The sequence below is a fragment of the Mytilus galloprovincialis genome, chromosome 4, assembly GCF_965363235.1.
Source record: "Mytilus galloprovincialis chromosome 4, xbMytGall1.hap1.1, whole genome shotgun sequence".
Classification (NCBI taxonomy): domain Eukaryota; kingdom Metazoa; phylum Mollusca; class Bivalvia; order Mytilida; family Mytilidae; genus Mytilus; species Mytilus galloprovincialis.
The window spans coordinates 76,106,769-76,233,971 of NC_134841.1; the positions used below are offsets into that span (position 1 = coordinate 76,106,769).

Below are 127,203 nucleotides of genomic sequence, written 5' to 3' on the forward strand. Positions count from 1 at the left end.
AAGTGTATTTTATAACCTAAAAATAAAAAAAAAAGTTGCAGGTAAGTTAATATTGATCATTATAAAATTATGGATATCGGTGTGTACTTCCAAGATGGCGACCAAGGAAAACGTAAGAAATGAAGAAAAGAAAGATTGCATATATGCCTTCAAAGGAAAACGCTATGAAAATGGCAGCACTCCTTTTGCGCCAATTACTGTTTTTCAGGGGTATCATTTGCGCCAAAAAAAAAAATTCAAATGAAATTGCGCCAGTTTTCGGAACTCATTTGCGCCAATTTACCTGAACACATATTGATCGTACATATTAAAGATTAATATATATTTGGTATGATTTTTGTGTTATAAATTATTAGTTTTTGGACAATATAGTAAATTTTCAAGCTACAACTTACATTAAATTGAGAAGTACAAATGCACCAGCATTTAGAACTAGGCATGTGTCAGAAAAGGAAAGTTTCGCCGTTGAAAAGTATGAGAAATATGCAGAAGGAGAACTTAGCCGCATAGACTTTGTATGTGTAATGAGTTACTATTTCTAGCCTTTAACTTCTTAAACAGATAGAATGAAATTCAAAACAGTGTGGCTGTGGTCATTGATTGACACATTAAATTCATCCATTGACTGGGACAATTTAGGTGAACGTTTGTATGTAACGACCACTGCTCACTATGTACTTTTGAAAGACACTTAAACTATGAGGTCACCAAAGGTTCTCAACACCTTAATAAAGTAGTTCGAAAAAATTATAATCAGAAATAACTCGATGTTTTGATTTATATCAATTATATAAATCAAAACATAAAGGTTAGTCCTGATTATTTTTTCGAAATATTTTATAATTAAAGGCGTTAAGAAACCTTTGGTGACCCCACAGTTTAAATGTCTATCGTAGGTACGTCGTGAACAGTGGTCGTTACAGACAAACGTTCACGTAAATTGTCCCAGTCAATGGATGAATTTAATGTGTCAATCAATGGCCACAGCCACACTGTTTTGAATTTCATTCTATATATGATGTCCGACTGTACATAGTTTTATATTTTAAAGTTAATCATTAAATGTCTTAAAATGACTTTAACTCTGCCAGTGAAAACTGCAAGTCCCAAGCCCGGATAAAGGAGGAGGGAAGTCATTTTTCTTTAAATTGGCGCAATCGTATATTTTATTTTTGGCGCAAATGATACCATGTAATTTTAAAACAGGTGGCGCAAACGTAGCATTGGAGAAAAAAAGTTGTGGCGCAAAAGGACGCATTTTTGGCGCAAACGGATCTCTCCCATGAAAATATAGTATTAAATAATTTACTGTATATACAGAGAATTGTCTAATAATTGTTTTTCAGAAAGGATTTGAAAATTTAACCAGTACATCAAAGCAATGCAATTACTCCAATCACTAATTACTTTTCATAACAATTTACTCAACATTAAATAAAATGTCATTAAGAATTTTCACATATTCAATTCAAATCTAATCAAAAAATTATTATAATTGATTGTTTTAATAAAAACAAAGCTTCTGAATGGATGATTTTTATGTTTATTCTAATAAAATTTTCTCAAAACTAAATATAAGATTTTCATTGGCAAATATAAATGTTTTTACAAGTCACTTTAATTTTGTATAAAAAGCCATGAATACATGTGTGCTGTCTTCCATTTTCAAAATGGCTTTATATCCGTGTGTTCAATGTGATGAAGAATGTGTTGATTGCACCATTCAATGCAGTTGTTGTGATCGTTGGGTTCACAGTGCTTGTGTCCCAATGGATGATGCATTGTTATTGGCCTGGTCAGATGTGTCTCTAAAGTTCCTTTGTAAGGACTGTTGCTTTACAGACAACAAGTATGACATGGCCAAGGCGTTAGAAAGGTAAGTAATTTTCATACATACCTTTTATTATAAGCTATACAAATGCGAAATTGGGTTTTTTATATTATTAATAGAGAGTGAAACATGGTACAAGAAAAATAAAATAAAATATTTAATTTCAAAGAAGACAATCTTTCACCTAGTTTATTATATTTCATTTATTTCTTATTTCATTTAAAATGTATTTAATTTACTTAATTTAAATTACTAAAAAATCAGAATTAAAAATAATAAAATAATACTCAATTAATATTCTTCTAAAATTAGTATTTACGTTTTTTTTATTGCTACTTTTATTTATTTTCATACATTGAATAATTTGAAAGTGATAATGAGTTAATTAGTTCCAATAAACAAATAATCATTACCTCACACTTCTGTTAGATTGTTAATTGGGTTGTTGTTTACTGACACGTGCCCATTACATAATTAATCATTAAGAGATAATGAAATTATATTACAGTATGGACACTCTGCATTAAACAGGCTTGTGACTGTCTTGGTATACCAAGGCTGCATTACCAACACCAATAATTATAATAATGAAAAATAGAACACAAATAAATATTTACAACTATATACAATATGTACATCCTATGTTAGTTTTCTGTCAAAGGGTAATAATGTTCAATGTTTCACCAATAATTTTTGATTATTTAAAATAAAAAATTATTAAAAAAAGATATTTTAATAAAGTTAATTTGAGTTTTCCTGTTAAAAAAAGCTTTCTTCTGGCAAATTCTAATTTGTAAATTATAAAATATGTAAGAACTTTTGGATTATTTTAGTCATTCGATGTTAAAAAAAACCCTCTTCTTAAACAAAATACATTGCACGTGGAGTCATTGAGAAAATAGTTCAGTTCATTTCCTAACTTTGTTAATAAACCAACTGACCGACTTCCTCAAAGCTACTAAGAAGGCACGGTAACCCTCTTCAGTGAAATGTATCCCGTCACGAGCTTCGTATTCCACCCTATAAACATTAGTTGGCTTGAAATAATGTACAAAATGATTTTCAAGAGCTATGCTTTTCATCATTTTGTTCACTATCTCTCGGCGAACTGTATGCTCATCGGGAGTGCAATACCAAGGCCCGGACCGCTTCATAACTGACATGAATACCACTGATACTCCTCTCGAAAGACAAGCATAAATGAAAGTATTCATGTCTGATCTGAAGGCAGTCTCATCAAAAGAATATCTGTCACAATCATTGCTACCTATTTGACAAATAACCACATGTGGACTATAATGCACAAACAAGCCAGCCTCAATTGCTTCAGTTAATCTCTTGAACGTGGTACCAGGATAACCATGCATTTGAACAGAGACCTTCCCATGAGCATTAGACGGGTTCTCCCAGGTATGGGGTTTCCGCCTATTCTCACACAAACGTCTCAAATTCTCAACATAGCTATGCCCAAGTACCAAAATGTTCATCATATTTACGGTAAATATGAAGAACACAGTAAACAAATATTGTCTTGCAAATATGAAGTATAGGTGCGTTCGAATAAGATAAGTCTCGACGATTGCCAACTAACTACTAATCTATTTCAAAATTAGATTCTACTTGTATTTATACAAAAATTTAAATTAAATCTGGCTTTGACTACAGTTCAAAATTCTAATTTCATTTTAATTATCTACAATTTCATTTATTAAATAAATTATCAATCTGGCTTTGACTACAGTTCAAAGTTTTAATTCATATTAATTATCTACAATTTCATTTATTAAATTATCACAATCACAATTTGCCGACCATTGATTGTAATTAATTATCTGAATTGTTTTCAAAATCAAAAAGGTAATTTTGAAATTAAACAGTAAACTTTGTTTAAACACCGCATACTTATATATATAAGTTGAAAACAGATATAATATAAATTTATTAACTGTATGAGAGTACTTACAGGAACAAGATGGGGCGCAACCAGTAATACTCTTAGAACTATTTATATTTCTTTGATTAGATCAAAACTTGATTATGGATGTGAAATTTATAATTCAGCTTCTTTTAGCAATAAAAAATGTCTAGACAAAATTCAAAATCAGGCATTACGTATATGTACTGGTTCAATGAGATCAGCTTCCTTGAAAGCTTTGCAAGTTGAAATGGGAGATCCACCTTTAGAAATAAGAAGACAAAGTCTAATAGCAAAAGCTTTTTTAAATATGACTAGTTTTGATAACTTACACCCGGCAAAAGCCGCTGTTAATGACACTTTTATTTTTGATTATTACTCAAAAAACGTTAAACGAAAACCTTTTTCAATAACTGCAAGAGATTTCCTTGCTCAAAATAATTTTTCTACAGAATGTATTTATAATTATTCAGAATGTCCATGTCCACCATGGCATATTGAAAAATCACTGGTTAAAACGCAACTTCATGATAAAATAAGTAAAAAGGATCTACCACATTTGATTAAAAGTGAAGCCGAAATATTAATTGACTCAGAATATTCAAAACATTTGCAAATATTTACAGATGGATCTAAAGACCCACATGGTAATACAAGTTGTGCATATGTTGTTCCAGAACTTAAAATAAAAAAAGGTTTCAAATTACCAAACTACATTTCTATTTTTATGTCAGAATTAATGGCAATATTTGTAAGTCTTTTATGGCTAGAAGATTTTAGACCTATTAAAACTGTAATTTTTGTAGATTCTCTGTCAGCTCTTCAAGCCATCAGAGCTCCTATTTTTAAAGTAAAGAATCAAATTTTATACGATATTCATTTAATTTTGAATTCACTTAAAAAGGGGGGATCAGAAATTATATTTGAATGGATACCAAGTCATGTTGGAGTAATGGGCAACGAAAGTGCAGATTTACAAGCAAAAAACGCACTTAATTTAGACAACTGTATAGATATTATACCTCTCTTTAAAGAAGATATTAAAACTGTCTGTAAAAATTTTCTGAAAAATTCATGGCAACAAGATTGGGAGACAAACAAAGATAGGTCATTATTTAAAATTATTGATAAAGTAAATTTTCAAATTATTATTCCAAAATTAACAAGAGAGAAAGAAGTACTACTCTTCAAATTAAGAACAGGATATATTGGGCTAAATAAGCACCTGAATAAAATTGGAGTAGTAACCTCTAATCTATGTATAAACTGTAACCAGATCGAAAGTGTAGAGCATTATATGTTAAATTGTAAATTATTCAATTTAGAAAGAAAAATTTTATTTGAAAAACTAAAAAAGTCAAACGTTACTGATTTTTCACTTAAAAACCTACTAAAAGGTTATAATTTTGCACCCATTTATGAATATGTGTTGAGTACCAAAAGACTACATTATGTCAACAATACGTAACAATTTTTTTATTTTTTTTATTTTTTTAGATTTTATTAGGTTTTATCTGAACTAAAATCAAATGCTGTATTTTGTTTTACCTTTTACATATAATTCAAATAAAAAAGAAATAGGGGTCTACCTATATTAGGGAGAATTTATTTTCTGCCCCAGGATAAAAATTGTTAAATTTGTTAATGAATACTTTTAATAGTTAAAGACTTTTTATCATGCTATATTCATCTACATCAAAACACCAGAATAGCTACCTTCCCTATATATCTTCAAACTTTCAACTAGACCCCGATTAAGAATTCACTACTTACGTAGCACTACATAGTTAATTTTCATTTCATTCATTTTCATATTTAAGCTGCTCAATTTATTACACCTTTTTTCATTATAATTCATGATAAGTCATCGACACAACATATAGACAAGTAGATTAGCGGTGCCAACCAGTGGTCACCCCCTGACATGGTAGTCGTGATATACAGGGTATGAAATTATGTAAAATATTTAACCAGATTGTCGTGTATGTAGCTTGTTTAACAATGGCGTCAGCACAAGTACATCGCATGTACTTACTGGAAAAACAAGCAAGTACAATTCAAACTGGAATCCTTGAGCATCCTAGTATATTAATATAGAAGCATATAAAGTCCAGTATTTTATTATAGAAATAAGTTAACATATTTTTCTTTTTATATATATATATATATACATGTATATATACAATTTGGCATTTTTGGGGGGGTATATCATGAAACAGTTTTTTGCATTTCGGGGTCTGGACAGTGGCGTGTCCTCTGCCTGACTGATCATCAGACAGAGAACAGGTCAATGTCTGGTTCCAGTTTGCAACTAACCTACACTACCATGGTTAGTACCTCCGTGAGATAGTGCGTATACACGATTCTCACGGGACCACTGGCTGGGGCAACTGATCGAAACTTAAGTCGAATATTTCAAAAGCAAGTTAGTAACATCTGTTTAAAAAAAAAAAAAAAATGAGCGACACACTTTAGGTCCTTTTAAAACTCACAACAAAAGAAAAAAAAAAAAAAACCAAACAAACATTAAGTACATTCTTTTTTTTTTGTTTTGTCAAAAAACAACATTAGGAACATGTAGGGCGCAATTTCCAGTAGGAAAGCCGTCCTTAAAACCCCCAAAGAAGAAGAAGATATAATTTTACATATTGAGATCTTAAATTATAAAATGATTACTTATGTAAAAGGCGAACATGACGTTAAGAAAGCACAAATTATACCACGATCCCATCAACACAGGCTCATTCCGTTCATGTTCAATTTTATTGTGTATATTTCGTATGTAGTTATACTGGTAAGTACATGTTTACGTTGCAACCAATGCAGGTTCAATTATCTTTTTTCAATTATTTTAGTGTTTAAGTAAGTATACAGTTTTGTTTATGCAATTTATTTTTATTCTGTTTAATGCATTTTTCTTTTGTTGTTTCCCCACTGCTGTTTTATGCACTTGATACATAATGCATGTATAGTATTGTTTCGCATGTTTTCAGGTTGAAATTCTAAATAAAGTATTTCCGCGGACTATGACAGATAAGCCCGTGCCTTGTGCAGGATATCTTAGTAGTTATAAATTTTTTACAATAAATTCTAAATAAAGTATTTCCGCGGACTATGACAGATAAGCCCGTGCCTTGTGCAGGATATCTTAGTAGTTATAAATTTTTTACAATAAATTCTAAATAAAGTATTTCCGCGGACTATGACAGATAAGCCCGTGCCTTGTGCAGGATATCTTAGTAGTTATAAATTTTTTACAATAAATTCTAAATAAAGTATTTCCGCGGACTATGACAGATAAGCCCGTGCCTTGTGCAGGATATCTTAGTAGTTATAAATTTTTTACAATAAATTCTAAATAAAGTATTTCCGCGGACTATGACAGATAAGCCCGTGCCTTGTGCAGGATATCTTAATAGTTGTAATTTTATAGATTTAAAGGGGCTTAGTTAACATCCATTTCTAAATCACAAATATAAAAATATGATAAAGATAATATTTTTTTAATAACTAAAATTAAAACAAAAACTAATTTAAATAGTTTACTATTCCATATTTTATTTTAAAAAATGCCCACCCTCACATTGTTCATTGCCGTGACGTGGCGTGAGGGCTCCACTTTGGTGGTCTAAGATGAACACGTTGAGGGATTGTATGCAATCTTTCTTTTCTTCATTTCTTACGTTTTCCTTGGTCGCCATCTTGGAAGTACACACCGATATCCATAATTTTATAATGATCAATATTAACTTACCTGCAATTTTTTTTTTATTTTTAGGTTATAAAATACACTTCTATTATAATTTTATTCAATAATATATGTTTAAAAGTCACTTAAATGTGTTAATATTGATATTTGAAGAGTTATTCGGTAATTACATGAGTTATTCGGATAATAACACTGTTATTCGGTAATTCGAGGTACCGTTAAATTACACGGTGACAGGGCCATTTAGTGTCATTAGAGAAAGAATAAGACTAACCTGACTGATAATATAATGAATTTCCAACCACAAAGTCATGTTATTAAATCGTGTTTTAAATTTTCTTGCAGTTCCAGTGTTAGATCATGACTTCCGGTCTCGTCAGAATTTACCCGCCAAATACATTGACCAATAAATGGATAGCGGCTTAATGAACCGTGAATAGAGAAATGCGTGCGGTGAAACCAAACAAAAAAGCAGGATTCTATCGATGGGTTGAGTTTTCAGATCTTCGGTCGGGTTGTTGGCACCACAGGGACTCGGTTAGCAGATGAAAATTTTGTAAATCAATGTTTTTAATTTATTTTTTATTATTTCCTGTCTCTTTGCATTACTATATTAACGTATTTAACGTTGCCATCACTATTTCTTTGTTTTCTGGCAATGTGCAGTTTACTATCCATATCCATATACTGAAAAAACCTAAAGGGATCTAAGTCGCCATCTTGAATTGCCTTCCCTACTTTAGATAAAAAATAATTAAAAATATTAATAAATTACTATATACCTTACAACAGCCCTCATTTTCTTGCGAAATTATTCTTCTATCACATGCATATTTTGATTTGTGGATTAACAGAACCCTTACGCAGTTTCAGTTGCATTCGTGTCAGAATATTCAAATTTCCCGGCGAAAGCAACGTATCATTCGGAAACTTCCAGGTTGATGCGTTTACTACAACGATAAATCCTTATAAACAGACGAGTGCTGTCCCCTGATTTATTATTACATATCGAGCGCAAAATTATTACCATGTTAACGAATAGAACCTTTCTTCAAACGGGGAAACATAAATCATTGACTTTTTCGTAGACACATCAATAAAATGAAGAAGTTACTTAAAATATTGACACGTTCAATGGGATTTATAAGGTTTACTAACAGTACCAGGATATAAAAATAGGGGGAGGGCCGGTTGGTAGGTCAACTTGGAGTAATACTTTGAAAAAGTATATTAACTTATTATACATGCATGTATGAAGTTCAATCAGTAGGCCCCTTTTCCATATACATACATACTCCTCTGGTTATATAAGTGTTGTACTGCATAAATCCATGATTTGAAAAATATCAGGACGATGTCAGAAGATCTCAGAAATACAACCCGATAGTTTGGGACAATCATTTGATATTTTCAATGGGCGGAAGGATAGGAGGATAATCTGGTATTGAAACAATACATGCACTAACTGTTCAAAGACATTTTTGTTTGATATTTAATTTATATGAAGGATATCTTGGTGTGGCGTAGGTATGAAGTTAGGGGACAGCACTCGTCTGTTTATAAGGATTTATCGTTGTAGTAAACGCATCAACCTGGAAGTTTCCGAATGATACGTTGCTTTCGCCGGGAAATTTGAATTTTCTGACACGAATGCAACTGAAACTGTGTAAGGGTTCTGTTAATCCACAAATCAAAATATGCATGTGATAGAAGAATAATTTCGCAAGAAAATGAGGGCTGTTGTAAGGTATATAGTAATTTATTAATATTTTTAATTATTTTTTATCTAAAGTAGGGAAGGCAATTCAAGATGGCGACTTAGATCCCTTTAGGTTTTTTCAGTATATGGATATGGATAGTAAACTGCACATTGCCAGAAAACAAAGAAATAGTGATGGCAACGTTAAATACGTTAATATAGTAATGCAAATAGACAGGAAATAATAAAAAATAAATTAAAAACATTGATTTACAAAATTTTAATCTGCTAACCGAGTCCCTGTGGTTGGCACATTCAATGGGGTTTAGTAAAGACAAAACCAGTCCGCATATAGTCCAGGCAATATAGTATATAAAGAAGATGTTTTATTTCCATAAAATGGGCTCACAAGGAGCATAATATAATATCATTGTAATATTATTCTTTTGCAAATATAATAAACAATACAGTATACATAGTTACATTAGGAAATGAACTCGAGGAATATATGAGAGGGCGGAAAGGGTAAGGGGAGAGAGGGGTGGGAGAAAGGAGAGAACTTAGGGGGCGGGAGAAAGGAGAGAGGATGCGGGAGAAAGGAGGGAAGGGGCAGGATAAAGGTGAAAATGGGTAAAAAAGGAGACAAAAATGTATACATGTATTTCAATTATTAAAATTTAGCAGGAACACAATTATTTAATACACGAGTTAAGCAAAAGATTAAAGAAAGTGCTAATAAAAAGTAAAATAACCTAAAAGCTAAATAACTCCAAGGAAATCATAGTAAAAAACGGAAAGTCCGAAATCATGGGCAACGGCAAAATCAAACAAATGGATAACATCTGTTATATTCCGAATCGTACAGGCATTTTCTTATCATAGATAATAGTGAATTGAACCGGGTTTTATGGCTAGCTGAACCTCAGGCTCACTTGGGACAGTCGCAGAAAATTTCCCAAAATGGCATAGTAACAAAAAAATATTCCGAACGTCGTCACTAATTCATTACGATCTCTTATATATGGAGAAAGACCAAAAACTAACAATTTCCTGGATTTTATTGTGAGCCCGAGTGCATGTATAGAGACCGTGACATGTCACTATCCTTGGTTTTTTTTAGACAAAGTGCTTCATAGTTGACCGATATGCATAGAATTTGGCAGTAAAAGGATGATATTACTTAAGGGGGCTCCTGGGTATAAATGAAATTTTTTTTCTAATATAGGATTTTGCTTTATTTTTTCATAAATGAACTTTATCATATACTTAAAAGAAAAATGAAATAAAAAAATGGGGTCACCGTTCATTTAAGCTAAAATCTGCCTCTGGCAGAAGCATACATTTTTGTTAATGTCCTTTTTTTTCTGTTGAACTAATAGGAGAAAAAGAGGAAATATCGAAATAAAAAAATAACCTAATATAAGAAATCGCTTAAATTTTACAATTATTTAGTTTATGTACAGCTTATTTGAAAACAATAATAAAAAATATAGGTCACCGATGAGTTAAAAAAGATATTTCAAATTTAAGGCAAAAAAATGGCATTTTTGCACCAAAGGGAGATAATTTGGAGCTTTTTCAATTTTTAAAGTCATCTTAGGCCAAACCAAATCATTTTTTGGGGTTGTTTTTTGTACCATATCATAAAGTAACAACTAGTAGTGTAATAAATAAAATTTGTAATGAAAAAAATAAAGGTTTAATTTTTTGCTAAAATTTTTGTACCCACGAGCCACCTTAATATAGAGTAACATTTTTTTACTGAGAGGTATTGAAAAATATGTAACGGGATGTGAATGGTGTTTGTTATTTTGTTTTCATTTAACCTGTCTGGTTTTCGTAAATTTCCTATTATAAATCACACGTAATTCGAATTCGATTCACATTAACTTTAGTTTTTATTTCCAGCTAACAGGGTACACATTCAGCTTCAAAAAGTTGATTGAGTGAACAGTGATTTTTAAATACATGTACAATATGAATTGATTGATTTGAGGTTGAACTTGAAATGTCCGGTGGCAAATATTTCAGGCATGTTCAGGACGATACATTACAATTTGAAACTAATGTTTTTAATGCAGCCATCAAAAAGGGTACTAATAAAACATCCCATCAGATGTAAAAGTGAAAGATAAAATAATACATATTTTAATATAGTATATTCTCTGTATGACATAAACGTTTGGGTAGTGTGGAAAGTTGCGGACAACCTTGCAAACTGTAAGTTCAACATTGTCATTTGTGAAAAATTATATAATAAAAAAAATCTGAGAACATACATGCATCCTCGCTCTATAAGTAAAACACTCGATGCCTTATAAAAGTTCCACCTTGAAATTGTACACTGTAGATGGAGGAAGTCGGACTCTGCGTGCCATTATATATTTTCAAATTACCAAATTCAAAAAAAAGTCTTGACTGAATATGCGGACTTTTGGTATATATATTTATACTAAAGTTGACATAAAAAAAAATATAGCACTCCGAAATAAGTTGAATAAACCCTTAGCTACATCCTTTATACCGATTAAGTGAGGGACAGGCGGCCAAATGGACACGGGTAAAACGGTATGATCGCGTCATTTTGTCGAGGGAACAAAATATATAATAAGCGTTTATGATTGTATTTGTGTTCTATTTTTCAAAGCATTTGGTGACAACATTTATTTTTGAATAAGTAGTTCATAGTGGAATATAGTTCTGAAATCCTCAATTGTACATCATGTCAAACTCAACAACAAAACACAACATTCCTGTACACCCAAGTGTAAATTAACATGAACCAAAATGATGTTAAAATGTTGTTTTTTTTTTCAGTTGGTTTCTGCATTTAAAGAAATATAGGCAAACAATCATATCTCTTTAATTATTTTTTTGGGGGCGTTCAGAGCGCTTTTCTGGGTTTACCTTCATCAAAGCACCGATTATTCATTTATTGTTGTCCACTGGGTTTTCTTTAATGAATCGTTGGATTGTAAATGTCAAGAAATGATTTGTTTTGAAATAACGGAATTGAGTGAAAAAATATGTAACAGGGTTTGAATGATCTAATTTTATTTCTTCCCAACGGGTGTGCATTAATTAAGCGTTGACATCCCAAAATGACAAGCCTTTGTTAACTTTTTCCTCATTCCGATGTTGCTGTTCTGTGTAAACTGCGCTTATACGATTACAGTATTGGCAATCTATTTCTTACAAGCTTCCGGAACCATATTTTCTGTACAGTCCAATAATATTTCAAAAAATGCTTACACTTGGAACATACAGGGAAAGTTGTGCGCCAAAATAGCTTAAATTCTAAAAATCATTTTCTGCCTGATTTTCAACGACTGCTAGTACAATGTATTTTCGGTAAATTATATCTGTATTATTTTCCAAAAGAATTTTCTTTTTCTTTTTTGCAAGCAGCGTTTTTCGGCAACCATTTTAAACGAATTAGTTTCTTGCACTAATAGTGTTACAAAAATTTCCCGTATTTTAACACATTATCCTGCGTTTCTATAGTTTGGATTCATACTTTTAAAATAATCATCGGGAAATTGCGTGATGCATCAGTTACAAATTCAACCCAAACAGACTTCACAGTCAGTGAAAAAGTAACAGAGGTTCTTGAAGCAGAAGAAAATACACATCTATCTTGTGAGAGGACAAGACGTGGACGAACCATAAAAACAAGACATTTGATCGATTTCTTTAAAAATTAGCATCCTGTAGACTATTGTTTCATTATGCAGGGTGGGAGACAAGAGAAAGGGGTTGGGAGAAAGGAGAGGAGGGCGGGAGAAAGGAGAAAGGTACCCCTTTCCGCCCCTCATATATCAATCAAATTTTCGTTCGATATTTCATTAACTAAAATTTTCATTATTTAACTTACCTTATGCCATGCGTATTTCTTACGACGAACAGAACTAGTTCATTCATTCACCTCTTAGTTTAATCTTTTCCTTACTTATTTCAATCAGTTTTAAATATTGTATACTGCCTTAATGATAACATGACTTTAATAACTGTTTAAATTTGTTTGCTGGGCATTACCAATTATGGATTCTGTAATTTCCGCTTAAAAACGAAGTTTACCGAATCATCTCATCATACTTCAATCTCATCATACATCAAAAATCATCATCACCATCAACGATCATCACCTTCATCAACATAAAACGTATAATGTTGTGACCACTTCATATAATGTTTGGACCACTGCGTATACTGTTGTGAGCACTTCATATAATGTTGTGAGCACTGCATATAATGCTGTGAGCACTGCATATAATGCTGATCATTAACATAAGGCAATCATGGTGTTCAATAGAGTCCGATGTCAGAAGATGTAATATATAGTTATTCCGGACTGTTTCGGTTCTTTTTAATGCATCCGTTGCTCTCAAATATTTGACATTGAGCGTCCGGCTTGATGAATTTATATCCAAAAGAGCTTCAGGCACAAGCAGTGTTTGAAGTATTGTTATAATTTTGTTCAGTATACGTACCATCGTTTGTCTAATGGTATAGTTCAAGGAGGTAAGCGTTTAACAGGTGGACCCAATTTGTTGAAGTTGTAATAGAGCTAAGTATACTGTTTATCATAGAACGCACTGACTTTAAATTAATATGTTTACCACAACTTAATACAACAATGGAATCGTGGCATCACAGTAAAATTAAGGCGGCTCCATAAAGCTACCGTAACAAACGCCATTATTTGGGACCAGTGAAATGGTACCAACGTTACTTGGGTATTTCGGTCTTTAGCTTTCCTAACGTTACGATACTAGTAATCCGGGAGATTTTTTTTGTTTAACGTCTAGTGAGAAATATTTCATAGATATAGGAAGATGTGGTATAAGTGATAATGAAACAACTCTTCATCCAAGTCGTAAGTAAACCATTATAGGTCAAGGTACGGTATTCAACACGGAGCCTAGACTCACACCGAAATCTAGCTATAAAGGGCGAGTAAAGGGCCCCGAAAATTACTAGAGTAAAACCATTCAAACGAGAAAACCAACGGTCTAATCTATATAAAAACGAGAGACACATATGAACCACATAAACAGACAACAACCACTGAACATCAGATTCCTGACAAACAATTGCAGCGGGATTAACCGTTCAAATGGTACCAATTAACCTTATCCCTCTTCTGAAACAATAGTAACATCGTAACATAGAAAGACACACTGTAAAATATCAATTGGAATGGCTCAACTCAATAAAAAAAACGTAGCAACACAAATTAACACACAACGAACAAATAAATTTGATCTTCATGCATATTTAGGATGAGAAAAAAATCAACTATTATAAATAAAATAAATTTCTTCCTGTATTAAAAATGGGTCGACTATTATTTAGGCTCGGCCATGCTATTAGCATGGATAGCCACATGAAAAGACGAATTGTGTGAAGGCACACAATTGGTGCCTTACAATATGAGGAACTATTCAAAGTTTAATAGTTGAGAAATCATCGAATCGGATATGGCTGCTATATATTCTTATATTATTTACATAGTTATGATTATACTTGCTATGTGTGTATGCCCCTGGGGACATAATTTTGAAAATAAAATATCCTATCTTATCTTATATTCTGCATAGCCAAAGTCAATAACTGCCAGACATGACCATATGATTATATCCAGTTAATCATGAATTAATTATGGTAGAAAACGGGAAAAAATGAAAAAGGCGTAAATGTTCACCGGTTAATCCTTTTATAGATACTGGGTCCAATAAGCATCTGAGTTTTACTGTGTGTATTGCTGTGTGTTTGTTTCAAATTATTCTACATTGGTTACATGTATAGATCGATGGTTGAGATTTCAAAAAACATGTTTACGCCGCATTTTTTGCACCTGTCCGATTTCAGAAGCTTCTGGCCTTTTTAAGTATTTTTTTTCTAATTTTTGCTCTTTATATGTTTTTTAAGTTTAGTATGACATAAAATTGAGAATGGAAATGGGGAATGTGTCAAAGAGACAACAACCCGACCAAATAAAAAACAACAGCAGAGGGTCACCAACAGGTCTTCAATGTAGCGAGAAATTCCCGCACCCGGAGGCGTCCTTCAGCTGGCCCCTAAACAAATATATACTGAACTAGTACACATTTTTTTAGTGGCCAGTTGTAGCCCGACTCCGGGTGCGCCATTTTCTCGCTGTGTTGAACACTCATTAGTAGCCTTCGGTTGTTTTTGGCCAGGTTGTTGTCTCTTTGAAACATTCCCCATATCCACTCTCAATTTTATTTCCATTTGTAGACTATAATGTCGAGCAATGCGCCAGGGTCGGTTAGTCTGTACGATATACGTCACCCAAAACCAATTTGAATTTGTTGAACATTTACACTATTTGAGCTTAAACATCTTCATTCCTTCTCTTCTCAATCAGTTTACATTTCAAGGAGACGATCAAAGTAAGTTTTGGGGAAGGCGCACAGGCACTTATTTCAGAAAAAAAACCTATATACCTAAATATAACACTGTGTGTGTTAAATTAAGGTATATAGGGGTGGGGATCTGAAATAAGTGTCTGTGGGTAGAGGTAGCAGCAGCGGATAATTTTTCACAGACGGAATATTCGGAATAAGAGCATCATAAGTTTTCGCGGACGGAATATTCATTCAACCTGTTTCTAAACCGGCCTTTTCTTTTAATCTTATTCGCACAACATAGTGGATGGAAAAAACATTGACCTGCATGGACTTAATTGTCCCTTTAAGAGTTGCCATTCATTTTTTCCTTTGGTATCACACCAAGCCATTTCATAACTTGAACAAAAATTATAATACGAACTTAAACTAAATTTTGGCGTAAAGTGAAAGAAATAGCACACCTTCAACCTTGAACCAGGTAATATTTAAGCACATATAATGCTTACTTTTGTTATATTTCAATTTACCTCAATCCAATCTTCTGTATTCACATGACATCACAATAAATAATTGAGACGTTTGTGACACAATAAATTAAACCCCCGGGATATTAAATGAAAAACCAGTTATGTATATGTATCGTTATTATCAAAATATGAATGTTATACGAGCCTTTAAATCGACACTTATATCAAGAAGTGTTTTCTTTGATACTGCTGTCACGGAGGCGGGAGCTGTTCTAAGGCACTGGCTTTTAAAACTGTGTTCAGATATATACACAAATTAATTTGGATAATGAATAATGAGGATCCTAATGTACTATTTGCATTTTACAAATATATAGAAGATACTTAAGAATTAAAGTACAACTTAATCTGCAATAACTAATTCATTATAACTCTTTAATATAAATTTGGATACCCTGTTAAGCCTGCACAGATCATAAGAAGAATTTCAAATTCTTTGGCACCGTCCCTTGATGATCTTTGCTGGCTGGACACAGAATCTATAATCTTAGAAATATGTTTTAAAAATATATTTTCAATAATTAAGGAGCTTGACTCATCTGCATTAAGTACAAGTAGGGACTCCCCTTTAAGCACCGACTCTTGGTGCTTTCTGCAGATAAGTCATATTAAATATCCTTTATTAAATAAACTTTGTTATTTGCAGTATACCTCATAGTCAAATGTGGGAGTGCTTAATTGCTTTGTTTTTTATTGGGTTCTTTTTGTATTTTTTTTGTATTTTAATATATTGACATTTCTCCGCACAAACTACTAATGCCTCATGTTTGTCTTCTCAAAGTGAAGATACACTTACCGGGTGCACTTGAGTCATTTTCAACATAGTATTCATTGAATAATAATACATTGCTACTATTTCGTTGAGTGTATTTTCTGTGTTATATTATTTTATTTTATTATTTTTATAACACTTGTTACATATCTTTACTGTGTGTGTATTGCATATGTTATTGTTTATAATAATATTGTCTGTATCATATGCCCTCCTGGGGCCCTAATTTGGTAAATAAAATATTCTATTCTATTCTATTCTATACAAATTTATTATCAACAGGTTCAAAAGTATACACTTGAATTAATTTACATTTATATAAAGATACATCCACTCACTCTCGTTAACTATTCTCGACTCTCCCGCATCTCAACATTTACCCAGTTTTATTCTCGTGAAGGCCTTCACTACTTTCATCACTTTCTCACACATAAAATTGTCATTCATCCCCAGACCACACAACTATAGGGACAGAATATAAACAAACAGAGACATAAATTATACGGCTTCTAATTGGAAATGATACCAGTTAAAACACAGCTGCATTATACATTAAATTTAACGGTCAAATACTTAACACTCTTTACTATAGAAAATTTACGTGGGCAATTAAATACGGATCTGAGATAAGATATAAAAATGCAAGTTTCACCCTATGACATACCTCCCCAATTAACTGTGACGTCCCGACACACAAACACACTCTAACTCATACATCATGAATTTATATACATACACAATAATATTATTATTTTTTTTTTATTATTATTATATCTTTTTTTTTTCTTTTTCTAAAACACATTTAAACAAATTCAAAGTCTATGCATTCTCATTCGAAATATGAAAATCATTTATAATAGCAAAATCTTTAATATCATTCTCTTTTACCCACTTGGTTTCACCATTCTCATACTGTACAAAATAATGTTTTTCTAATCTCTTAGACTCATTTCGTGATCTCATTGTATCTAAAATTTTGACCATTGTATTGTCATTATTTTCAATTGAATCAATGTTTGAACCAATATCTCCTTCATCTGTAATGGGCCTATCATCAGGATCAACAAAGTGTTTGATACGATTAACATGTACCGTTTGTTCAGATTTTTTCGAATCACACATTTGAATCTTATAGTTCACATCTGAAAGTTTATCAATAATAATATATGGTCCATGCCAATTATGTAACAGTTTTGTTGATAGTCCTGGTTTTGTACTTGGATTAAAAACCCATATCTTTTCGCCAATAGCATAGTTAATCACATCAGACTTCAAGTCATATTGTTCTTTTTGTTTCCTCTGCGCTGCCTGCAAATTGTCTTTGGCTAGTGTAAATGCCCCTTGCAGTCTAGTTACCATTTCTGATTTGTAATCGTCACTCGAGGTATACGTTATGGTAGGCGGACACATCACTGCTTCCACTGGTAGTACCGGATCACGGCCATGCATTAAGAAAAACGGAGTCTCTTGTATACTTTCGTGTAACGAAGTTCTGTAAGCGAACAAAACAAAAGGAATAAAGGTATCCCAATCACGCTGGTGTCCACTAACATACATTGATAACATAGCAGTTAATGTTCCATTAAAACGTTCCACTAAACCATCAGTCTCAGGATGGTACGCAGTTGTAAATGTTTTCTTTGTGTTCATAAGTTTACAAATTTCTTTAACAAGATTTGATCGAAAGTTTTTCCCGTTGTCTGATAGTAGTTGTCTCGGCGCACCATGACGACAAACAACTTCTTCTATAAAGACTTTTGCGGTAGTGATAGCATCGGCATTAGGCACAGGTATTGCCTCAGGCCATCTTGTCAGATAATCACTAAATATTAATATGTATTTATTAGAGTTATATGTTGGTGGAAAAGGTCCAAGTACATCAACTGCAACACGGTCGAACGGTCCTGAAACTGCAGGTAATGGATTTAATGGCGCTTTAGGTCGGTGTTTCGGAGTCTTCTTAGTTGCACAGTCAACACAAGATTTGCACCAAAATTCGACATCAGAATACATTCCTTTCCAATAAAAACGATCTTGAATCTTAGTGTACATTTTATTTAGAGATAGATGTCCCGCGGTGGCATCATCATGACACGCATACAGTATTTCATCAATTAAACATCTTGGTATTGCTAATTGTCTTCTTAAACATTGTCGTCGCTTTCTGGATCCCGGTGTGAATAAATGATATAAAATACCACTATTGTCTAATTCATAATTATCCGATAAAATCACAGTTTCTCGCGCTTTCGATGACTGGTCCGGCAGTTCTCCTTTTTCCAAGTAGTTTATTATTGCAAACAAATTTGAATCTTTTCTCTGCATTTCACAAAGTCTATCAATAGAAAGTTTGGGAATAACATCTTCAATTTTATTGTCTTTTAATGGCGCAATAGGAGGAATTCTCGATAATGCATCTGCGTTTTGATGCTTTCGGCCGGCTCTATGTTCAATTTGAAGATCATATTCCTGTAAGGTCAATGACCAACGTGCTAACCTTCCAGCTGGGTCTTTAATGTTCATGAGCCATTTCAATGGATTATGATCAGTTATAATTGTTACTTTTCTTCCATAGAGATAATGTCTGAAGTATTTCACACCCCACACAATAGCTAGAGCTTCCTTTTCTATCACCGCATAATTACGTTCGTTCGGTTTAATTGTTCTACTTGCATACGCGATCACCCTTTCACCTTCTGGTCCCTGTTGAGCCAAGACTATTCCAAGGCCTGTATCACAAGCATCTGTCATCAATAGGAAAGGCAAATTGAAATCCGGATAGTGTAGTATGGGATATTGTGTCAAGGCCTGTTTAAACATGTCAAAGGTTCTTACACAATTTTCGTCCCAAATGTATTTCGTTCCTTTCCTTAAAAGCTTATGAAAACTGTCTGCTTTACTTGCAAAGTCAGGAATAAATTTCCTATAGTATGATATCAATCCTACAAAACTTCTGAGTTCACTAACATTATTTGGCTTCGGAAAGTTTTTGATTGCACTTACTTTCTCTTTATCAGGTGAAATACCATGTTCATTTACACAATGTCCTAAGAAAGTGACTTCCCGTTTTGCAAAGAAGCACTTTTTCGCCTTGAGTTTTAATCCTGATTCTTGAAATCTAGTAAAGACACTTTCTAATCTATTCACGTGTTCTTCAAAGGTTTCAGAAAAGATTATAACATCATCGATATATACAAGACAAGAATTCCACAATAATCCAGAAAGGAGCATATCCATAAGTCGTTGAAACGTCGGCGCACTATTACATAATCCAAACGGCATAAAGTTGAATTCAAAGTGACCACCAAAATATGAAAAGGCTGTTTTCTCTTTATCAGATTCCTTAACAGGTACCTGATGATATCCTTGGCACATATCTAGAACGGTATAGTATTTCGATTTGTTTAGAGCATCTAGCATTTCGTCAATTCTCGGAATCGGATATACGTCCTTTTTCGTAACTTCATTTATCCGACGATAATCGATGCACAGTCTTATTGATCCATCACGTTTGGGAACCAAAACTATCGGAGCAGAGAACGGACTTTTAGACTTCCGAATAATCCCTTGATCACATAAAACTTTAACTTTATTATCTATCAAACCCCTTTCACTGAATGGGATTCTAAACGGACGTTGGTAGATTGGTTTACTATCACCAATATCAATCGAATGTTCCATCAATGTAGTATTTCCAAGCTGATTATCAGAAAATGCAAATATAGACTTGTACTTTTTCAAAAGAATTTCTAATTTCTCTTGATCACTATTATCTAATCCTTCATCTATATTGAATGTATTTGTATTGTCATTAATACTTTCTTCTATATCTATTCCATTCATAGAATCATACTGTAAATTATCTCTTTCAGAAAATTGCATATCTTCTAAACATTCAAAATTGATGGATTCCTCATTATTAAACACAATACAATTATTTCCTAAATCTACATTGCATGAAAAATCACACAGAATATCTAATCCTATAATACACTGATAAGAAAAATTACTAGCTACGTAGACACTATACACAAAATTACACTTATTTCCAATCTTGAATTCTACATTTGCTTTTCCAATAATTTCAATTTTATCACCTGACGCCGAGGTGATACAGACATTATTTACTTCAGATACATCCCTCCTATTAACAAAACAATCATTCACAATACTAACTGTTGATCCCGTATCAACTAACATTAAAACACTTTTCTCATTGACTAATCCTCTAATTTTGGCGACACAAAATTTTGGATTTAATTCACAGGAAATAACATTTTCCTTTACAACATCGGAAATAACATTTTCCTTTACCACATCTGAACTAACCTTGGCGAGACAAGATTTTTCAGTACTAATATCCAAATCATTCAGAACAGACGTCGCGACAGACGAATTTCCGAAATTTCTATTTCTAAATACATTAGGAGGATTCCTTTCCTTTCCTGCTGCCTTCCCTCCTATTAAGGAAGCAGCTCTTAGTTTCCCGACGCATAAGTAGAATTCTTCTCATCACAACTTCTCTCTACGTGTCCAACTTTCATACAGTAGTTGCAAATTGGTCTACCGTCTGATGCTCGTAGGTTTCTGTTGCTTCCATATCCTCGTCCTCTTCCTTGTCCTCTTGATTGTTGGAATCTATTCCCACGATTTCCAAAACCACCTCTTCCTCTCGCAGGTATATTGTTCATTTGCATTGCCAACACTTTCATTTGTTCAGAAAGATCTTTAATGTTATCCTCCAAATTGTTATTACTTATTGCACATGCTGCAACTGTTTGTTTGTCCCGATTTGTCAAAGTATTGTTGCATTCTTCTCTTTTTGCTGACCTAAACGCTTCTTCAAATGTTGTAGGATTCGATAACATGACGAATCGTTTAATGTCCTGCTTGAGCCCTTGAATAAAATGTTCTTTAATCAGAACGTCTTTCTGATCTCTTTTCATATCGGAATATGCGCGTGTTGCAAGTTTATTAATTTCCGAAGCGAAATCTTCAACATTTTGTCCTTCACGTTGTCTTGCCTGGAAAAGGTTACTGTAATACAATGATTGTAATTCCTTGGGCATAAATCTTGTCCTAAGGGATTCACATAATGTTGCTATATCTTCCTTTTTGTCGTCCTCTAGAGATTCGTAGAATTCCGCTGCACGGTCTCTCAAAAATGCAGGAAGCGTATTTAATTTTCTTTCACGGCTCCATTCATTTGCAGTAGCAATTCTATCAAAATTTTTCAGCCAACTGTCAATATCTTCGTCCAGATTTCCATAAAATATAGTAGGTTTCACAATGTCTTTAGTAGGTGATGGTTTAAATGTACTTAAGTTTGTCCGTATTTCAATTTCGTCATCTTCCGATCTATTTCTTCTTGATCGTCCTTTGGGCGGCATATTGTAGAGTTGAAAGTTAAGTCCGAAATGTTAAATTAATTAAATCCAAAATAAATCCAAAATAATTAAATCCCGCCGCTGGCCACCATAATGTCACGGAGGCGGGAGCTGTTCTAAGGCACTGGCTTTTAAAACTGTGTTCAGATATATACAAATTTATTATCAACAGGTTCAAAAGTATACACTTGAATTAATTTACATTTATATAAAGATACATCCACTCACTCTCGTTAACTATTCTCGACTCTCCCGCATCTCAACATTTACCCAGTTTTATTCTCGTGAAGGCCTTCACTACTTTCATCACTTTCTCACACATAAAATTGTCATTCATCCCCAGACCACACAACTATAGGGACAGAATATAAACAAACAGAGACATAAATTATACGGCTTCTAATTGGAAATGATACCAGTTAAAACACAGCTGCATTATACATTAAATTTAACGGTCAAATACTTAACACTCTTTACTATAGAAAATTTACGTGGGCAATTAAATACGGATCTGAGATAAGATATAAAAATGCAAGTTTCACCCTATGACACTGCTTCGTTTTAACACATATGTATGGCAAGCCGTTTTACTATTTATTCGAATTTCAAGATATCTCCTATAATATATAAGATATCTTATAAAGACAATTATTTAAGATATCTGATAAATTATATGAGATATCTTATAAACTATATAAGATACCTTATAAAGTTTATGAGATATCCTGAAGTAAGAATAAATAGCAAAACGGCTTGCCATACCACAGGCACTTGTCTCAGAAAAAAAATCCTATATACCTTAATATATAATGTTATATTAAGGTATATAGGAAATTTTTTCTGAGACAAGTGCCTGTGTGCCATACATATGTATATATCCATTTACATCTATGAATTACTAAAATAAAGAAATCACCGGCTTCCATCAATAAAATTATTTTGAGATACTATAGTACCTGGAATATACAGTCTACCTGTCATTGAACTGTATAGGTTGTCCTAATTTAGATTTGAAGAAGAAAGTTGACCTCGTAATTTAATGAAACGATGATGAAGCTGCACTCGAAGTAAATATATATATTATTATATTTTGATTACCGAAGTGTATAATAATCACCAGCACGCGTATCTGCACGTCTGTAGCAATCAACTTCAAATTATCTAAAGCATCAGGAATGCTGTCTTATCATCGTTGATTGTTTACCATGTGGAATTGGTATCATCTTAGGCATATAAATAGTTTCGTCTGCCTTACATCTGTTTACACACAACAATTTTTGGCAAGGAACTAGTAACGATCAAAATGGCAGAAGAAATTGAATTCCCGTTCAAGGTTACCGATGGATATCTCGGGCCACAGGCAAAGTTTTTCCCGTATGGACTGGCGTGTTTGTCGCATCCAGAACCAGTTTTAATATTGGACACTAACAAGTTGGAAATTGTTATTGGTACTTCTGAAAAGACCAGATTTACTACAAAATTTTTGCAAGTTGAACCGAAAAAAGAATGTAGCCAATATGTGTTCACACAAAATCAAGGATCGGAATACCATTTTACTATTGCTGTACCGCATACTGGATGGTACAAATTCCAGATCTTTGCACTTCCGTCATCTGAAGCTGGACCAAACATGATAAATGTCTTCAACTACATACTACACGTCCAAAAAGCGGACCACTATGTAGAGTCTTTCCCAAAACAGTATCCTCTCTGGAAGCAGGAGGGATGTTTCGTGTACGAGCCACACATGATCTTGAAAGGAGTCCGAGAAGTCGGAGTGAAGTTTCGATATTTTATCCCGAAGGCCGTTGATGTCCAAATTAAAGTGGGTGACGACTGGAATCCAATGGAAAAGGTTGAACCTGACATTTATGAAGCCTTTTTAGATTTCAGCAAAGGTTATCCTGCTGGAACGAAAGTGAAATTAAACGTAAAATTTGGACGGAGCAGTAAATATGACATTTTGTTGGAATATACAATTTAGAGAACACTTTCATTTTTTATACGCTTGTGTTTGTTTTTGGTAAGATATGTCACAATGTAAAATAATTTATTTTTATTTAATAGTTAATTTATATAAAACAAAACTTTGTTTTTATAGCTTGTTTTTACTGTCATTATTGAAAATAGGGGGCGGATCAAGAAATATTTAAAAAGGGGGGTTCCAACCCAGGATTAAGGGGAGGGGGTCTAACGAAATGATCCGATTAAAAAAAATGGATCGTCAAAGAAGGGGCCGGGGTTCCACTGAACCACCGGAAACCTTCCCCTGGATCCGCCACTGTTGAAAGACACGCGTAATCTTACATTAGAAAAAATAATTAAGAAGGGTAGCTGTATGTGACTCTTTGAACAATTCTGGAAGTTTTTGACATAAAGAAAATCGGATGAAAATCCGACTGTCGCCGGCACACTGATAAAATGACATATTTGTATGCACGGGATCGGTCAAAATGCACACGACAAGTCACTTAGTCCACATTTTAAGATATATATATTATTATTATTATTTTATTATATTATATACTAATTTACGGTGGGTCGAAATCGTTGGTTTAAACTCCACAGGATTTTTTTTCTGGCAATTTTCTATTTCCGGCGTATACGTATTCATGGTATTAAGATAAATAAAAACATACAAATTAGCAAAGATAATTTATTGTTAAGAAAATTATGTAGGCAGGTAATGATAGATTGTGAATTGGACACAGTATATTTATCACCAATGATCTCATACATCTAAGTGTAAAATTGAGAAAGGAAATGGGGAATGTGTCAAAGGCTATTCAGCGTGATCAATTGATAAACATGTGTTTGGGATATTATTATTAGAAACAGCGGGATTCCGCCGAACAATGGAAAGATCATAAGATGTACTAAATTGTTTACAGACAATTATTTTCTGTGATGACTTTTACACTTGTATTGATATAGGGTCCTTTCAGTGCAGCTGTGTCCAGGGTTCTATCTTTTAATCGACGGTATTTTTCAACAACATATACAACTAGAGGCTCTCAAGAGCCTGTGTCGCTCACCTGACTCTACTTGGGTTTTTGAAATCATATAAAAACAGATAAAATTTGACTACAAAGTAACAACACTTGGCCAGCACCTCATAAGGAAAGGACTATTCATGCTATGTTTGATTTCATTCAATTCCTTGATTCTCTAGAAGAATGTATGCATTTCCCATAGGGTCCTATGTTAAACTAAGCCCCCCCCCCCCCCATGGCAGCCATCTTGGATGATGAATTGGAGACAAAGTAACAACACTTGGTCAGCATCTCATAAGGAACATTCATGCTATGTTTGGTTTCATTCCATTTAGTGGTTCTCTAAAAGATGTCATTTGTATGCATTTCCCATATAGGGTCCTATGTTAAACTAAGTCCCCCCGCTGGCGGCCATCTTGGATGATGGATCAGTTACAAAGTAACAACACCTGGTGAGCACCTCATAAGGAACATATATATGCCATGTTTGGTTTCATTCCATTCAGTGGTTCTCTAGAAGAAGTCATTTGTATGCATTTCCCATAGGGTCCTATGTTAAACTAAGTCCCCCGCTGGCGGCCATCTTGGATGATGGATTGGCTACAAAGTAACAACACTTGGTCAGCACCTCATAAGGAACATTCATGCCATTTTTGGTTTCATTCCATTCAGTGGTTCTCTAGAAGAAGTCATTTGTATGCATTTCCCATAGGGTCCTATGTTAAACTAAGTCCCCCGCTGGCGGCCATCTTGGATGATGGATCAGCTACAAAGTAACAACACTTGGTCAGCACCTCATAAGGAATATTCATGCCATGTTTTGTTTCATTCCATTCAGTGGTTCTCTAGAAGAAGTCATTTGTATGCATTTCCCATAGGGTCCTATGTTAAACGAAGTCCCCGCTGGCGGCCATCTTGGAAGATGGATCAGCTACAAAGTAACAACACTTGGTCAGCACCTCATAAGGAATATTCATGCCATGTTTGGTTTCATTCCATTCAGTGGTTCTCTAGAAGAAGTCATTTGTATGCATTTCCCATAGGGTCCTATGTTAAACTAAGTCCCCCGCTGGCGGCCATCTTGGATGATGGATCGGCTACAAAGTAACAACACTTGGTCAGCACCTCATAAGGAACATTCATGCCATGTTTGGTTTCATTCCATTCGGTGGTTCTCTAGAAGAAGTCATTTGTATGCATTTCCCTAAGGGTCCTATGTTAAACTAAGTCCCCCGCTGGCGGCCATCTTGGATGATGGATTGGCTACAAAATAACAACACTTGGTCAGCACCTCATAAGGAACATTCATGCCATGTTTGGTTTCATTCCATTCAGTGGTTCTCTAGAAGAAGTCATTTGTATGCATTTCCCAAAGGGTCCTATGTTAAACTAAGTCCCCCGCTGGCGGCCATCTTGGATGATGGATCAGCTACAAAGTAACAACACTTGGTCAGCACCTCATAAGGAACATTCATGCCATGTTTAGTTTCATTCCATTCAGTGGTTCTCTAGAAGAAGTCATTTGTATGCATTTCCCATAGGGTCCTATGTTAAACTAAGTCCCCCGCTGGCGGCCATCTTGGATGATGGATTGGCTACAAAATAACAACACTTGGTCAGCACCTCATAAGGAACATTCATGCCATGTTTGGTTTCATTCCATTCAGTGGTTCTCTAGAAGAAGTCATTTGTATGCATTTCCCAAAGGGTCCTATGTTAAACTAAGTCCCCCGCTGGCGGCCATCTTGGATGATGGATCAGCTACAAAGTAATAACTTGGTCAGCACTTCATAAGGAACATTCATGCCATGTTTGGTTTCATTCCATTTAGGGGTTCTCTAGAAGAAGTCATTTGTATGCATTTCCCATAGGGTCCTATGTTAAACTAAGTCCCCCGCTGGCGGCCATCTTGGATGATGGATTGGCTACAAAATAACAACACTTGGTCAGCACCTCATAAGGAACATTCATGCCATGTTTGGTTTCATTCCATTCAGTGGTTCTCTAGAAGAAGTCATTTGTATGCATTTCCAATAGGGTCCTATGTTAAACTAAGTCCCCCACTGGCGGCCATCTTGGATGATGGATCGGCTACAAAGTAACAACACTTGGTCAGCACCTCATAAGGAACATTCATGCCATGTTTAGTTTCATTCCATTCAGTGGTTCTCTAGAAGATGTCATTTGTATGCATTTCCAATAGGGTCCTATGTTAAACTAAGTCCCCCGCTGGCGGCCATCTTAGATGATGGATTGGCTACAAAATAACAACACTTGGTCAGCACCTCATAAGGAACATTCATGCCATGTTTAGTTTCATTCCATTCAGTGGTTCTCTAGAAGAAGTCATTTGTATGCATTTTTCATAGGGTCCTATGCTAAACTAAGTCCCCCCGCTGGCGGCCATCTTGGATGATGGATCGGCTACAAAGTAACAACACTTGGTCAGCACCTCATAAGGAACATTTATGCCATGTTTGGTTTCATTCCAATCAGTGGTTCTCTAGAAGTTAAAAATGTAAAAAGTTAACGACGACGACGACGGACGCCAAGTGATGAGAAAAGCTCACTGAGCTAAAAAGAGATGTCCCATAAAATGCAATTGATTAATTAGTCATGAAATTTCAATTTTCCAAAGTATTTGTGATTCCTTAAACTTGACAAACTATTAATTTATTTTTTTTATTTCCAGTCTTTTGTCTAATATTTTCTTACAGTTTTCTATATGCAAATGTATATTATGAAACATTGGACTTTTAAAAACAAAACAAGTGGAAATCAAACCAACATGAATGCATATTGACAGAAGTGTAAATTACAATAAAAGAACTTATAGTTTCAACTTGGGCCGTGAAAATCAAACTGCAGTTATATTGATCAAAGGTTAATACCCTTTACTGGGTGACTGGGAATATGCTGTACAGGAATAAATTATAAAGTACAGACATTATCTCCCCGTAAAAAACAACAATACAAAAAGGGACAAAAACACAACACAAACAAACACACGCCGTAGAATGAATTGCATTGTACATAATTGAAGAAAAAAATGTTCATTTTTACAAGTTTTGAGGTATAAATATAACATTCACTGTCAGTGGCGGATCCAGAACTTTTCCTAAAGGGGAAAGTGGGGAGCGCTGACTGACCTAAAAGGGGGGGGTCTACATTTTTTGTTGGTATAAAAACATACTAAAGGAACAAACAGACACTTTTAACTGATAAAAGAAAAGGAGATGGGTGTTAATATCAGAGAAAGCAATACCACCAACACATTAGATCCAAAAAGATATAATTTAATTCAAAATCAGACAACCATATCAATCTAGTTGCATTATATAAGAATTCCACTGATATTAAATTTCATCAGAATGTACATATCCAACTTATGAATAGCCAACGATGGATTAAAAATTTGTAAGGGTTCCGCGGAACCCAGTGTTTCGCCTACTTTTGCTGTTAATCACACACTCATCAAAAATGATGAAAAAAATAATAAAATTATTCCTCTCGATACTATCTTTTGATTGTCAGAAGCTTCTGTCCAAGTTTGGTAAAAATCCAGGCTAGTTTAAGAATCTTAAAAATGTTTTAAATATTTTAACTGCAGACTGTATGTAATGTTAACTGAAAGAAAAACTAAGTCCATTTATAAGTAAAATACGGGAAAAATGGAATTTTATTTTTACACAATTTACTTCTGGATACTATCTTCTGATCATAAACAAGCTTCTGGCCAAGTTTCTTACAATTCCAGGATAGTTTAAGAAAGTTATTAAAGTTTTAAAAACTTTAACCACAGAGTGAATGTAATGTTTCCTGGCAGAAAAGACTAAGTCCATTTATAAGTAAAATACGGAAAAAATGGAATTTTATTTTTACAAAATTTACTTCTGGATACTATCTCCTGATCATAAACAAGCTTCTGGCCAAGTTTGTACATTTCCAGGATAGTTTAAGAAAGTTATTTAAATTTTAAAAACTTTAACCACAGAGTGAATGTAATGTTTCCTGGCAGAAAAAACTAAGTCCATTTATAAGTAAAATACGGAAAAAATGGAATTTTATTTTTACAAAATTTACTTCTGGATACTATCTTATGAACATAAACAAGCTTCTGTCCAAGTTTCGTACAATTCAAGGATAGTTTAAGAAAGTTATTAAAATTTCAAAAACTTTAACCACAGAGTGAATATTTGTGGACGCCGACGGAATGTAGGATCGCTATGTCTCGCTTTTTCGACTAAAGTCGAAGGCTCGACAAAAAGTAGAGTAATAGGATTTAAAACTGACCATTTTGAGTTCCGAAACTTCCTTACGACAGATCCCATCATGGCCCAACGTCTATATAAGAACATGTTATTGTATTGTTTCTGTCTATATAAACTTAGTTTATCGCTATGCCACATTTTAACGACATTTTGGTTTTATAAAAAAAATATGGTGAGTGAAATGTGAAGGTTGCTGCGATCTCTGATCTCGAGCTCATTGTTCGATTTCTAGCTGATCTCAAGCTTGATATTACCAAAATTCGTATTTCGTGATTGCTATGATGGGGATGCAAAAATGGCAGGCAAGTATTGCGCGTTTCACAAGCCATGATTCTTTAACTGAACCCAGAGGCAAATTGTACCTACTGTAAGACAGTTGCCTTGAACCTTGCCCTTATACCTGAGACTACTATAACACATTTATATGTATGGGAAGGCTGAGTTTGAGAATAATAACCTAATGTTCTACTTTTTATTTTATTTGGAAAACGTCATTTTTTTTCTGTCTAACATTCACAAATACCACTCTTTTTCTGAGCTATAATTAATATTCATAAAAGTGAAATTATATAATGCAAGTCACCATTTGCATATTAAAATCAAAACATTCAAAATATCTAAGAGTTCTACATGTACCGGTAATCATAAGTAAGATTTTAGAGTATGCACAGGCAAACATTTTACTGGTGGCAGCATCTATTTTAAAATGCAGCATTAAGATTGTACTGGAACGCAATGTTTGTTAAAAATTAATGATTTTTATATATATTAATTTTCAAACATAAATTAAAAGAATCAAACAAACCAATATGAATATAAAAGAGTTGATAAAAAATTAAAAGGAATTACTCTAAATCACAAGATCATGCAATTATATATAAAAAAAATAATGTATATTATGATCTTCCCTTAAAACCACAGGGACTCGGTTAGCAGATGAAAATTTTGTAAATCAATGTTTTTAATTTATTTTTTATTATTTCCTGTCTATTTGCATTACTATATTAACGTATTTAACGTTGCCATCACTATTTCTTTGTTTTCTGGCAATGTGCAGTTTACTATCCATATCCATATACTGAAAAAACCTAAAGGGATCTAAGTCGCCATCTTGAATTGCCTTCCCTACTTTAGATAAAAAATAATTAAAAATATTAATAAATTACTATATACCTTACAACAGCCCTCATTTTCTTGCGAAATTATTCTTCTATCACATGCATATTTTGATTTGTGGATTAACAGAACCCTTACGCAGTTTCAGTTGCATTCGTGTCAGAATATTCAAATTTCCCGGCGAAAGCAACGTATCATTCGGAAACTTCCAGGTTGATGCGTTTACTACAACGATAAATCCTTATAAACAGACGAGTGCTGTCCCCTGATTTATTATTACATATCGAGCGCAAAATTATTACCATGTTAACGAATAGAACCTTTCTTCAAACGGGGAAACATAAATCATTGACTTTTTCGTAGACACATCAATAAAATGAAGAAGTTACTTAAAATATTGACACGTTCAATGGGATTTATAAGGTTTACTAACAGTACCAGGATATAAAAATAGGGGGAGGGCCGGTTGGTAGGTCAACTTGGAGTAATACTTTGAAAAAGTATATTAACTTATTATACATGCATGTATGAAGTTCAATCAGTAGGCCCCTTTTCCATATACATACATACTCCTCTGGTTATATAAGTGTTGTACTGCATAAATCCATGATTTGAAAAATATCAGGACGATGTCAGAAGATCTCAGAAATACAACCCGATAGTTTGGGACAATCATTTGATATTTTCAATGGGCGGAAGGATAGGAGGATAATCTGGTATTGAAACAATACATGCACTAACTGTTCAAAGACATTTTTGTTTGATATTTAATTTATATGAAGGATATCTTGGTGTGGCGTAGGTATGAAGTTAGGGGACAGCACTCGTCTGTTTATAAGGATTTATCGTTGTAGTAAACGCATCAACCTGGAAGTTTCCGAATGATACGTTGCTTTCGCCGGGAAATTTGAATTTTCTGACACGAATGCAACTGAAACTGTGTAAGGGTTCTGTTAATCCACAAATCAAAATATGCATGTGATAGAAGAATAATTTCGCAAGAAAATGAGGGCTGTTGTAAGGTATATAGTAATTTATTAATATTTTTAATTATTTTTTATCTAAAGTAGGGAAGGCAATTCAAGATGGCGACTTAGATCCCTTTAGGTTTTTTCAGTATATGGATATGGATAGTAAACTGCACATTGCCAGAAAACAAAGAAATAGTGATGGCAACGTTAAATACGTTAATATAGTAATGCAAATAGACAGGAAATAATAAAAAATAAATTAAAAACATTGATTTACAAAATTTTAATCTGCTAACCGAGTCCCTGTGCTTAAAACTTTTTTCTTTACACAGGTTTCATAAACCACTGTCTAATTGACTGAATAAATATTTAATCACTAACTGGGACTTGATGATGAGAAAAGACATTGCCATTAACCACTATGGTGTTATAGTAGTCTCAGCTTATACATATATGTAGCAACAAAGATGTATCTGTACGTAATATGATGTCAACCGTACAAGAAATCGCATTTTCTTTTCATTATTCAATCAGCAAAACGACTTCAAGGTTTTTTCTGAGATATTATCAAAACATTGAAGAACAGCTGGAAAGACATACACAAAATTACGCATACTATGTGAAACAGATGGTCGAGTCGTCTCGATGCATTTCATGTTGTAAGACACTTTGCAGGAAGGCTCGAATAGCAGTCCGAAGGTTAGATAAAGAACGGAGTGATCCAAATGTATGGAACGCCTTTTCTGAAAAAGTAGTTAAAAGTTGCAGAGGATTTCAAAATTCCCCCAAGAGTTCCCAGGCGAGATGGACGTCATAAGCACCAGCAGAATCATCCAACTTGATTAGTGACCCTTCCGAATATTGGAGCAGCTACCTTTACTAGTTTTTATACGAGCGCAAAAATTGAAAATTTTTTGGTCGTATATTGGTATCACGTTGGCGTTGTCGTCTGCGTCGTCGTCGTCGTCGTCCGAATACTTTTAGTTTTCGCACTCTAACTTTAGTAAAAGTGAATAGAAATCTATGGAATTTTAACACAAGGTTTATGACCACAAAAGGAAGGTTGGGATTGATTTTGAGAGTTTTGGTCCCAACATTTTAGGAATTTGGGGCCAAAAAGGGCCCAAATAAGCATTTTCTTGGTTTTTGCACTATAACTTTAGTTTAAGTATATAGAAATCTATGAAATTTTGACACAAGGTTTATGACCACAAAAAGAAGGTTGGGATTGATTTTGGGAGTTTTGGTCCCAACAGTTTAGGAATAAGGGGCCAAACAAGTGCCCAAATAAGTATTATTCTTGGTTTTCGCACCATAACTTTAGTATAAGTAAATAGAAATCTATGAAATTTAAACACAAGGTTTATGACCATAAAAGGAAGGTTGGGTTTGATTTTGGGAGTTTTTGGTCCCAACAGTTTAGGAATAAGGGGCTCAAAGGGTCCAAAATTGAACTTTGTTTGATTTCATCAAAAATTGAATAATTGGGGTTCTTTGATATGCCGAATCTAATTGTGTATGTAGATTCTTAATTTTTGGTCCCGTTTTCAAATTGGTCTACATTAAAGTCCAAAGGGTCCAAAATTAAACTAAGTTTGATTTTAACAAAAATTGAATTCTTTGGCTTTTTTGATATGCTGAATCTAAACATGTACTTAGATTTTTGATTAGGGGCCCAGTTTTCAAGTTGGTTCAAATCAGGATCCAAAATTATTATATTAAGTATTGTGCAATAACAAGAAATTTTCAATTGCACAGTATTCAGCAATAGCAAGAAATCTTCAATTGCACAGTATTGTGCAATAGCAAATATTTTCAATTGCACAGTATTGCGCAATAGCAAGAAATATCTAATTGCACAATATTGTGCAATAGCAAGAAATTTTCAATTGGAGTTATCTTTCTTTGTCCAGAATAGTAGTTGAATCAACTTAAATCATTGTTTTATACAATATACAATGTATATTCACTTTTACTACCAAGTGATAAATTAAAACAATCTTTACCATTCAGTGATAACAAGCACTTTATTATACATTTTAATATTTTATGATGTATTTAAATGAGTAGTTATTGTTGCAAACTCCATTAGAAATGTAGATTGAGATCAGTTTTGGAAAAAGGGAAAGGGGGATGTGAAAAAAAATGGGGGTGGGGGGTTAAATTTTTCTCATTTCAGATTTCATAAATAGAAAGAAAATTTCTTCAAACATTTTTTTGAGAGGATTAATATTCAACAGCATAGTGAATTGCTCAAAGGCAAAACAAATATTTTAAGTTCATTAGACCACATTCATTCGGTGTCAGAAACCTATGCTGTGTCAACTATTTAATCACAATCCAAATTTAGAGCTGAATCCAGCTTTAATGTTGTGTCCATACTTGCCCCAATCGTTCAGGGTTCAACCTCTGCGGTCGTATAAAGCTGCGCCCTGTGGAGCATCTGGTTTATTATTAGTTAAAAACTAGAGGCTCTCAAGAGCCTGTGTCGCTCACCTTGGTCTATGTGCATATTATCAATGGACACAGATAAATTCATGACAAAATGGTGTTTTTGTGATGGTGATGTGTTTGTAGATCTTTCTTTACTGAACATTCTTGTTGCTACAATTATCTCTATCTATAATGAACTTGGCCCAGTAATTACAGTGGAAAATATTTCCTAAAAATTTACAAAAATTAACAAAAATTTATGAAAATTGTTAACAATTGACTATAATGGGCAATAACTCCTTAAGGGGTCAATTGACAATTTTGGTCATGTTGACTTATTTGTAGATCTTATTTTGCTGAACATTATTGCTGTTTACAGTTTATCTCTATCTATAATAATATTCAAGATAATAACCAAAATCTGCAAAATTTCCTTAAAATGACTAATTCGGGGGCAGCAACCCAACAACAGGTTGTCTGATTTGTCTGAAAATTTCAGGGCAGATAGATTTTCACTTGATGAACAAATTTACCTCTGTCAGATTTGCTCTAAATGCTTTGGTTTCAGAGATATCAGCCAAAATCTACATTTCACCCCTATGTTCTATTTTTAGCCATGGCGGCCATCTTGGCTGGTTGGCCGGGTCACGTCACACATTTTTTAAACTAGATACCCCAAAGATGATTGTGGCCAAGTTTGGATTAGTTTGGCCATGTAGTTTCAGAGGAGAAGATTTTTGTAATAGATTACTAAGATTTACGAAAAAATGGTTAAAAATTGACTATAAAGGGCAATAACTCCTAAAGGGGTCAACTGACCATTTCGGTCATGTTGACTTATTTGTAAATCTTACTTTGCTTAATATTATTGCTGTTAACAGTTTATCTCTATCTATAATAATATTCAAGATGATAACCAAAAACAGCAAAATTTCCTTAAAATTACAAATTCAGGGGCAGCAACCCAACAACGAGTTATCCGATTCATCTGAAAATTTCAGGGCAGATAGATCTTGACCTGATAAACAATTTTACCCCTTTCAGAATTGCTCTAAATGCTTTGGTTTTTGAGTTATAAGCCAAAAAACTGCATTTTACCCCTATGTTCTATTTTTAGCCATGGCGGCCATCTTGGTTGGTTGGCGGGGTCACGCCACACATTTTTTAAACTAGATACCCCAATGATGATTGTGGCCAAGTGTGGTTAAATTTGGCCCAGTAGTTTCAGAGGAGAAGATTTTTGTAAAAGTTAACGACGACGGACGACGACGGACGACGACGACGACGACGGACGCCGGACGCCAAGTGATGGGAAAAGCTCACTTGGCCCTTTGGGCCAGGTGCGCTAAAAAGTGGAACATGACAGACGGTCAGCGACCACAGAAAATATTAGAAATACTAAATGCAACGAATATTATAAGGATTTAAATCCGAATATTTGCTCCATTCTAACAGTTTAACTAACAATGCCCGTCTCTTCTGAATTAAGAGAGCGCTCATTCAGCGCATTGCGCAGTATCATAAGCTACGTTAGGAGAAAAAAGGTATACAACTTGTCAATTTTGCATTTATAAAGAATTGATTAGGTCTTTGCTGGTTCATCTTAAACAGTGCACGCAGCTTTTGAGAGTAAGGGCAGAGATGGTTCCGCTCGAAGTATACAAATAAATTTGTTAGTGCGACAACGTTAATTTTACCATATTAACTGGCACCTTACCGATAGAGGCTGGCATTATCGGTCTAATACACAGCAGGGTTAATATTCATATCACATTTACAGTCGATTCCAATGAGTGTGTAGGCAAAGGTAATATCTTTGGTTATCTTGCTTGCTAGTTGAACCATGAAGTCATTGTTAGTTTAAGTAAACTATCCTCCTTTAAGAGTAGACTTAGTTTAAACATATTTTATTTGCTGAATTAAAGCAAAATGGATTAGACACAAGTAATCATACTTATGAAGTCTTCTCAATAAAGAGTAGACTAGTCTGGCAGATAACCAATCTATCCGTCTGTAGGACTAGGCTTTTGCGAATGGAGGGTAGTATATCTTACTTAACAATGACTTCACGGTAGGCTAGCAAGCAAGCTAACCAACGATATCATCATTAGCTAAACACTCATTGAAATCGGCTGTAAAGGTTCCTATCCTAATATTTTCCATGCAATATTTGCACCAGTGCGTTTAACACCAATCCATCCGTCCATCTAATCACCCAATATCATCAAACGTATTTATACACTGGGTGTCACAAGCATAGACATACACCTTAACATGTGGTTTGTAAGTAAGTTCGTAAGTTCGTATTAACCCCTGCTTTGTAGTAGGTTCACGTTGCATAACTGATTTATTTTCTGTGCAGTAATGCAGTATTTTGTGAACTGATTTTCGTCTTTTCGTCGTTTTCTTTTGGCAAGGATGTTTGGGTTTTTCTTTAAGACTTATGTCAGGGCCGTAACTAGCCTTTTTTGATAGTGAGGCAAAATATATTCGAAAATTTTTGTGCGAGGGGTCTGGGGGCTGCTTAAGGCCCCCAGAGGCTCTGAGAAAAATAACGCAAAATCGTGCATTCTGAGCGTTTTCCAGACTCTTTCTTGCATTGAAACGGCTTAATTAATTTTTAGATATTTTTTTTCGACAATCAGGTCCCAAAGCAAAAACAAAGATTCATTGTAATTTAAGACTTTTAGGTATTAGAGACAACATTAAAAGACCGATATGTAGGATAAAGCAAAAATCGTAATTCTCATAATTATTAATTCCGTATCTGTCTGTCTGTTCTTGTCTTGTATTGTGATTAGACTTTGATTTTTTTATGACTAGATTTAAAATATAGTGACATTGCAGTATTATACTTTAAGTACTAGTACTGCTAAGTCCACACTAGGGACCATCTCCACCTTGTTTTACGATCTTTTACGGTATTAATGATTCTTTAAAAGTATTGTTGAAGACCATCCGGCAACTATCAAGATGAAGAGCAGGAACACAAACTTTGACCATTGATCATTTGTATTTTTTCTATGCATTGACTTTGTCTGCGATTATGTCCCCATACTCCTTTATTATATGCTAAAGGGTCTCAACACGACTTAATGCAAGTTTAACCTTTCAATGTAAAAGGTCATATATGGCAATACCTTGTTTGTTTTTCTTCAAATTATTTGATACCGGGAAATATGTGACCTTACTTTACTTCAAACCATGTCAGCTATCTTATTTTATTTGTAAGCAATAAAACAAACTGTTTTGTATTCTTTGATATCAATTTCAATTATCCATGCAGAAAGGACATTTTTTTTGTTTCCACTGAGTAGCATCACATGTTCTTAAAATATATTTCTCGCACAATTCTGGACATCGGTGGACATGCAACATTGCAAAATCACGTTTACAAATGAAAATCAACGCTCAGACTATAGTCATGACGTAGGACAATAAATGAACAAAAGACAAACCCGGAACACAGAAGTACAAACAATAGACCACCAACTCTGAAAACTATAAGGAAAATAGAAACATGGATAACGATTTGAAAACATCCAGGGGATACACCAGAGAGTGAAAAGAACTTGTTTCTTGCAGAGGACACTTTCCGTGAAAGCAATTTGATACGAAAACAACCTTTTGTTTCATTTTTTTTTTTTTGAAATTTTTTACATGAGGCATTTGCCTCATTTGCCTCAATGTAGTTACGGCCCTGTATGTACAGTTTTGTTGGATCCCTTGTCACAAGATGTGGATGATTTCGAACAGGCGTGGGAAGGGGTGCAAACTAGGCAACGTTTGTAGTGGGTCATGTAAAAAGGTCTTTGCGTTAACCATATAAGAAGCTCCATACATCAAGGGCCCTCTAAATACATCTCTGGGTATCATCACCCAATGGTGTTCAAGTCATAAATGTTCTCATAACATTGATAAATGACTATGGTTCCACAATTAATATAAACTAGTTATGGACTATTTTCAAGTTTCCTTTGATTTATCTAGATATAGGAGGATGTGGTGTGAGTTATCTACCAATACATTAAAATTTCTTAAGATTTTTAAACTCTTGGCAACTTTCTTTGCTGAGGTTAATGATTGATGGATTGTTTACTTCCCAACCAGTGGCAAATATTTCATACTTATGCACATTTAGAACAAAGAAGGTAAGTAAGTTATCTCATAAACTTCCTTAAATATTGCAATTGCTGAAGATTCTTTCTTATTTGCCATGAGCAAAAAAGTTATAAAAATGTCAGTAGAAATATATTTATACTTTGTGATGTAGAGACTATTTTAATACGTTGAAGGCCTTTTCACAAGCAAATTTCTTCACAATCAAAAGTAAATGAAACACAATAGTACATACTTTTTTGCAGAAGAAAATGTGAAATAATATAATATATTGAATTTAATTTCATAGCACTTTAGAATAGATATTTGATTTCGTTTTTATTCATGGAACTATAATTTTATAAGAATCTTCTTCTACAGAGTATTCAATGTATGTTCTTCTACAGAGTATTCAGTGTATGTCTCAATTTAAAAGTTTAGGTTAAATAAGTTCTATTTTCACTGTGCATGTATGAAAATAACAAATTACTAATATTCAGTTGCTATGATACATGATAAAGTTATGATCAGCTATGATATAATCTGAAAATTACAGCATTAAAAATTCATAAAATCTGCAATAATATAAAGAGGCAGTACGTCATTTGTCAGTTTTTCTTACTCTATAATGTTATATGTAAGCTATGTGAATTAATTGATTGTTGTTTGTTTAAATTCCAGTGACAAATATTGCACACATTTGCCAGGTAAAATCTTTTTTGAAGTACAGTGATTCAACAATGAGTGCAAAAAGGCCATGATTTCATATCTTAATTATTTATGATTATTTCGTTCTCAGTGACCTGGATCATTATAGATCATTATAGTTTTTCGTTGCTCTTTGGTATTCTGTAATACATGTTTAACTTGTATTCATGTTCATAGAATTTTACAATTCAGGTATTAATATAGCACTTAAGCCTTTATTGGCATACATCCACAGAATCATGCAATTATCTACTGAGCACAATATAAAATATACATGTATACATTTTTAATAAATGTTATAGATACAACGACAATAACAAAACATATATATATGTCCATAGGACACAGATCCCTTTCATATAATGTAAGGAGTTTAAGAATCGGTATTTCTGAAGAAAAAGTTGATAAATACTGTAAATAAATTACTTTGCCAAGCAAAGCTGAATGCCACTGCAGAGGTCCAACCCTGAACAGTTGGGGTAAAAATGGACACAATATTCATGCTTGATACAGGTCTGAAGTTGGATTGTAATTAAATATTTGACACAGAATAACTGTACTGAGTCAGAAAACTTAGAATTGATTATATGATTTGAGTTTATATTCAATCTTTTGCTATTGTGCAATACACCATACTGTTGTGAATTAACCCCCCAGCCACATCGCCAAAAAAAAATACCCCCTATGGTTTATGCAATACACTATGCTGTTGAGAATTGATCCTCCCCCCCCAAAAAAAAACCCACCAAACTAAATTTTGTTAACTCCCACCCCACCTTTTTTTTTGACAATTTCAAATGGAGTTTGCAACCATAATTACCCACTTAATCATTTAAAAGCAGTGTAAGGGAGGTAATTCAAATTTAACATTTTACTTAAAAGTGTTTGTTCATTAACCAGTACACCTTTTTATGCCCCTACTCCTAAAGGGTTTGGAGCCATAACCCCCAAAGTCAATCTTAACCATCCCTTTCTGGCATGGAACCTTGTGGTATAATTTCATAAAGAACTTATCAATTATTGGTAATATTAATTATTTGGAAAACAAAAGGTCCTGGAATGGATTTTTTTTAATCAACAGCATTGTCCTTTAAAAGTTATAAATAAAGTTGAATTCTTTGATTTGCTATATACGTCGTGCCCGCTTACAAATTGAAAACTGTACCTATACTCCTTATTTTAAGTCCAGATTTTTAGTATTCGTATTATTATCTTAGAAAGTCTTAAGAACAATTTGACAATGATTGAATTTAGTAGTGTTAACCCTGTGATTATGACCCGTGTATATAGCAAAATCCTAAATACACCGTTTGGTGGTGCGCCTGTTAGATGCGGAAAGTACAGATAAGGTAATAGGTAACAGGTGAATATACTATTGGTATCGGTATCGGATTTGACCTGGAACTTGTTAATTATTGGCAATATTAATTATGTGGAAAACAAAAGGGTCTGGAGTGGTGTAATTTTAATCTACACCATTGTCCTATATTAGCTATATATAAAGTTGAATTCTTTGATTTGTCGTTTTTACCCCATGACGGCTGACAAATTGGACCTCGTTATTTTAGTAGTATAGATATATATATATATATATGTGTATAAACTCACCATAAGTTTTGTAAACCTTAAAAAAAAACATTCCTATGAGTCATGATACGTAAAGTTATTGTCCTGAAACCATGATTCATATATATATATAAAAAATATTTTCTTATTCATCAAGTAGCATAGTATATATATATTCTAATGTGTTTTTTTGGTTTCTTCGTGCTTTAATAAGCTCATAGCCATTGTTAAATTAATTGTTTTCTTTAAAATAGTGGACAAAATTGCTCTTACAAAATTTCCACTTGGGAGCCTCCATGGGGGAAATCCCCCGCAAACAGTGACAGTTGGCGGGTATGCCATACCCCTTCATATATATTTTATAGGAAAATCATTACCCACTTATATATTTTCCTAGCTATCATGAACGGGATAATCATATTTAGAAATTAAAACATGGGGTCATTCATATTATCAGAATAAAAGATCAGAACACAGTTTTGACAGACCTCCTAATAGAAAATGAACATTTTTAACATATTGACATAAATTCCTACCATAGATATATTTCACATTCCAAAAAAGTGACCCATACCAGATAGGCATATATGTGAATACCTTTTTATAGATAGAGACAACCTTCCCTCTTTGATGTGATTTTATGCATACCTGCCAACTTTTCCAAAATCTCAATGGGGACTTTAAGTGAACTTCGTTTGTTGTGCTTGAGCTTTGGATTTTGCTATTTGTTAAGGGATTTCAGTGGCGGATCCAGCCATTTAAAAAAAGGGGGGGGGGGGGTTCTCAACCCAGAGTCAAGGGGGGGTTCCAACTATATTATGCTCCCATTCAAATACATTGATCATCCAATAAAAGGTGGGGTTGCAACCCCCGGAAAAATTCGCGACGATTTATATTCGCGTTATTTTCCTACTTACGAAAGACACAAAAATAAATCGCTTGCGAAAATAAGTTGGTTTAGAGTAGTAGGCAAGTCTGTATATGGAAAACACAGGGCCAATGGTGACTCCCATTGACAAAGGATTGTCATTTGAAAACTGGCCAATGAGAAACATTACATTATAAATATTGAAGATTTACCTTGTGTTGGTCAACTCAACTCAACTCGTTATAAATCAAAATAATATTCACAAGGTAAGAAACTTTGTTTGACATGAACTTTCTCTGGTGTTTCATTGTAAAATAAATTTGTGACAAGAGAGACGAATTTTCATGAGAAAGAAAAAGAGAAGAGAGCAAGGATAAAAGGAGGTGGTCGAAAGAAGAAGCCAAACATCTTCCATCACCTCAGAAACGGTAAGGTGGTCGAAAGAAGAAGCCAAACATCTTCCATCCCCTCAGAAACGGTAAGGTGGTCGAAAGAAGAAGCCAAACATCTTCCATCCCCTCAGAAACGGTAAGGTGGTCGAAAGAAGAAGCCAAACATCTTCCATCACCTCAGAAACGGTAAGGTTATCGAAAGAAGAAGCCAAACATCTTCCATCCCCTCAGAAACGGTAAGGTGGTCGAAAGAAGAAGCCAAACATCTTCCATCCCCTCAGAAACGGTAAGGTGGTCGAAAGAAGAAGCCTAACATCTTCCATCACCTCAAAAACGATAAGGTTTGCTGTGTAGAGCCTTATTGGAAACAACCTCAATGAACTCTTTTATAAACAGTGGTACAGTCTTGATCTACTAATACATTGAATAAACTAAGCATGTCCTTTTGTCATACTTCAAAGTTAAGGATTCCAAACATTGCACTAAATGTACTAGAAATCATTTTAAGTGTCTCTGTCTGACTAATTATATTTTGACAGTACTGTTTATTAGCTTCTACTTCATTTGATAATCTGTTTTCATACATCTGAAAATAAAAATAAATAATTTAATTGATTTGAGACAGTAATGTAGTGTAATTCGTAAGTAAAACTCAGCTATTTTTTTAATCTTTCCTTTGGCTAATTCATGCATCATACATGATGGTAACATCCATTTAAATCGGTATCTAAGTTTTTTTTATTGTATTGATATCACTGCCACTATGTACTATCATCCCCTCATAGCTAGTAAGTTAACACTTGCATGTTTAAATAATATGTTTTGTTTATAAATCTAGAGTGTTTATATGTAATTCTAATGAAAACTATATTTTCTACTTCTTCAGATAATGTTGACCTAAGACAGATTTTGGCTGTTCTGTTCTTGCCCTCTTGATTTAAATTCTGTTAGACCATACCAACACTTTGGATTTTTAATGTCATCAAGAAAAAGATATTTTTTTGTCTGAAAACTCACATACATTTTTGCTTCAATCACTTCCAGATCCAAATTTAAAATGCTCAAATATTGCCAAGTATTACTTTACATGCAAACCAAGTAAGAGCCCATTATTTACACTTTACTGGCCAGCAGCTTTGTCCTTCTTAGTTTTAAGTAAGCACAATGCACAGACTATTCTGCATGAGAATCTTCAGGCTGATATCGATCATTTTTGTTATCGAATTCTATAATCAAAGAGCTTCTCAGCACTAAAGGGTAAATATTGCTTTAATTTATCAGTGGTAAGCAAAATTAAACATTGCATTGTATAAAGCTTTGGTTGTAGTTGATTCAACTATAATTATTGACAAAGGAAGATAACTCCAATTTTAAAAATTACTTACACAATGTCATCTGTTATATTTTTCTTTTAGTTTGAAATGGGGATATATGATTCCTGCTCCTTGCACAAACTATGTACCGGTAATATTCGTGACAAGTAAACCATCATTTTGTAACATGAATATCTGATCATATATTTCATTGAAAAATGTCTGGAAATGTTTATGCATAGGATGTATAGAATGCTATGATCTTTGCACTATATTTTGTGTAGATCAAAAGTAGTGAGGATCCTTGAAAGTTTTAGATATCAGGTCAGTACCATAGGTTTTTTTTAAATCTTTACCCAAAAATCCCAACTACTATGCAGTGTTTCCTTTATTGTGAATAGTAAACCCTCAAATTCTGTGTGTGACAAACCTTACCTTAAATGCTTCAATTTGTTTGTACAGAGAGGCATTTTCTTCTCTTGCTAATTTTACAGTATGCCTTAACCTAGATATCTCCATTTCTCGTTCTACAAATAAGGAAAAAGTATGTTTATTGGTTTTAGAAGTTGTTGAATATGTGGTCTATTTCAATTTCATTCATATTTCATTTTACTATAACGAAACTAGTTAATACCACACATTTTTTTTAAAGGTGTATGTTCTATATGAAATCTTTTTTTCAGCTTAATATTCCAAATTAAGGTTTGATGGCCATTATCACAATGTATCATAGTTAAAAAGTACATTTTACTGTACAGGACTATAAAAATAAATAACAAGTGATGTTACTTTCCATCTACTAATCACAAAAAAAAAATACTGTACGAAATGGATTATGGCAAGGTCAACCTGATTTTAATTTCTCATGATAGTAGGTATATTTGTAACGGTTTATTTCTTCCTCTGTGATATTTTATCCTGAGGATAATTTGTCCCGGTAATTTTTTTCCAGGCATGGTATTTCACAGGTTGATTTTTTCCAGAGGAGTGAAAATCTATCTGTGTTATGCGGATAGTATGTACCGGTATATATTTGCCGTACTATATTTCACAGAACCGTGTGAAATAGAGTCCCATTAACTACTATGTAAGTTACTCACAATCAATATATACCTGACTATAATTATAAAATGTTTCACCAAGGTAGACCAAATTTGCATAATTTATCAAAGGGAGGTAATTATGAGCAATTTATATTTCAAAGATATTAATATAATATATTTCTGAATCTATTTTATAGTGAAATTTTTCCTTGAATCTTATTTTTTATATATTCATTTTTATGAAAAGATGACTTACAACTTGATTTAATAAGACAGATAACATTTCACAGGTAAAAACTATCCAGCTGTTAAACATACTTTTGTTCCAATATATTGTTATGCTATGATTTATCTGATTTCCATATAACAACTACATCTCTGTCCCCAGACAAATCTATTTATATAGCTAAAAATATCATCATAATCAAATTCTTCTATTACTGTTAACAGTAGTAATGCAACTATATTTCTACCTTACTTTTAAATTTATTTTTGTACTGAGATCTGAAAACAACTCACTTTTACATTTATTTCACTAACCTTATTTAATCATGATATTATTTTCACAATTACGATCTTTGAAATTACTTCTGGTTTTCTTCCCTATGTTTCATGATAAAAAAATGTTTAAAAAGATGATATTGACTTGAATATTTCAGGAAATTTTTTCAAGGATAATTTGTGAAATTATCTCCATTATTATACAATTTTTTTTTAACAATTTCGCTTTATTTCAAATACACTATTATTATTTCATAGTATTTTTAAAGGATAAGTTTTTTCTAATGACTATTCAATAAGTTAACTACCCAGATAGAATTTCACGGCAAAGGACAAACTATCCCAGGGAAATGTTTTCCTCCGGATAAAAAAATAACAACAACTACTGTGACATTTTTTCCTCCGGATCAAATTTCACCCGGATATAATTTTGCTTTACATATTTTTGGCCTTATTTTGGTCCTGCGATTTACTAAAAATACTGCAATATTTCATAAATGTACAAAGATTTAACAATTTAGTTCGAAGATAAAAGATCGTTTGCAATATATTTCAATTGAGATACATTTTTGGCACTCAATCATGCATTCAAATAATTTTTCAATCCAAAGAAATTATAAAATCATACAAAATATACTGTGGATTCATTTATCATCGTGGATACATTTTGTACCACTTTTTAGTTGATTGAAGAAAAATAGTAATTTTGTGATTACTTATTTTCATTAATTGTCAAAAGTAAGCATAGAAACATGTAGTAAATTGTTTTTTTATTGCATTGAACATTTCAATTTTTGGTTTCCTTTACTTAAAATGCATGAAAATTGATTTCCGACAAAATCTTATGAATCCACTGTATCCAAAAACAGTAATACCATGATTTTGAGCCCTAAAAGAATTTATAAATCCCTGAATATCCACAGGTCCATCTGACATAGTCTGTTCACTATCAGAATATTCTGTTGTATCAAAAAGTTCAGCTTGTTTTTGTTTATTTTTTTCTGTTGACTGTCTTCTAATCTCTCCTGATATATTTTGAAGATGTTGTCTACCAAACATGTGTTCTTTCTTATTATGAGCACTTGTAAAGTACATATCACAGATCTCACAGAATAAACAGTTCATTTCTTCCTGTAAAACAATAAAACATAATTTTGTAGATATGAGGGTATACAAATAAAGACACAGACACATAACAACACAAAACACCATTACATGTGTCCATTTCACGCTATCACATGTACATGTTCAGTGAATCACAAAATCTGAGTCAAACCTAAATTTGGCAACTGTTAAAAAAAGGTTACATTTGTTCATGTACTATATTTCAACCTGATTTGCTTCAATTTAATCTTAAACAATCATTAATAAGCCTATTAAAAGTATACAGGGACAAATATATGTGTGCATGTGTGTGTGTGTTGGGATGGGAATGTTATTCAGACCCCAAAACATAATTTGCTCCTCCTATAGAACACAGGTTTAAAATAGTGAATAGAGAATATAGTGCAATGTAAGAACTTTATGTGCCCCATATTTTATGTTCTATTTTCATGACATAAACATGTCAACTCTAGTATACGTTCCTCACCACTAATAGATGTTAGGTTAGTTAACACAACTCAAAGTAATTTTGACCTCTTAGTTTGGTTCATACAAAACAAAATGTAAATTTATATGCATTCACAATAAAAAAGTGTGTTCTACATTTACAAATAATCCCAGTGTAGACAAGTTGTGCATAAAAGGGAGACAATCAAAGATCTGCCCACAACAAATTCAATGTATTGGCTTCATTGAGTATTATAGTCTAGTCAACAAGGTGAACCACCTGCAACTAATTGCAACATAAAGTTATCCTCTAAAAAAAAAGTCTTTTACTTTTTATGAACAACATACTAAAAATCGAGAAAAACTATTTTATGTAGAGTGATGAAATTAACTTTTTATTAGTAATAGTGAGTTAGTTTATCTTAGTTGTTTCCTCTTGTTTAGCAATGTTGAAAAAAAACAATCAGACAACAACAAAAAATTCATAGTACAGAATCTAATGCATAAGTTTGCCTTAAATTCATTCATGCAGTAAATATGTAGATTCGACAAAGATCTGCAAACAGCACATAAAGTATTGCATTGACTGTCTTTTACAAAAAAAGGTTTGCTGTGTGAGACAAAACATGTGTCAAAATACAAATATAAATCACTTGTTTTAATCTGTTTAAACCCTACCTCAATACTACTTTTGGTACTGCCTTCTGGTTCTCCTTCATGCAATCCATTTTCTACAGAAAATATGTTAAAGAAAAACCTTTTGAATAGTTTTTAGTTACTGATGAAACATAATCAAAAGTATGAACAGACACAATTTAATTACTAACATAAGACTCTCGACAATTAGGTTTTCTAACATTCATTTGTGTCCTTGTTAAAGCAATTAAGGGCCATAACTGCTGAAAAGCAAAAGATAAATTTAAAAAAAACCCTGACCTCCATTTTGTCATCCGTTATTACATTTAAATTTGAAATGCTTTGGTCAAATTAACTTTAAAATGTCAAAAAGTGACTAAAAACATGTAATCTGGCTCATTCAAGGAATGGGTACATAAGAAATGTTTTAGTCTATTACATCCTCCCAAAATAAATGTGATGTGTATTAGTCAAAGGATCTATCTAAAAAAACTTGATACTCTCAAGTAAGGTACCTACAATAACATGTAAATTTACTTTCATTTCTTTTTTTTACTATTTTATGTGACAAACTATTTGCTCAATGATAAGCTAAGTCTTTTTTAATAAACAGAGAATAAGCTAGCTGTAATGACCTATCAAAGTTTCTTAAGATATGGTTATGGATAAAAAATAAACCAGTGTTCCAGCTAGGATTTGAAAATAGACGGGCGCGTTTTTAAAAAGGGCACTTTAGCGCGTTCTCACTAAAAAAAAATCAAATACTTAATATTACCACATAAAGACATATTTCTTGATGCATGGTGGGTCTAAGATGCGCTGCGTTGTTTTGTAGAATTATTTTTATTACACTTGTGAAATGAATTGTGCATGTCAGTTTAAAAACTTCACATAAATCTGCAATACAGTCAGGAACAATACTTAACATTTTCTCTGAAGGCCAGCCTGGATTCAAAAGTTTTTACAAGGGCCCTGTAGAATTTTTTTAGGCTCTACCAGGTTTGTTTTTACTACAGGCACATACATACTAATAGTCTTGAATGTTCTTATATAAAAGCCAAAAATATATGTTTGAAATACCTTATACATGTAGCTTGTTTCTTATTATGATGGAAATAATAAAGGAATTAAATAAACATGAGTTTTTCAGAATTAAAATCCATTTAACCATGTATTTTCAGACTGGTGAACTTATATATATTTGTAATATTATTGAAAAAAAAAGAAAAAAAAAACAGCCCCCCTTTCCATACCCCTAGATGTAAATTATTTTAATAAAAAAAGTATTATCAGTTTCACCCCAAGAAATTATTATAATTTTTCATGAATAAATCTTAGAAGTTGTAATCAAAATGATTTCCAAAATGAAATTCCTACTGTCTATAAATAACAATGAAATGTAACTGTTTCCTGTTAATAAGGGGTTTCCCGAAATTTCCCGCCAAAAAGCACATGGCTTTGAACAATTGTAAACAAAGCATTCAATTTGTGATCATGGATTACAGTTTTAATTAATTTAATTTGGATATAGATATTCAACTTAAGGTACAGTCAAGCAATGTTTTTACTTTCTTCTGGATTAAAACTAGTTTGAAAGATCAGTTTCAAAAATAAAAACATCAAAACAAAAACATCTGAATTGTGAATATTCAGTGACCCATAAATTTTTTGAACTCTGCTACGGAGGTCAAAGTTACATCATGTTTCATGCATTTTGCGTGTTGACCTATTGGAATGATTCTTTTTAAATGACATAATAAATAACAAATACAATAGAAATGAACACCGTTCACATTTATTTTATAATCGTCAGGTGTTAAAATAATCAATTTATTTAACTTCGATGTTTGGTGCTTCAGGGTAAAGGGATTAGACAGGGTCGTAAATTTCACCTGATTAAGTAATTGACTCTAATCAAATAGGTGATTATAATCAGGTAACAAGTGTCAACAATTTTAATCTGTTGTCTTAATGAAGTGTGTGTATAAAGAACTCAACAAAATGGTGACGATATGAGGAAAAAAGATCGTTTTTTAAACTTTTTTTCAAAAGGGCACAGAGGGGCGCAGGGGCGCTTAAAAAAGGCAGAGGGGCGCAAAATTTCGGGGGCGGGGCGCGGCGCCCCTCCATTTCATGCTAGCTGGAACACTGATAAACTGTTGTTTTATATAAGCCTAAGAATCTTTTATTATGTCATACATTACCACTAGCTTTCCTTTTCTTTTTCATCACATTTTTATAAGCGTCAGATTCTTTAAAAATTTTCATTTCCTCAATATACTTTTTCTTCAGTTCATCTGCTTCATCTAGATATTTCTGCAAAATGATTCAAAAGTGTAATACACTTCAAGCTTTTATTACATACATGTATGCATCATAACTCTGCATAGAGAATAAAACTATCCATTTCATGAATAAAAACATACATGCCAAGTGACATGATATTCGCGTGTAATACACGTTTTTCAACAGTTTACACGCAAGGATTTTGTCACATGGCGTGTACATGCTTTTCAATACTTTACACGCAGTTACACGCTTTTTAGTTCTTTTCATTTTTTGGTCGTTAGTGATATGGCTATTCTCGTGTGTTTTCCTTATTCGGCGATAAATACCGAAAAATTCGAAGTAATTGTTTTGCTGCCATCTATAATACTAAAATTACGAGGTCCAATTTGTCAGCCGTCATCACGTAAAAACGATGAATCAAAGAATTCAACTTTATATATAACTAATATAGTACAAAGGTGTAGATTAAAAATTACACCACTCCAGGTCCTTTTGTTTTCCACGTAATTAATATTGCCAATAATTATGAAGTTCCGGGTCGAGTCCGATACCGATACCAATAGTATATTCACCTGTTACCTATTACCTTATCTGTACGTTCCGCATCTGACAGGCGCACCACCAAACGGTGTATTCAGGATTAATATGCTATATACACGAGTCATAATCACAGGATTGACACTACTAAATTGTAGTATTTTAATCAGTAAGACTTTCTAAGATAACAATACAAATACTAAACATCTGGACTAAAAATAAGGCGTATAGGTACAGTTTTCAATTTGTTAGCGGGCATGACGTAAAACAGCGAATCAAAGAATTCAACTTTATTTAACTAATATAGAACAATGCTGTTGATTAAAAAATACTCCATTACAGGACCTTTTGTTTTCCAAATAATAAATATTACCAATAATTGATAAGTTCCAGTTCGACAGGTTCAAACAGAAAGATTTGAAAACAGACAAAACTGTGTATCTTATAATCGGCATGACTTTATCAGATGACAATACTAATATTAAAATAAGGCTTGCACAAAGTTATATACTTTAATTCAGTCACGGACCCGCGATATCACGGGTGTGTTCTAGTATTGTTTATTTTTCTATATGGACAAACAGTAAAAGGTAAGTACTTTGTGATTAGTTTTAACGATTTTGTGATTTTCTTTCAAATTCACTTTATAGGGGAAATGTGCACAGAAAGAGGTCACTTTCAGGGCCTTTACCATCGTCTAAAGGGCCGATTGATTAGCCAAAACGATGTGTAAGTACCAAGATTCAAGATTTTATAAATTTTATTTTGGAGTTCGAGTTTAATTGATCAAGTGACAAGTAATGCATTGTGCATTCTATGTTGCAATGATAAAACAATATATTTGAGAGGAGAAATACAATGTAGCTATTTAATAAGCATTTAACATGTTTATTTAATGGAAATCAAATTTATCATGTTTATAAAACATTTTTCTTTTTCAATTTCAGTTTCAAATCTAGCCAAAAGATTTCTACAGGCCATGGGGATGAAAATATCACAGAACTGTTTGATCAGCTCTCATAGTACCAGCTATCTTCTGATGAACTACCCAGTTTTGACCAAGCAATAGCAATGGGAGCAATGGCAGAGACAATAGATGACATTTTACATTTCCAGCCTTATGACATTCTTTCAAATCTTGATAAAGCTAATTCAGTCAAATATTAATTCCTTCTGTGGGAGAGCATTTTCAATTATAAAGAATATTGACAAATTTGTATGTGAAATTATGAACATTACCACATTCATACATTTGTATTAAAAAGTCCGCATCTACGTCACGAGTTTTCGCACGCTTTTTGACATGTCATGTCATGTCATGACATGATTTTCCATTGTCAGAGGTTGGCAAGTATGAATAAAAATGTATAAAGGTTATAAATTAAGCTTCTGCAATAAGGCCCCCTGCTCATAAAGGGCACACATTTCTCCTCCTTAGTATATTATTTACCTTTTTTACCTGGAATTCAAAGCTAAGGCGAAATGAGAACACACCTCTTTAACTACCCCTTTTTCAAGTTTTAACAAATTTTGCATACAGGCAATTTAGAAAATATCCAGCTGGACACAGAGTAACATGAAAGATAAATTTTCAGTTTAGATCTACTGATCAATGGATAGATAGACAACTTAAATATGGAAACCCAAACTATGAAAAAAACAAAGTAGAAATTTGACAAGATTCATGGTTGAAAAGGAACAAATCATTCACAAATTTTACAAGGAATCACTAGAAAAATAATTATTTACAAACTAAGCCATAAAAGCTCCTATTTTAACTGTTTGATCCTGTTCTATTTATAAGATAGATTTTATTCTATAACTTAAACAACCTAAAAATGAGTGTGTTCAAGTTCCTTTTGCCTTATTTGGTTTCAATGGAGGAAGTTTCTTTAATGTAAAAGTCCAAAAATCAATGAGAAAAAAAAAAAAGAAAAAGCAGGATTTGGTAACACTATGACAATGTTAATTACAATATATTGTACCTGTTTTTTGTCTAAGTCTAATGCAGTCCATTCATGACCTAACAATTTGGTTACTTGTGAAAATGGTACTTCTGGATGTTCTTCTTTTATTTCTAGTCTTCTTTGCATTGCAAACAACACATAACTACAAAAATTTTAACACAGAATAGTCAAACTATTTTTTTTTAGTACATATAGTATACAAAAAATAGATTTACAAAAAAAAAAAATTCAAAGTATAAACTAGACCAACTGTCAAGTCCTGGAAAAACAAGAAATGTGAGTTACCTCACAGAAAGATACATCCCACCCTATAACACTTATAGCTTACTAGAGCGCAATTATTTGTAATGCATTTTCCAGAAGTTACCACTGGTTTTCTGTATTTTTTTCCTCAAAGACTACACAAACTAGGGAAAAACGGGTAACAGTTCCTGTTACTAGAAATGCCAGTGTTGCATTCTAACCAAAAAAAATATATATTTTTTTTCGCTTAATGAAAAAGGCATATTTTTAATGGCTCTGACGTGCAGAAATGGAAGATATTTTCTACTTTGTAAAATGTGAATATGATTTTCTCATTTTTTAAACCTATTTGGATAAGCTTTTGATTAAATGTAATTCCAATCCTGTATCATCCAATCAGAAGCCGTATAGGATTCTATTCTGAGTACCATCTTTGGGTAACAAAACTTGCCGGTAAAATGTAAACAAATAATTGCGCTCTTGTAACCATTAGTGTATTAGAGTAAGTAAATTCAATTATCTCCCCTTGAACATGAAAGTGATAATATTTCTTTTGGCACATCATTAAGAAGCTGTTTAAGAGGAGTTTTGCTGACAAGTACATGGACAGACAGAGAGATGGATAATTCTAACTGGTATATATTGAAGAATGTTGTAAAAATATATAATGAAAGACAACATATTTTAAATTTAGCTAACTTGGTACTTATGTACAATGTATTAGTTTTAAACTAGTTTTCTGAATACCAAAGATTCCCTTTTTCATGATAGCTTACAATCTTGAACACTAGCTAATAGGCATACAAGACAGTTTTAATTACCCAGTTGGAGGTGCTTTTGGAGTAATAAGTTCAGGGACTTCTTTCCTTTTTTTTCCTTTTGGCCATCCACCTTTCTTTTTCTGAAAACAGAAGTGGAATAAAATTTACAAGAGGATTACAAACTATTCTATAAGAACACCAGAAAATTTACTTAACTGATTTCTTACTTAATATTATTTGGTGAAAAATTCCAACATCTTGTGCATACAGCAAATATATACACCATGAAGAAAATGCCCTTCTCTCTTTTTTTTTAAAATTTTTCCTGAACTGTTTATGATTTAGAAGGACAGAGTACATCTTGCGTTATTTATTTGATAGGTTATACTTAATCTTGATGTGTGTTCTTTTGCAACTATATGAAGACCATACTTTTATACTAAAAATCTCTTGTGTAAAAATTAAGTATTGAATAGTCATCTGCTGATTGATATGTGTATGTTTTGACAACACACATCTGGCCACATCTATTCATATACAATTATTGGAATAAATATCTTACTACAGGTCCCTCCTGCTTCTTCAATCCATTTTGAAGATTTGTTGTGTTAGTCAGTTGATTCTGTTGTATAAGATGTCTTTCGTCTAAACTATCCTCACAGACATTACCTACATGTGTTGTACTATAAACATGATTAACATGTTCCTCATCTATCTCTGATGGAGTAACTTGTTGAAAAATACCTGCAATATTTTAGCTTATCTTAAAAATACTGTAAAATAAGTAATGTTTGATTGAATGTTCACTACAATTAGACATATACTTGAAAATCATAAATAAAGCAAGAATACAAAGCATGTCCTATAATCCTAACAGTTAGTGGTATGAGTCCATGACAACAGTGTTGTGCAATTGACAGTTTCAAAATCTAAAGGACTATGGGTAATTTCATTGTTCTTACTCCTAAGTGAAAAAAACATCATGTCATTGGTTGTACATGTATTTCTATTGTCTATGATATTTTTAACCAATTGCGTTGTTTTGGTGTACAATTTTGAAAATATTACCCAAGAAGCATTACATTCTGAAAAGGTGAAATCCTGTAGAAGTTTCCTGGATATTGCAAACGTTTAAGTTTTTAACACTTCATAATAATTGCAGACAAAAAGAAATAACAGTATTGTATTAAAGTTGAAAGCTGAAATATGACGGTTACAAATATCTTTTTACAGGCAGCATGTAACCGTTAAGACTATATTTCCAACCCTTCAAATCTACTATTGAAGATGGCATCTTTGAAAATAAAGTAGCTATTATTCTAGTTGTCTGACTTATAATAGTTAATACAATAATTGGTTTTTCTAACTGCTCACAAACTTAACTAAAATGTAGAATGTCCTTATGGTTATCCTTCAAAAATATACAAAAATCAGAAGGCCTAGTATTAAAAGATTACACAGAAATGACTAAACAATAGTGGATTGCTGTTTAAAAGACAAAAAAAGTTAAAATAAAATATATTTTTGTGCGACAGTCAAAGGAATGAATTTGTGTTTTGGATTAAATTTTTCCAATGCAATCAACCAATCACTTTGATTTACCTGGAATGGCTATTGTTGACTGTACTAGTTGTGTCCCTGGAAGTTCTGTAGCATTGCTGTAGTTGCAAGAAACACCATTAAGATCAGCAGCTAACTGTACATTTCTGTAAAATGTCAATTTGTTCAAGATTATATCAAATGGAAAAATTACCATCTTCAAAAAATTATTAACCTCAGCTGGATAAAATAATTAGCATAACATAAATCAGTGTTTTAATTTTTATGATATATGTATTCCAATTAATGTACACAGCAAATTAATTTCTAAATTTATAATAATACTTATACATGAATGTAGTTACCTCGAAGAAGTATCTACTAAAACTATTCCAAGACAATTCTGGGGCAGTGAATATTGTGTTGAAGATGTCGGCAAAATTCCAACAATTGGAATTTCTGGTTTGTCATGTTCATTCAAACATCCAAGACTTTCTTCACCATCATGAAGTTCTGTCAAACTAGTTTCCATTATATTCTACAAGCATTCTTAATTACCCTGCAATGATAAAACTATTATTCAATGTTTTGGCAGAAGATTTACTCATAATTATTTTGTCTACCACATTCCAAAGGCAGTTCAGATGTAAGCAGCAACCATAGGCACTTGTTTCTATCCATGGGTACCGGTAGGTTGACTATCATCCATATAAAAAGAAGAAGGTGGCTAACAAGATTTTTTAAGGTCACAACAGTCTCTGCTTCGGATGCTTTTTGTACCCTTTAAGTTAATGCAAAAAATCCATACCTTATATAAATCGATTACTTGAATATTTTTCTTTAACACTAAACAAGTTTCCTTTTCACTGTTCCAACATTATTCACTTAACCATGGTGAAAACTTGAAATACCAACTTTTTAATGTATTTACTTTTCAGATGAGAAGATTTTTAAGCAAACATGATGAACAAATTGTGTCAAATTTTTTTTTTATAAAGGGCAATAGCTCCGGGGTCAATGGACAATTTTGGTCATATTAACTTTTTTTAAGATTTCACTTAGCTGAACATTTTGCAGTTTATCTTTGTCTATAATAATATCTATGATAATAACCAAAATCAAAACAAAACAAAATTTAATGGCAGCAACCCATTAAAGGGTGGTTAGATTCATCTGAAAATTTTAGGGCTGATAGAACTTGACATAATCAACATTTTCTCCCCATGTAATGATGTTAGCTTTAGATCTTGAGATATAAGCCAAAAACTGCATTTGACCCCTAAGTTCTACTTTTAGTTCAAATTTGTTGATAGATCAAACCTTCTGATACATTTATTAACTAGATACCCTCACTTCAGGAACATTCAGTTAAAGTTTAAGGTTTTTTACCCAGTACATGTAGTCAGAGGAGAAGATTCTTGTACATGTAATAGTTTAAGACGACAAATTTTTTTTTCAAGGCATTTACACATATGATTTGGTTAAAATAAAAAAAAAATACAGGTCATTTTGTCCAGGAATGCATATCACTTTAAATGGACCAAACCAATTTTTAGCTCACCTGGCCCGAAGGGCCAAGTGAGCTTTTCTCATCACTTGGCGTCCGGCGTCCGGCGTCGTCCGGCGTCCGTCGTCCGTCGTCGTTAACTTTTACAAAAATCTTCTCCTCTGAAACTACTGGGCCAAATTTAACCAAACTTGGCCACAATCATCATTGGGGTATCTAGTTTAAAAAATGTGTTCGGTTACCCGGCCAACCAACCAAGATGGCCGCCATGGCTAAAAATAGAACATAGGGGTCAAATGCAGTTTTTGGCTTATAACTCTGAAACCGAAGCATTTAGAGCAAATCTGACATGGGGGTTAAATTGTTTATTAAGTCAAGATCTATCTGCCCTAAAATTTTCAGACGAATCGGACAACCGGTTGTTGGGTTGCTGCCCCTGAATTGGCAATTTTAAGGAAATTTTGCCGTTATATGGTTATTATCTTGAATATTATTATAGATAGAGATAAACTGTAAACAGCAATAATGTTCAGCAAAGTAAGATCTACAAATAAGTCAACATGACCGAAATGGTCAGTTGACCCATATAGGAGTTATTGCCCTTTATAGTCAATTTTTAACCATTTTTCGTAAATCTTAGTAATCTTTTACAAAAATTTTCTCCTCTGAAACCACTGGGCCAAACTTATCCAAACTTGGCCACAATTATCTTTGGGGTATCTAGTTTAAAAAATGTGTCCAGGGACCCGGCCAACCAACCAAGATGGCCGCCATGGCTAAAAATAGAACATAGGGGTAAAATGCAGTTTTTGGCTTATAACTTAAAAACCAAAGCATTAAGAGCAAATCTGACTATTAGAAAATTGTTTATCAGGTCAAGATCTATCTACCCTGAAATTTTCAGATGAATCTGACAACCTGTTGTTGGGTTGCTGCCCCTGAATTGGTAATTTTAAGGAAATTTTACTGTTTTTGGTTATTATCTTGAAAATTATTAAAGATAGAAATAAACTGTAAACAGCAATAATGTTCAGCAAAGTAAGATTTACAAATAAGTCAAACATGACCGAAATGGTCAGTTGACCCATATAGGAGTTATTGCCCTTTATAGTCAATTTTTAACCATTTTTCGTAAATCTTAGTAATCTTTTACAAAAATCTTCTCCTCTGAAACTACTGGGCCAAATTAATCCAAACTTATCCACAATCATCTTTTGGGTATCTAGTTTAAAAAATGTGTCCGATGACCCGGCCATCCAACCAAGATGGCCGCCATGGCTAAAAATAGAAGATGGGGTAAAATGCAGTTTTTGGCATATAACTCAAAAACCAAAGCCTTTAGAGCAAATCTGACAGGGGAATAAATTGTTTATCAGGTCAAGATCTATCTGCCCTGAAATTTTCCCTGAATTGGTAATTTTAAGGAAATTTTACTGTTTTTGGTTATTATCTTGAAAATTATTATAGATAGAAATAAACTGTAAACAGCAATAATGTTCAGCAAAGTAAGATTTACAAATAAGTCAACATGACCGAAATGGTCAATTGACCCCCTAAGGAGTTATTGTCCTTTATAGTCAATTTTCAACAATTTTTATAAAATTTGTAAATTTTTACTAACATTTTCCACTGAAACTACTGGGCCAACTTCATTATAGATAGAGATAATTGTAAGCTGCAAGGATGTTCAGTAAAGTAAGATGTACAAACACATCACCATCACCAAAATACAATTTTGTCATGAATCCATCTGCTTCCTTTGTTTAATAGTCACATAGACCAAGGTGAGCGACACAGGCTCTTTAGAGCCTCTAGTTACTTTGACCAGCAACATTGGGAATGACTGAATTGATAATATTTATTTTATTTAGATGAAATCTAACTTCTAAATTCTGATCGAGTGCTTAATGACAAACAAAGCATTAAACTTCTCATCCCAAAATGTATTTCAAATAGACCCCCAAAAAGATAACACTTACAAAAGGAATGAACTGCATTTTAATTTTGTGATTTATTATCATGATTATTCTTTTATTTTTTACTTTATAATATTGACCATTTTCTAACTAGTGCTTTTTTATGAATGAATTATGCCAGTTGACCGACCCAAAATAAATTAGCCTAAATGACACAATTGAACAATTGACTGTAAGTTGTAACTGTTATGTAACAACATGTACAATTTTAATTTGGAAATGTATGAAGGCAAATACACTAATCATAGTAATGTGAAGTAATCTGTCAGTGTCATGCTTGTTTACTAATCAGGTTTCACAATGGAAGGTAATAAAAACATAAGCATAATGGGTATTCTTTACTTTGTGTGTAGTTTATCATCTATAATATCTATGGAAATGCCTTATATTATATACACAATGTCCTAAAGAATAATTATGATAAAATAAATAAAAATGTAAATAAAACCTTTTGACAGTTTTGTATTTATATATATAATAAATTCAACTGCAAAGAAATGTTTCAAAGGAATTAAATGAAAAAACAGAACATGTTCCGGTTTATATTACCTTTCTAAAAAGTTTCAAAAAAAGTGTTACACTTTTTCTATCAACAAAGAAAGAAATATATAAAATAATTTACAGCAAACAAAAAATCATCTGCTTTCTTGAAACCGGAAGTTTTCTTTCTAAACCTTGTTTTTTTAAACAACTACGGAATAAATGCGAACAACTTTCCGAAAACTTAACTTTTTTTATTCACACTTATTCTTCTGTATACTGCAGATGAAATGGATAATACAACTCATATTCTTCTGTATACTGCAGATGAAATGGATAATACAAGTTATATTTTTCTGTATACTGCAGATGAAATGGATAATACAAGCTCAGAATACAATTCATATGTATCAGTACTACAGATGAACTGGATTATACAAGTCATATTCTTCTATACAATTGAAATAACAAAATATAGCCTATACTGTTTTGTAATGGCAATCGGAAACAACAGGCGTTTGTCTCAGAAAAAAATCCTATATACCTTGATATAACCTTGTTAGACTGAGGGAAAAATAGGGGGAAACATTCTGAGACAAGTGCCTGTGTTGGAAACGTACACGATTATACCGTTGGTTTTCCCTTTTGAATAATTGTTCAGTGAAAAGTTATTTTTTGGGGCCCTTTTTAACTTACTGTTCGATGTGAGTCAAGGCTCCGTGTTGAAGACCGTACTTTGACCTATAATGGTTTTTCTTTTACTTGAATGGCAGTGGCGGATCAATGGGGGGGGGGGGGGGGGGGGGGTCCGGGGGTTGGAAACCCCTTTTTTTGGCCGATCAATGCATTTGAATGGGAGCATATAGTTGGAACCCCCCACCACCCTTTACTCTGGGTTGGGAACCCCCCTTTTTAAAATGACTGGATCCGCAACTGGATGGAGTCAGGAGAGTTGTCTCATTGGCACTCATACCACACCTTCTTATAGATACTAACTAAACAACTGTTTACAATAGCAAAAAACAACAGTATTTTAATTCAATGTCAATAGGGAATACATTTTTAATTCGTCTTCTACTTAGTAATACAACATTTCATTGACATCCGATGACAACATATTGCAGCTTACGTGGTCTACTGGACTATTTTATAAGTTTTATCCCAATTTAAACAATATATGATTATTTAGTGCAATGAAAATAACGAGTTTGTGGTTCAAACTACAATCTTGATATATGCTATCAAATGATAGTAGAAAGAACAGCAGGAGTGGTCGGGCACAAGTACCACATGGAGCTGATTCCATGGAGCATGGAGCTTGTATAAGAAACGTATGGATGTTTGTGAGAGTCCTTAGATGTTTGTATATATATGCCTGTGTGTGAGTGTATTGTTTTCCCTGGTTCTTGAACCGCCTGCTTGAATGATTGTGTCAGAAGAATAGCAACATGATGGTATACTAGTAATATCTAATACATCATTACAAATCTATAGCCCATGCTCCAGGGGCGGATCCCGGATTTTTGAAAGAGGGGGCGTAGTTTTTAAAGATCGCCGAGCGGAGCGAGGTGAAAAATATTTTGGGCCCTTTTTAGGACTTAAAACATAAAATAAGTGAAATATGCACTTTTTTAACGGTTCCTGGCGTGGGACATGCATATGTTGTAGTTGCTGTTATGGTGTAAGGGTTGGACATTTTCGATGCTGTATTCTCCCTACTAATCATGTCTATCATAAAATGATAGTATGGATTCAAAGCTATATATGTACTGATACATTTAATGTGGGATTTGTCAGTAAAACATAGACATGGAAAATGCTCGCACGTATGTTGTAAGTTAAGTTAGAATAACCTCACAGATTTCTTGTTGTAAACAAGATATACGCTGGGCTATTCGATTGAATTTGAAATACGACCAACACGAGTTAAAAAAGACAAACAAGCAATTTTTATCCAAATGTTTGGTTGATATGTTTCACCAACAACATTAAGGGAAGTAAAGGGTTCTTAATCAATCAAAGGCTAAGAATGAGTCTGAAATGACAACGAATTTATGAATGACGGCCGACAAATGGAGACATAAAGGCCACACCCAGCAGGCAGGTTGCAGTCTGGTCTTGAAAAAAGTATTCCATATATATCAGTTCGGCGAAACAGACATTCCGGTCAGACATGAAAACCCCTGCCACAAAAAGATATGCCCGCTTTTATTCATCATGTTCATATAATGCTAAATAATTCTGTTGTGAATTTTCGTTTCTAATAGCAAAAAAGTGGACAAGATTTTTGTTTTGCGTCCAGAATTTTTGTTTAAGGCAAAAATCAGAGACAATTTTTTTTTCTCTCAAATATCTAAGACTGTCTCCTCAAATCATATGGTTCGTACTTACGACTTTAAATCTATATAGACCTTATACTGACTTGGGATCATTATTCAACTATATTATTTTAAAAAAGGCTGGGGCGTTTGGGGTTAAACATGTTTCCGTAGTTAGATAATATTGCTGTGGAACTTTTTTTTTCATGAGAGTGTAATAGTCTATAGAGCATTACTTTTCGTTTGGTGGAATAATGAAATAGAAGTCAATATGTTCTTGTTAAATCCTGTGTCGCTTCAGTGAAGGTGTCATGATTGTCATCCTCAGCCTACGCAATGTGTAACTGTAAATGATTGAGAGACGTTTTATTCGACGCACTGCATGTCAACTCCACCATAGCGAATCACATGACTTTGGTAATCAGTAAATTCCAGCGAAAAATATCTTTATAAGCCAAGAATTGTCGCATAAAAATTAGATAGTAGTACACGGGAAATGGCAAAGTTCACGAAGTCTAGTCTGATTAATCATTTTACAAAAAAAAAAGTCCGAGCAAAGGACAGAATTTGCTTGTTTGTCTTTTTTAACTCGTGTTGGTCGTATTTCAAATTCAATCGAATAGCCCAGCGTATATCTTGTTTACAACAAGAAATCTGTGAGGTTATTCTACGCCCCCCTCTGGATCCGCCACTGTGTTCTGCTAGTGACGGCAATTTTTATGGGGTAGGCATGTTTGTATCACTACTCATATTGTAATATTCATTGGAGATATACCGAACAGGACTTGGAGTTGGACCAAGAACAAGAAGGTTTTCGACATTTTGGTAGTATAACCAATGCCTTATTATCTCTAACACAAGCTATTTTATTGCATTTAACAAAGCCCAAACTACTTTTGTAATTTTTATTGATTTTGAAAAAGCTCATAAATGACAGTGTCTGGAGAGATGGTCTATGTTAAAGTTGTACAACAATGGCATCAAAGGAAAAATGTGGATGTGGATAGATGACTTCCTCAGTCTTCGAGAAGCAAGATGCATGGTCAACAACTACACACGTCCTTGGTTTCAAACCAGGATTGGTTTACCACAAGGATCAGGTATCTCCCCTATCCTGTTTAACATCTTCATAAAAGATATTTTTAAATCCGTGTCTAAGCAGATTGCTGTAAGCCCAGTAGTCACCACTTCTGTGTTGACTTGAGTTATCATTGATATGTTTATAATTGTAAGTTATCTGTAAACAAAACTTTAAATTTTAGAAAAACTAAGGCTTTTCTACTTCAGGAATAGATTACCTTAGCAGTATTTGGCATAACTTTTAGGAATTTTTGGTCCTCAATGCTTTTCAACCTCGTACTTTATTTGGCCTTTTAAACATTTTTTTATTCGAGCGTCACTGATGAGTCTTGTGTAGGCGAAACGCGCGTCTGACGTAAATAGAAAATTTTGGTCCTGTATCTATGATGAGTTAATTTGCTGATGATTCAACTATTTGGCATTCAAATTCAGATCCAAAAGTCATAGAAGAAAAATTGCAAAAAGACCTTAATCAAGTACTAAAATGGAGCAATGATTGGAGAATGAAACCTAGCATTCAAAAACAGGGTACTGTTTATTCAGTAAAGAAACAAATAAAGTCCAAAATATCAAACTAAACCTTCGTGACACAATATAAAGATACAACCCTAATCCAGTTATACTTGGATTAAAATTGGATGAACAATTAAATATCAACAGCCAAATTGAATCTACGGTAAAGCAAGCCAATAGATCTTATAAGAGAAATCAAAGGCATAGCATTAATATCAAACAAGACACTTATTCAAATTTATGACAGCTTTATAGTTTGTTTAATTTTTAATTATGCTAGCAGCAGTAGGCAAATCAGCAAATCATGTCATCTTGACAAATTGAACGAAATACAGAGAAAAGGGTTATCAATGTGTTTATATTTACCATCTCACTCATCTCACGAGGCATTGGAATAACTTAGTGGAACATTACAAATAGATGTATGAAGAGAAGAAATGGCCATCTGACAATTAGGTAAAATTAATACATACAACTTAATAATGTCCCAATTTGAAGAAAATTTGTAATTTGGAAAAGTGACAACTACCATCAACCCATTAACGAAATCAAAGGATTTTTTTTTAATAAACATGCAATTTTAATCAACTGCAACTAGACACCAGGTCATGCCAACATAAAGGAAATGATGAAGCAGACACCTTGGCAAAAGAAGCCGAAACCTGAGCATTTGAGGACATAATATTTACAAAACAAGTCGTAAAAAAGGCAGAAAAGAATTTGGTTACAAAAAAAAATGGCAACGCAGATGGGAAAACAGCAATTCTGGTCGTCATTATTTTAGATTTCATCATGAAGTTAATGATGAAGTCAAAAAGATTTCCAATCAAAAAGAATGTACAATATAATCAACATTAACGAACAGGTTATTCCAAACTAAATGCATACTAGTTTATAATAAACCAACACATCAAATCTGAAACCTGTGATCAATGCAAACAAAAAGAAGAATGTGCAACACTACCTTTTTAAATGTGATCTCTATTCCGATGCTAGAGACAAATTGTTTTTCGTTTCGAAAATCAACTGACAACGCCAGGGCTTAAACAGAAAAAGACAAAAAGACAAATATACAAAGATAAAACATAGAAAACTAAAGACTAAGCAACATGAACCCTATTAAAAAGAGAACCGTGGTGTAGTGGTTAGTGCATCGGACTACTAACACAAAGGTTCCTGGTTCGATTCCCGTTCCGGGATGAAAATTGCAGGGACAGAAATTTCGGCTCTATGCTTGACCCCATTTGCGAGTATAGTCTTGAGGAAACGACGATAGTCCGTCGGAAGGGAACGATAAATGGCTGACCTGTGTTAAGAGAGAGTCATATCTCTTGCACGTTAAAGACACCCTTGTAGATTCCGAAAAAGAGCAGGCTAATGTCGCTACAAGGCAGCTCTCGCACCCGCAAACTGAAAAGGGATTAATATAAATTGCAAAACTTGTTTCACAATCCACTATAAATAAATATGTTTAAACTAAAACAGGGTGTGATCTCAGGTGCTCCGGAAGGGTAAGAAGATCCTGTTCCACATGTGGCACCTGTCGTGTTTCTCCTTTTATCACAAACCCGGCAAAAAGTATAATTCGGTAGGCCACATAATCATTCGAGAAAAGGGAAGGGGATTGTAATTACGACATGAGGAACATATCTGAAATTATCTACGAAACGGTTATTCCATAACGGTCAACCAACTCGTGATGGCGTGCGTAAATTTATGAAAGGATGATCTCAATTTCACCATTTGGAACTCTTTGTTTAATATCTTCTTTGTGAGCAGCAACCATCTACCAAGGAAATCATGATAGGAATATCGTATCAATTGCGAGATATATACCTCGTATACAGGCGCTGCTGGAGTGTTGCTAAATAGAAATGGAAAGTTCACAATTAGGAAGGTGAAATCAACTTTTTTTGTTTTCAATCGACCCTCATTGTCAATTTCTAGATTATCCTAAAAAGTTCCTGTACGAAGTTAGCCTCATAATGATAAACGAACAAGTCGACAAGTAGAGGGGCACAATTGGTTCCCATTAGAATGCCGACAATCTGTTGAAAAAAACGTCCTCCAAACGTAAGAAATATGTTGTCAATCAAGAAATCAAGCATCTTGATAAAGTCAGTTTCAGAGAATTTTTTACATATTCAAGTGTATGACTATTAACGAAGTATGATAATATCTGTGCTGTACAGTTTTTTCATTTGAGTACATTTAATCATTTATCTGGATAATAATCAATCGGCTAATCCTTCTCCCAACTAGCCCCCGCATCTAGATCTAGATATACTGAGTTTATTGCAGTCACTCTGGGATCTGATCGTTCTGTTTATTATGCTACCATCTGCGAATAGCATGAGCTTACTGTGTTTGACATTCGATAAAGGACTTTCCCATTTGAATTATCCTTAGAGTTTGGTATTTTTGTTATTCAACTTTTTTGTTTACAAAAAACAAGACAGGACCCAATACAGTACCTTGTGGAGCACCAGATGTGGCAGGGACAGTGAATGATGACGTTCCTTTTATGAAAACAGTTTATGTTCGTTTCGAAAGAAATACCTTTATCCACTTCAGTGTTTGTCAAGAGAAGCCATACTATTTTAATATACGTATTCAATGTGAACATTTACCAAGGGACTACGTAAAATAAATGAAAATTAAATCGGTTTGAATGTTTTATTGTCTGTTTCTAATCATAAAGGAAAGTAGTTGAGTTCCATACAAGTGTGCATTTGGAAGCTCGAGAAAACGGTTATTCCATAATGGTCAACCAACTCGTGGAATTTCGGAAGCTATGTTGGATATCATAGACATAATAGAGGATGTTGTTTATTTCAAGATGGTCCATTAAATGCTGTGTATATCTATGATAATGTGTTCCATTAACTTGCAACGAGTGCAAATTGATCAATTAAATGAAATAACATCCTATAGCATATTGACATTGATAGCCGTTTACAGGGTGTGTGAATCTTAATAAGGCAACTGAGCCACGGGTGATAATGTAGTGAAATACGATCAGTTAGTTCTACAACACTGTTCAATAATGTGGTCATTTTTATAAATTTCCTGTTTACAAAACTTTGAATTTTTCGAAAAACTAAGGATTTTCTTATTCCAGGCATAGATTACCTTAGCCGTATTTGGCACAACTTTTTGGAATTTTTGATCCTCAATGCTCTTCAACTTTGTACATGTTTGGCTTTATCAATATTTCGATTTGAGCGTCACTGATGAGTCTTATGTAGACGAAACGCGCGTCTGGCGTACTAAATTATAATCCTGGTACTTTTGATAACTATTTACGATCTTGTAGAGCATTACTACTCTGTTCCCAGGCTCTTCTGTGTTCTAGTGATTTTCAACCTAGTTTTGGATTAATGTTTGTGACACAGCCAGGTCCCTCGTGTAGTAATTCCCTGTAACAAATCACGCAGCCTGGCGTTTTCTAGTTCTTGGATTTGCTGTTGCTGGTAAGGGTCCTAGACAGAGCTGGCATAGTCGAAGACAGTCCTCATCAATGCTTTGTAAGCTTGGCTGTTTACCTCTTTGTGACACTTCCCGAGATCCTGCACAGAAATCCAACTGATCTGTTGGCTTTCTCTGTCATTTGGTTGATGTGCTGTCGCCACGACAGGTACTTGCTTATGTTGTACCAACTCCGCCGTAATAGCTGAGGCACATTCCGACCTCCACTTTGCCTAGCAACATGGCGTTGTCATATTTTTTTTTCGAATTATGAGTTTAAATGTCCCTTTGGTATCTTTCAAAGTTCTGTTATCGATAAATACGATCTCTCGGTCTGCAGTTATTTGTACCTATCCTAGGTCGTGAGTCTGGTGTTCAGTGGTTGTCGTTTGTTGATGTGGTTCATGGATATTTCTCGCTTTTATTTTATTTCTCCATCGGCACTGTGGATCCTATGTGTAAAGCTCATTTCAACTACTATTGTCACCTTCTAACCCATCTGAGGCAATCGTATACTTGTATATAACATATTTACAAAATAAACACATGCGACTGTTTCAGAGTTCACTGGCTGGCATTCAACTCTTTGCTTGGCAATTAATTTCATTAGTCTATCATACTTGTCTGATTGACAATCATACCAAACCTCTAGAGTTTTAAACGTGACGGTACCATTCATTGTTCACCTACTTTATGATACTATTCAGTTCCAAAGTTTCGGGTGGTCGTAGAGCACTTGCGAGTACATGAGGTAAACTATGAGATATATCCATGATCATGTGCGCAAAAGAGCTGTTTCATGTTTTCCAATTCCTCGGGATCGAAAGTTATTTAATCGTCAACAAGTCGATGTTGTTGATGTTTAGGTACTTCAGATAGGTAATATGCATTTTGTCGTTCCTCGAATGTGTTTTTTTTTTTACATTTGCTTACCTTTGCAATTCCAAATTGAAATCCCATCTGATGCCTTTCAAATATAAACAGCAAGTTTACCCCTGTTGCATTTAACTCTGCGTCCTATGCTATGCCACGAACAAGAGACAGTAATATGCAGTACCAAGCTAGATTATAAATGACCAAAACCATCGTACAATAATAATCGTATCCAAATCTCACACTCTGTTGAAATCTGCCATCAATGTTGACAATGTACGCTCAATGAGTATATCTTTTTTCTGTGTGACCTTGTAGGCTATTTATATGTCCAGTTTAATCAAAACAACTTTGACCATGCTGTGCTTCATGTTGTGTGGTCATCTAAAATTATTTGGAATGAATAATAGACCAGTCTTTTTGTTTCCTGTCTGAGATTTTACTAAGCATCAGCCTGTTAGATCTCAGCACCTAACATAAGGTCTGCAATAAGCTGTTCCCTGTTCCTGGTAAAGGTCTCTTTTCCTTCACATTTGATGTTGTTATTATACTGGTAAAGTGTCAACAATGAATTATGGTCGTTTTGCAAAGTGCATTTTCATGTCGTATATGTAGTCATTGCAGAAAGTATGTATTGTTTGTTGTCATTTCTTTGGTAAAACCTTCGTTTTCTTCATTTCTCCAAGGTCGACCCTGCTATAAAACCAGGTTTAATCCACCATTTTCTACATTAGTCAGGAGTGTGACAATATTATCCATTCATTTGATGTGTTTGAGCTTTTGATTTTGGCTTTTGATTAGGGATAAACTCATCAAAGATATTATGATCGATATTTTCTATTTGCGGAGGACGCGCGTTTCTTTCAGTTTTAAATTTTCCTCGGAGTTTCTGTGATTTTGTTTTTTGGTAATGACTCTTTTATCAGTGTTAGTTGAATGTTTTCCAATGAATTTGAAACTGTCCGGTTTAACTTCCACGAAATGCGACACGATATTCTAAATATAAAAAAGAAGATGTGGTATGATTGCCAATGAGACAACTATCCACAAGAGACCAAAATGACACAGACATTAGCAACTATAGGTCACCTTACAGCCTTCAACAATGAGCAAAGCCCATACCGCATAGTCAGCTATAAGAGGCCCCGATATGACAATGTAAAACAATTCAAACGAGAAAACTAACGGCCTTATTTATGTTAAAAAAAAATGAACGAAAAACAAATATGTAACACATAAACAAACGACAACCACTGAATTACAGGCTCCTGACTTGGGACAGGCACATATATAAATAATGTGGCGGGGTTAAACATGTTAGCGGGAGTTTATGTCTGTCGATAACCTCTATCGACAGCGCTGCCAATTTCGAGTTTGGATTTCCTTATGTTATTCAACTCCGGGTCCAGTTGCTTACAATCGTATTTCTTTTTAAACCTTATGTTTGTACAGTGTATGTCACTGGTTTACTTGCGTACACCATGTCCTCAAAACAATTGTTAAAGTAACTATAGGCCAATAGATGTTGACTCTGCCGTTACAGCATAGTTCTAGTACGATTTAAGCTTACGTGTATGGTTTGATGCATATATTTCCACCATTTCATTACCTAGTCCAAAATCATTCTCTCAAGCTGGATTTGAAAAGGACAGGGTGCTTATTATTATTTAAAAAAAGGAAACTAGATTTAAAAAAAAATGAACTGTGACGCGATTTGGAGAAGGAAAACTGTATCGTTAACAATTGCTATGGTGCTATGTAGGGTCTTATACAATTTGAAAAATGGCAGTATTGAATCCTCTTGCAATTTGTAAAATGAACTGAACGTAATACACATTATTCGTCGCTCCATCGTGACTTAACGCGTAGACATTGTTGTACCCGTTCAATTTTTAAAACTGAACGATCGGCTTTTAACACACTGCATGGGAACTGAATGCTTTCGAATATGAGCTAATAAATCCACTTTTGATTTTTTTTCTCTAAACTACTCACAGTTCTTGTTATGGAGCTCAAAATCCTTTACTTTCATGTAAGAAATTTGCAAAAAAAAAAACCTTTGATTTTATCTATCATGATAATAACCTCAATATCTTCGCTCTTTAATTCGCTGTTCAACCTGACCTAATGTTTTCTATACTGACTTGTTTTCGCGACAGTTGCGTTGTTCATATTCATAATATTTACATTGAAGACTAAACTTTCAGTCTTTTCTTCTCACTTAGCCCTTGTCATGATTTGGAGTAGCTTTCTTATGAAGAGCTTTTGCACTTGAACTGCCAGATGGTCTTCTTATTGCCAACTCGTTTTTAGCTCACCTGGCCGAAAGGCCAAGTGAGCTTTTCTCATCACTTGGCGTCCGGCGTCCGTCGTCCGTCGTCGTCGTCCGTTGTCGTCCTGCGTTAACTTTTAAAAAAATCTTCTCCTCTGAAACTACTGGGCCAAATTTTACCAAACTTGGCCACAATCATCATTGGGGTATTTAGTTTAAAAAATGTGTCCGGTGACCCGGCCAACCAACCAAGATGGCCGCCATGGCTAAAAATAGAACATAGGGGTAAAATGCAGTTTTTGGCTTATAACTCAAAAACCAAAGCATTTAGAGCAAATCTGACAGGGAAAATATTGTTCATCAGGTCAAGATCTATCTGCCCTGAAATTTTCAGATGAATCGGACATTTCGTTGTTGGGTTGCTGCCCCTGAAATGGTAATTTTAAGGAAATTTTGCTGTTTTTGGTTATTATCTTGAATATTATTATAGATAGAGATAAACTGTAAACAGCAATAATGTTCAGCAAAGTAAGATCTACAAAGAAGTCAAATGACCAAAATTGTCAGTTGACCACTTTAGGAGTTATTGCCCTTTATAGTCAATTTTTAACCATTTTTCGTAAATCTTAGTAATCTTTTAGAAAAATCTTCTCCTCTGAAACTACTCGGCCAAATTTAACCAAACTTAGCCATAATCATCATTGGGGTATCTAGTTAAAAAAATGTGTCCGGTAACTCGGCCAACAAACCAAGATGGCCACCATGGCTAAAAATAGAACATGTGGGTAAAATGCAGTTTTTGGCTTATAACTCAAAAACCAAAGCATTAAGAGCAAATCTGACAGGAAGTAAAATTGTTGATCAGGTCACGATCTATCTGCCCTGGAATTTTCAGATGAATCGGATAATCGGTTGTTAGGTTGCTGCCCCTGAATTGGTAATTTTGAGGAAATTTTGCTGTTTTTTTGTTATTATCTTGAATATTATTATAGATAGAGATAAACATAAACTGTAAACAGCAATAATGTACAGCAAAGTAGGAACTAAAAATAAGTTAATATGACTAAAATAGTCAATTGACCCCCTATGGAGTTATTGCCCTTCATAGTCAATTTTTAACAATTTTCTTAAAATTTGAAGATTTTCAATAACATTTTCTACAGAAAGTACTGTTATAGATAGAGATAATTGTAAGCAGCAAGAATGTTTAGTAAAGTAAGATCTACAAACACATAACCATCACCAAAACACAATTTTGTCATGAATCCATCTGTGTCCATTGTTTAATATAACAAATAAGTCAACATGACCGAAATGGTCAATTGACCCCCTTAGGAGTTATTGTTCTTTATAGTCAATTTTTAACAATTTTCATAAAATTTGTAAATTTTTACTAACATTTTCCACTGAAACTAATGGGCCAAGTTCATTATAGATAGAGATAATTTTAAGCAGCAAGAATGTTCAGTAAAGTAAGATGTACAAACACATCACCATCACCAAAACACAATTTTGTCATGAATCCATCTGCTTCCTTTAATATTCACATAGACCAAGGTGAGCGACACAGGCTCTTTAGAGCCTCTAGTTTTCTTTACTCTCTCAAGTACTCCTTTAGATCTCATCATGTTCTTTGTTGATTCGCAGAATTTCCCGGATGATTTCGGTAATTTGTATCTTTTCTCAAAGCAGTTTACCATTGTCGTCCTACTTTACCGTGTGGTTCGTATTCATCATAAAAATTCCTTGATTTCCGTGTTTGCCACCCGGAAACTGCAATCGTTCGGGTGCGTAATGCCACAAGCGGGTGTTACTTCAATAATAGAGTGTTAGGAACGTTTCATTCGCAGTGTTCCAACATATGCATACTAGTACTTACATCCCACAGAACCATCGCAGGATTGCGGCAACATATATTTTCATTATCAGTCACGAGTCTTGTCCTGTTTTCCCCGTTATTTTGCTGGTTATTAAATAGTTTGTTAAGTGTTTATTTGTGCACTAAAACAACTCCTCTTTATGGACATTAGTGTTATAAATCCTGTCATGTTTTGCAAAAGTGGTTTGGTTTTGCTAGTAATCAGTTGAGACCGTGTCCGTTCTTCAACCTTCTTTCCATTTCAGCTTTGGACAAAAGGGAACATTTTCCCCTTAAAAAATGTGACTGAAAGAACCCCACTTTTGCACCGATTCAGAGATGGATGTTATAACTTGAAATTCACCACTGGGCTCGTTGTATATTTTGTTTTACGAACAAGTGCTTTTCCATAGTTTACCCCTTAACCAGTCGTTTTACTGCTTATTTTATTAACAAAGTTTTGGTCATTCAGGAAAAAACTGAAACCTTGTGATAGTTAATAATATAATCTGTGAAATAAAAAAAGATGCATGTTCCGTTGTTAATGAATAAAGGAGGATGTTATTTGAAATTATAACAATAATGATATTATTCAAATCTTCAAAATACATGTCATTCCTACCGGAAAAATAAACAGTTTATTATCATAATGATACTTTATTGCAGAAAGGTCACTTGTGGTGTCAATGTGATCTCATAAACATGTCGAAATTGACATATTGGATGTCAAACGGAAATTTTACACTTAATGTCTGGTAAAAATAGATAGAAGTCAAGGATTTGATAAAAAAAAAATAGTGCACGATCGTTTGCACTTTTCACCAGTCTAGTAGTCAGCACTTTGGTGTTGACATGAATATCAAAACAGTAGATAAGCTGTCGAAAAATTCTGGAGTCAAATGACAATATTATGAAAAAAGTCTATTGAATTTGCATCAATGTTTATAAATACAATGCTCAGGTTCTATGTTTCTTTGGTTGTACATGAATTTATAAGACAGGAATGACATTCAATATAATAAAGTACACATGGCCTCGGTTGACAATGTTTTCTAGGCGTAACAATCGGCTATATCACTCTGACTCTATCAGTTATTTGTTATTCATATAATATTATATTTACCTACAAGATCTTTGTATACGTCTAATGTGTTCTAGTTCAGACCAAGCTATTTCTGTATTGTTTCTTTCATATTCAATACTACAGGTTGTACATATAGTATATATAGTTATAAAAAAGGTACCAGGATTATAATTTAGTACGCCAGACGCGCGTTTCGTCTACATAAAACTCATCAGTGACGCTCATATCAAAATATTTATAAAGCCAAACAGTACGACGTTGAAGAGCATTAAGCATCCAAAATTCCAAAAAAGTTGTGCCAAATACGGCTTAGGTAATCTATTCCTTGGATAAAAAACCCCTTAGTTTTTCGAAAAATTCAAAGTTTTGTAAACAGGAAATTTATAAAAATGACCACATATTTGATATTCATGTCAACACCGAAGTGTTGACTACTGGGCTGGTGATACTCTCGGGGACGGAACGTCCACCAACAGTGGCATCGACCCAGTGGCGTAAATAGTTATCAAAGGTACCAGGATTATAATTTAGTACGCCAGACGCGCGTTTCGTCTGCATAAAAGAGGGAAAAAAGATACCAAAGGGACAGTCAAACTCATAAATCTAAAACAAACTGACAACGCCATGGCTCTAGAAATTAAAAAGACAGATAGAAAACTAAAGAATAAACAACACGAACCCCACCAAAAAAACTAGGGGTGATCTCAGGTGCTCCGGAAAGGTAAGCAGATCCTTCTCCACATGTGGCACCCGTCGTGTTGATTATATGATAACAAATCCGGTAAATAGTCTAATTCAGTAGGTCACATTCATGAAAGGGAAGGGGGATTGTAGTTACGACGTAAGGAACATATCTGATATCATTTGTGAAACGGTTATTCCATAACGGTCAACCAACTCGTGATGGCGTCCGTAAAATTCACGAAGGGATGATTTCAACTTCACCATTTGGAACTCTTGGTTTAATAGCTTCCTTGTGAGCAACAACCATCTATCAAGAAAATCGTGATAGGAAATGCAAGCACGGGAATACCGTATCAATTGGGAGATACATACCCAGTATGCAGGTGCTGCTGGAATGTTGCTACTTAGAAATGGAAAGTTCACAATTGGAAAGCTGAAATCATTTCTTTTGTCGTAAAGTTTTGTTTTTCAACCGACCCTCATTGTCAATTTCTAGATGTAAGTCAAGATATGAGGCCGACTTATCTGTATCTGTAGTATCCTTTATCTCTAGCTCGATGGGATACATGCGTTCCACATAGTCACAAAATTTTGAATTATTTAGTGAAAGAATACCATCTATATAGCGGAAAGTAGAGTTAAAGGATATTGCTAACTTTTTATCTCTCTTCCTTAGAAGTTGCTGCATGAAGTCAGCCTCATAATAATAAAGAAACAAGTCGGCAAGGAGAGGGGCACAGTTTGTTCCCATTGGAATGCCGACAGTCTGTTGAAAAACACGTCATCCGAAAGTAACAAATATGTTGTCAATCAAGAAACCAAGCATCTTGATAATATCAGTTTCAGAGAATTTTTTGTTTGAATCAGAGTGATCCTTTACAAAGTAGGATTTATCCCTCCCTAAGACAAGATACTTGTATCTACGTTGGCCATTCTTTTTTATGAAGCAAAACAATACCAACTCTTTCAATTTGTCTCTTAGTTTCGAATGTGGAATACTTGTGTAAAGAGTAGAAAAGTCAAATGTTTTAATACTGTTACAAGATGAAAGAGAGTTAGATTGTATGTACTCTAAAAGATATTTGGAATTTTTAAGTATCCACATCTGATTCACACACCCTCTATAATAGGCAGTTTCACAATAACTTTGAAGCCAGTGTTTGATTGCTGATAAAATAGATGTTAATAACTTAGAAAGAGGTTTCGTGGAGCACTTTGAAGACCCAGCAATATATCGTTGTTTGTAAGGACACTTATGTAGTTTAGGTATCCAATACAGTGATGGAAGATCCAGTTCTTCATCTTTGGTTGAAATTCCAAAGGAACACAGAACAGACCTATGATTATCCAGGATTTCCTCTTTGGTAAGTGTCGTGAGGGTATATGTTGAGTTTCCAAGTGAATTGTCAATATCTAATTCGTTTATCAAGCAGTTAATGTAATGAGTTTAACACACAAAAACGATGTTGTTTGGGGCTTTATCTGCGGGGACAACAACATATTTGTCATGGAGGTAGGATAGGTGTTTTGCAACATTTGGGTCTTTAAAGATTGACGTAGCATGGGCATTGATAAACCCATTCAGTTTTTTTAATTCTGATTTGTATCCACGACCTCACTGCCTTAATCCATTCGGAAATAGTGTCTACGTCATCCTTCTCGCGCTTATCCCATTGCCTGGCATAATCCTCAACTGAACCCATCAAAATTTTAAAGTTGTATTTCCCATTGATGGATTTAGGCTCACGATATTTCGGACCTTTCGACAACACATTTCGTAGAGAAATGTTATTAACAATGTTGAGGTCACCGGTAATAACGGGACCAGCAGGATTATATGTGAATTGGGAACTAGCACAAGTGCAATCAGGAGGTTTAGACTTGAAGTCGTCAATATCGAGATCCTGCAAAACGTGTTTGTAATTGAAAATTTTAGTTGCAATAGGTTTGGTATAGGTATAAGAAATTATTGGTACAGGCTGGTCTTTGAAATATGGAGGTATTTTCGTTTGAACTAATTTATGATGAAGGATATTGCCTAAGTTGACGCCATCGATACCTTTGTTGGCAAAGGAAAGATTAAGGAAAGATCTTTTCTCTTTTTCATCTTTGCCAATGCGGACTGGCTTGAAAAGTCTGTGACTTGCAATATCCAAAATTATAGCTGTAATTTTGTATTGGTTTGAATGAGGGTTTGTAACAGTGGATTCCAAACATAAATTGAACAGAGAATGAAGTTTTGAAAGGGGTGATGGATAGAGTTTCGTGCGAATGTAATGAATACCTAACGGCTTTTGTATAAATGGCAGCAAGTCATTAAAAGATACATCATGCTGAGAAGGTGATGTATAATTACGATAACCATGAGTGCGTCTACGTCGAGGAGTCGAGTTGAAAATATTCATCACATTCACCGAGTTACACGAAGGACTAGATAGAATACCTACACCATCATAAGGCTCATCAGTGACGCTCATATCAACATATTTATAAAGCCAAACAAATTCGAAGTTGAAGAGTATTAAGGATCCAAAATTCCAAAAAAGTTGTGGCAAATATAATCTGCTGCAGAAAAAAGCCTGGCATGACACATGATTTAAGTTTAACGTGGAACCATTGAGCGTGTTTAATTTCCTGGCGTTAAGTGCACAATCGATGGATAATACAATGTTTGTACAATCCTAGCATTTGACCTAGAATTTACAAGGAATTAACTGATTTGCCACAATTTTATCAAGGTTTCTTGATAAAATTGTGGCAAATTAGTTAATTCTTCCTTGTTTCTCGATGTACACTTTCAAACGCCTTTTTAAAGTTTGTTAATATGGATAGATAAATAGGGGTATGTCCCAATCTACGTACTCTACTATTGATCCTAAAGGTTGAAGATATGTTTTATATAGCATCTGATTTATACGCCTACCACATTTTTATAGATAATTTATTTTTACCTTTTTGAAGCCATGAAGCTTTTGTCAATAACATTTCTTATTATGTTGATGATTATTTTGTAGAAGACTTTCCATCTGAAAAGATAATAAAGCTGTTTTTTCTACAGGTGTCACCGTGTTCTAATTATCCTTTCTATGGGACCTGAAGTTTGAGTCTCCTCCGTCAGTCTGTTGGTATTTCTTCGCTCTTCCAAAGTTGCTTGAAAGAGTTATGAAAGACTTTAACCTTTCAAGTTATGCCTATACATAAAGGCAACAGTAGTTTCCCGCTCTTCGAAATTCATAAATCGATTGAGATAAAACAAATCTGGGTTACAAACTAAAACTGATGGAAACACATCAAATATAAGAGGAGAAGAACGACACAACAGAAACACAACACTAAAATGCAACACACACAGAAAAGAACTATAATATAACAACGGCCACTTTATCGACTTGGTACAGGACATTTTAAGAAAAAATGGTGGGTTGAACCTGGTTTTGTGGCTAGCCAAACCTCCCGCTTTTATTGCAATGTTAAATATAACATTAAAACGACAACATTACATGACAGGACTACAATACAAATAAATGGGAGAACATACAGAACAGAGAAACAAACACATAATAGCTATCAAAAGGCACCAGGCCTATAATTTAACACACCTGGCGCGCGCCTTGTCCACATAAGACTCATCAGTGATGCTCAAATAAAAAAAAAGTTTGAAAGCCAAAACAAGTACAAAGTTAAAGAGCATTGTGAACCAAAAGTTCAAAAAAATTGTGTCAAATACGGCTAAGGTTATCTGCTTGGGCTTAGAAAATCATTAGAATCTAGAATAATTCATACTTTTACAAGCAGTAAATTTATAAAAGTGACTCTATAATAGATGGATAATTACAACGAAGAGGTGACGAACTACAGAATAAAAACGAATACGTTAAACAACCTAAATCAGCACATAAAAAAGGCTCAGCCGAACAACGTAGTTTATGTTAGCCGAAGAGATCAACGCACAAAAATGATGTCACATTTAAATTTATAGAAAATTTCCAAAAAAAAGGATAGAGTTCAAGACTAGGTTTGTAATACTAATATAACATGTATTAAGAACAATGAAAATTACAATACTTAATAATATAAAATTGTGGTAGTAATTTTTTACCTAGCTATGTCGGCATTTCTTCTAAATCAAACTGTAAACCAAATACATGTACACCGTATAAATTTAGTTGACCCAAACTAAAATCTTATAAATGAACTGGGTGATTAATAAAACAGAAAAAAATCAGTTTTACAACTACAAATAAAAGAGATTTGACAAAATCCGATGAGAATAACAAATATTACATCGAAACTAAATACATGAATTTTGGATAGCAAAATACCGTGACACGTCTTGTATCTGGGCGTCACTGGTAGATCTTGTGTGGACAAAATGCACTTCTGGCGTATTGAAATTTTGAACTTGTTGCCTTTTGTTGGCTGTTGTTTGTGTGTTTCTTTGTCGATTGTGTTCTCCAATTTATTTAAATTGTAGTCCTGTGGTGTTGAGTTGTCATTTTAATGTTATATTTCACATGGCTATAAAAGAGGGAGGTTTGGCATGTCACAAAACCAGGTTCAACCCACCATTTTTTCCTTTTAAAAATGTCCTGTACCAAGTCAGGAATATGGCCATTGTTATATTATAGTTCGTTTCTGTGTGTGTTACATTTTAACGTTCCGTCGTTTGTTTTCTCTTATTTTTGTGTGTAAATTCACATTGCGATAAGACGTGTCACGGTACTTGTCTATCCCAAATTCATGTATTTGGTTTTGATGTTATATTTGATATTCTCGTGGGATTTTTTCTGATGCTTGGTCCGTTTCTGTGTGTGTTACATTGTAGTGTTGTGTCGTTGTTCTCCTCTTATATTTAATACGTTTTCCTCAGTTTTAGTTTGTTACCCCGATTTTGTTTTTTGTCCATGGATTTATGAGTTTGAACAGCGGTATACTACTGTTGCCTTTATTTATAGCAATGCCAATTCACACTCAGCAAAACAGTCACAATGGGGAATAAGTCACATTCGGTACCTAAAAGATCAGACGACGTAATGGCAAACCACAATCTAACACGTGGTAAAAACATCCTTAGTTAGTTTGGACAAAGACACATCATATGGATCAACCAGTTCGTGATGGTGTCCATAACATTTACGGAGTATCATTTTTAATCTGTCCTCCTCATAACTATGTTGGATCAGTTTCTGCTTTAGGAGCACACTCCTGTATATGAAGTCCGTATAGTGTGAACAAGCACGAGCATAACGTATCAACTGAGATATATAAACACTATACGAAGGGGCAGAGGGTGTGTTACTACTGAGAAATGGGAAATTGATAATTTGAAAGTTGAAATCGTCCTGTTTAGCATAGATTTTTGTGTGAAGTCGTCCATCTGTGTCAATTATGAGGAAAATATCAAGGTATGAAGCAGTCCTTTTAGTCATGATCAGTTGTATCCTTAATTTCAAGTTCACTGGGATATATGAGATGTAAGTATTGGCTGAAATATGGGTTTTTCAAAGATAGATCATCAATATATCTGAAAGTAAAATAAAAGAATTTCGCAACGTGAATTTTGTCTTTTTGTCTTTTAGAAGGTTCTGAATGAATTCTGCGTTAAACGAGTACAGAAACAAATCGGCCAGTAGAGGTGGACAATAAGTATCCATTTGAATATCAACTGTCTGTTGAAATATCAATCCTCCAAACTCAACAAATATATTGTCGACCAAAAAGTCCAGCATTTTGATAATATCATCTTCAGTATATTTTCTGGTAGATTCAGTGTGGTTCTTCACAAAATAGGAATTATTGTAACCCAAAACTAGAAATTTGTATCTACGATTCCCATTTTTATAGAAAAAGCTCTGTTAATTGAGATGGTGAAGTCGATCTTTCAGCTGAGCATGGGGAATAATAGTGTATATAGTAACAATATGCATACAAAATGAATGGCATATATGTGTGCAATGTGAAACAAACCCCGAACAAAGTCATGTTGATTGCAGTGGCGTAGCTAGGTGATTTTTACGTGTACGCCCGAATCTCGGAGAGAGGTTTGAGGGTCCAGGTCATAGCACCTGTTTATAGTTGGTTCAACCGAGATAATCCCCATAAGCTAATAGGTTAAAGAGAGTGAATTACCATTTCCATCATTAACAATTTTGATCAATAGCAACATATTTAAAGAATTATCTTTAATGTTTAGTTTATTCATTGTGTTAATTTGGAATCTAATGGTCATTAGTCTTACAGAAAATGTCCAAACCTTTAATATATGTTTAAAAGAAGCCATGGGGTAAATGTCGTTAATTAAAAGGAAATAATAAAATTTCAGAGATGATCAGACACAATTTAAAATTTGCATGAAGTGTTCTGTTGAACCCTGGTTATTGCTTGGGATTTCGCCCCTAAAAGGTGAATGCATTAACAGTTTTTTTTACAGGATTAAAAAAAAAATCAAATATTTTCTTTAGATATTTTTACTTGTTTTGAAACTTCTACCCAACTTTCCCGACAATCTACATAGGTTTAAGAATTTATCACGTAAAATAAATTCGACTGTCATATTGCATAACTTGTCAGTACTGAACGAATGGATAGAATTGCTTTCAAATTTTGATTTAGACATTAATCAGAAAAAAATCATCTTCCAAAGTATCATAAAATTCAATCAAGGTTTGACAAAGTAATTGATGTCTAACAATTTCAATCTTTAACCCCAGACTGTATCTTCTTGCGCAAACAGAATTTATTAATTCTAAATGTTGGAAAATTAAATATTTTTAAAATTCATTAATATGCTCAGGATACTCTTTTTGACATTAATAATTTCTGTCCAACTTCCATAATAAGTTGAAAAAACTATTGATATCTAAAAGAAATAGACGAAATATAGGCTCACTATGTCTTGCTTTCGCGACTAACAAAAATGTCACAGGCTCGACAAAAATGCAAACCACATATCGAATCTCCAAAAATAATGAAATGCTTTAAACAAAAGAAAAGTGCACTGGGTAGAAGTAGTAGTAGTTTCACAACTAGTAGATTCAGACCTTGAAAAACAATGAAAAACTTCTAATATGATACCATTTGGTTGAAAAGTAAATTTCGTCTCTTTTATTCGAAATTACAAGCAATTGAAAAAAGAATTAGAAGGCTGATGTACTCTTAATAAGTTATTTGTATTTTATTTACATTAAAATATTTTTATTATCCAAATTCAAGTGTACGCCCTGGCGTTTTGACGTAAACGTAGTTATGCGCATGGATCGCGTTGAAAACAAACTTTTTTTTAAATATAAACTTTATCCCTATCATATCAACAATCCAAACGTGAAAATTTGCCTTTTTATGCAAAATGTATGCATTATGAATATTATTTCTTGTAAGTTATCAATTTGTATCTAAAAGCTAGAAGATCATAATTTAAGTTAAAGAAATGTTGTCTATTTAGTGTCTTGATTTATGACAATGTAGTAAAATTTAATACCTGTACAATGTATTATGTAATATGTGGCGTTATATCTTTTGTAAAATATGAACCTTTTAACGCAGTCTTCTGCAACGGATTTTTCCTAATGAATTATGAACAATTAACATTATGATTGATCGAAGAACAACTAACTTAAAAAATTACGGTTAACAACATTCTGCTTACAAAAGTTAATAACATTAACGGTACCAACTTTCCTGCACCAGATTAATATTCCAATGTCTTCGTATAATTTCTCTAAATATGTATTGAATAATTTTATATGGCTCGTGTAACGTAGTATATACCTCACTGTGTTGTGTTTTGTGTACTGATGTGTGACTTTTTGTCGCTTTAGTTTTTAATGGCATTGTCATAGTTTGTTTTTGACTTCTAAAGTTTTCATGCTTAATATGAGGATATGATTTTACTTAAACACTGGATTCAGAGGGTAACAATTAATTAATGTTACCTCTATTTTCAGTATGTCATTCGGTTATCTGTGATGTTTACTTCTGGCATAGATGAATAATTTTTATTAAAAGATCCATATCTATCTTAGAATTCCTGATTTGAAAAACTTAGAAAAAACAGACTGGAACTGTTGGTTAAGTTTTGGCTTTATCAAATGTCAATGCATGGAGTAGACCATGTTTTCGATAGTGATACTTCATTTCTGTCCTCCTTTTGTGCTGTGTGAATATATAGAAAATCTTTATACAGCACCGATTTTTCAGGATGTTACCTTCTTGTGGTGTTACAATGATTTCCACATACTGCCTGTATATGAACTCCTCTGTCCTTGACAAGTTGTTGTACGTGACGCTTGAGTGTTTGATATTCCTCAGCGTCTCCTTTGTTATGAGGTTTTTGTTATATAGCCAATCATTTTCATTGAATGAGTCGTTAGAGATCTCTGGATATCCATGGTGGCCGGGCTGTCCTTTGTTGTCTGTTTGTATGAGATAATTAACGCTTTTCTCTAATAGTTATCAAAAGTACGAGGATTATAATTTAGTACGCCATACGCGCGTTTCGTCTACATACGACTCATCAGTGACGCTCATACCAAAATATTTATAAAGCCAAACAAGTACAAAGTTGAAGAACATTCATGACCCAAAGTTCCAAAAAGTGGTGCCAAATACGGCTAAGCTAGGAAATATATGCATGTGATAAGAAAATCCTTAATTTTTTGAAAAATTCAAAGTTTTGTTCACAGGAAATCTCTAAACTTGTTTTAAATACTATTTATATTTCGTTGATGTCACTATTGCTTGTTGTCTTTGTTACAATTTCTTTATTATAATATAATTTCTATCCCAATTTGATTTGCTGTATAGAGGAATTTATTGTTGCTTGCTCTTTCTTGAAGGAATAACACTTATTTCGACAAAGACGACGTCGTGATCATATACCCCTACATTGCCTGTACCAAGTCAGGAATATGACAGTTGTTGTCCATTCGTTTGATTGCTTAAGCTTTTGAGTTTGCCATTTGATTAGGGACTTTCCGTTTTGAATTTTCCTCAGAGTTCTGTATTTTTAAGATTTTATTCGTTTTCATCCTTGTAAAACTATAAGATTGATTAGTTATCAGCAAGTTAATTGCTTGTTTGTGTATGCCTTGTTGGTTCTTCAACAAGTAAATTGTAATTCAGTATATCTCCGAATCTTTGATGTATTCCAACATGATGTGTGTTATTTTTAGGAATTTTGCTTTCCAGTCCCATCCAGGAAGATCGAAATCGCCACCTAAAACAATGAAGTATTTGTTTATACTTGCTGTTTGGTCGGTATTACTTTTGGATTCCAAAAAGCCAGTTTCATTTTCTGTCGTTGTTAAACGATGATGTATGTATAGTTTTCAGTCCGTCCAATTCTATTTTATACCAGATAATTTCTCATGAGGTAAACTTATATATGTATTCTAAAAGGCAATAAGTACTAGTCCTCCACATAGCTTTCTGGCATTCTGGTATATCTAAAATCTGTGAATCCAATTTTTCAGATTCTATTACGATTTCTAAAAGTGTGCTCTCTATAAATTTTTAGCTTGGCATTGACTTTTTTTATTGACATGAGATTAACATTTAGTTTTCTTCATGGTGTTGTATTTTTCTGTTTTCATATAATAATTCCTACTTGATCTATCAGGTCTTGGACTTAATGAATACATTTCAGTCAGTAGGTGAATTTTCAATGAATTATATCTGATTAGTTTGGCATACTGAATGACAAGTCATACCACAGGTTGAATAGTTTGGGTATTCACACAAGACACAATCCCAATCTACTGTACTATCATTTGCCAAAATATCGTATGACCCTCTATGCATTGATTGACAGTTTATGTGGTACCATTGATTGCAAGTCTCGCAACAATACCTCGATCATCCCATGTCACAGGTTTATCGCATGCACCTCATGGGTAGATTATCTGGTTTGGACTGGGGTTGAAAAAATGATAACCAGCATAGAGGAGTACGAGAATATTTGAAGATTTTATTGCCTATGCAGTGTAACAACGAATCAAAATGATGGATTTACCTGTTGACGATATGTTTACTGTTGTTTGGTCCCCATTAGGGCTCTAAGGAATGATCCATTTCTATTATGAAGCATTCGAACTTCCAAATGATAATATACTTCTTTGTAAAAGTTTTCAGGTATGACCAACACATGAAAGCTTACCTTCTTTTCACTAGTATCTTTTTAAAATACTCGACCTGAACATAACATGTATCTGTTCAATGCTACAACATTTGAAGTGCCATAACACTAGTGTTATAAATCAAGTTACACATCGCTGAGAGGGTGATTTTGCATGTGATAGGTAGATGGTTACCCGAAGATAGAAATTGTTCAATGAGGCGTAAAAATCTGTTCTATTCAGTTTAAGGGTATTTTTTTCATATAAAAAACGGCAATAATTAGGATAGCTAACTTTCATACAACAATTTACTCTGAAATTTATATTTAAACAGAATGCATAGCTATATGAATAATGTCAATAAGTAGTAATTTAAACCTTAACAACAAATTTGAACAGTTGTTTGATATTTAACAATAATATTTAGTACCTAAATGCATGTTTTAAATTGGTAACACCATTGACACGATTCTATCAAAGGATAACCTAAAATTGTTAATATTTCTGAATATAGTTGCTACAATACTATAGAATAATGGGACACATTTAAATGTTTTAAACAATGACATCATTTTTCCAAATATTCCTTCCTCGAAATTTGCATATTTTTTTTTTGATAATGACCCTTTAACGTCTTGAAATTGCCAATGATGTATTCAACGAAATTGTGTACTTAACTGCTGAATGAACATTATGACAGGATGAAACAAAATGTATGGTCGGACCCATTGAGCTGGAAAATTCATTATTTCTTAAAGTTGTATCAATTGTAGCATAGCCAGCCTTTTAGAAGCACCGGTCGGTGTTGGGTAAAGGAGGAGTTTGTACTTGTTCTTGGTCATTATAGGCAATGGCCATTTGTAAAAGAATGCCAATATAAACATGTAAACAATAGATGTATATAAACAAAATATTATTACAACAACAAAAACCGTCTATAGTTTACATTTTGGCTTAACTTATAAATTTGACACTTTTAAAAAGATAATGACTTGAGTATTTGAAACAAAGAATGTAAAGGAATTGTCTAATTTATGAAAATATTTGAAGTAAACCACAGATATGAAATTTATATGCCAATCATTTGAATGACTTATACTTTATAGTCTTGTCTCCAATTATATTTAAAATGTTATGTTATAATAACATGTATATCGTAAAAACGTGAAAAGGCGAAAAGGCGAAATCGCGAAAGCGCAAAAACGCGAAAAGGCGAAATCGAGAAATCGAGAAAAAGCGTAAACGTGAAAAGGCAAAATCGTGAAAACGCGAAATCGCGAAATAGCGATCGAAGTCGAAAACGCGAAAACGCGACTGAGTCGAAAACGCGAAATCGGTTTCGCGTTTTCGAATTAATTCGCCTTTTCGCATTAGTGGCAAGGTTCCGGTGCAAAATATAGTTGGTAAGCATTTTATGTCCGGACACATGGACACAACGATAAATTACAAATATTGAATATAATAATTCAGGGTAAAGGTATGGTTTAATGATCTTTAATACAAACGACCAAATGACAAATGACACAAAAGAAAATTTCAATCAGATACAATTTTCTTAAATATAAAGTATACTGTAAATTCGTTTTGCATTATGTATATATAGGCACCGGACACATCCATCTAGAACACCAATACTAATATTTAATATTCAAATAATTCCTGGATAATGATGACTGAACTTAGTCAGAGTGAATTAATCGTCAATATAATACAATGTTATACCCGAAAATAGGACATATCTAATTTTTCGCGTTCTAACTTTTTCGACTTCGCGTTTTCGCCCTATATAATATGAAAGGCGAAACTGCGAAAACGCGAAATGGCCTTAACCGGCCACCATACTAATCTGCTGAGTGCTGATATGATCAATACTGTTCATGTAAATGATTGAGTGCGGTACGTTGCATTAGACACATTCACTTTTTTAAAACATGATGCAATGCGTTCTATTTAAAATATGGGCTTATCATTTTATAATTTATTACGTCTCAAAATAACAATTGTGAATTCAGTGGTTAACTTGCTTTCTCAAGACGTTAATTAATCAATAAAATTGAGAATGGCATTTATTTAATTTCATATTTTTAGTTATATTTACTTTTTGTATTAAATAATTCCAATCAATTCATTATTCATAATTGGTGATTGAGTTTATGTGTTGCTCACAGAAAACATTCACCCTGGGCCAGTATCCTGACTAAGAAAGTGCTACTTATAATTTTGGCCAATCAAATTTGTGAATTCGTACCACATGACAAACTGCGCTAAACACAATAACAGCTGATAAACAAGTGAAAGCATACGAAGGAAGGTAAGCATATTTTGCAAAATATACGAATTGTGCAACCATCTGCTTGTGATAAGCATATAAATAGATAGTTAAGGATTGCATATTTTACTTTTCAGAGAGTGACATGACTTCAAACGGAGTAATTTCTGAAGAAAATTTCCTCCAAAATGGCGAAGTCGATATAGAAAACGATGAAGTCAATGGCAATATTGGTGAAGATGAGATGGTTACCTCACTTGACAGTCCTTCTAAAGAAATAAGACTAGTTCATAAAGCAAAAAGATTTCATCGACAGAACTCTGGAGAAGGAAAGCCTGGCAATGGAGTGTTACCAAATATCAAACCAAATAATAATAAATCGGTCATTCGTGGCCTAAAAAATAGTCGTAATTCTCGAGATGGCTTGGGTCGAGGACTAGCAAAAAAAGGTATTCATAATCAAAACTACTGAAATATTTCAGGGAACTTGAATATTCGGGTGCAAACTATGGATAAACGGTTTATTGCAAAAAAATATTGACCACATCAGTGTTTGTAAACAAACTAGCCTCGTTTTGAAAAATTGTAAATAAAGGTAAACACGTGCTTCTGTTTTGATTAGACATCGATCAATTTTTCTTTTGACAAACAATTTATTATACCACATATACACTTTTTGCAAAATAACACGTTTCAAAACGTTGGTTAACTGCTGTAATGCATTGTTTATGTCACTTAAGAAAACAAATTATATTATTAGAAATGTAAATAGAGGGGTGAAAGGGACATTGTCATTTATTTCTCATTCTTGCTGCCAAAATAGTGTTAAGACAAAGTTTGGAACTTCCATGTTTTTTATGAAAGTGTGAAATGAGGAGAATGTTTTTAGAAACCTATAACTAGTGGTATAATTTATTAAGGGTAAGCAAAAATGGTGTTCATGAGCGAAAGGTTTATCATTCCTCAATCCTGTCAGCCAGTTTTTTTATGGGATCATAAATGTTCTAGATCATTCTAGTGGATAAATTCAAAACATCTAAAGAGGTGGGAAAAACCTGATTAACATCTGTTTGACTAAACAAGTAGTAGGGATTTGAATGTTGTCTGTTGTCAATTAACTATCATTTTTATACGACCGCAAAATTTGAAAAATTTTTCGTCGTATATTGCTATCACGTTGGCGTCGTCGTCTGCGTCGTCGTCGTCCGAATACTTTTAGTTTTCGCACTCTAACTTTAGTAAAAGTGAATGGAAATCTATGAAATTTTAATACAAGGTTTTTGACCACAAAAGGAAGGTTGGTATTGATTTTGGGAGTTTTGGTCCCAACATTTTAGGAATTAGGGGCCAAAAAGGGCCCAAATAAGCATTTTCTTGGTTTTCGCACTATAACTTTAGTTTAAGTTAATAGAAATCTATGAAATTTTGACACAAGGTTTATGACCACAAAAGAACGGCTGGGATTGATTTTGGGAGTTTTGGTTTCAACAGTTTAGGAATTAGGGGCCAAAAAAGGGCCCAAATAAGCATTATTCTTGGTTTTCGCACAATAACTTTAGTTTAAGTAAATAGAAATCAATGAAATTTAAACACAATGTTAATGACTACAAAAGGAAGGTTGGTATTGATTTTGGGAGTTTAGGTCCCAACAGTTCAGGAATTAGGGGCCAAAAAGGGACCCAAATAAGCATTTTTCTTGGTTTTCGCACCATAACATAAGTATAAGTAAATAGAAATCTATGATATTTAAACACAAGGTTTATGACCATAAAAGGAAGGTTGGTATTGATTTTGGGAGTTTTGGTCCCAACAGAATAAGGGGCCCAAAGGGTCCAAAATTAAACTTTGTTTGATTTCATCAAAATTGAATAATTGGGGTTCTTTGATATGCTGAATCTAACTGTGTATGTAGATTCTTAACTTTTGGTCCCGTTTTCAAATTGGTCTACATTAAGGTCCAAAGGGTCCAAAATTAAACTTAGTTTGATTTTGACAAAAAATGAATCAGTTAGGTTCTTTGATATGCTGAATCTAAAAATGTACTTAGATTCTTGATTATTGGCCCAGTTTTCAAGTTGGTCCAAATCGGGGTCCAAAATTAAACTTTGTTTGATTTCATCAAAAATTGAATAAATGGGGTTCTTTGATATACCAAATCTAACTGTGTATGTAGATTCTTCATTTTTGGTCCTGTTTTCAAATTGGTCTACACTAAAGTCCAAAGGGTCCAAAATTCAACTTAGTCATGTTAGTCTGATTTTAACAAAAAATGAAATCTTGGGGTTCTTTGATATGCTGAATCCAAAAATGTACTTAGATTTTTTATTATGGGCCCAGTTTTCAAGTTGGTCCAAATCAGGATCTAAAATTATTATATTAAGTATTGTGCAATAGCAAGTCTTTTCAATTGCACAGTATTGCGCAATGGCAAGAAATATCTAATTGCACAATATTGTGAAATAGCAAATTTTTTTTTAATTAGAGTTATCTTTCTTTGTCCAGAATAGTAAGCAAGAAATATCTAATTGCAAAATATTGTGCAATAGCAAGATTTTTTTTTAATTGGAGTTATCTTTCTTTGTCCAGAATCAACTTAAATCTTTGTTATATACAATATACAATGTATATTCACTTTTTACTACCAACTGATAAATTAAAATAATCTTTACCATTCAGTGATAACAAGCAGTTTTTTTACATCTTAATATTTTATGATGTATTTAAATGAGTAGTTATTGTTGCAAACTCCATTAGAAATTTTAATTGAGATTAGTTTTGGAATAAGGGAAAGGGGGATGTGATTAAAAAAATTGGGTTCAATTTTTCTCATTTGAAATTTCATAAATAAAAAAGAAAATTTCTTCAAACATTTTTTTGAGAGGATTAATATTCAACAGCATAGTGAATTGCTCTAAGAGAAAACAAAAATTTTAAGTTCATTAGAACACATTCATTCTGTGTCAGAAACCTATGCTGTGTCAACTATTTAATCACAATCCAAATTTAGAGCTGAATCCAGCTTGAATGTTGTGTCCATACTTGCCCCAACCGTTCAGGGTTCAACCTCTGTGGTCGTTTAAAGCTACGCCCTGCGGAGCATCTGGTTAAATGATCTCCACAGGGAAATTAATTCTAGTGAATTTTGCTGCCACAGTAAGACATTAAAAGTTTTAAACTTATCTTTTTCAATGGATTTGTTGGTCTCCCTTCCAACTTGATATCTTTTGACATTTTAAAAGATCATTGATATAGATATTAAAATGTTCAATTTGCTTAAAACTGACCTGGTGACTTGAGGCAATTTTTAATTAATGACTGCAAAAAATTGTGCGGTTGTATATTGATATGACGTCGTTGTCCAAAGACAATTTGGTTTCCTGACAATAACTTCAGTATAAGTAAATAGAAATATATGAAATTTAAACACCAGGTTTATGACCACAAAAGGAAGGTTGGGACTGATTTTTGGAGTTAGGGGTTTTGGTCCCAACAGTTTATGAAAAAGGGGCCTAAAATAAGCATTTAGTTTCCAGACAATAACTTGTGGAATGGTGTTTGGACCTCTGAAATTATACCACAAGTTTCCATACGACAAAGGGATGATAATATTTGATTTAGGGGGGTTATGGCTGAAACTTTTTAGGAATTAGGGGCAAAAAGGGGGGAAAAAGAAGGTGTCTTGGTTAAAGGACAATTTTTTAAGTACAAAACATTTAAAAGTAGTAGGTTATTCAAACACAACATTGACAATTACCTCCCTTATACTGCTTTTAAATTATGTTTAAAGAAATGTTGTACAAATGTTCGCAGCATTGTCTTGAGGTGATTAGCTTTCAATTTATTTGCAGAAGTTTCTATTTTAAAAATGCTGATATGGGTAATTTAATTTTAACCATGATTATGTATGTCAATTTCGATTTTAAGACTTATGATGTATTTTAATTGGGTTATTATGGTTGCAAACTCCTTTGGAAATGTGAATTGAGATTATGACCATACAGTCAGGACTCTACTTCGTCAAAATTATCTCCCCATTACGCCAATTCTTTTTCACCGTCGTAGTAAAGGAAGCCATGGTAGGGATGACGGGCTGCCAATTTTCCTCTTGAAAACCAATATTTATCCACATAGCACCATTACGATCCTTATATGTCAGTTGTATTTTAAAAGACAAATGTATCTACTAGCTAATGAGCATCATTTAATTATCTTGTCTGCATTGATTCAACTTAAAACTATTGTCTGATTGGTTGTCAGGTGGAATTTTCAAAAATTCTTAAACATTTAAAAAAAAATTAATTATTTCGTGGAAGGGCAGACCAAAATTGTCAGTGGTTGAAGATTATAAACTCTAGTTATCACAAACAAAACAAATTATTTTTTCGAAGATATGCATTTTCACCATCCAACTTAAAAGACTGTCGTCAAGTACTTTTAGTAAAAAAATAGCTATTCAAACACACCTACTCCATTTTTGTGATTCATTAGATAGGTATTTCACTTGAATCATATATTTCATCTTTTCGTACTGTGATTTTTTTATGTAATAAAGTCAACCTGTAGCTTTGATATATAAAAATTATAGAATATGAAGCGAGATGCTATATCAAATACTCTTGCTTTGTACGTTTTGAAGTCAAAATATACACTTCAAACACGCCCTAACATAAAAAGGTGCACTTGATTTTCTCTTTTCAATATAATTGTTACTCATTTTTTGGAATTTTTTCTTGAGTCACGTAATGGAAGGGCAGACACGAAAATTACTGAACTAATAGATTGATATGTTCTCCGTCGGTGGTAATTTTTTTTTAATCGGAGGTTATGCATTTTCTTCATCCAACTTGATAGATACCCATGTCGTCCACTTGATATCTAATTGTTCTGCATTACTATACAATAAATTAATTGAAAACTAATGCAAATGGTGTTTTTAAAATAAAACACTTCATAATTAACTTTTAAAAATTTTGTTGCTATAAAAAATGTAGTAAACATTACAGTAAGCATTTATTGCCTTTTGTAACAAAGAGCTTTGATTCTTTTGTTCTTTTTCAACTGGGTATCCGCCTGAATATCTTGAGGGAAAGAATTTTTTTGGGGGAAAAAGGGGGGGAGTTTTAAAAAAAAATCCCAAGATTTCAGGAAGTAAAAATAAATTTATTTCTTCAAATATTTTGTTATCAAGAAGGGGGAGGGGGAGTCTATTCGCATCAGCATAGTGTATTGCACATAAGCAAAGAAATGAATTTAAATTCAAATCTCATAACCAATTGAATTATTCAAGTTCTTTGACTACAATTGTTCTGTGTCAGAAACCTATTATGTGTCAAATATTTAATAACAATCCAAATTCAGACCCATATCAAGTTTGAATATTGTGTCCAAATTTGTCCCAACTGTTCAGGGTTCTACCCCTGAGGTCTTTTCAGGCTGCACTCAGCGAAGCATTTTATTAAAACTGACCTTGGAAAACATAAGGGGGTACCCTTCTTGATCCCTCTGCTGTATAGTTTTCAGTTTGTACGCTGCAGCTTATGCAAGTATGCACAATAAATGTACAAAAAATCAGAAAGATAAATTTATTATACCCCACGCAACGAAGTTGCGGAGGGTATGTATAATGTTTTTGACCCGTCCGTCAGTCCGTCCGTCAGTCTGTCCGTCCGTCCGTCCGTCAGTCCTGTTTCTTGTCATCGCAACTCCTCTCAAACCATACAACAGAATTTCACGAAACCTTTTCAGATAATAAGGACATACTATGTAGTTGTGCATATCGACGGGAAATTGCGATTCAATTTTTTTTCTAGGAGTTACGCCCCTTTGAACTTATTTACTTTAATGTACTACTGCAACAGTTTGTCATCGCAACTCCTCTCAAACCACAAAACAGAATTTCACGAAACCTTTTCAGATAATAAGGACATACTATGTAGTTGTGCATATCGATGGGAAATTGCGATTCAATTTTTTTTCTAGGAGTTACGCCCCTTTGAACTTATTTACTTTAATGTACTACTGCAACAGTTTGTCATCGCAACTCCTCTCAAACCACAAAACAGAATTTCACGAAACCTTTTCAGATAATAAGGACATACTATGTAGTTGTGCATATCGACGGGAAATTGCGATTCAATTTTTTTTCTAGGAGTTACGCCCCTTTGAACTTATTTACTTTAATGTACTACTGCAACAGTTTGTCATCGCAACTACTCTCAAACCACACAACAGAATTTCATGAAACTTTGTAGATAATAAGGACATACTATGTATATTGACAGGAAATTATTATTCAATATTTTTTCTTATACAATTTTTTTTTCTTATACTTAATTAATTTCTCCAATGACAATGTGGGGACGTGGGGTATGTGAGCGTGCTCACTAAGGTTCTTTAATTTTTTTTAAAAGAAAGAGAGATGAGAGTATAAGAAGATAAATAAAAAACATTGCACAAACATTTCTAGATTTTGTCATAACTGAATAAGGAGGCCGTTTTTTTGTGTCATGTTTATGTATCTCTAAAGTACTGGATTAAATTAATCAGTAATGAGTATGACTCTATCTGGTGCCCTGTAGCTAGCATGCAAAGGGTAGTAATGTACATGTATGTTATTTAAACAATAATTTCAGACGCACCCTTTGTGACGCACTGAACCGAGGGTTGTAAGTTTAATGCTAGAAATGAATGATAACTTTTATGCCTTTGCACTTCCCTGATTACTAAAACTTGAGATGAAAGTTGTTTTTGTCATGAAATGTAAAATTTTATGTATGATACAGAAATTGAGTCAACTAAAGTGATTGCATCAGCCCCAAAAATATGTAAGCCTGTACTAGAATAAGAATTCAAGTTATTGTCTGATAAATGTTTTGTGAAAACTGTACTTGACAAAACCAAAAAGATTTACCCTGTGCAGTGAATTTGTTTCAATAGTAAATGTATTTTTATAAATTTTGCTTTTGTGTCAAAAAGTGAATTTTTTTGTAAGAGTTGGTTTTGCACGTCAGATATGTACATGTACCTATGGGCTATGTATGACATTGATTTGTTAAAGGATATGAATAGAAGAAGTTATATGTTGTACCGTAATCTACATATTGAGTGCCCCTAATTAATTTTAAATAACAAAGAGGCCATCTGTTTATTGAAATCAGTACCATTATCATGTTTACATAAATAAAAACAAGGAGATGTGGTTTGATTTGTCAAACAGTGTGAAATTGTGTCTGTCAAAAACAAATCTTGTGTCAGAATAACTTTTTCAGTTGTTTGTCATATTTAATGTTGAAAAAGACTACAAACTTCTTACTTGGTACCAATTTTTTCTTAGTGGTGAAAACATTGACCTAGATTTTGGGTGTTTAATGTTTGTTCCATATATATCCATGTTACATGTAATCTCTATAGATAAAAGTCCTGTTTAAATTTCAATCAATCAGACTTTAAAAGTGGTTAGAATATCTTGATGATCTTTATAGATATAATTGAATGCATACAGCTGTTTTACATGTAGTTGAAATTATTGACTTTTGATGTAAAACGTAATTATATAATATGATGCATGTATTGACTGAATACTATTCATCAATGTTTACTACAGAGAGAAATGATGCAATTTTTCACTGTGCATAGAAGATCTGGAAATTTAAGGATGAACATTTTTTTTAGGTGTTTAATTAGAGAGAAAAATTCTAAACTGAGACATTTGTGTAAAAAATAACCAAAATGCAAATGATTTGTCACCCCTATACTTTAGATGTAGGTACTCCATGACGACCCCTTTAAAGATTTTGTAAGACAATGACAGCCATCTTGCTTATAAAACCCCCATGTGCATTTTGAAATCTTGGCAGTAAAAATATGCCATGATACAATTTGTACAAAGTATATAACTGATCTATCAAATATAAGCAGAGGTAGATATAAGATCTTCTTGTACTATGTACCACTAAATGTTAGAGAGTTGATTCTCCCTCTTAATATTATAGTGTTACATTTTAAGATAAGCATCTCCTCAACTAATAATTTTGTAATTGCTCCAAATTCAAAATCTCATGCAAAATGTCTTTTTAGAATTATATATTGATGCTTATATTTTTTTGCAAGAAAAGTGACCATACAAATTGAATTGACGACCATGCATCCCAATTGGGCCACATTTTATAATAAACTTATAGATTGTTTATTGTTATTTTTTTCTCATTCTGATTATGAAGTTTCATGGAATATTTGTGACTTGACCATATATTAATGGCAACTATATCCCAATCAGTCTAACTTGAACTTATTTATGTAACATTCTTATATAGTTGATAGCCTGATTTAAAATTAATCCTTTTATTTTGATCAATAATTCTTGTTTATCCCACTTGTTGTTATTTTAATAGTATAATTGAGGTTTAAAATGTCACAATATGTTTACAAAGTGGTATTTATAAGCTACTTTTCTGGCTATTACTTCTAGACTGGATTTGGTAACAGGACATCGACAATTGTCAATACTCCCTCAGTAATACTATAGACTATGAATGATATATTTATATTTGATGTTTAGGTTTAATCTTTGCAATATTCATGATATTTAATTCTTTTCACTAAGATATTTTTAAATCTTTGGTGCTACATGTACATGTAGCTATGCAATTAAACGACATGGCACATTAATTCGACAATTAAACAAACAAATTTTTTATTATAAAATTTTAGATCTGTTGATTCAATGAATACAACACCTTGTATTAACATGTATAGTCAGTGAAAGAGAAAGAGATTTTATAGTCGAGATAAAGTGTGTAACAGTGAAATCAAAGCATTTATTTATTTCCTCAATTGGACATTATAAGTTTTATTGCTTGTTTTATTTTACATAATCATGTTTATGAAAAGGTGCATAGACATTAAATAAGAAAACAGAGGTTATTCAAGTCCTATTATTGCTTTCTATATACATGTATGGTTAGGGTTTGGATCATTGTTGAAGGCTGAATTGTGATCAGTAGTTATTTTTTACATCTTTGTTCTTGGTCTTTAGTGGAAACATATAGCTTTCTAATTTGAGACAAAAGTTAACTTTTCTGGTGACAGCGATATTGATAACAAATATGATAATATCTAAACCCTATTGTCACCTAAGTTGATGAAAAAAATTTGAAGAGTGACAAATTCAAGATGAGACTGTGATAGCATTGTCTTTTGACTTTGACCTCTGACATTTAAAAGTCCTGCATTTTTTAATATTTCCGGAATATGTTTGTTCCATTGTACATGTAAGTCTAGTAGGTCATGATAGTAGAATAATAGTGTGGTCTGTTAATACATTTAATTAAATTTAATGTCTGTTTACAGGTGGTGCTGGAGGTAAAGGCACGTGGGGTGCACCAGGGGATGAATTATTTGAGGACGGTAGTTGTAGGGATGCAAAAGATCCTAACTATGACTCAGATAGTCAGGTAAACATGCATACAAATTTTTATTTTTTTTAAGTCTCAGGTATTTAAAAACACATGTAATGAAGATATAATACCTTCAGATGCTGTTAATTTACCCTAACGTGTTGCTTTTAAATGTGCATTTTGTCAACAAAGGTCATTTTCATTGGGAAACACCCATGTGGATAATTTTACATGTAAACTTGATATAAGTACTCCTACTCCTAGATTATGTAATAATCAAGTTATATTTGATTACAAATACTATTCAAATATAAAACCGTTGTTCACACTGCCGTCAATCAGGTGACAATATTGACTGAATCAATGTGTCTAGATTTATCATACACACAAGTCGCACATTGATTGAAAGCCTTGACACATTTGAGAAAATATTGATCATCTTATTTATGTTTTGTTTTTGTACATGGGTTACCAGTACTTTTCAAATTATTTGCAACAACATTGATCAATACATTAAAAAGAATACAATTGAAGCAAAAAGCCAAGTCACAGTAGTTAAAAGTAGAATACTGACGGGTGTAGTAGTTGTTTAGAAAATTTGAATCATTAGTGAACATTAAGAATTCGTCTTGAAAATAGTGAAAAGTATACTCTTGCATAGCACATTAATATAGGTGTACATAATTTTAATGAATAAATTAGTCATATCACAAACAAAAATTGATACACATTTGATATAAATCTAATGCATCGTCTGTGTCCCATGAACACATTTTTTTACAACTGTAAATTCAGAAATATTTGCAATGTTTTTATTGTGGCAAAATTGAAAATTCAAATTTTAGAAGTATTTGAATGCAGCATTTCCTAAAACTAATGATTACATATGAATTAATCTCAAACTTTAGTTTACAAATGGCAATTATAATAAAATTTCTGATTTGAATGTATTGATTTTCAATAAAAATTTTGTGTTTTAGGATGAATATGTTGTTGATTCTGTTGAACCAGAGATGACACAAGAGGAGTTTTTGAAGGTTGTAGAACCAGTATTATTAGAATATTTTGAAAATGGCGACACTTTTGAAGTGGAGGTAAGACTCTTTCAACAGATCTAGATTTTACTGCTCTGAACAAGCTGAACTAACCATATTTAAACAATATATTTATGCAGCACTTTGAAATATTTTCTACATGTTACTCTTGTCATTAAGTATAAAGCTTCTCAAAAAAAAATCTTTTTAGGAAAAGGAGGCAGGTAAATTGAGTAAGATTTGATTTCATAATGTAGCCTTCATTCATTTCCATCAAACAAATAGTTCCTTGATTACAATGCCATGACAGTTTACTCTAACTTGAATTTACTGACTTTGCTATTGTCACAAAACTTGTCTTCTAAGGCCGAAATATTAAATATATTTGTTTCCCCTCCCCCACCCGAGTCAAAAATAAGCCCCTGGGTCAAAAAATGATTTTTCACAAAAAAAATCCAATTATTCTTAATTCTGAAAAAAAAAAAAAATTGTGTATATTTTTGAAAAGTTCTTGAAAGCAATAGGATAGCATCTAAATAAATACACTCAAATTGAGCACAAAAAACTATTAAGTGACCACAACTGGACTAGTAAAACCATTCATGTGACCAAGCACATCTAGTTAAAAAAAAAGAAATGACCTGCCTTCCCGGTCTGTTTACAAATGGTAGCCAGAGGAGAGGGGAAACGGACATTCTTTTAAATGAGGTTAAGTTTAAACATTACTTAAAAAAATGTAAGATTTTGTACTGTAACATCTATTAGTGTTGTTATATATGTTTCTTATTTGGCGGTTTACTCTCATATACATGTATCTTATAAGAATATTTTAAACTTGTCTATTATAGCAAACATTGAGGGACCATGTTGGTGTTAAAGAAAAAAGGGCCAAAGTTTTAGAGCTGGCAGTAAACTTGGCATTAGACCGTAAGGCAACACAACGAGAAATGACATCTGTTTTGATTTCAGATCTCTATGGAAAATTTCTATTACAAAAAGACATCAGTCTTGGGTTTGATGATATGCTAAATAGTTTAGCAGATCTAACCATTGATACACCAGATGCTCCACAGGTAGGACAGTATTCAGTTAAGGGATAGACCTGGGAAAAGGGAAATAACTCTTTAAATCAATGATGCTATTGTAATAAACAGTGTTCCATCAATGCTTTTAAGCATCCATGAGAAACAGATTCAAAATATTATGTGTATCTTTGAAGGTTAAAAAATAGGTACTTAAATGGTTTACACAAACTTTTCAGTGATTTATGAGCGATTTGAGCATTTTGCACCAATACAACAAATTTTTAACTGGTAGGAGACATATGTATTGCCATGCAATACTCTGAGTGCTTGATTCATGTGTGTAACATAATGTAGCTAGCATTTTAAATGCAATGGTGTACAATAATTTACATGTCGGGTAAGGTCAAATAAAAGTATATGTGTGGTTCCAGTTACCAGATTGACCCTAGTTTAAACCCTGGCCTCTAGAACTTTTTTTTTACATTTCTGAAAAATTTTGAGGATTTTAATTTAAATAATTAAAATCATAGATTTCTGTCATCTGAATTTCTATCAGAAGAATCTGTTATGCCCAAAATGCAACAGAATGCAACAAAATTAACTAATGAACGTCACGTTACTGTTTATTTTACAAACAAACTCGTGCAAAATGGGGAACTTCAGTTAGGGGGGTGTATAGTACGAAATCAATTTCGATTAACACTCAATTTTTTTCTGGATTTTGACAATTAAATAAAAAAGAAAAATAGAAATTGTCAACCTACCGACCCTATTTTGGAAAATTATTTAACTGGAACCACACATATATTTTGATTTGGCCTAATACGGTTGACATGTGGTACTTTCTAAAACTGAGAATGGAAATGGGGAAAATGTCAAAGAGACAACAACCTAACCATAGAGCAGACACAAGCCAAGGCCACCAATGGGTGGCTAACACAGCAAGAAAATGTTTTAAACACATGGAAAGAGGTTCATTTACCCAATTTACTTCATTATGATTTGTTGAGTAATAGGTGTTTTGTTTTGTTTCATTTTGACTTTATTTCAAGGTAAATCTATTCATAGCATTACAACCAACTTTCTTGTTTCTGTTTTAGATCATGGGACAGTTCATTGCAAGAGCTGTTGCAGATGATTGCCTTGCACCAAAATTCATAAGCAGTTACAAGGGCAAGGTGGAGTGTCCACACAAACAGGCAGCACTTGATAAAGCTGAACTGTTGTTGAGTCGAAAACATGGCATTGTTCGACTTGACAATATCTGGGGAACAGGAGGTGGAATCCGTCCAGTCAAATTTTTAATAAAGCAGGTAAGGTGTCATTTGGTAAAATGGTTTTCTATTGCTAAGATGTCCATTAGTTATATAGACAGATTTAAAAATGTGTTTTTGCAAATTTTGAACAATAGGCATAAGTGGCAAAAGATAAATATTTAAAGTTAGAAAAGATCATCAGTTTTTTGGGGGATTGATGGATTTTTTTTTTGTCAATAATGGTCAGGACAATAAATTATTTTTATTTTTGTCATTAAAGAAGAGATTTTTTATGTTAATTTACTTAAAGGCTGCCTATTAGTAAGAAGTTTCTTTGACCAATGACATATTTAATTCTCTTAGTATCTTAGTCACTATTTATAGAATACACAACTACAATATTATTGGTCTTCCCGGAATGTATTTTAAGCTCATAAAAATAAGCAGGGAATGTATGTTTAGAAAAAAGTTGGCACACAATTTTATATGAAACTACGTTGTTTTCCAGATGGTGTTATTATTGAAAGAGCTTTTGTCTTCAGGGGATATTCCTGAAGCAACTAGATGTCTTCAAGACTTAGAAGTGCCTCATTTTCACCATGAATTAGTATATGAGGTAGATATTTGATGAAGATCTCTGAGGCAATATAACATTACATTTTAATTATTAAATATAACCGAGGGGTGTAAAGGGATGATATTTGCATGGAAGAAATGGATAAAATTGTCATTTCATGATGAACAAACAACTAGAAATTTCTTTCACATTGATCTTTTTATCGATTTCACGAAACACAGTGACTTGGCGAACTTTTTTCCCAGCTGCACGTAAAATAAAAATGGCAAACATGTTGCACGAAAAAAAAACCTTTACCACTCTCATACCCCCCCTGGTCATTGACAACAGATAAAAAATCTGGAAATGACCAGATTCTACCAAACACTGGAAATATAAATTTATGGCAACTACTAAGGGGTTATTAATACAAAAGCCTAAAACTTTGAGGTGCATACTATTACAACACATTAAGATGGGACTATTCTCATCAGTGTAGTAATCTTTTATTTATGTCCTTAAGGCAGTGCCTATTTTATCTTTTAAAACAACCTTTGCATTGATGATTGATAATGTTAAGTTTATATAATACTTGCACATTGTTAAACCATGTATTAAAACTTGATTTTAAAGAATTTCAACATCATGTCAGTCTGACATGATCAGAAAAACATATAAGACATTTTAAAAGTCCATACACTTTTCTAATGGTTATAATTGATAATCAGTAAATGACAAGAATACTAAGATTTGTTTTGATTTTGAAAGTATGACTGATGACAGAAAGTCAAACATTAAAAAATTAGTCTTGTCCAGTATTGATATTGTGTTAATTTACTTTTTTAGGCAACAGTTATGATACTAGAAGATTCCACTGAAAGGGCAGCTCATAGAATGTGTGATTTTCTGAAGTCATTGGCACAAAGTATGATTATCACACCAGAACAAATGGCAGTGGTCAGTATCAGCAGTCATTGACAAAGTTTCTAGAATAAGTCTGCAGCACTCATTCTTTGCAAAGGAAAATTTTTAATATCAGAATAGGTTCAACAACGCCAGGCCTTCATGATGAACATTTTATTTTGTTTGATCAGTTAAGAAATAAGGGAATATGGTATATAATATTACAAATAAAACACCTATCCACCATTTGTTTAAAAAAGATCTGTTTCAATCAAGATTGATGGGGTAAAGATTGCATTCATGCAATCAAAATCGGTATAATGTGGCTGGTTTGAAAGTTTCCACTACTGTGAGATATGCACAATGAAGTCAATGAATTATAACATTATATGTATGCCCAGATATTCAAGTTACAAAATGCTGTCATACTTGTCAAGAAAATTATATGCAAGGTTCAGGAATCTAGTTGATATTTGTTAAAAAAATGACAGTTATTATTAAAGAAATCTTTAAAATTGGAGTTATCTTCCTTTTTTTTTTATAACTGTAGATAAACCAACTGTCTCCCATCTTTATACAATGCAATGTTTAATTCCTGCTGCTAAATGATAAAATCTAACCCATGAGTGATTTTGTGTAGTTGACAAACATTTTTTCCATTTCAGGGATTTCGAAGGGTATTTGATTCAATGCCCGACATCTGTTTGGATGTACCCAATGCATATAATCTGTTGGAGAGATTCATCACAATGTGTCATAGAGATAAAGTTGTCAGTTCAGACGTATTCCAGGAACTACCTCTAAGGTAAATTAATAAAGTTGTCAGTTCAGACGTATTCCAGGAACTACCTCTAAGGTAAACTAATAAAGAATATATGAGAGGCAGTGCTTATATTTAGTGATCTTGATGTGTATTCTATAAATTCTTGCATACTTTTTTGTTACTTTTGAAAAATTGTGTTAAAATCACATTATTTCTTAAACCTTTCTGTTACAAGTCGAAAATTTTATTTTACTTTTAAACTGGATTTGCTGAGCTCTCTAATTGGAAATTAGATTAAAATTAAAATATTTGCTTTTAAATTTTTGTATTACTGAAAATCATTAAAGTAAATGTTGTGTAGTAAGTTGGTCTTAAGTTTTCAATTTTTAAGAAATGTCTTATTTTAAATCAATTTTATCATTTCAGGGGAAGAAAAAGGTTTGTCTCAGAGGGTGATGGTGGAAGAATAAAACCTACGGTGTTGTCATAGTAACCATTGACAGACATTTAACACCTTATCAGCTGTAAAAGTGCTATAATATTTTACAAAGTGCTACAGTTATAGGAAGAATTCTTTCAATTTTTGCAATTTTACATGACGATCGTTCCAGCATGACGGCAAATGGCTTGATTCCCATATCAATTATGGTGGGTGGTAGATGATGATGAAATAATGTATTAAATTTCACAGGAGTTTTAATGTGTAGATAATGGATAAAATTAATTATGCCGTGTATGGTTGATTCATTTATTTTTTCGTATTTTGTATAAATTTGATGAATGTGTACATTATAAACCTTTATCTGATTGTTGATACTGTTATTAAAGAATAAAAAAAAGTACTTTTTTGTCATGTAGACCAGAAGTTGGAAATTTTCCCCCATCCCTTCTTCTTTCAAGTGAAAAAGTTGGTCCAATTCTAATCAATTAAATAATTTCCACTTCACCACTTGGAACTCTTGGTTTAATAGCTTCCTTGTTAGCAGCAATGCTTTACACAGCTACTTTTGCATTGGTACTTTTTCTGTACTTAAAATCTGTAGTACTGGAAATTTACTTGTAATATTTAGGTACTTGTATTTTTCAGTACTTTATTTGTACTCAGAATATTGGTACAAAAATGATACCAACAATGATCACAGTATTCCATGTTTGAACATCATAACTTCATGAGATTTGAAAAAAGACAAACGTTCAAAATGCTAAAAATTTAATTGTTCAACCAAAGATATGTAGTACTTAAATTTCAAGTACAAATCAAGTACTGTAAAATACAGTTACTTAAATATAACAATAATTCGTAAGTAACACAATAGTACTGAATATTAAAAGTAGATTTCCAGTACTACAGATTTGTGGTACATAAATAGTACCTATGCAAAAGTAGCTGTGTAGGCTTTATCAGGAAATTATGATAGGAAATACAAGTAATGGAATATGGTATCAACTGGGAATTATGTATTCTGTATGCATGCACTGGTGGAAGGTTGCTACATAGAAATGGAAAGTTCACAATTGGGAAGCTGAAATCATTTCTTATTTTCATCTTCAACCAACCCTCATTGTCAATTTCTAGATGTAATTCAAAATATGAGGCCGACTTAGTTGTATCTGTTGTATCCTTTATTTCAAGTTTGGTGGGAAGGAATTGCTTTCAACATAATCAACAAATTGTGAACTATTTTGTTAGAGACTATATAAACCATAGGTCAACTATATTTGGTGTATGAAATGATTGTAAGGTGTACAAATGACTGTCATTTCATCTGACCTTGACCTCAAATTTCATGGTTTTGTGGACAAATGTTACCTTTTTGTGGTTTAGTCTATTTATCAGATACTGTAAGCAATTGAGCCTCTATATTTGATGTATGGTATGATTGTAAGGTGTGCATATCTGACTGGCAGGCTTTATCTGGCCTTGACCATCATTTCAAGGTTTTTATGGATAAATGTTAACTTTTTATACGACCGCAAAAATTGAAAATTTTTTGGTTGTATATTGGTATGACGTTGGTGTCGTCGTCCGAATACTTTTAGTTTCGCACTCTAACTTTAGTAAAAGTGAATAGAAATCTATGAAATTTAAACACAAGGTTTATGACCACAAAAAGAAGGTTGGGATTGATTTTGAGAGTTTGGTCCCAACATTTTAGGAATTGGGGGCCAAAAAGGACCCAAATAAGCATTTTCTTGGTTTTCGCACTATAACTTTAGTTTAAGTAAATAGAAATCTATGAAATTTTGACACAAGGTTTATGACCACAAAAGGAAGGTTGAGATTGATTTTGGGAGTTTTGGTCCCAACAGTTTAGGAATTAGGGGCCGAAAAGGGGCCCAAATAAGCATTATTCTTGGTTTTCGCACCATAACTTTAGTATAAGTAAATAGAAATCTATGAAATTTAAACACAAGGTTTATAACCATAAAAAGAAGGTTGGCTTTGATTTTGGGAGTTTTGGTCCCAACAGTTTAGGAATAAGGGGTCCAAAGGGTCCAAAATTGAACTTTGTTTGATTTCATCAAAAATTGAATAATTGAGGTTCTTTGATATGCCGAATCTAACTGTGTATGTAGATTCTTAATTTTTGGTCCCGTTTTCAAATTGGTCTACATTAAGGTCCAAAGGGTCCAAAATTAAACTTAGTTTGATTTTAACAAAAATTGAATCCTTGGGGTTCTTTGATATGCTGAATCTAAAAATGTACTTTGATTTTTGATTATTGGCCCAGTTTTCAAGTTGGTCCAAATCGGGGTCCAAAATTAAACTTTGTTTGATTTCATCAAAAATTGAATAATTGGGGTTCTTTGATATGCCAAATCCTAACTGTGTATGTAGATTCTTAATTTTTGGTCCCGTTTTCAAATTGGTCTACATTAAAAGTCCAAAGGGTCCAATATTAAACTAAGTTTGATTTTAACAAAAATTGAATTCTTGGGCTTTTTTGATATGCTGAATCTAAACATGTACTTAGATTTTTGATTATGGGCCCAGTTTTCAAGTTGGTTCAAATCAGGGTCCAAAATTATTATATAAAGTATTGTGCAATAGCAAGAAATTTTCAATTGCACAGTATTCAGCAATAGCAAGAAATCTTCAATTGCACAGTATGTGCAATAGCAAGAAATTTTCAATTGCCACTATTGCGCAATAGCAAGAAATCTTCAATTGCACAGTATTGTGCAATAGCAAATATTTTCAATTGCACAGTATTGCGCAATAGCATGAAATATCTAATTGCACAATATTGTGCAATAGCAAGAAATTTTCAATTGGAGTTATCTTTCTTTGTCCAGAATAGTAGTTGAATCAACTTAAATCATTGTTTTATACAATATACAATGTATATTCACTTTTACTACCAACTGATAAATTAAAACAATCTTTACCATTCAGTGATAACAAGCACTTTATTTTACATTTTAATATTTTATGATGTATTTAAATGAGTAGTTATTGTTGCAAACTCCATTAGAAATTTGAATTGAAATCAGTTTTAGAAAAAGGGAAAGGGGGATGTGAAAAAAAAAAAAAATGGGGGGGGGGGGGGGGGGGATAAATTTTTCTTATTTCAGATTTCATAAATAAAAAGAAAATTTCTTCAAACATTTTTTCAACAGCATAGTGAATTGCTCAAAGGCAAAAAAAATATTTTAAGTTCATTAGACCACATTCATTCTGTGTCAGAAACCTATGCTGTGTCAACTATTTAATCACAATCCAAATTTAGATCTGAATCCAGCTTGAATGTTGTGTCCATACTTGCCCCAACCGTTCAGGGTTCAACCTCTGCGGTCGTATAAATCTGCGCCCTGCGGAGCATCTGGTTGTGGTTTAAGTCTATTTATCATGTTTATCAGATACTGTAAGCAATTGAGCCTCTGTATTTGGTGAATGTAATGATTGTAAGGTGTGCATGTTTCATCTGACCTTATTGGTTCAGCAGAAAATGTCTACTTTTAGTGTTTTTGTCTTTTTTTCAGACACTTTAAGCTATTTGGTGTATGAAATGATTGTAAGTTGTAAATGTCTGCATGGCAGATTTAATTTTCATGGTAAGGTGGACAATGTTTACTTTATAAGAAAAATGTGTCGAAAATTTAAAACTCATTCACTATATTGTAAGATGTAAAGTATTGGCAAACATGATGTGGGTGTTCTAACATATCCTAAAAGTTCTCACAAATTACAACTCATCCCTGTCAAGCAGCTGACCAAATACTCTATTCAAAAGTAAAGAAAAGTGTTGTGAAAAATTACATATTCATTCAACATACTGAAAAGGTCAAATTATTGTCAACAGGCAGTTGATGTTGTACAGATCTGAAAAGTGCTCACAAGTTACAGGTACATCAAGCTTCTGATCAAATAGTCATTCTGTTCATTAGTACAGGAGTAAATTTTGACTAAGATAAGGTGAATGCAATATACATTGTAGCCCCACTTTTTGAGTGGGCGTATAACAATTTCAGATAAAGATCCTTCATATCAAATCATTTTTCAAATTCATCTTCTGTTGGCTAATTTGTATGTACCAAACTTCACTGATGTGCAGTGAAGGTCATAATTAAAAAAAAAAATTTATTTTGATGAATGTTTGATATGTTAAAACTTGCAGAGTTTTGTTTTGTGATTAAGTTTTCAGATAGAATCAATATTTTTTGAAAGATGTGAAATTATATAAATATCCCAATATCAAAGTGACTTTGTGTATGATGTTGACAGATGATACTCTGATCTAATATCAGTCAAAAGAGCAATAAGGTTGAAGGCTCTTCGTAGCTTCAACTTCCTTCAAAGATGTGCATGTGTTCAATCAAGTCTTTATGATGTTTATACAGCAACAAAAACAAAATAAACATTTAACTATTTTAATGCCATTATTAATTTGTAAAATAACATTCAATTCAACAAAAAATTAAAAAAAATATAGCAGTAAGGTAAACAATGAAAAAAGTAAAAATGAAATTAGAAAACAATATGGTTTTAGAATTGTCTTAATTTTTGATAGAAAATATTCATTTTGATATTTTTATGGTGTATTAAATAATGCATTTGATATATTTTCATAAATAATTGGTCATACGTCTACAAAGATGACAATGTTTTAATGAAAAAATTTACTAATATAACCATGTTGACAATGAAACACACAAGACAATTCTGTTAAAATCAATGTAGTTTGTGTGGAGTAATTTCCTCCCAAAAGGTTCACCTCTGGACATTACACTCTTGATTTAACCAAATGAACATTAACAACACTTGAAATTGAAAATAAGTGTTACATGGATGCCCATGCATGCATGGTTACCATAAACTCATGAAAATCAGAACTTCTTATAACTGACACACAGCAGCTTGTCAGGTGTCGACATTCTGAACTTAGTCAAGGTTCACAAGTATTTCTGGCCCTTGTTCTACTTAGAATTACTACCTTTTCATGTTCTACCCCTGTAACGTAGTGATACTTCATAGATAATCATTTGCATTAAGAATTGCTAGTTAATGTAATATCTGACCTTGTGCTTGTTGTGTGGGCTAGTTTTCAAATTATAAATGCTGATTGTTGACTGATAAAGAATAGTCTCCCCTTTAATAATGCTGTATTATTGCAAAATATTTTTTTAGTAACTGATATTTATATTTATTGTGTATTCAACAACACTAAGTCACTTAAGTAACTTGTGGACCAATTATATTACAGATTACTTAAGTGTTTTCATTTTAGCAGTATTTAATTATTTTTTATCTGACAACCCTACATACAATCTGATATCCACTGAAGGGAAGTCTACCAGCATGAAATTTAGGAGTTTTAAATATAAAATTTAGGTGACTTCCTATTGCTAGTTCCATCATTATCATTTATCTGCAAAAAACATCTTTCTGCTTAATTAATTTGTCTTTGCTAACATATGTTACTTAATCAATGATTAAGATGTTCATTTATATCTGCCTTTGACAGTGTACATGTTTTTTGTATTCTTCAATTACAATATTTTTTTTCTTTATTGGGTAAAATTGTTGTCAATAATCCTTATATTTTTGTTAAAACAGATATGCTGTACAAAAATGCAGTGTAAGATAAAATGAAGAACATTTGGCTAAAAACGTTAAATTCAATTTTGAGCAAAATTATTTCTTCACAACTAAATCAATTCTTAAATGAAAATTTGAGCAAATTAATAAATACTTCTGATAAAAATGGAAATCAAGGGTGCCGCATATTTTGAGAAATCAATGTATGAATTGGTACTCAATAGTTTAATAATCATTTTACATTACCATGATAACAGTCAAATAGTTTTTAGTTTCCATGGTTACCAGTAGGTTTTTCCTAATTAAACAAAACTAAGATACTTTATGGTATATAAAAACAGAATAATCTAAACAACAGACAATGGGTAATAAAAGTGATGTCACCAATATGGTTTTGTTATTAACTGAGTATTTGATTAAAAAGTGAAAATTCTGTGATATGTTATCATATAAATCAACCTAAACAATATAACATGATATAAGGCAAACAGTTATGACTACCAGTAATGTAATTTAAATTAAAGTATTGATTCCCAGACAAAATAAGTTTAAAGAATGCATTTGAAATACATTCGCCTTGTTCATAAAACTAGTGTGTGATGATAAGAATTGTCCTAAGAGTTTTTACCACATAAAAGTCAAGAACACTACACATAAAAGAAAAGTTTTGCTTTGAGAAAACACTCCAATTATTTTAAAGTAGTGTAGATTGTACGTCCATATAACCATCCCGGTTAAGGAATATCTAAGAACGATAGGATTCTAGAAATAAACAATGAACAGTTGTAGAAATACTTTCTCCCAAACTTTTTTAAAATATTTTTTGAACAAAAACAGTTACATCTGAGATATTTGTTATCTTTTTTTCTTTAGGGGAGGAGATTAATATAACATGTATAACTGCTGAACTGATAACTAAAATAATTATTGTTCCCACATAAAAAAATCGCCAATTACTTCAAAATAAACAAGAAGTAAATAATTATTTGACTTGCAGCCAGTGGCGGATCCAGCCATTTTAAAAAAAGGGGGGGATTCCCAACACAGAGTAAAGGGGGTTCCAACTATATGCTCCCATTCAAATGCATTGATCGGCCAAAAAAAAGGGGGGGTTCCAACCCCCGGAACATCCGCAACTGGCAGCTAAATGTATTTCGATTTAATGCTAGAGAAGATACAATGATCTTGTTTTGAAGGAAAAAAAAAAAACAGTTCAATGAAGAAGAACAGTTGTGTCAAATACAAAATTTATAACCCTTTTCCTTTCACAATTGTATCATAAATCATTAAAATCAAAACTACCGGTATTTATAAATAAACAAAGTCATAATAGAACTCACAAAGTTAAAAGGCACCATTTCATATAAGGTCATGTTAAATAATATACATTGTAATACTATAAATTCAAGATGACATAAAATTATCATTTTGCTACATTATTTTTGGTACCGTACTACATGTATAAAAATTTACTTCAATTTCAATATGTATCTTTTCCCCATGACATATTTTTTTTTCTCAGTTATGTCACTGTCAGAGCATCTTTTGACATAACTGAACATTAATATTTTCTAATTTTAATTGTACAGTTGTAGATCCATGCACAAGAAAGTGAAAATTTCATATCTTCTCTCAATTATAAAATGGTTAAGTAGTGCTATAAATCTGTCATTTCATACTGATAAGGCGACTGATAAAATTACTTAACTAACAGATGTTTTAAACACAAAATTGTAAAACTTTGCAAGTTTTAGGAAAATGCACTGGCACATTTGGGGTTGACCCTCTCCCTTTATTTAAAATTTAAAAAAAATAAAATTTTGAAAATATTCTTTGATGTATTCTGCGTTTCAAAATTTATTTGAAAACTAATTATTTTTATATATGGTTTTTAAATTATTTTAAATCTTGCAATTTATTGAAAAAATTAAATTTTGTAAAAAAATCAAAATCACATATATAATGAGAAAAAAGATACTTTTCTTGATTGGTATTGTGTATTTCATTTTTATCCCTTCTTGCAACAATAGTGTCACCTATAAATTGAGAGAGAAACCATGTGGTGTCTGTGAACTAACATAATATAATCGATGTGACAGTTTAATTTGAAAATATGGTGTTTTCTAAGTGGTGCAGGAGTAAGTTCACTTTTTATTCAACATCATTTTGATGCAAATTCTTGGGCTTAGACCATAGTAGACTGTGTAGTTGAAAAGTACATTGTATCTGTTTATTTTATCACCTTCAAGATATTTTTAAAATTCAAAGCCAAATTATAAATCATAAATAGTGAAATTTGTTCTTTGCAATTAAATCAAAAGACAAACAATTATATGTCATATTCAAACTTTGAGTGGTTAATGCACACTTCTATTATTGATACATGGTTCTTGTTAATAGTTTTATGTAAATTTTATCAGAGTTATTTTTTTAGGCACAGCAAACTATTATTTCTTGAAATTTCAGTATTACAAACTGATACATGTATGCATTCTTTTTTTTTCCATAAACCATGTAAACTGTGGATTCATTATTATTTATGAGATGCCAATTTTTGTGGACTTCAAAGGTCAAGGTAAATCATGAATTTAGATTTTCCATGAAATACATTAAATTTATGCATTTATGCACTGTCTCAAAAACCGAAAAAATCAAATATTCAAAAAATATTTTTTAACTCAATCAACGAAAATCGGTATCAACAAAAATGGATGCATCCACAGTATATATGTTTTCCTAGTGATATAGAATTCTTACACTCAACTATAAATATGACATACAGCTTGTCTGTAGTTTTGCAATAAAATGTCTGATTTGTCCTGAACAAGATTTGACAACATTAAAAATTTACAATTTGATTAAAAAACAGGAGAGGATGAAACATCTATGACATGATTTTCTCCATTTTCATCTTTTGTGTCAAAAATATCCTCATCACTCCCATTTCCACTTTGGTCTTTGTTACGATTTTGGTCATTTTTTCTTTTATTGGACAAGTTTGTAGTCTGCTTCTCTCTTGACCTTGACCTTTGTTGACCTGGCTTGTTTTGTTTACCACTAGACTGTTTCTCTGACTGATTTACAGCGGAGTTATTTCCATATGCTTGACTATTCCTTGACCTTGTCACTCTTCCGGACTCACCGGACACAGGTTTTGTATTTTTTGTTTCAGTCTTGTCTTGATTCATTTTCTTTTGTAAAATGCCACTTTTAGAATTAGCAAGTATACCTTCCACAAATGAAAAAGGATCAGAATTTCTATTTTTAGCATCATTTGCATCAGTTTTATTTTTAGCACTTGTTTCATCTTTAGTTGAATGACTATGATCAAATCCTTCACTGTCTGCAAATGGGATATCAATATGTTTATCATCTACATGATTAGGAACTGGTTCTGCTAAATTTTCACCAGATAGATTAAATTCTGTAGAACAATTAGAAAGAGTTTCTTCAGTAACTTCAATAGGAGAGTCTAATATATGACACTTTTGTTCTATTTGAGTATGTAAATTAGATGATTTTCCATTATCTACATCTATAGAGTAATTATCATCACTCATGCGCCTCTGTCGTGATCCTCCACTAGAAACTTTTAAATCACTCAAGTTGGGATATAGTTTCATCTGGTCTTTTCTCTTTTGCTCACCTATTACAGAAATAAAATTTCACTTATATAGTTTCATATCCCAACATAATGTAATTTTAAACTCTTTTAGAAAAGAGAATAGCTTTATAATTATTTTTCCCCTCAAAATAAGAATCTCTAAAGAGAAGCACATATTGAAATATGACGGGAATAATACTTCAAGAAGAATTTCCAAACCTCTTTCTAAAGAAGTGAATACTGAAATATTGAAATATAATGCAAGACTTATACTTTTTAAAAAGAAACATCCTTATTGTAAAACATTTATGACTTGTTATTATAATATGAGGGTATAGTTTTTTTTATCTGTCTATTGTGACAAATAGAACAATGTTGATATCATTCAAATTACAAGTTTCTGTTGACTTCTAAGTCGGTAAAATAACCTGGAAAAGGATTATCTTAAGGAACAATACAATGTAGGTCCATTCATCACATTTACTAAAGAAGTTGGTCTATTGGGCTGCCCAATTTTTAACCAGATTTCCGACGAAAAGGTTGGTTATTGATTTCGGAGTGTATTGCGGATGGTCGGACAGCAGGCAAATGTTGTCTGTGCATTTACTCATCAACCTTTTAACCAAAGCTTTTAAAATTTAAATATGTTGTTACTGACAACAAAATGGAGGTCAAGTTCAATAATTATAGAATAACTAATCTACGCGCATGAGTTAATTATCAGTGTTGTTCGGTCTAGAGTTGAATATTTTTCGATATTTGAATTCTTTAATTAGTTATTCTTTTTATTACATTGGCAAAGCTTTTCAAAACTTTTAATATGTTGTTACTGATGAAAAAATGAAGGTAAAATTTGATAATAAAATTGAGAATGGAAATGGGGAATGTGTCAAAGAGACAACAACCGACCATTTTACCATTCAGGAGTTATGGTTCTTACAAGATTGTGTCCTTGTATTTACTCATGAAATTTTTAACCAAAGCTTTACAAATTTTAGTATGTTGTTACTGATGCAAAATGGAGGTCAAGTTCGATATTGGCGATTTTCACTTTCACTGGCAGCAGTTATGGTTCTTGAAAGATTGAAAAATGGTCTTTCCAGTTATGTCCATATCATGATTAAACTCATGAACTCTTCAACTCAAGCTTTTTAAGTTTTGATATGTTGTTACTGTAACTGATAACAAAATGGAGGCCAAGTTTGATATTGACAATTTTCACTTTCACCGTTCAGGATTTATGGTTCTTGTGCTATTGAAAAATGCCAGGAAACAAATAAATGTTAATATATCAAGTTTGCTGCCGCAATGACAGCCTTTTGTTAAACATTACAATGATTGATCTAATTAAATTCAATTAATTCATGTTCAAATCTCCAACTATCTATAGGCTGCTAAATATATTTCCCAACAGTATAATCTAAGAACCCTTACGTTTGGATCTGGCAGCAGTATCTTCATTCACCAATCGACTTGTAGATGGCATTTCAGGTGAAGTAGGACTAGGGGGGAGGGGTTTCATTGCACGTTTTTTCTCCATCTTTTGGTGAAGCTGTAACTCCATTTTTTCCAGCTCTGACTGTAATTCAAGTGCCTCTTGGTCAGACTCCATTACTCCATATGTAAGACACTTTGGGTAAAAATGATTAAATTATCAAACATAAAAATATTTTATACAAAACTCTTTAATTCTAATATAGACAATTTTTAATGCTCAATACAGATAGTGGATGGATAGATGCCCTATTCTATGAATAAGTGGATATTTTTTTTTTTAAAGTCATAAAATAGAATATTATATAAACATATTTCAGAAGTTCCTTAGACATTTTTATGTTAGGAACCTGTTGTTCAGTGGTTTTCATTTGTTGATGTGGTTCATAAGTGTCTCTCATTTCTCGTTTTTTATATAGTTTATAGACTGATTTTCCTGTTTGAATGGTTTTACACCAGTCATTTTTGGGACCGTTTATAGCTTGCTGTTTGTTAGGTGTGAGCCAAGGCTCCGTGTTGAAGGCCCTTTACCTATATTGGTTTACTTTTATAAATTGTGACTCAAATGGAAAGTTGTCTGATTGGCACTCATACCACATGTTCTTTTATCTAGATATTTGAAGAAAGGAGATAAGACTAAAAGCCATCATTAAACTGGAGTTGCATCAAATGTTACATTTCAAAATGTCAATACCTGTAGTTGTGTTTGTATACTTTCAGCCATTTTCTGGACACCAGCTGCCTCTGAAGTCCTATCTCCAGTACCAATCAATTCATGTCTAAAACAACAATGTCATAATATATATTTAAATAAATTAACTTTCTGCATGCAAATGTATGTTAATTGATTTCTTCAAATCATAAAAACTTTATCAGCAGTTGACCCAATTCCAAAAATGCAAAAATATGTTTTTAATCATAATTGCATGCATGGCTGTATAAAAGAAAAGTTGAAATTCTAAATCAGGCCCCTAAAATTTCCTTATTTTTTTTCTAAGATAATTTTTCACTCTTTTCTTTACATGATTGGTATAATCATTAGGTGCAAGTCCTTGGCTTTGACCTAAACAGAAAAAAAATCTACCCCAGCAATTGCTCAATGTATTGTACTTTCATTCAAATCCTAACAAAAAATTCCACAATTCTAAATAATCTTTGTAAGACTACATCACTTACTCAAATGTTGACAACAAATCCCCGAGTGCCCCAGAATCATAGTCTATCGTACAAGATTTAGCACATTTATAGTCTGTATGTGTAGTATCACCAAGGTTTATCACAGTCACTGGTACAGCAGCATATTTCTTATCTCTGAAATAAAATTGTATCTCAGTAACTGACCAACTAAAATATTGGTTTATGTTATTAAAATTTAAGAATTAAAATTTTTTGGTATTGACAACTGTAAAACCCATATTGCAAGACTGTCCTGTAAACATGTCAAGTCATTATATTTTCAGTCAATGCAGACAGCTACGGTTAATAGTATGCTTTTTATGTCAATCACACACTTAGGGAGAGCATTGTGAAATTGGTTTGTGCATCTTCAAAGAGCTTTATGAAAGAACTCTTAAAGTACCAGTACAAATTTTAAAAAAATTGTCGTCTCATATTGATTGATATAAAAATGGTATATGATTTTTTTTAAAGAATTATTTTTGGGTTTCATGCTTTAGCTGAAATAATGGATATTTCGAGATTATTTTTCTATAGCTTCTGTTTGAAAATGAGTCAGCATGATTATGAAAATATTGTTGTTTTATTATATTGGCTATGCAAAATGTAGACATGATTGAAGACAGTGCATTCCCCTTCTGGTTGTGCACTATGTCTTCATCATTGGCTGAATTTTAACCTAAACCTTCTTTACGGTAATACATACCTGATACTATATTTGAAAACTGTAAAATCAAAGTTAGAAGTTGAAACATTTTCAGATTTTTGTGAGGTACATAGGATGAAGATGAAGTTTTCTTGTTTGTCAGGAGGTATATTCTTCAACAGTGTCTGATGAATGGACTTTTCTTTCATGGACATTCTGTGAGAAGTATTGTGTCTATATCTATACCATCCTATTGTCGACTGAAATACAAAAATAAATAATTTACTGTCAACATAATTAAACACATGCTTAATGTTGTTAACTAAATGTTTTGGAAATTTCATGTTTGTGTGTGACATTATGAAGACAGAAGTTTTCAGCAAACAGGAAAACTCAAAATCAGTCGCATGGTATGACCTAACCAGATGAATTGTTTGCCATGCACAAAGTGAAACTGACTCATTTATTTGTAACTGCCCTAAAAATTGTGATTGTAAAATGTTACAGTCAAATGGAGATTGGAAATTTATTCCAAGGATATTAATGTTGGTGACTTTGTTGAAATCAGAAACATATATCTTACAAAATGCATCTTACAGTTATTTATTTAGTTTAATTTTCTTAAATCACAAATTCAAAACCCTAAAACCAATGGTTTCTTCAAAGAAATTTCCTGTATACTGTTGTAGCCAGTGTCTAGAAAAGTTGTCTACAAATTTTAGTCCACCAAAGATCCTGCATCAGTGTTAATTTCTTCTTATTCTAAAATTTAGAATCCTTTCCCCTTCCCTCTTTCTTTCTGCTTTTCTTCCCTACCAATTATTCCCAGCCTCCGAAGAACTCTATCTCAATTAAATGTTTACCTTATCAATGTGACTTAAATTTCCTTTATTATCATGGAAGGATTCAAACCTGGATTGGCATGTACATCCATAGATATCTGAAATATAAAACCAATCATTATGAATATGGTAATTTGTAAAAATTACAAAATATGGTGTGTATTTGTGATTTTTGTTGGTGGCTATAATGGTGATCTCAAATGCTTTCTTGTTGTGCAATTTTTGATAGGTACATGTAGCTGTCTCTGACAATCAATCATGTCACATTCTAATCTTTGTTGGTGGCTATAATAGTGATCTAGCATGTTTTCTTGTTGTGCAATTTTCGTTACATATGTCTCAATGACAACTAAATCCACAGAAAAAACAACTATAAACCACTTTTAAACTTTACTATTTTGTGTTTATTTAAAAAAATAAAATGTCAAGTCTTATTGCTGTTAGCTAGCCACTATTCAAGAATGTTTGTATGCAGTCTTCATGCTGAGTGGCAGCCCAGGCAGCCCAGGCTTGTAAAATTGCTCTCGGGCCTGTAAAAATCATATCTACAGGCCAACAGAATCTAACTAAAAATTTTCAAAAATTGAGCCCCGGGCCTGTAGATTTAGCAGTTCATCGTGAAGACTGTGTATCTTACAGCTACTCAATTAAAATGGATGTGGGATGGTAGAAGGGACTTCTAAAATGCCCTACATGTACATCCAACATATTTACTTTGAGGAATTTTGCATACAATTTTTTTATTACACCAAATGTGAATTTAAATCTGTATGGACATACAGGATTACAACCTTACTAGAACAGTAGCCCATGTCCGAACCAGATGCTCTGCAGGGTGCAGCTTTATACGACCGCAGAGGTTGAACCCTGAACGGTTGGGGCCAGTATGGACACAACATTCAAGCTGGATTCAGCTCTAAATTTGGATTGTGATTAAATAGTTGACACAGCATAGGTTTCTGACACAGAATGAATGTGGTCTAATGAACTTAAAATACTTTTTTTTCCTTTGAGCAATTCACTATGCTGTTAAATATTAATCCTCTCAAAAAAATGTTTGAAGAAATTTTCTTTTTATTTATGAAATCTGAAATGAGAAAAATTTAACCCCCCCTCCCATTTTTTTTTTCACATCCCCCTTTCCCTTTTTCCAAAACTGATCTCAATTCAAATTTCTAATGGAGTTTGCAATAATAACTACTCATTTAAATACATCATAAAATATTAAAATGTAACAAAAGGTGCTTGTTATCACTGAATGGTAAAGACTGTTTTAATTTATCAGTTGGAAGTAAAAGTGAATATACATTGTATATTGTATAAAACAATGATTTAAGTTGATTCAACTACTATTCTGGACAAAGAAAGATAACTCCAACCAATTGAAAATTTCTTGCTATTGCACAATATTGTGCAATTAGATATTTCTTGCTATTGCGCAATACTGTGCAATTGAAAATATTTGCTATTGCACAATACTGTGCAATTGAAGATTTCTTGCTATTGTGCAATATTGTGCAATTGAAAATTTCTTGCTATTGCACAATACTGTGCAATTGAAGATTTCTTGCTATTGCTGAATACTGTGCAATTGAAAATTTCTTGCTATTGCACAATACTTAATATAATAATTTTGGATCCTGATTTGAGCCAACTTGAAAACTTGGGCCCATAATCAAAAATCTAAGTACATGTTTAGATTCAGCATATCAAAAAAGCTCAAGAATTCAATTTTTGTTAAAATCAAACTTAGTTTAATTTTGGACCCTTTGGACTTTAATGTAGACCAATTTGAAAACGGGACTAATCAAAGAGCTGAAGAGATCTGAGGGAAAAGACGGCCATTGTTTCAATTTTTAGGGGGGTATCTTTTGATAGTCTACAAACAAAGAATGAGCAAAAGAACAACCAGAACATATAGAAAGGCTAACAATAATGAAACTAATTGTTGTTTATTGTTATTTCATTTCCTTAGTCAAGAATTCATCATAGAGACAATTTGGACCAATGAGATCTGCACCTTCTAAATCAAAACATTTGATTAAAGTTGGGAGTTACTTATCTAAAATTCAATTGAATTTAACAACTACTACAATAGATTTTAGAATTTAAATATGTACAACTGAACGGCAGGCTAAGACCATTCTCAATTTTTTGTGACAGTATTCTCAAGAAAGTGAGGACTGAAAAATCTATTCAGTTTTAATTTTCCATTGATAAAGTTCCCAGTTACAACTCTCATCACAGGGATACATGTACTTATAAAATCAAATATGATTGATATAAGCTGTGTGAAGTTTGTTTCCAGATCCCATATTTTGATATATCTGTAAAATTCATGAATAAATAGCTTTAAACTACAAAAAGCAATATTTAAAAAAAAAAATGAAAAAAAAAAATGACCACTACAATAATTATGTTGGTACGCAAAATTATTTTTTAATTGATGACTACTTATCATATATATATACTTTATGTGACATTTTTAGTGTTCAGATACATTAACTTTCATTTTAGTGGGTAATTACTCATCAATTGAGGTGCTCCTTAATTGAAGAAAGATTCTAAAAACATAACTTTACAGAAAGAATGTAAACTGCAGTTGCTCTCCCCAATCTCAATAGGTATAAACTACAAAAAGCAACATTTCATTTTTTTCATTTTTTTTTTTAACCATTTCAATAATTATGTTGGTACACAAAATTTTTTTATATAGAAGACTACTTATCATATACTAAATGTCACATTTTAAGTGTTCAGAAACATTTACTTTGATTTTAGTGTATAATTACTCATCAATGGAGGTGTTCCTGAATTGGAGGAAGATTCTAAAAACAGAACTTTACAGAAACAATGAAAACTGTCGTTTCTCTCCCCAATCTCATGTATCCCCATTGACATTGTTTACCGCGAAAGTTGACCTACAAATTATCTGATTATAGCCTCAGATTAAAGCATTGCATGTTGGTGTGTGAATGATCTACACTACAGAAAACATCATTAGGTTTACATTTAACAAATACGTATTAAGGCGTATTTTAAATTAGTATACAAATACTGTGACTGGTTTTTATAATGAATAAAGGATATCCCTGTGTGGCATTCCAACAATGACGTCACTAGGTTAGATATATTTAGAATATTTCGTAATACTGATTTTTCCGGACTGTAAAAGAAACGTATATAGTGTAAGGGAAAGCTCAATATACGATAATTTCACGAGAAACAGAAGGGAAATGTGTAAAAAATGTATTTAAAGTCAATCTGTTCTCCTTGTCATCAATTTCAGTATGACATTTTTAGGGGGTTTCCAAACTATCAAAACAAAATGATTGACGTGAGGGAATGATACTCTGGCCAACCCCATTAGGGAATTGACGGCTTGAAGCCGTCTTTCCCCAAAAATTAAGAATCTACATACACAGTAGGATTTGGCATATCAAAGAACCCCAATTATTCAATTTTTGATGAAATCAAACAAAGTTTAATTTTGGACCCCGATTTGGACCAACTTGAAAACTGGGCCCTTAATCAAAAATCTAAGTACATTTTTAGATTCAGCATATCAAAGAACCCCAAGGATTCAATTTTTGTTAAAATGAAACTAAGTTTAATTTTGGACACTTTGGACCTTAATGTAGACCAATTTGAAAACGGGACCAAAACTTAAGAATCTACATACACAGTTAGATTCGGCATATCAAAGAACCCCAATTATTCAATTTTTTATGAAATCAAACTAAGTTCAATTTTGGACCCTTTGGGCCCCTTATTCCTAAACTGTTGGGACCAAAACTCCCAAAATCAAACCCAACCTTCCTTTAGTGGTCATAAACCTTGTGTTTAAATTTCATAGATTTCTATTCACTTAAACTAAAGTTATGGTGCGAAAACCAAGAATAATGCTTACTTGGGCCCCTTTTTGGCCCCTAATTCCTAAACTGTTCAGACCTCAACTCCCAAAATCAATACCAACCTTCCTTTTGAGGTCATAAACCTTGTGTTTAAATTTCATTGATTTCTATAAAAAATTTACTAAAACTAAAGTTATTGTGCGAAAACCAAGAACAATGCTTATTTGGGCCCTTTTTTGGTCCTTAATTCCTAAACCGTTAGAACCAAAACTCCCAAAATCAATCCCAACCTTCCTTTTGTGGTCATAAACCTTGTGTTAAAATTTCATAGATTTCTATTCACTTTTACTAAAGTTAGAGTGCGAAAACTAAAAGTATTCGGACGACGACGCCAATGTGATAGCAATATACGACGAAAAATTAAAATTTTTGCGGTCGTATAAAAATTCAAATTCCAAACCTACATGTACTTGTCCACATCCTTTAAAGTGAAGAATCCTCAAAACAAGCTGGAGTTAAATATAAAATGTATGATTATATTACATTTCATAACTGCCAGAACAAGGCTCATACACAAATAAACTTATAAAATCAAATTGTATTTATTTTAAACAAATGTGAAGTGCCACTGAACTTACAAATCTTGGTTTCCACACGAACATTGTTTATCTGGGAGTCACTTATTGTATCTTTAACACGGCTGATCACTTTTCCTGTTAATAATCCTTCCTGCAAAAGAAAGAAGCAGTTGTCCTTACTATGGTTGATATGCGTAAATCTAAACTTACTTCGTTTGAACATCAATTTTGTATATAGGTTCGAATGATTTGCATACATGGCATATGTGTATGATATAAAAAAATAAAAAGACATCTAAACAGACTTCCAATTAAAGAAAAGAAAACTAGTATCAGTTTTAATATTTATGCTTCTTTAAAATGATTTTAGAAGATATGTGTTTAGAGCCTTCTTATTAAAGTAAAGAAAATCAATTTTGATATGCACGATTGTATAAATCATTTTAAAATGTTTTCATATTTGTATAAAGACTTCTTATCCATGTGTATGTTTCTAATTTTTTTCTATTTTTAATTTATATATTTCTATTTTAATCTTAATTAAGACCAGCAAAATAGCAAAACTCTACATATATATTGCTATTTTGCTGGAACCAGGAATATAGCCCCAAGGAGGCTATTTTGCCAAAGCCGGCAAAATAACCACTGCCTATTAGGCCAAATAAAAATATATGTGTGGTTCCAGTAACCCTACCGTCCCTACTTTTTCGGCTCAAAAATAGCCTACCCTAAAGATTTTATTGTCATTTTTCATTAAGCACTGTTAAAGTCAGAATGTTGCTTCCATATAGACTCAATGTAAAAAAAAACATAAAATAAAAAAAAATCCCTACCTACCTACCCTAACTTTTTTTCAGATGTAACTGGAACCACACATACTTTTTTATTTGGCCTTAGTTTTCAAAGGGGAGGGGTTTGGTACAAATGCTCATGGCTATGGGTGTGTATAATATAGGTCTGTTTTTGGTGAATTGACATATGACGAGGAGAATCCATAACAAATCGCCCCACACCAAATTGCCCCACTTTTTCACCAACTTGCTCCAACTTCAATAAAAATCAACCCATTCTTGTTTGTGGGTCTCATTGGTCTAAATGTGAAACGGGATTGCCGATTTTTTGTAAGCGGGACAAGGGAAAGTCAAATTATTGTGCCATGAAGCCAGGAAATGAAGTCTAGCGAGACACGGAAATTAAAAAAAAGAGCAGATTGCTCTGAGGGATACGATTGCCATTTTTTTCATTGACACATGTTTACAGATGATGTAGCTGGATAATATTATTTTCAAAACTAATTCAAGACAACTGCACATGTAAAATGTAATTTACATAATCTGAATAGTTACAAATAGTCAATCCCTGATACAAGTGTATGAACAATGTACTTAGGTCTATTGTGTTTTATTTTTGTACTATCAATTCCAAGTTTACTTTCCACAACAGTCACGATAGAAGGTATTTCACTTCGTATCTTTATAATCTTATCACCTATTTTCCTACGTTAATTCGAGGAGGAATCCCATTCCTAACTCTTTAAATATTTAATTTCCTTTGGGTCAGTACACATCCCTCGGTTTAAATTGCGATTGTTTTTAATATAATACGACGTTTATTGACAGAATGAGTTAATTTGTATCGTATATTTTGATCTCTCAGAATTGACGGAATTTACTTCCAGAAGGGAGACAACTCGAAACGATAATATGGAACTTGGAAGACTCCATTTCGCCTGAAGGGGTGTTGTAGTTAAAGCTCTACGATGTGGACTAAATTAAATGATGCATATGATTTAAAATTATGCAACAACATTAACCCTCAGTAGCAGACATACATAGAAAAGATCCCATGATTGTTGGAATTTTAAAGATGTGTTACTGTCTCCTAGACCATGTAGACAAGTAGGGGTTTTCAGACTTTCATTTTACTTTATACATGAGCTATGATATACATCACGAAAGTATATGTTAATTGTCAACATACACATTCAAAATTGTTGATGTTTTTATAATTAAAGTGGGACAATCAATAAAAAAAAAAATGGAAAGTACATTGTCATCGTAGAACAAAAGATGTTGGCTGTTTATACACGTAGAGACATGAATTAAAAATAATTTGATCATTTTGCAATAATTGTTTGCTAAAGCATTTTGAGAGAGTTAAAGTTTATCCAGATCGAAATGTTATGAGTGTGCTGTTATGAGGCTGACTTCATGCAAGAACTTCTTAGGAAGAAAGATAAGAAGTTAGCGATATCCATTAACTCTTCTTTCCGCTATATAGATGATGTTCTTTTACTAAATAATTCAAAATTTGGTGACTATGTGGAACGCATCTATCCCATCGAACTAGAGATAAAGGATACTACAGATACAGTAAAGTCGGCCTCATGTCTTGACTTACATCTAGAAATTGACAATGAGGGTCGGTTGGAAAACAAAACTTTTGAACAAGACAATCATACAAATCTAAGCTGTTCCTTAGTGTTTAGAATAAAACGGTTGACATAAGGGCATAGACCTGAGCCACTGGTAAAAGTCTACAGATTGCTTGAAAGCAATCGTATCCCAAAAATGAGAATAGCTTACGTACATACATGTAGCCATAGTTTAAGGGAAGTACGGGAATAAGACAAAACAGTGAGAACAGGACCCGGGAAAAATAACCACTGCCCATAAGTTTTCAAAGGGGTGGGGCTTCGTACAGAGAATCAGACAAAACAGTGAGCGAGATCCGGAATCAGAACCCCCCCCCCCCCCCCTCTTTTTCCCCTTGTTTACCAACTCGCCCCACTTATGAAAAACGGTAAAATCCCTTTGGAAATAGGTTGTATATCAGTGAAATATCTGACGTTACTAATTTATAAACTAAGAAGATTATTTTCTAAGTATATACCTTATTTCCAAGACTAGATGAGTGATCATAAAATAACATTGACAAAGTTGAGCCTGATATTATTGCCGCCATTTTCCAATATTTCCAATGACCAGAGCTACCAAATGGTGAAATTTTAGCAGTTTCTAACAGTATTTGTTGCAAAAGCTACATGACTAATTAGAATATTTAAGAATGTATGTAATGATCGTATGCTGATTCATGACTGGGGTCGATTATTCAGAAATTTGTCCATCCGGCTTCCTGATTATGGAGTGACTAACAAGAAAAATGTATTCCGGTAGCGAGATTGCTTATACGGTTTTTTATGTTGAAAATTAAAAATATCTAATGATTATTCTGAGTGATAAATTGATAGATTGGTTGATTGATTGACTTATGCGACTTGTAAGTTGGCTTGACTGGTTTATAAATATATATTTTTTTGGAATACTAATAATAAGTTGATGTATTAATGATTGGTTGTTACAAGAGTTTAGTTTAAAGGTGGATCGTCTGTATATGTCAATATGAAGATTTTAGTTTTATTATGCTATTTTTCAAAACTACAAAAGAAAAGTTAATAGCTGGTGCTATTTTTCAAGCTACAAGTCGTGGAAAATTGCAAAAATGTGCACAAATTGTTCATGAGAAAATACATTTGGCAGTGGCTATTTGACCGGCACCGGCAAAATAGCAAATTTGCTATTTAGCCGGCACTTAATAAACTGTTCATTGATGTTATAAGCAGAGAATAAAAAAGCTTAATAATTTAAAATTATTTTATCACAATATCAAGCATTTCAGTATAAAAATACAATACAATCAAAAATAAAATATTGAAGATTTTCATAAATATTATAAAAAATTTATAACTTTATAATATTAATTAAAAGCATGAAAACACATTTGTAAATACATTATCTGGGACTATTAAATTAGTATAATATATTTAATAATGTCTGGGACTTTTATACTAATATAATATTCACAGACATTAGTTAATATATTTTTTTCTAAAATATTTAATGCAAAACTACATCATAAAACAGACATGGCAGACAATATTAACAGTTGTTTGCTATGAATTTCAAATGGACACATGATTTAGCATTTGCAATTGTTACAAAACCAATTCTTTGCCTTTGGAAGTTGTTTTAGTCTAGCACAAGATAAATGTTGCCACTCCAAACAGGAACTACACATTACACTGGCTTCCTTTGAATCTACATCATGTGTGCATATGTAGATAGGGTTCTTTTTCTTCTCTTAATATACGCTCTAAATAGCCAGGGGTGTAGCAAGGCCAAAACTCAAAGCCGGAGGTAAGTCATACGGTGTTGGGTCTTGGGGCCGCTCAAGGCCCCCAGAAGCTTTGGTGTTAATAGTAAAAAATCCTACATTCTCGCATTTTCCTGGGACTTAACATGACCTCACAAAAAACATATTTTCAGCAGTTTAAAATAATTTTTTGAAACTGAATATATGATAAATAAATTTGAAGAAAAAAGTAATTAGAGAAAACAAACTTCTTCGGTGTGAAAACAAATTTTTTCGTTGTGAGCCAAGGCTCCGTGTTGAAGACCGTACATTGACCTATAATGGTTTACTTTTTTAAAATTGTTATTTGGATGGAGAGTTGTTTCATTGGCACTCGCACCACATCTTCCTATATCTATTCTAATGTGTATTGCATTGACTAGGCTAGCTTGGATAATAAGGAACAGCGTCTGTGCAACTTACATGATATTTTGTAAATGAGAAAAATTAAATACATAAATAATAGATAATCGCTTGATTATAATTGTATTTCTCAAGTCTTCTCATAGTACTGAAAGACCATTCTTCCATTGCATCAGCAACACAATCATAATGCTGGTTCCGTAAATAAAAAGAGTATATATATTTATTGTATAGTAATATAATATTTCCAACAGAAAGTAACCAAAAGTTAGCGTGCAATAAATTCTATTATTGCACTAGTGCAATAAATCTTCAAAATTCATGACGTCATCAATGACAAAATATTAGTTTCAACCAATTTTTACTTTCAAATATTATATTGCTATACAATAAAAGGGTTATTGCATGAATATTGGGGAATATTGTATATTGCACGAGCTTGCGAGTGCAATATATGTTCTACGAGGGACAATATTCCCCAATATTCATGCAATAACCCTATAATATAATTGTTTCCGCAATGCAGTATAGCTACAAAGTGACTATTATCATATTTGTATTTTACTTTTTAATTTATCTTATTACTTCACTTCTATTCTTAATAGATTCATCATATTTTTATTTTTTGTCAAATTTTCGATGTGTACGCAAGATATTTTTTAAATTCTTTTTTAGATAAGAAGATTAAGTGTTTATATGAGCAACAGTAACAAAAGTTTTTGAATAAAAAAAAATTGATGTTTGATTATTATTCTTAAATTTTAATTCCGGTGAGATATAATTAAATCAGAGTCGGCTGAATAGAAAATTTGCTATTTTGACGGTGCCGGTCAAATAGCTACCTCCAATGCATTTTTGTGAATATAAGAAATCTATTAATAGATATAATTTTGAAATAAAAAAAGACCAGATAGGTTTTATTATTTGCTTTAGGAAAAAGAAAAAAATGGTCACCGAAAATACAAGTACAACGAAAATGTTACTTTTATTCTAGTATAATTTTACTATTACAGTTATCTTCCCTTAAATGGTCAAGTCGCAAAATTGATTATATAAAACATTAATATTTAGTAATTGTTTAAACATTTCCAATGGTGCAATAAATCGCTTATGTTTCTTCATATAAATAGTAAGTTTTACACATATATAGCAAATCTGTCTCCCAATTTGCAAATTTAGGCAAAAAAGTAGACCGATTGTGCATTGCTTATGTACGATTCAAGATGGTGGTAAAGAGTAAATCGACCTCAAATGATTGCTTGTTTTATTGGTTGGGTTCCGGTAAGTGACCCAGGATCACCCAGGGATGTCAGATATTATAACTGATTAAGAAAGTGTGTGGATTTTATCACTACGGGGAGGGGTTGTGATTTGTGACCACCGTTTATATTAAGTAAAGATTGCGTTAAATGCAATCAAAACTCTATGGGATTGACTTGGTTTCAAAATCTTTCAAGGTTTATGACTACCTTAAATTTGAGATACACAAATATAGTGAATTCACTGCATTTATCATAACTGTTTCATTTGTAGTCTTTATGTGCCTGTCCCAAGTCAGGAGCCTGTAGTTGAAGTTGTCATGCGCGTAGCTACGTTTACGTCAAAACGCCCGGGCGTACACTTGAATTTTGAAAATAAAACAAATAATCGACATAGAATAAGAAAATCTGGTCAAAAGCACATCAGCCTTGTGCTTCTTTTTTTAATGGATTGTAATTTTGAATAAAAATTGGGACTAGATTTACTCAAATAGATCATTTAATATATTTGTTCGAATCTTTTGTAAAAGTCTGAATCCACTTTGAATTCTACCTTCTTTTCTTATATTTAAAGCAATTCACTATCTGCTCAGATTCGATATGCTGTTTGTATTTTTGTCGAGCCTGTGTTTTATGTCCCAAAAGCGAGACAAAGTGGTGTCAATATTTAGGTTTCCGAATGTGGATAAATTCTTTTAAATGACTCTCTGACCGTGAAATTTTACGAAAGTTGTACAGAAACTGTTTATGATCAAAAGAGTATTCAGAGCAATATAATAATGCAATTATATCTTTAATTTTCCCGCATTTTAAGGATAAAATGTGTTTCTTTCTGCAATTAATCTGAGACTACTATAACACTATAACACATGTGTTATAGTAGTCTCAGAATTAATAAGTGGTCGCAGTTTGGGCTTACATTTTGTTATTTTTTCTACTTGTCGAACCTTCATCGAAATTTATGAAAATGTCGAAGAAGCTTTTTCTATGACTAATGTCTAAAGCTAAAATTTTAAAAGCATTTGTTTTCGTTCATTTTTCGGTTCTTTTCTGATAGACAGATAGCTGGACTCTTCTTTACGCAATTACATGCTCAATTTATAAACCTTCATAGATTGTCGTGAAAAATTCCAGATCAAGAAAAAAATATCAAAAAAAAATTTAAAAATTTTTTAAAATCCCTGTAAAGGAATGATACATTGATTCACTTTTTGTGGAAGAAATCCTAGGTGTTCCAGAATTTTTTTATATTGCACCTCTTAGAAATATTTTGTTTCGTGTTCATTAAAAGGTGCTTTTGTTGATTATATGCTCACTCACGGCACCATTTAAACTTATTTAAAAGTAATATTGGTTTGGACGTTTTCTCTAAAACCAATGACCATAAGGCTAGCTTCCAGTTTAACACGATGAATAAGTTAACATATATATATATTACAAAATTTAACCAAAAAAAAAAAAAAATAAACCATTTAGATTCAAAAGTATGTTGTTATCAATGATTTTTTTACTGACAGGAATCATTATGGTATCTCATTCTCATTCTCGATAGCTTTCGGGGGCTTCGTCCCTTTCGAACCAACTACCAACAGGTGCTTTGACATTGAGCGGTTGGCACCCCTCATATCCCTCGCCAAGGTTCGGGCGTACACGTAAAAATGACCCAGCTACGCCACTGTTCGTGCAAAAGATAAGATAAGATAATAAGAATATTACATCAATGCCGATGGGTGTTTGGGGTGATTTTAAGCAAATTTCACCTTTCCACTGCATATTTTTACAAAATATTTAAGTGTATATCGAGATGTGGATTTAAACTATTTTTCTTTTAGTACCATGATATCTTACTGAAAAATAATTTCGATTATTTTTGCAATAAAGGAACATTTCCTGAATCGATTTTTCAATTTTACACACAACTGCTATAAAATTTCAGTGGCGCGGATCCAAAAAATTTCAAAACGGGTAATGATGGGTGTTTTTAACGTCTTTGACTGGCTATACAGCACTCGCACGGTCGGTTCTTCCTAAAAGGTCTCACTGACTGCCATAAGTGTGGGCCAGCTCCAGTCATGCTACAGTGATTCCCTATATATGATCAACCATTTTTTCCCCAACAAAAGCCCCCCCCCCCCCTACAGGATCCGCCTATGAACTTGCATTAATTACTAGTATGCAATATTAGGTTCTATCAGCCGTACCACGACAACCAGATTTCCCCAATCGATGATTTATTTCAAGCTTGAACCAGGATTTGAATAAATATGACTCGGCTACGACAGCAAATTCAGCGTTAACTCAGTTTGACCATGGATTGAGATGACTGTTAAAATCGGTGATTTATGTGAACATGCATGAAAGCAGAGACATATAATACAATATTAATGTCTCTGATGAAAGTATTTTAATACTTCAATGATGTCAACACTGAGCGGTTTCAATCGGCATGTTTATAATTGTTACCACTGTTACAAATTTTCGGTTTCCACAAACTGGAAGTCAGCTAATGAACTTCTTGTAAGCACAAATACATAGCTATATAGACATTTACCATTTTAAATAAAAAGACCTCCTCTTTTGGATAAAATTGTACTTTATCAAATTTGTTATTTTCAGTGTTCAACCAATTTTACTTATTTGTGCCTGCATGTGCATGGTCGTGCAAATATCAGAACTGCATCATTTATATACATTTGATCAATACATAATATTTATGTTACAGCCACTTGCATGGTCTATGAGAAAAAACAGCCGTTAGACGAAGGGGACATGATATATAGGCTTTTGATTGCCTACCACAAGGACTCAGCACAAGGAATTCTGCTTTCTATGAATTATCAGCATATGATGTCTCTTTTCATTTAATGTCACTTCTTCAATCTTGTTGTCAATCAGGGGACAACAAATTCAAGTTAATAGTATTCCTAGCAGTTGTGCTGACATTCATACGGGGGTTCTAAAAGTTTTTTTTTTATTATCCTGGTCCCCTATACTGTTCAATGTTTTCCCCTATACTATTCGATGTTTTTATCAATGACATTTAATGTTTTTATCGATGACATATACTCTTCGGTCGGGTTTTGTCTCATTCATTGTCCATTTCAATTTTATTATTCATAAAAAAATTAGATGGACCTCTGTATAAATATGAACCCCTGTGCAATACTATTTATAAATTGGAATCGGAACTATTTCTTTTCTTTATTTGTCTAGATTGAAGTGCATTTTTACTATATTACTTATTATTATTATTATTATTATTATTATTATTATTATTATTATTATTATTATTATTATTATTATTATTATTATTATTATTATTATTATTTTTATTATTATTATTATTATTATTATTATTATTATTATTATTATTATTATTATTATTATTATTATTATTATTATTATTATTATTATAAATGTTGCTGCTATGCTTATAAATCTCACCTTGCATTTCAGGACTGAAAACAGTCAGTTTTATCAATTTAAGAGCCTTCTAGTAATACAGTCCTTTACTACGGGACCAAAATGCTGTTTTGATCCATTCCACTGAGTGTTGTTCTGTATGTAGATAAGCTTTTTAATAGTTTGAGTAATTGCTGTAAATGTTTGCACTATGCCATATATTTTGCATGTATGGTATTTTTTTTTATTTGTGCCTGAGACTACTATAGTCTCAGTTTGTGCTTAAATTTTAGTTGTGCTTTAATTTTTAGTTATGTT

At 32.8% G+C, this 127,203-nt stretch overlaps 4 protein-coding genes across 5 annotated transcripts; 2 read left to right on the top strand and 2 right to left on the bottom strand.

Annotated features, from left to right (window-relative positions):
- The first annotated feature begins 23,298 nt into the window (after positions 1–23,298).
- LOC143072973 (uncharacterized) lies at positions 23,299–24,312 on the top strand. Its single transcript, XM_076248163.1, has one exon. It carries the CDS (start codon positions 23,518–23,520, stop codon positions 24,196–24,198), a length of 681 nt encoding a protein of 226 aa, XP_076104278.1. The 5' UTR covers positions 23,299–23,517; the 3' UTR covers positions 24,199–24,312.
- A 14,679-nt stretch (positions 24,313–38,991) lies between these two features.
- On the bottom strand, positions 38,992–58,139 carry LOC143072975 (uncharacterized). The gene is made up of 11 exons (XM_076248164.1): positions 58,043–58,139; positions 54,376–54,569; positions 54,074–54,177; positions 53,034–53,215; positions 52,532–52,611; positions 51,486–51,609; positions 48,879–48,990; positions 46,717–46,769; positions 45,363–45,618; positions 43,379–43,470; positions 38,992–42,216 (listed from the first exon to the last, which is right to left on the bottom strand). The coding sequence occupies exons 2-11, from the start codon at positions 54,540–54,542 to the stop codon at positions 42,079–42,081; spliced, it is 1,308 nt and encodes a 435-aa protein (XP_076104279.1). The 5' UTR covers positions 54,543–54,569; positions 58,043–58,139; the 3' UTR covers positions 38,992–42,078.
- Positions 58,140–84,406: 26,267 nt separating this feature from the next.
- Positions 84,407–100,170, top strand: LOC143072976 (programmed cell death protein 4-like). 2 transcript variants are annotated; one of them, XM_076248165.1, is made up of 10 exons: positions 84,407–84,546; positions 84,642–84,953; positions 93,853–93,956; positions 94,880–94,993; positions 95,782–96,006; positions 97,059–97,271; positions 97,723–97,830; positions 98,617–98,727; positions 99,339–99,478; positions 99,863–100,170. In XM_076248165.1, exons 2-10 carry the CDS (start codon positions 84,650–84,652, stop codon positions 99,924–99,926), a joined length of 1,383 nt encoding a protein of 460 aa, XP_076104280.1. In that variant the 5' UTR covers positions 84,407–84,546; positions 84,642–84,649; the 3' UTR covers positions 99,927–100,170. The 2 variants fall into 2 exon arrangements, with proteins under 2 accessions (XP_076104280.1, XP_076104281.1); XM_076248166.1 differs by having other exon boundaries at positions 99,339–99,529; positions 99,863–100,003.
- A 7,752-nt stretch (positions 100,171–107,922) lies between these two features.
- On the bottom strand, positions 107,923–120,818 carry LOC143072977 (uncharacterized). Its single transcript, XM_076248168.1, has 8 exons — positions 120,563–120,818; positions 117,731–117,821; positions 113,260–113,336; positions 112,457–112,656; positions 111,751–111,885; positions 111,269–111,353; positions 110,515–110,710; positions 107,923–109,122 (listed from the first exon to the last, which is right to left on the bottom strand). Exons 1-8 carry the CDS (start codon positions 120,632–120,634, stop codon positions 108,335–108,337), a joined length of 1,644 nt encoding a protein of 547 aa, XP_076104283.1. The 5' UTR covers positions 120,635–120,818; the 3' UTR covers positions 107,923–108,334.
- Between the last annotated feature and the right edge of the window lie 6,385 nt (positions 120,819–127,203).

Bases quoted from the DNA above. Each gene is read 5' to 3' on its own strand.
- LOC143072975 (XM_076248164.1), bottom strand. From the start codon at position 54,542: ATGGAAACTAGTTTGACAGAACTTCATGATGGTGAAGAAAGTCTTGGA. The intron at 48,991-51,485 runs GTACAATATATT...ATCATTTTGCAG, and splicing joins TAGACTTAGACAAAAAACAG to AAATATCTAGATGAAGCAGA. The intron at 45,619-46,716 runs GTAGGGTTTAAA...ATTGTTTTACAG, and splicing joins GTACCAAAAGTAGTATTGAG to GAAGAAATGAACTGTTTATT.
- LOC143072977 (XM_076248168.1), bottom strand. From the start codon at position 120,634: ATGGCGGCAATAATATCAGGCTCAACTTTGTCAATGTTATTTTATGAT. The intron at 111,886-112,456 runs GTATGTATTACC...ATTTTATTTCAG, and splicing joins GTTTTCAAATATAGTATCAG to AGATAAGAAATATGCTGCTG. The intron at 110,711-111,268 runs GTATTGACATTT...TTTTACCCAAAG, and splicing joins GTATACAAACACAACTACAG to TGTCTTACATATGGAGTAAT.
- LOC143072976 (XM_076248165.1), top strand. From the start codon at position 84,650: ATGACTTCAAACGGAGTAATTTCTGAAGAAAATTTCCTCCAAAATGGC. The intron at 94,994-95,781 runs GTAAGACTCTTT...TGTCTATTATAG, and splicing joins GCGACACTTTTGAAGTGGAG to CAAACATTGAGGGACCATGT. The intron at 97,831-98,616 runs GTAGATATTTGA...TTACTTTTTTAG, and splicing joins ACCATGAATTAGTATATGAG to GCAACAGTTATGATACTAGA.
- LOC143072973 (XM_076248163.1), top strand. From the start codon at position 23,518: ATGGCAGAAGAAATTGAATTCCCGTTCAAGGTTACCGATGGATATCTC.